This window comes from Mytilus edulis, chromosome 5 (assembly GCF_963676685.1).
Source record: "Mytilus edulis chromosome 5, xbMytEdul2.2, whole genome shotgun sequence".
NCBI lineage: Eukaryota > Metazoa > Mollusca > Bivalvia > Mytilida > Mytilidae > Mytilus > Mytilus edulis.
This window is the reverse complement of record NC_092348.1, coordinates 21,501,354-21,616,899: the sequence shown is the minus strand read 5'-3', so window position 1 is coordinate 21,616,899 and position 115,546 is coordinate 21,501,354. Positions and strand designations below refer to the sequence as shown.

Genomic DNA, 115,546 nt, shown 5'->3' with positions numbered 1-115,546 from the left:
AGCAAACATTTTAATCATTGATGTTAATGTTCCATTATTCAAAAATAACTCAAGCATTTCATCCTGTATACATTACAAAATGATTGCGTTTTTATTCTCTATTTTCTTAACACTTCACCATTTCATATAAATTTATATATTTATTGCATAGCATGTCAAAAATTAACATTTTGACCTTGAAAATGTATTCTTTGTTTACTAGGAAACAAATCTTCACTGAACTTGAGATATTTATTTTGTTATGTGATGATTTATCTGAATAAATGATGTTTAAACTAAATACTTCAAACATTAAATTCAATCATGTTGACCTGTATATATAATAACATACTAGAACACTCGTGATATCGCGGGTCTTTGCCTGAATTAAAGTATATAACTATGCGCAAGCCTAAATTTAGTATTAGTATTGTCATCTGATAAAGCCGTGCCGATTACTAAGTATAAGATACACAGTTTTCCCTGCTTTCAAATCTTTCTATTTGAACCCGTCGAACTGGAACTTATCAATTATTGGTCATATTAATTATTTGGGAAAAAATACTACAATAGGTAGCAATTTGACAATTTAGTAGTGACAACCCTGTGATTATGACCCCTGTTTATAGCATATTAATCCTGAATACACTGTTTGGTGGTGCGCCTGTCAGATGCGGAACGTACAGATAAGGTAATAGGTAACAGGTGAATATACTATTGGTTTCCGTATCGGAATCGACCTGGAACTTCTCAATTATTGGCAATATTAATTACGTGGAAAACAAAAGGGCTTGGAATGGTGTAATTTATAATCTACACCTTTGTACTCTATTAGTTATATATAAAGTTGAATTCTTTGATTCGTCGTTTTTACGTGATGACAGCTGACAAATTGGACATTATAATTTTAGTATTATAGATAGATATAGGAAGATGTGGTGTGAGTGTCAATGAGACAACTCTCCATCCAAATAACAATTTAAAAAAGTAAACCATTATTAAGGTCAATGCCTCCAATAATTAGCAAATCCCATATTACACAGTTAGCCATAAAAGGCCTCAGCTTATTAATAAAATGTTAAATTGTTCAACAAAAGAAATGCCTGGTTTATAATCAATACAAACAGATATTCTCAAGTATAATTTACTACTGAATTGGAAACCAGTCTTTTTTTCGATGCAGTTTGGAAATTCCTCATTAACCATTTCAGTCATGAAATGAAAGTAAGATGATTAAAGACAACTTTTTTATACCCTTCTCTTAAAGTGGGTGCTATATTGCATTCATCTTGTCTGTCCCTCTGTTCTTCCATTTAAGAAGTTAATTTCCTCACTCTTTTCTCAGGAACCACTGAACAGTAAAACTTCATACATTTTTTTGGTCAGCAACCTGACAGAAATGAGTTTATGTGTGTGAGCAAATTTTCTTATGTGTCAAACACCTACTTGCTTTTTGCTAAAATTTTGAATATTTCAATATGGTGACAGAAGAGTTCATAATCCTGTCACACATTTCACCAGTAGGACACTGAACATAAAGACTTCATATTTGATAAGCAGCTTGACAATAATGAAATGTAATGTGTGGGCACTTTTTATGCTTCACCCTAGTAAAGGAGACATGAAATGATGTCCTTGCATGAGCCTTGACCCTCTTGTCTCCAAAATTGATTTGAATTTCCATTCTGTAGTTTTAGTTTGCCCCAAACAAATGTTATGAAACATATAGTCAAAACACAGATCAAGTTCCAAATTAGGTGGTGTAATTTTTTACCATTTATGAGTTATGCCCCTTGATAAGCAGAAAACTTGTTGAATATTTCGTTTCCATTCTCTAACTGTATTTGTCTCGTTATGAAACTTATAATATACAATGCTAAGTACCACAAAACACAGATCAAGTTTGAAATTGGATTGCTTCACTTTTGCCTTTCTTTAATTATGCCCATTTATGATTGGAAGTATACAATTTGGTGGCATCACTTTTACTGTTCATGAGTTATAAAATTCAGAATGGAACTGGGGAATGTGTCAAAGGGACAACATCTCAACCAAAGAGCAGAAAACAGCCAAAGGCAATAAATTTAATAGAAGAAGATATTTTATTCCAATTATAGGCCCCAAAGGGCATAAACATTACAACATCAATAATTTTCATAATACAATACAAACAATGATACAAAAAAAAAAGATTAATAAGAAATATGACTGCTTCAATAACTGTTTTAGGTAAAGATGGCATAAAATGCAATCCAAAACCTTATGGGAATGACTTGATATATAAATTTTCCAAGGCTCATCGCTACCTTTTTTGATGCACAAAATATAGTGCATTGATTATAACATTCTATTCATCCTATCCATGAACATTTCCAGAAGTTTATCAATGTAATATATGCTCAGATACCGTCACAGTATTCAAGGAACAAAATAATGTTAAACTTGTTAAGAAAATTACTTAACTTTTGAAAAATGCTGCAATCTAATATTTGTTCTAAAAAAAAAGAATGATGTCATTGTTAAAATCATTTTTGAAAAAAATGGAGTTATCCTTCTTTGTCTAGAATTGCTAATAAATCAACTACAACCAGTGCAATAATTAATGTTACTTCCCACTGATAAATCGTAGCAATCTTTACCTTTCAGTGCCTACAAGCACTTTGATTGAAAGATAAAATTAATATATTTTTAAGTAAGGTTGGATTATGTACTTAAGAATAAAGATGGGTGTTAGAAAAAGTAGTCACAATTATTGATCAGTTCAAAGATGCAGGGATAAAGTAAGCCCATAAAAACTTCAAATTATGTGATAAATCACTGTTAAGTGAAAGAGTATTGCTGGTACCGGTAATGGAAATGATAATTAAAAGTTTTAAAAAAAAGTATTGAAATCTGAGGAAAATTCAAATCAGAAAGTTCATAATTAAATGTCACCATCTAAAGCTCAAACACATCAAATGAATAGATAACAACTGTTTTATTCCTGACTTGGTATAGGCATTTTCTTATGCACAAAATGGTGGATTATATCTGGTTTTATAGCTAGCTAAACCTCTCACTTGTATGACAGTCCCATGAAATTTTGTTATATTGAAACAATGTGTGAACAAAACAGACATAATTGGTAAAAATGTTAAAAAAAAAAGGGGTACAGCAGTCGACATTGTGTTATAATCTTGGCATAGTTCTTTTGTTTCTAGTTATTGAAAAATAACCCAAAAAGAGTGAACATATATATTTGCAATCTGACTTTTTGAATCAAGTGCGCAAAATTTTTCGTTTCAGTTCTCTAACTTTAGTTTGTTTCAACCAAATGATTATCCGATAGGAGATTTATACACAAAACTATCTTAATCAGGGCAGAAGCTGCTGTTATGCACTTAAGGGATGTGCCTGTAGCTTCACATAAGTAGAAAATGGTGGATTGAACCTATTTTTTATAGCTATCCAAACCACTCACTTGTATGACTTGCATAAAATTCTATTATATTGACAAAAGAGAGGTGTTTTTTCATGTTATGATTGCATAAATCAAAATATTGAGCTTTTGTCAGATTGAATATAACTTATATTAAACCATGGAAGTATTATATTTAATACTTCCATGATTAAACCAAGAGTTCCAAATGGTGAAGTTGAAATCATCCCTTCATAAATTTTACGGACGCCATCACAAGTTGGTTGACCGTTATGGAATAACTGTTTCACAAATGATATCAGATATGTTCTGAACTACAATCCCTTCCCTTTCATGAATGTTGTAATGTTGGTAGCCTATATATATTAACTAACTAAGAGACAAGCCATGTGTACTGATTAATATACTTTAATATAATGCTAGAACTAAGTAATCAACACAAATACATAAAGCAATAAGACGCGACCTTATCTGCTATGTCCATCAACACAACACGTGCGTGAACTCTGAACTGTATAGATATTCATGAATGAATGAAAGTTACAATATTACATCTGTGACCTACTGAATTAGACTATTTACTGGATTTTTTATCAAATAAGCAACACGATGGGTGCCACATGTGAAGCAGGATCTGCTTGCCCTTCCAGAGTACCTGAGATCTCCCCTATTTTTTTGTGGGGTTCCTGTTGCTTATTCTTTGGTTTTCTATGTTGTGTCATGTGTACTATTGTTTGTCTGTTTGTCTTTTTTTAATTTTTAGCCATGGCCTTGTCAGTTTATTTTGATTTATGAGTTTGACTGTCCCTCTTGTATCTTTCGTTCCGCTTTTATACATAGAAATACTATCTTTTTTTTTTAAATAGTAGTTCATGCAGGATCATGCAGTCAACAACTTCAAATTACCTAAAAGCACTTATAACTAAGTGGCTGAGTTAGGGATAAAACATTGGCTTGAAAATGTTAAACGCAATTTGGAAAATAAAGAGTCTATAGCTTATAATTTCTGTATCATTTGGTCTCTTGTAAGGAGTTGTCTCATTAGCAATCAAACCACCATAGACATATTGTATTGTCTCTGATACCACATCTATTTTTTTGTATATATAATTGTAAATCTAATGTCCTTAATTTTCCTTCACAAATTAGAGATGATAAACTTTTTGCTCGTGTTTTCCTTCATTATAATTTATAAATTTTTCTCATATAAGGTTCAAACCCGGTTCGAGATATTTGTTATATCATTAAACTGATACCAATGATATTTTTGAGTCGGAAACCAGTCGTTTTTTCGATGCACCTCTGCTTTTATCTTCATTTCTATAGTATAATGAAAGAAGCACATTTTCTGAAAATTAGATCGGGAAAAAATATGAATTAAAAAGTTTATATTGAGACGAAGAAAAGAGTTCATAGCTTTATGAAAACTGCCTGTCAATCCTTTTACTTTGATGGTAAGTGTATTAAGTAGCCCATGTGAGTAAACTTTAAACAGCACATGGATCATTATATGATATAAACAAAATTTAGAAAAAATATTCTTCTATAAATCGGAATCATTATTTTACGACATTTCTTCTATTTCTACTTCACCAATACGCAGCCACCATCAATAAGTTGATTATTTTAGCACTTATGGATGCACATTTAAAATTAAGACAAAAAAAGTATTGAATTGATTCGAATTGTGCTATACATTACAGCAAGGAATTGTATATTTAAAAGAAATGGAAACGCGGCCGACTTCAAAGAAAATATTATGATGCATCTCTTGCTTTGACCGGGTGTTAATTACACCCCATCGCTCTAACTGGCTCATTAGTTATCTGATAGAAGTTATCGAACATGGTCATTTAATCTGACACTAGTTATCTAACTTGACTATGATATTTTTTTCTTCTTAGGCATATTTCTGTAATAAAAAATAATGAACTAAAACATCATTCTAAGGGGCATTCTGTTTCAATTTGCTTGGTGTGAAATAAATCATATTATTGTTTTTTTAGAAGATAATTCGAAATACACATTCTATTGTAGAGTAAGGGTACTTACATTGTGTAGTACGGACGTGGTAAAGTAGCTAAGTGATAAATCATGAAACGAAAAAAATGATAAATTAATCCAAGAAAAAAAATATAACAATACAACCCCACATGCAAAGTTACTAATAAAAAAACTTATTATTCATTTTTTTTTATCTTGATATTTCATGAAGGTATGTCACAATCAGATGATATCGGACATTTTACGAGTGTTAAAAAGTTTTCATGCAAAACAAAGGACATTTTAAAAATGTAACTAAATGACTGTTAAAGAAAGAAGTTAATAAATTATTATGAAGGAAAGAAAATGTAAACAACTGCAGTATATTATCTAGATAAAAGAACTCAGATTACAGGTGTTATAATAAACAACGGCATGCGGGATGTTCCAATTTGCAGGTATAATATATCATGTATCAATGATAAGCTAATTTGTCTCTGGTCTTACATACTATTCAGATGTTAAAAATTAATAATGTCGAGCTCACCTGTTAATTACTGCTAAATTATGCAGAGATGGAATAAATTTTCTAATTAGAAACTGTTATAACTTTCCCACATTCACATTTTATTTATTTTAACACCAAAGGAATACTTTTGCGGCCTATAGACTACTGCTCTGGGAGAAAAAAGGAAGGAACAGTTTTGCTTTTTCGTATGGTAATTTGCGGCAACGCTTAATAATGGCAAACTGCATTACCAAACAACGATTTAGTATCTAAAGCAGCATTTGACCAAAAAAAAATGCATATCATCGTACATGGTATATAAAAAGGCACAATGAATCCCAATCGTGTGTCTTACATCTTATATTATATTTCTTGTCTGTTATTTCAAACAAAATGGCGTCAATGTGAACTATAAACATGGGATTTTGAAAAATCATAACTAATTCGTTTTTATCACCATTTTCATAAAACCAACACTATGCGATAGAAAAAAGACTAAGCTTTTAAATTATATGTCAATGTCACATCTATTTCAAGTAGTTATTTAACTTATACCAAAATACAAAGTGTCGATGTATTTGTTGACGCACAACTTTAAATTTTCAACATGTTTCGAAATAAAATCATATATATTGTACCAATTACATTTAGCATTCGTAATTTAGACCAAACTGTAGGAAAATATTCCTTCTTTAAAATGATATCTCATTTTCTCACGTTTTTCTTTCTACTTTCCAATATAATCAAGAAATCGTAGTGCACTCTCAGATTGATAGACCTATTTTGACAGAATATTGAAACTCAAAACTGAAATTTCGAAAAATCGTAGAAAATTCTTAAAAGTTACAAGAAACTTCAAAAAGAGCGTAAGCAATAGAATAAGGTTTCAGCTTCATAATGATATCAACTGTTTTGTTTTGCACTTCGTAGTTTTCAAGTTCTTAGAAAAAAATCAAAACACAGTATTTTTTGTTATGTAATCCGGATGAAACTCCCTCAATTTTCAAGACCGAGGTCTATTCTTATGAGAATTTACTCAATACAATATTACAAACGTATGTTTGATGAGGCATTAAAATGATACCTAAGGCCTTACTTTTTGCTAGGAATAAAACTTTATTCTTGATTTCGGGTTTCTCTCCCATTTATATTGTCTCAAGCAAGATGACCCCGTGAATTAAAAGACCGATTTATATGACAGGAAATGGAACTCCGTCATGATTTTTTATATTATTCATCATACTTCCGCCTGAGCCAGACATGGTTTATAGCACTGCGGGTGCGCTGCGGGTATCCCGATTGATCTCGAGCCGCGTTTCCATTCCTTTTTAATATACAATTCCTTGATTACAGTGGCGGATCCAGGAATTTTCATAAGTGGGGGCCCACTGACTGACCTAAGAGGGGGCCGTATCAGTCACGCTTCAGTGATTCCCTATATAAGCAGCCAAAATTTTTCCCAAAAAGGGGGGGGGCGGGCCCCCCCTAAATCCGCCTCTGCATTATTTTAACTATGTGTTTAAAATTTTAGTAAAACTACTAATCACAATTTATGACAAAATTTCCATTTTGCTACATAAATTAGTGATTTAAAAATCACTTATTTCAATAAGTCCCCTGACTGATGAGCATATCTACAAATGTAGTCAACATAGTTATGAAATCTGGCAATGCATTTTAAAGCTTTTGGGTCGATCCGGCCCCAACAAAAAATATTTTTATAAGGAACAAAAATAAAGATATATATTAATTGTAATTCATAAACATGTATGATTTTAATTATAATGTAAAAGGTTTTCGTTAAAAAATAAGTTCCTTTGAAAAATAGATGAGTATAAAACAACTAGGTTGATAATGTTTTTATTACAAGTTTTTAAGATAATTGGGTATACTTATATTAAAACGTATTTTAAAGATTTCAGACACAAACATTAATCAGCAGTAATTAGCATTTTCTTCAGTTCAATTGACTGTTTTCATCTTGTGAAATAACAATGGTTACATACACAACGGTACAAGCCGACCCCAAGCTGGCATATACACACTTTATTTTTCTTTTAAGTTCTTACATATAAAGCAGCATTACAAAATTATGAAAATGTAATCTTTTAGCTATTTACTGGAAATAAATAAACTCATCATAGATACCAGTCAGTGACGCTCGAATCTAAAAAAGTTTAAAAGGCCAAATAAAGTATGAAGTTGGAGAGCATTGAGGATCAATCTAATTGAAATATTGATCTCTGATTACTTTATACTACATATGAAGTATAACGTAATCAGACGTTATACTACATATGAAGTATAACGTAATCAGACGTTATACTACATATGAAGTATAACATAATCAGAGATCAATATTTTAATTAGATTGATTGAGGACCAAAATTTCCTAAAAGTGTTGCCAAAAACAACTAAGGTAATCGAAGTAGAATGCTTCTGCTACATAAATATGGGCTGTTTTTTACAGTACACTGCACATATATCGGGTTCTAGCCTCATTTAGTCATGCTTAATGATAATAATACATATAAAGGTTGAGGATGAACACGGATGAGGCCACTTTCATTTTTGACCAAAAAAAATCTAAAAGTTTTTTGACATATTTGATAGATTTTTCATGTTTAAGCTTGAATACCGTAGATGAACCTGGAATTTGAGGCCCAAATCGGCCCTTATTGGACCTACTCCTTTCACAAATTGAGAAATGTTGTTTGATTTGCCGAATCCTTTGAAGTTTCTATAAAGGAGAAGACAGAATGCAGTTGATTACGAAACTTTAATTAATCAGGATTTGATTGAATTACTTGATTACGAGTGGCATTACCTTAGTTCACAATCATCAAACAATTGTTGAATAAACAAAACAATAGACTAATAATTTGATTAAACAAGTCATTATGATGAGTTAAATTTTATAGGTTCCATTGGACTATTCTGTGAATGAACTAATTAAAATAAAATCGCCATGACATTCCAACTTATCATGGAAAAAAACCCTTCATATTTTAAAATATGTTGAAGCTGCTATACACACAGACACAATAACACTCTTGTTCGTATCAATTTAAAATAGTTCTTTAACTGGTACTCCAATACTTCACTTACCTGTTGTAATTCCGTCACTTTTTGCGATTTCCATTTATACTGTTAATACTGTTATTTATACAAATTCCTTCAAAATCAATATAGTTTATTCATATTTTATTATGGGCCGGATCGACTCGGGGCGGATCGACGTGGGCCGGATCGACGTGGGACGGATCAACTTGGGCCGGATCGACTTTGGGCGGGATAGACTTGGGGCCTGATCGGTATGGGGCCCGAATGACCAGATACCGATTTCAATTTTTTTCTGGGACGCATTCCTATGACGTCATAACGCTGAAGCCATTTTTTACTTTTGAACTTTGACACCTAATTTTGACATGAAATTTCATGAAATTTTCATTGTTGGCTATGTACATGATGTATGAAGCTCTTCGGAATTAATAATGCTAAAAAAATAATTAACTGATGCATGTGTTTTCTTAACATGCTTCCATACATGTTTTTATCAAAATAAATGATAATCTTGACAATATCCTATGAAAGTATTGGGCAAGGTTACATAAACAAATGTAAGTCGTGAAGTGGAGAACCAGTTACTCTTGACTTAGATAGACTAACTCAATGCTTATCACCACAAATACAGATCAAGTTTATATTGGGTAGTGTCACATGTACAGTTATTGGATTCAAAGTTATGTCCTTTTAAAATCTTAAATGGAAGCAGGGACATCATCTATGCCCCATGAAAGCATTCTCCATTTATTTAAAAAAAAAAAAAAAAGGTTCTCTGGTTGACAAGAGGTTAATCAGTGTAATTGGTGTCATTCAACATTAGGTTCTTACTGTCATCACACTGGTGAGTATTGTAATAAGAACTCATGTTCTGATAACTTATACATAAATCTGTATGCATATTTGTTTTAAATTACAATGATTAACCTCAAATTTTTGTTCATTTTTGAGAAATCACTATATAGAAAATTCTTGCAATAATATCTGAATTTACAATGATTATGTAACATCACAAATTGCAATATTAACTTACATTTGTACTATTGTATTTAACTCAAATATCCCTTTTTTTAGGTGGGTTATATATCCTAACTACATAATGCCTATCCCACTTGAAACTCAAAAGAAAAGGCAGGAGTTGAAAAGGGACCTTTATAAACTTCTGGTGGAATACTCAGATGGGATCTTAAAAGTTAATGTCTGGCCACTTCTTATGTCAAAGACAACACTAAGATTGAGTAATTCTGAATTCAGAGTGGGGTCAATGCATGCTATTTTTGGACTATTTGAGGATATGGTACATGAAGAGAAAAGAGATGGTAAAACATATATCTGTTTGAATCACAATTTCTCCTGGGAGTCCAACATGTCCAATAATGAGGTACAACAGAGATTAATGAGGTCCATGCCACCAAGTACTGCTGGTCCAGTATCCTCTCAAGTCTACGTAGCTACTCCTGTACATGTACAGCCTTTGATGAGTATGCCATCAAGTAGACTAAGTAATGATTCATATATACCATTTGGGAGCCCAGCTCAGCCAGCACCACAGATGGCATCTAATGCCTTTTTAGCTCATCAAATTGGAAACGTGGGTCCAAGGATGCCTGGATTTAGAACACCAGGTCAAATACCTTCTCTTCTTCCACCTCCTGTGGTCCAGTATCCTGGGCCAGAGATAAATAGGGTTGAACAAAATGTGGCTAGATGGGGAGACTCCTCTGAACCTGGAAATGACTCAGATTCAGACGATTCAGAAGAAGAAAATCTAAATGGACCAAACACTATTTCCAATAATTTGATAAAGATGAGAATAGTTGATATACTAACAAAGACTGGACCATTGAAACAAAAGCAATTACGTGAGCAATATAGGAATAAGTACAGTGCATCATTTGTTCAACATGCTGGTTATGGAATTGGTCAGGTAGGAAAGAAATTTCCTGATGCCATTGAAAAATTTATACCAACACCAGGTGGCAGGAAAAAAAAGTTTCGAGTGAAACCAAAATTTCAGGAAGGGTATTTGAAACGTAAATGTCCAGTTCAGACTTGGAACCAGTTGATTAAACAAGAAGAAGAGATGGACTCTACCACAGATATACCACAGAAACCAGTTATTGACTTAACAGGTGAGAGCGTTATTGATTTAACTGCTGATACCCCAAACTTCCTTTCTCTGAGCACTTTCAAAGACGCAGCTGGACCATCCACAATCTGTACAATAAATCAGAGAGGGCAAAAGGGCAGAAACAGATCGTTAGAAAGACAGGGCAGAGACAGATCACTATCCAACAGTAGAGGACAAGACCACTCTATGGAAGGTTACATTCAGCCTAGTCAAAGTCATTTACAACCAACAATTGATGCTCCAGCATCGTATGAGTCTTTACATGCAAACGCAAGACCAATTAATAAAAAGAGGTTTGAAGAAAAAGAATTAAATGTAGCACCAATGAGAAGGATGAATAGATATCAAAGACCAACAACAGAGCAAGTTGAAAACTGTGCCCAAGAATGTATTGAAATTATAGCAGAATCCAATAGCTATGTATCACAGGAGAGAATTGAAAAATTACTTTTGCAGAGATTTCATGTAAGAAACTTAATGGAAATAGGGCCTCGTTTTATTGACCAAATTGGGTGTGTGCATGAACATAATAGAATAATGGCAAAGATCAATGCTTATGTCCAGGCCTTTCTCAAGGTCAGAACAATTTGTACACTTCATGAACTTAAAGATTGCTTGAAAGAATATGCACCAGGTAAATCTGATTTTAACAAGTTGAACTTGGGTCCATTACAAAGACTACCAATTATATATCAGATGTTCAAGTTTCCCACTGATATAGAAGAAATCCCTGAGATTACAACATTAGATGTTCTGGAGCATTTGAGAAATTATTTAACTAAGAAACAGAAATGGACTGACAGAATCGATCTACAAGATTTCATGGAATACCTTGTGGATCAGTATGACGCTGAGGATGCTTTCCAACTTGGTGTTAGAATTAGAAGTCTTGTATTAGGTGTACAGGTTTGTATTTTACTGATAGTAGTCATATATAAAAAATAAATAAATAAGGAGATGTGGTATGATTGCTTATGAGAGGATTATCCATCAGTTCTAATGGCGAAGATGATGTTTTTTGAATAATAAAAATTAAAAAAGGCTAACAGAAATTATCAAAAGTAATGCACATTACAAGAGACCACAACAACCTCCAATATACATGACATACTCATAGTCAAACACAATGAATAACACACGATCAAGATAGCTGTTTTTGGTATGCAGAGACATCCCAATTTATACAATAAAAATTTGATTGTTCAAAGATATAATAACACACAAAATGTAACTTATGATAGTAAAAATTGGAAATCCAAGTTAAAGTCATGACCATTTGTTCATCAAATCTTTTAATTGCTTATAATACTGTTCTAAAAGGTATTGAAGACAGCACAGAGACACACTGGTCAGACAAGAAGAATGGTTACTGAAGGTTTCAAAGATCAATTACAGAAAGACATTGAGTCAGTTCTACAGAAATTTAGAATGACAGTGATGCACACTACAACTGATGGTACATGGGAAGTTAGAAACCATTACATGAAACTTTCTCCTGAAATGGCCATTAAAGAAATATTTCAGAAGTTTCACCTTATAATGTCAATTGATGAACCTTCAGGAGATTCAACAAAACCAGACAAAAAATCAAAACAAGAGAGAAAACGTCAGCAGAAGATAAAAACAGCAGTAACTACTTTTCTTGATACTGTGAAAGATGATGTGATGGCCAGAACTTTGTTTCATCTGGCTATTTGTGTCAGCAATTCTGTACTTGAGGAGTCCGCCTTGGAAATATTGGCACCAAATGACGAAGAGAGTGTGGTTGAAATAGTGGCGGAGGAGGAGAGAGTTAAACCATCTAAAGGTAATTAAAATGTTCAGGATGTTAGTTCAAGGATTTTATTTTAAACTTTTACAGCTTTTACATTAATGCTAGCAAGACAAATCTTTGTTTGGTTTGCTTGCTTTGCTTGTATCAATGTTTGCTCAAGCATGGCAATTAAGATAGGCGGGGCTTCAGCTTGTATACATCATACTTAAATTTTATTGGACGTTATGTTTGAGGTTAAGGACACTAAATTTTAAGACATCACAGGATGACAAATATAAAGCGCAATTGTAGAAATGGGAGCCAAAAAATTGTATTGTTTTTTTTCCGAAGATATGCTTTTTCATCATCTAACTTAAAAGACTATCGTCAAGTATTTTTAGTAAAACAAAATAGCTATTGGAACACACCTTCTCTGATTTTGTGATTCATTACATAGGTATTTCATTTGACCCATATATTTCAACTTTTAGTACTATGATTTTTTTATGTTATAAAGTCAACCTGTAGCTTTGTTATATAAAAATGATAGAATCTGAAGCGAGATGATGTATCAAATATTCTTAAAATCAGAGTAGGTGTATTCGAATATAGCTATTTTGTTTTACAAAAAGTACTTGACGACAGTCTTTTAAGTTGAATGATGAAAAATACAATTTTTTGCTTTCCATTTTTACGATTGCGCTTTATATTTGTCATGCTGTGATGTTTTAAAATTTAGTGTCCTTAACCTCAAACATAACACCCAATAAAATTTAAGTATAATGTATACAAGCTCAAGCCCCGCCTATCTTAATTGCCATGCTTGAGCAAACATTGGTACAAACAAAGCAAGCAAGCCAAACAAAGATTTGTCTTGCTAGCATTAATGTAATAGCTGTAACAGTAAGAATTTATTTGTTCAGATTAGCAAAAATGCATCACCTTAAAAGTTCTATTCCTTAGTTTTAGTTCTTACAAGTTCACATAGGTATTTTATGTCAGAAATCAATACACAAGAACCCAACATTTTTTCTACTGCTGTTTACGATGTCATATGTGATTAAAATTTGCCTTCAATCTTTTTAAAAGTGGTGTTGAATTTCAAAAAAGTTGGAAAGCATTCATATTAGTGGGAACTATTTCTTATAATTTGAAAAGTCATCATGGCAGTGAAATTTCATTACTGTTGTCATGCGATACTAAGGGTATTAAAATGTTGTGTAGATTCTGACATTAGAGGTGAAGTCTGAATTATATTTTTTTAATAAATATGTAACAATAGTATATTTGTAATATTTCATCCCAAGAATTATTTTTTCTTCTTTGATTTGATAGCTTCTGTTCTAAACTTATAAAATTTGTAATATTTCATCCCAAGAATTATTTTTTCTTTTATTTGACAGCTACTGTTCTAAACTTATAATATTTGTAATATTTCATCCCAAGAATTAATTTTTCTTCTTTTATTTGATAGCTTCTGTTTTAAACTTATAATATTTGTAATATTTCATCCCAAGAATTAATTTTTCTTCTTTTATTTGATAGCTTCTGTTTTAAACTTATAATATTTGTAATATTTCATCCCAAGAATTAATTTTTCTCCTTTTATTTGATAGCTTCTGTTATCAACTTAGAATATTTGTAATATTTCATCCCAAGAAATATTTTTTCTTTTATTTTACAGCTACTGTTCTAAACTTATAATATTTGTAAAATTTCATCCCAAGAAATATTTTTTCTTTTATTTGATAGCTTCTGTTCTAAACTTATAATATTTGTAATATTTCATCCCAAATTTTTTTTTTCTTTTATTTGACAGCTACTGTTCTAAACTTATAATATTTGTAATATTTCATCCCAAGAATTAATTTTTCTTCTTTTATTTGATAGCTTCTGTTCTAAACTTATAATATTTGTAATATTTCATCCCAAGAATTATTTTTTCTTCTTTTATTTGATAGCTTCTGTTCTAAACTTATAATATTTGTAATATTTCATCCCAAGAATTATTTTTTCTTCTTTTATTTGATAGCTTCTGTTCTAAACTTATAATATTTGTAATATTTCATCCCAAGAAATATTTTTTCTTTTATTTGACAGCTACTGTTCTAAACTTACTTAAGAAGTATCTTGACCGCTGTCTTCAACATGGAACTTTAAATCTATCATTACTCGACAAGATTGAAGAAAAGATCACAGAGGAATGTAGTTTCCCATCGTTTGCTGAATTAGGTTATGGAAGATTTCTACACTTTACCTTGCAAGAGGCTAAAGGGGTAAGTACTGAAGGAAGATAGGGTTAATATTTTTGTATCATTTGTTCTTCTGTCATCCTTTTTTTTTATTGACGACTTAGTATCTAGTGGAATCAAAAGGTATGTTATGCTTTGGGGCAAGATGTGTAAAATGATCAGCTTATGTCAAGAAAGTAAGTATAAATGATGATCATTATCAGGCTTCTTTAAATTAAATGTCTGGTTTGCCTTTTGTAATGGCCATATAAATGCGATTTATTTTAATGGAGCATAATTATGATTATTACATAAATTACTTAGAAGAGCCTATTTATAAGCTCTGAGCATCCTCATCCTCCAAGCATGCTCAGAGCTTTCTCCCAAGAAGAAATCTATGATCCCTAATGAGGATAAAGTTTGCTTTACCCTTTATCATGTTCACTGGCTACAGAAGATGTTTGTCATATTAAAATTATATTGTATACTGATAATTAATGTTATTTCAGGTACTAGAGGAGATTGGAGGGACATCAGTTGGTTCAGGGACAGGTAGCAGTGATACAGATAGTGGCTACAAACCTTCTCATACAGATGTACTCAGCTTTATCCATCAGTGTATACAATGTGGAAAGGACTTGGTATGTACTTAGAAAAAGACTGGCAGAAACAGGAACTCAGTCATCATAAGAATGAGAAATTTTGATGATTTTAATCACTCATGTTACATTTAAAACAGAACAGAAAACACTGCAACTAGGTTTTGTAATAGAATTTCTGTCATCATTGTAATATAATGGGTATTCACAAGTTGGTTTTGATTTTTTTTTCAGAGTCAAATAGTTAATCATTTGAGGAGATCTTTCCACTATAAGGCCACAATTTTTCACCTGAAATTTCACTTTAAGGCCACAGTTTTCCACCTAAGATTCCACTGTAAGGCCACCATTTGTCACCTGAGATGCTATCAATTTTCATGCCACAATTTTAATGTCCCTGCCATAGCAGAGGGGGCGTTTAGTTTTACCCTTGTCCGTCTGTACATCAGTACCCTTAAAATTGGTGTCCGTTCTCTCACTTAAGTTTGCCTCAACCAAATATTATGAAACTTATACACAATGCTTATTACCACGAAACACAGATCAAGTTTGATTTTGGTGGCATCACTTTTACTGTTCTAGAGTTATGCCCCTTTTCAAATGGAAAAATTGCTGTATTTTTCGTTCCTGTTCCCTTACTAAAGTTTTTCTCAACCCAACCAAATGTTATGAAACGTATACACAATGTTTATAACCACAAAACTCATATCAAGAACAAATTTGGGTATCCTCACTTGTACAGTTCTTGATTTATGTCCCTTTGTAACATTGTATGCAAGCAGGGCAATCATCTGTGTCCCATGGACATACTCCCCATTTATTTCTTACAGAAAGCACAAAGTTGATTTTGGTAATCCATAGTATTTGTCTGATTGTTTATTGGTTGACTATTATAATAAATTGTCATCTTTTTGTTTTTTTCAGGAAGAAGATATAAATGCAGCTTTATGTAATCAGTTCAATGTAAAGGAGGCCAAACATTTAGGCTATGGGAAGATAACCAATCTGATGACAGCATCAAAGAAACCAGGTCAACATCAATATCAAGAACACTCATTGGTGTTTGAAGTTGCCATGGGAACTGATGTCAGGTATTGCTATTTACAAATGATTTGAAGGATTGCTGTGTAAAATTTTCAACATTAAAAAATATTGTATGTTGTTTTTTGCATAAATATGGCCATTGTTAAAGATGGACATATATTTAGGTGATCAACAGCTAGTTTTATTGTCCTGCCTGTGACCAAAGTTGCACAATTTCGGTGCAGAAAGTGAGACATAGGGATTGTTTTCCCTGCTTCAGTGTTGGCTGCAACCATAGCTTGCATAGTGTTTATAATTTTTAACCGGATTTTTGTGACAAAAATGTTCGGTTATTGATTTGGGGATGTACGGCGGGCGGGCGGTCGGGCGGGCGGGCGGGAATCAAATGTTGTCCGTGCATTAACTCATGAACCGTTCAACCAAAGCTTTTAAAATTTTAATATGTTGTTACTGACAACTAAATGAAGGTCAAGTTCAATAATGGCGATTTTGACTTTTACCGTTCAGGAGTTATGGGTCTTGAAAGATTGAAAAATGGAGTTTCCAGTCGTGTCCCTGCATTTACGCATGAACTGTTCTACCTAAGCTTTCCAAATTTTAATATGTTGTTACTGATGACAAAATGGAGATCAAGTCCAATAATGGCGATTTTGACTTTTACCGTTCAGGAGTTATGGTTCTTGAAAGATTGAAAAATGGAGTTTCCAGTCGTGTCCGTGCATTTACGCATGAACTGTTCTACCTAAGCTTCCCAAATTTTAATATGTTGTTACTGATGACAAAATGGAGGTCAAGTTTGATAATGACGATTTTGACTTTTACCGTTCAGGAGTTATGGTTCTTGAAAGATTGAAAAATGGTGTTTCCAGTCGTGTCCGTGCATTTACACATGAACTGTTCTACCTAAGCTTCCCAAATTTTAATATGTTGTTACTGATGACAAAATGGAGGTCAAGTTTGATAATGACGATTTTGACTTTTACCGTTCAGGAGTTATGGTTCTTGAAAGATTGAAAAATGGTGTTTCCAGTCGTGTCCGTGCATTTACGCATGAACTGTTTTACCAAAGCTTCCCAAATTTTAATATGTTGTTACTGATGACAAAATAAAGGTCAAGTTCAATAATGACGATTGCAACTTTTACCGTTCAGGAGTTATGGTTCTTGAAAGATTGAAAAATGGTGTTTCCAGTCGTGTCCGTGCATTTTCTCATGAACCATTCAACCAAAGCTTTTGAAATTTTTATATGTTGTTACTGATGGCTAATTAGAGGTCAAGTTCAATAATGACGATTTTGACTTTTACCGTTCAGGAGTTATGGTTCTTGAAAGATTGTGAAATGGCGTTTCCATTCACGTTGTTGCATTTACTCATGAACCATTCAATCTAAGCTTTTCAAATTTTAAGATGTTGATACTGATGACAAAATGGAGGTCAAATTTGATATTGACGATTTTCACTTTCACCATTCATCAGTAATGGTTCTTGTGATATTGCCAGGACACAAATAAATATTAATAAATCCGGTTTGCTGTCGTTGTGACAGCCTCTTGTAAAGTTTTTTGACTGATAGGAACTACTTGTGATAGATTATTGATATTTATTATCAAGTTGTATAACCATTAGTTCATATCTTATGACAAGTGTTTTGTGGCCCTGCTCCCTCCCACATGGTCCAGTGACTTAAATAGCAATTTTCAATGTTAAGTTATTATGCTTGGGTTATATTGATAGGAACTACTTACAATAAACAACAATATTTATTTTAAAGTTACATAAATGTCTGTACATCTCAATTGGATGACTATTTTCAGGCCCTGCCGACTAGATCATAGTCCAGTGATTGAATTAATAAGCAATGTTACTGGCAATCAGATCGTCTTTTTTATGAATTTATGCTGATAAGCAAGACAGCTCTGTGTCAACCTTTACTAGTAAAATAATTGTCAATTAAGCTTGGTTAGCACATGGGAAAACTGTCTAACATTGTATTCATTGTTTATGTTTTATTCTTCAGGAAAAGTCAGATAACAAAGATAGGAATGTTAGGCCATCAAACCAGAGAAGCTGCCCTTGCCTGCCTACATAATTGCCCACTATTAGAAGATATGGAGATATGGAGCCACTGGTCTCTTGTGTTTGAACCAGAGCTGGGCAAACTGAAAGATTTTATACAGAAATATGGAGGAACAAATACTCTTCCTGTTGATGGTCAGTCAAAAACTTATTGATAAAAAGTCAAGTATGATCTTAAATAGGACAGTTGAACTTTTTTTCTTGTTCACTTTAATATCTTGATTAAAGTTGATACTGTGGATTCATTAATATTCGTTGGATACCAATTTTCGTGGATACAGGAGAACCACACATTCAAATGTTCAACGAAATACAAATTTTCTTAAGGATTGTTTGCAGATTTTACCAAAACCACGAAATTAAATATCCATGAATATGCAAGTTTTCCTCAATCCTCGAAAATTGGTGCCCACGAAAATCAATGAATCCGCAGTAATACAAAAATATTTGTCTTGGTACTTATAGTAAGGTGTAAAATAAAATTATATCTTTATGCTTTACTAGTACTAGTTTGTGTTTTTGTTTAAAATTAAATTTCATGAATTGATATTGATTATGAAAGATTATTTTGATTTAAGGTGGTAAAAAATTATTTACATACCATATTGCTGCCTTGGAAACAACACCAGGAGTTTTACTGAAGTTGACCAGCCAAACTTCCACAGAATTGTTTGAGGAGGCCCTGATGCAAAAGAAACCCAGAAATGTGTGTGGACAATTGATGTCTCTAATTGTGGCAAATAAAGGGATGAAGAATTCTCCGCTGGCTCTCATAGCAAATCAGATGAAATCTCAATTGTTTACCATGCATGCTAACGATACTGATGACAGTCTACCTGGTAGGTTTACATGAATCTATAAATTACAAGCAAAACAATAATACACTGTACCATATAAGTAATACCTTGATGATAGAATAAAGCTCAAATATAAAAAAAGAAGATGTGGTATGCTTGCCAATGAGACAACTATCCACTAAAGACCAAAATGACACAAACATTAACAACTATAGTTCATCGTACGGCCTTCAACAATGAGCAAACCCCATACCGCATAGTCAGCTATAAAAGGCCCCAATAAGACAATGTAAAACAAATCAAACGAGAAAACTAACGGCCTTATTTATATAAAAAAGTACAGTTAACTCTTGTTGTCTGGAATTGGTTGACTGGAAATATGGGATAAGTTGAAATTTTCCAGTGATCCCGATATTGATAGAATAAAGCTCAAAGTACTTAACTTGTCGATATAAAATCATACCATCCAACTCTTCAATATTAGTGACTGTACAACAGTGTCAAGGATACTATTGAATCAGAAGAAAAAATGGAAGAGGACGAGTTGGAAACAATTTTTGATACATTGAGGGAAAAGCAAAAAGTTCTTATCAAAATCCTTTAGAATATCATGCATTTGAATTTCCCTTAATGTATCAAGAATTGTTTCCAACAAACTCAACTTCCGGTTTTTCCTCTAATTCACAACTATTGTCAAATCTTCTTAAACCCTAGAAACTGTGCTTCTGTGTCTTGTTCAAATAGATTTTATCTTTGTGTCATACTATCATGGTCACGGCACCAATATCATAAAGTGGTTTTACTAAAACTGCATATGTAATAAGAAAGACGTCTAAATTGTATGAATTTGTATTGATGTTTGAACAACTATATATAAGAGTAACAGCCATTATCATGAAATTTTCAGTATAACTTACTATCAATTTTAGTCATGAGAAGAGCCGAAGATACATAGTCTCATGGCTCAAGACTGTAGTAGTAAGATTTAACCTTTTCCTTTATTTTAGGAGCACCACCATCAGACAACCGTACAGATGCAGCTGTTCAGTTTGTCCTGGCATGTCTGGTTAATTTACCTGTTAAAACTTGTGTCTCATTAGCTAATCAGGTAAAATTTAATTAGGAAATAGTTTTATTGGCATCAGACTTCTTTTGGTTATATTATTTCTGAAGAAAATTCCAAAATAAATTTGTCAAGTTATAAATGTTGCTTTAACATCATTTTGGTAAAATTCCTGAATGTATGTTTTATATTTAATTCATGAATAAACTTATGCAGTTTTTGTCCTCGGAGAAAAATTTAAACAAATGCACATAAAAAATGTTTTATCTGTGCATTAAAATCTTACAAGGAAAAGTGTATTATATATGATTGAGATAGCAATGCAACAATAACTCTCAGTTTTAAATACCACTTTTATTATAAAATTAGCTAGAAATAGATAAATCTCTATTTTTTGAGAAAGAGTAAAATTTCAACTTTTTGATATATATCCCCTAAATGCCCTATTATATAGTGTTTTTTGTATTGAGATATTTCATTCATTCAAATCTGTAGAACACAGTAAGAAAATTTGTAAGGAAAAGCCATGTTATTCACATTTTTACCAATATGAATTTACATCCATTTCAGATATTTTTGGAGCCATTAGGCCAGGTGGTTGGATCATCTAAATCCAAGTCTTTATTGTTATCTGCATGTCAGACAGCAGACGACACTAACAGACTACAGGGACTAGGATGTATGTTAGGGGTAGGAGAATGGACGAGTCAGATACAACAGAAATGTCAGATAAAGATGACAGATGTAGAAATCATACCAGAGGAGGAGGCTGAGATGATTGTTCTGGATGATAATGACGGAGAGGTTTGTGACATTAAATTTTTGTAGTGTAGTTGTCACTTTTGAGGGAATCCATAGATGTAGACTGTGCTTCCTGAAACAATCTTTACTTAGAATTTGTAATTTCTTTGGTATTTAGTCAATATCTTATGTAGAAAATAAAATAAATAACAGGCAAAAACTTTAATATTGAAAATTTATGCTTTTACCAGGAAAATGATGAGGACAGTGATGTAGCATCAATAGCTTCCCTAAGTTCCATTCTATCTGATGGTGAAGATGATGATGTTCAGATAGTTTCAATGGAAAAAGCATCAGTTGTTAAGAAAGAAACAAAGCAGGAGATAGAAGAAAAAGAAGAATCAGTAGTGGTTGAATTATCAACTGGTGACGAGGACACACAGACAGAACCAGATATTGAGGATGCAGGTAGTGAAATCATAATAACAAGATCATATTATATAGATATAGGAAGATGTGGTGTGAGTGCCAATGAGACAACTCTCCATACAAATAACAATTTAAAAAGTAAACCATTATAGGTTAAAGTACGGCCTTCAACACGGAGCCTTAGCTCACACCGAACAACAAGCTATAAAGGGCTCCAAAATTACTAGTGTAAAACCATTCAAACGGGAAAACCAACGGTCTAATCTATATAAACAAAACGAGAAACGAGAAACACGTATATATTACATAAACAAACGACAACTACTGTACATCAGATTCCTGACTTAGGACAGGTGCAAACATTTGCAGTGGGATTTATAGTCTGGTTTATTATCAGATATATTAGGAATAAGGCAAAATGGACAGAATAAAACTAATACAAACTCAAGCACTGTAAAAAAAAAAAAAATGGAATAACAATTTATAGGGTAACTATATTTCACCAACACCAGTGGCTGATGTATCAGAATTTACATTTTTAATGCTCCAGTTTTACTGGTTTTACTATGATTGAAGTGTGGATTTTAAAATTACCACCCAAAAAATTTGGAGAAGACATTGCTTTCATCTAATGACAAAACTGTAAAGGACACTTAATTTGTACAGTTAGTCATGCCTATATCTCAATTGAAAAAAGTAAACAACGGGGTAGTGGTCATCATTGAAGTGTTTATGTTACCAGGAAATTTTAAAGAAATTTAGTTACGAAGTTTTGAGGATCTAGCTTTTTGGAGTGAATTAGAAGTTGATTGATCAAGCTGACTTTAAAATGCATGTGGCATTAATGCTTTTGTTTTTGTGTTAGCATTGATAATTTCTGTTTCAGAATTTAAAATAGTTGATGAAGTAGATGACGAGGACAATAAGACACTTACGTCAGAAACCAAGGAAACAGAAGAAGAAAAAGATAAAACAGCTGCAGTAGAAACAGACGATTCAGATATGGAAATCATCACTGAAGAAGAGGCTCAAGCTCAACAATCAAATGCCTGTGAGAAAGTTGTAAATACTATTCGTAAAGAAGAGTTTGGTATCGGAATAGAATTAAATGAAGATGGACAAAGATTGAAAAGAGTTCAAGATGAGAGACTTGGTAGAAGTTTGGATCGTTTATCAAAAGATTTGTACAGTAAAGATACTCACTTTGTGTTGGAATTGATACAGAATGCAGATGACAATGATTACCCAGAATTCTTAGCTAGAAATGGACAGATGGCGTCTGTGAAATTTGTTATGCAGACGGATGGAGTGATTGCCCTCAACAATGAGAGTGGTTTTGTAGAGAAAAATATCCGAGCTCTTTGTGATGTTGGCAGGAGCACAAAAGGAAAACACAAATTTGGATATATTGGTATGTCACTTTAGAAATTTTTAAATATATATAATCTATATCTTGTTTCTGATTTTTACCTGTGTCACTAAAAGCAAAAGCAGACCTAGTAATAGTTCAACTCTGTCCTATAGTCTGTGTTTACCATCTTTTAACCTTGAAAATTCATTGTATATTTTCAAGGTCTTTTTTGTTGTTGTGAAAAAAATGCATATACTTGTGTACATCCTGAATATTTTATAGAAATGAATGTTCTTCATCTTTAAAAGTGTGAATTTAAAGGTACATGTAGATGAAGTTAATGAATCAAATTTTTCTAAATAGGTCAAAAGGGTATAGGGTTCAAGTCAGTGTTCCGAGTGACAGATAGACCAGAGGTACATTCTAATGGCTACCATATCTGTTTTGATGTACTAAGTGGACCAATGGGATACATTCTCCCACACTGGGTAGAGGATAAATGGGAAACAGGAGAAAGGTATACAATAATTTGTTTTATTATTTACTATTTAATTTAAATGCATTTTTTCTGTGGATTTCATTGGATACATTGTAATACGTTAATTTTGAATCAGTGCTATAATGATATTCATAACTTTTTTTCGACTCTAAATAGTTTCTGTAAAAAGCTCAATAAATAGCACCATATCTATGAAGGGCCGTTCTGGTCATAATTCATTTTGTTACACATATGTGTAACAAGATAAATTGTGATCTGAAAGGCCCTTCATACATATCCATCTTTAGAACTAGCATATTGTGCTTGTGCTGTCTTTATTCGTCAGTTTTGCAACTTCAGTCAAACTTGTATACAAAGGTCCATCTCAAGAATAGACAAACTGAACTTATTGGAAAGGTGACCTTTGAGTGTGAAACTAATCATAGAATACATTTAAAAAACTTTCAATTACTAATATGCTTTTCTTTTTACCAAACACTAAAAGTGCAACTAATATGGAGGAACTACCAGAACTGCAAAGATATGTTTGGTTAAACTTGTCTGTCAAATTTGATGTTTATTTCAGTTGGACAACAAAGATAGTCCTTCCCTTGAAAGAAGAGATGAAGATTCATATGAGATCATTAGCTGCCAGATTTAATGATATTCATCCATCTTTACTGCTGTTCTTACACAGATTGAGAGAGATTACAATTGATAACAAGGTCAGTTTTACTGAGTATAACTACATGTAATTATAAGAATTATTATAAGTGTTCATATTCAAATCATGTTTACAATTTAACTATCACGCCATATAACCTTTTTGTACTAATGCGGCGTAAAGCATACAACAATCAATCAAATATTTAACTGTTAATGGTCTAATCAACTTGAAACTTAGTAACTTAGTACACTAGATCCCTTTGATATGATCATTTAATGTCGAAATTAGAGTTTTTACTCCAATTGCACAACTGAACATAGAAAATGATAATGTGGGCGGGACATCCGTGTACCATAGACACATTCTTGTTAAAAGTAAACTTGTTTTTACGCCCCACCTAAGATAGTAGAGGGGCATTATGTTTTCTGGTCTGTGGGTCCATTCGTTCTTCCGTCCGTCCGTCCGTTTGTTCGTTTGTCCGTTCGTCCCACTTCAGGTTTAAGTTTTTGGTCAGGGTAGTTTTTGATGAATTTGAAGTCCAATCAACTTGAAACTTAGTACACATGTTCCCTATGATATGATCTTTCTAATTTAAATACCAAATTAGAGTTTTTTCCCCAATTTAACAGTCCACTAAACATAGAAAATGATAGTGCGAGTAGGGCATCCGTGTACTTGGGACACATTCTTGTTATTCCTATGCATATATGTTTAACTTGAAATCTTCCAGTATTCTAGGAAAAATATTTATTTTTATTTTGAAAGTGCAATATTTATATTATGTTTCATATTTGTTTCCCATTAAAGGCATTTTCAATTTATCGGAAACAGGGTTTTATTGATTTATGATAATAATCATGTTAAATTGATCAAAGAACATATAATTTCAGGTAGAGAATTCGTCCCAGGTGATGAGGAGAAATGATATAGGTAATGGTGTGGTAGAAATAGAACACAACAATGGAACAGATAGATGGTTGGTCGTCAAGAAAATGTTGGATGCTTCAAAAATATCTCTCCAGGTTTGGCTAAAGTTTCATCAACTAGCACTTCTATAAAAATATCTCTCCAGGTATGACTTAAATTTCATCAACTTGCACCTGTATAAAAATATCTCGCCATGTATGGCTTAACTTTTGTTAACTCATACCTCTACAAAAATATTTCACCAGGTTTTCCTGAACTATTTACTAATACCAGATGCAAATTTTTCTGTCCAGCTATGTCTAAAAATCTAACTTTTACCAAATGATTTGCTAGTTTCTTATCCCTTATCTACCTGTATTATCATCATTGGTTAATCTTGATCATAAAGCAAAAGTATCAACTCTTAATCTTCTTTTGTAGGCAAAATCTGGAGTTGAAGTGGAATCTACAGAGATAGCTTTGGCGTTCCCTCTGTTAGACCAGTCCATTTTAAGTAAGGTAAGTCATTGACAATCTACACAGATAGCTTTGGCATTCCCTCTTTGATCAGTCCATTTAAGTAAGGTAAGTCATTGAGAATCTTCAGAGATGACTTTGGCATTCCCTCTTAGATCAGTCCATTTAAGTAAGGTAAGTCATTGAGAATCTTCAGAGATGACTCTGGCATTCCCTCTTAGATCAGTCTATTTAAGTAAGGTAAGTCATTGAGAATCTTCAGAGATGACTTTGGCCTTCCCTCGATTAGATCAGTCTATTTTTGATAGGGTAAGTGAAGAAGAATCAACAGAGATTGTCCTTCACTCTGCTAGAATGGTTTCTTAATGTTGCTGTAGCTATATGGAGTACTGTTAATTCAGAAATTATAGTGATGATTTTATTATTACGAAAAAATGAAAGGGTTATACTCACAATAGTTTAAACTGTAATTTTGAAATTTTTATATGAATTAAACAGGATTTTTCTCAATATCGCAAAAATTAAAATTGCATTTTAGTCCAAAATGACAAAATCGCAATAATAAATGCATGCAATATTTCTGAATTTACAGTATATGGATTCCTATGAAGTTGTACCACAAGGTTTCATACCAAAAAAGGGAGGTAAGAATTGATTTTAGAGGTTATGGTTCTAACCATTTAAGAATTGGGGTCAAATCCAATACTTTTTCTTACTTATCCATATTTGCCCCCAATTGTTCAGGGTTTGTTCTTTGGGGTCATATCAAGCTGCATTTTATTTGAAAAAGCAGATCCAAATTTTGCAATGAAAAAAGGGTGATATGAAATCAAATCACACGAAAAACACTACACGTCACTAAAACTAAAAGTCTGTTTTGCTTGTCAGGTCTTAAATTTTTTTTAATGTTATGTATGTATTGTGTTGGTAAATCCTAATTTACATCCTAATTTATATTTACAGGTTATGCCCCCTAAACAGCCTGTTTTTGCTTTCCTGCCTCTGAGAAGCTATGGATTCAGATTTATAATTCAAGGTAAGTTTGTGAGACTGGGAGTTTCTAAACTCCTATTTCAAAATCAAAGCTTTTTGAATGGTTTAAAGGCATTACCCTGTATATCCATGTGCCTTTTAAGTCCAACCTTTCTTTTGCCGACTCAACTGATGTTGATAAAACTTTCCATGCTTGTAGAACATACTTTAGAGGAGATAATGAAACTTACTGGGTACTTTCGTCGATATTGCAATATGCTGTAATAGTCTCTTAAATAGGTATCACCTTTTAAATGGTTGAAAGAAAATTATTCAACTTTACACATGTCATAGAACATGACATGGGGATGTGCTCCAAGTAAATTTTTTCTCAGTCCATCTTGTTAAAGGGGATATAATTGAATTTTAAGAGTGGGGTTTACTTTTGTAGGTTCAATCAAAGTTCGTGTTTTTCACTAAGATGTCAAAATTGAAGAAAAAACATGGAGCCCTGCAGTTTAAGGTATTTTTCAAAATGTTCCTGAATTTAAGGTAGAATTTGGTTTATACTTTGAAGATTTTGTAACATTTTATACATTTTCAGCTGATTTTGATGTTCCGTCTAGTAGAGAGGATGTGGATAGAGACAGTGCATGGAATCAGTGGATTAGAAATGAAATCCATAAACTCTTCTTAGAAGCTCTAGAGGTTTTCAAGGTAAGAAAGACTAGACTGTTGTAAAAAAAAAAATATATAATGAAATAGTCATTTTAATGTATAGTTTTACTGTATTTTCAGTACAATTTTCTGCCGTAGATAATATTATACACATTTTTCTAAACCTTCACAGGTTGTGTGCATTAGTCTTAGAAGTGAGAAATCCTTCAGTCAATACTGGCCGTCAGGAACACAGATACTCATAAATGCTCAATATTTCCAGTTCAAGCTATTAAACGGTGTAAATTTCATTTTCAGAGTCATAAAGAATTCACTGGAATGAAGGCCCTGATAAACTTTCTACAGTTTGTTCCAGTAGAAGATGAGATCCTTGATTTCTTTAGACCAGTTTCAACACAAATTTTGAAACAGCTAAGGGCTAAACCTTGTCTACCTACACAGCCAAATAATAAAGGTTAGTATCTCTGTATATTTAGTAATAATACACCTTCAATATTGTTTTGTGATAAACTGAGTTTCACTTATTATAGTTAACAAAGCTACATAGTCAACATTTGGCCTGGAGAAATATTGGGTGCTATTTAGCTTTAAGTTTTAGAGGTCACAATGTCAAGGTCTTAACCTTATTAAGGAGCTTAAAGTTTGAGACAGTATAGAAATACTATTTTACATTCAATCTACTTTAATCAGTGTCCAATGATTGGTATGATAAGAGCACAACACAAAATTACAAGCATCTGGATCTTTTTTGGATGTACCATTTATGCATTACAAAATATATTTTTTGTCAGTTGTGTTCAAAACATATATTTCTCTAATGTTTTTTCACATGTCTTGATCGGTGTGAGAAAAATATTTCTCCTTACTAGTGAAATATCTGTTCTTAGCAAACGATTAGTCGAAATTTGATTATGACGTCAAAATGTTTTGTTTTCCTCTGAATTTTCTTATTGTGACGTCATGGAAAAAATCGAGCATGCCTGATGCCTTCATATATAACGAACACAAGTTTCTGAAAATCTTTGAAAAAGAAGGATAAAAATCATCAGAGAAACAATTTCCCACACCATAACTCGTGTATTACGATATTTCTCCACTCTCGACAGTTAAATTTTAATTATTTTTTTTTTTTAATTATTTTAAAAAAAAAAGCTCAGCAAGCCTCGGCTGTCTCGAGTGGAGAAATATTGTAATACACTTGTTGCAGTGTAGGAATCTATATGTAAGAAGCAGTCTGGTGTGAATAATACACCTTATTGCTATTTGTCCACCATAACTGTACATCACACAGGTTCCCGTAAAATTTTGACGTCATAATACAAAATATCTGAACTCACAATGGAAAAGTGATTGTTGTATGACATCAATAGTTCAAGCAGATTCTAGGGTCAGCTGATAATAATAAGGTGTACGTATGTTTGCATACATAAGAATTGAAATTATCCACTCATGTTTGCTAATGTATAAAATGTGTATATTTTAAACTGAATGTCAGTCAAAACCTCATTTTATTTTTCACATAATTTAGTTGCTTGATCTTAGTAATCCTTTTATTAACCAGATTTTTGTGACAAAAATGTCGGTTATTGAATTGGGGATGTACGGCGGTTGGGAGGGCAGGCTGGCGGCGGCAATCAAATGTTGTCCATGCATTAACTCATGAACCGTTCCACAAAAGCTTTTAAAATTTTAATATGTTGTTACTGACAACTAAGTTAGGGTCAAGTTCAATAATGGCGATTTTGACTTTTATCGTTCAGGAGTTATGGTTCTTGAAAGATTGAAAAATGGAGTTTCCAGTCGTGTCCGTGCATTTACGCATGAACTGTTCTACCAAAGCTTCCTTAATTTTAATATGTTGTTACTGATGACAAAATAGAGGTCAAGTTCAATAATGACGAATTTGACTTTTACCGTTCAGGAGTTATGGTTCTTGAAAGATTGAAAGATGGTGTCTCCAGTCGTGTCCGTGCATTTTCTCATGAACTATTCAACCAAAGCTTTTAAAATTTTTATATGTTGTTACTGATGACAAAATAGAGGTCAAGTTCAATAATGATGATTTTGACTTTTATCGTTCAGGAGTTATGGTTCTTGAAAGATTGAAAAATGGAGTTTCCAGTCGTGTTCGTGCATTAACCCATGAACTGTTCTAACAAAGCTTCCCTAATTTTAATATGTTGTTACTGATGACAAAATAGAGGTCAAGTTCAATAATGACGATTTTGACTTTTACCGTTCAGGAGTTATGGTTCTTGAAAGATTGAAAAATGGTGTTTCCAGTCCTGTCCGTGCATTTTCTCATGAACTATTCAACCAAAGCTTTTAAAATTTTTATATATTGTTACTGATGACAAAATAGAGGTCAAGTTCAATAATGATGATTTTGACTTTTACCGTTCAGGAGTTATGGTTCTTGAAAGATTGTAAAATGGTGTTTCCATTCACGTTGTTGCATTTACTCATGAACCATTCAATCTAAGCTTTTCAAATTTTAATATGTTGATACTGATGACAAAATGGAGGTCAAATTTGATATTGACGATTTTCACTTTCACCATTCATCAGTAATGGTTCTTGTGATATTGCCAGGACACAAATAAATGTTAATAAATCTGGTTTGCTGTCGTTGTGACAGCCTCTTGTTAGATACATAGATTTGACAATAATGATATACAAATTGTGTTACAGGTGTTGTGTCTTGGAAGTTACCTACGCAAGTTGTCACAGTAAAGGATGCACTCATCCGTGAAGTGGTCACTCCTGAGTTCCTGCAGAAACATTTTGACCTTTTCTACCTCCACAGAGAAGTTACAGACATGTTGAACCCTACCCTGATACAGTGTTTAGGAATAGAATCCCTAACCACAAATCACCTAATACAGATTGGAAAAGCTATAACAAACTTTGGCAATACTGAAATAAGTAAGAAAATGTTTGTTGTTAGTCTGTCTTTTTTTTTATGTTTTCTAGGTTCACTCTCTCTGTTGTATTGTTCAATATTTTTGGTGATTCCTGATAGCCTATTTGTGATGTGATGGTTGATAGTCCAAGTCTGCCCCTGAAAATTCAGATATATGGGAATATGTTGATTTCTAAGTGGAACAATGTATAATGTTATTTAAATGCTTTTGATATTACCATAATCAATGGCATTTTATTGATGCTACAGCTGAAACTGGTCAGAAATATATTTTGTGATGACCCCATGCAGTCGGCAGTTATCCATAGGTTAATGTCAATTTTAAGATTATCTTTCATTGATGTAACCACCTCAATAGATACCACAAAATAGGAACTGGAGAACATCTATTATATAGGTTATTTGATTACAAAATTTTACAAAATGATCTGTGAGTAGATATAGTTAATATATTGAGACGTGTATCAGTTATTTTGGCCTATTAAGATAATGTAATAAAAAAGATTTGAATTAAGGCATAATAAAAAATAAACTCTTCAAATGTCGTTTTAAAAAATGAAGATATAAAGAATATGACCATATACATGTAACAACCCTATTTAACTTTGTTTTATAAAGGAGGCAATTTTTCTTACCTTCCTAAATCCTGCTAGATTTCTAGTGTCTTCATTAAAAATTGTGCATTATTTACTTATTATTATAAACAACACATCAGAAAATAAACATTTCATTAAATAAAAATTAATTATTGCCAGAGTAAGCCTTTATATTGTGTTATTTTATCTCATCTTTGTAGATCCCAACGCCAGAATATTTCTAATAGCCAAATGGTTAGCCTGTGTGTATCGTAGTTTGGATGAATTTCATGACAACCAGGAGATTTACAGTGACCTAAAGAAGATGAAGATGGTACCTCTAGCTTCACAAGTCTATATATCTCTGGAAGAGAATACAGTCTTCTTTCCTTTGTCGCTTGAAGAGATCAAAAGATCACAACAACACAAAGGTATGATATGTAAATGTACATGTTTCTTTTGTAGGTAATGCTGTCCTTTTCAGGATTCTAAAGCATGGTCACTACAACACTGAGGTATTTCTGTTTAGATGATAAATAGTGTGAATGTCGACAAATTGTGCAAACCATACATTATTGTGTTTCTTTTAACTTATTTTATCTTGCTTTCATTGAAAGTTGAGCAATAGGTGTTTTTTTTCCAGCATTCTTCATTATCAGTGTGCTCATACCACAGCAATGAGCAAAACCCACAGGCATGGAAATATTTAAAAGAGCAAACATCTCAACTTGTACGATTCGCTCGTGTATGTAACAATGTATTAGATTTTAGCGAGAGAAATTTATGTATTACTGAAAAATTATTACACCAGGGTTTTATGATATCACAAACTGGTCAAAACATTTACTAAATTTTATCACCGGTATAAGGAAATAATTCGTAAATATAACAAATATAATAATAATGCAGACATCTTATACGTTCAGGTATTTCACATCCAAAATTTTATGGAAATATTCTTTATAAAGCACAAAAATGTCAGTATTCTCCTCAGAAACTAACAAAACCTTTAAATAGACTTATTAAAAGGGGATATAGTTACGATACTGTTGTCAGGTCATTAAAGATTGCATATTTTGGCTTTAACATTGATTCACTGATAGGGTCTTTGCATCGGAACTAAACACATTTATTTCTAAAAAAACAGTTGTTGGTGTTTTGGACGTATCAATAATAAAGGCGAGTAAACACAAAAGCGTCTTCAATGTTTCCTATGCTTTACTAGAGTCTATGATATACAAGAGAGACGTCGGCAAGTGACGACGTTGCGGGCCTATTGTTACGTAAATGGCGGTAAAACGTTAAACAAATAAAAGAGTATAAAGTAACTATAACTAATTCACAACATTCTGGGGGCCGCAAAATGCAATTACTGTTCATGTATTGGTCATAAAAAGGGTATTGAAAAAACACTATTAACAATTAAAGTTCATATTTCCAGTGGCACCAGTTTCACAATTGGTCTCGTGGTAATCAGTCCATTTGGTGTACGTAGTTTGACTGCTCTTACGACTCCATCCTTCCCGGTGATCAAATCTTCTATAACAGCTAGTTTCCACATCATTCTCGGTGAATTGTCCATGATTTGTACGACGGAACCGATTTTCACATGTGCGCTTTGGTCTCCGGCGACGCGATGAAATTCTCTTAATCCGGTGAGGTATTCCATTCTCCATCGTTTTGCAAAGTGTTCAATTAAAGTTACTTTATGGTTGTAACGTTTGTTTGCTTCTGTGAAATCTAAATTTAAATTATTGTCCTCTGAATTAGAATTGTTGTCTTGCGATAATCTTCTTCCCTGCAGTAGATGTGACGGCGTTAGCGGCTCTGGATCTCGAATGTCGGACGACACATACGTAATCGGACGATCGTTGATTACCCGTTCGATTTCTATTAAAGTTGTTCGTAATAGGTCAGAATTTACTTGTGATTTTCCGAGCACTTTTTTTAATGTCGTTTTCGTAATTCCAACTAGTCTCTCCCACCATCCACCGTACCACGGTGCTGCTTTCGGAATAAATTTCCAATTAATTTGAATGTTCATTTCCTTCGGAATGTCATGTGAGGCGGAAACAAAGGTTGGTGCATTATCGGAATACACAGTACTCGGAATTCCTCTCCTACTAACGAATCGTCTAAACGCTAATTTGAATGATTCGATTGTCATATCTGTAACAAGTTCTAGGTGTAAGGCACGAATACAAGCACATGTGAATAGGCAAATATATGATTTTGTAACAAGTCCATTATCTTTAACGAATAGTGGTCCAGCGAAATCAACACCAGTTGTCGTAAACGGAATCATATCGGTGACTCTATCCTTTGGTAGCGGAGGCGAAATTTGCTGTGGAAATGCTTTTCCGGTCACTTTTCGGCACTTCACACATTTCTGTACGATGTGGTTAACGCATTGTCTAATGGAAGGTATCCAATATGATTGGCGGATTTGCGTAATTGTCTGTCAAGCACCAGAATGTAACATCTGCAGGTGCGCGTTCAATATAACTAAGTCCGTAAATTGATTTTTCTTCGGTAGTAACACTGGAAACTTCGCAGAGTCGTCTAACTGTGAATTATGTATGCGCCCGGCGCATCGAATGACACCTTCTGTATCTATGAATAAGCGCAATTGTCTTACTAACGGTAGATTCTTGTCACGTGACGGGTTTACGAGTTGCTCCTTTTCACTACTGAATTTTACATTTTGAATATCTTTAATCCATATACTAGTTGCACTGTCGATTTCATCTTTCGTAATATCATCTTTTCCGTGTCTAGCATATTTCCTCAAGTTATACGGTCGCTTACTTTTACATATATTCACGAATTTAAACACGTAGCATGTAACTCGTAGTAACTTCTTTAATGACGAGAATCTCGATAGATCAATTATTTTCGAAATTCCATTTAATTCACACGGTTTTGTCTTTTCGCTGTCATCTGTTGTCGTTAACAAAAGAGTCTCTTGTATAACTTGTGGGGTCCATGTAGGCCAACTGTTCTCATCTGATATCCATGATGGTCCTTGCATCCACAAAGTCGATTCTTTGAATTGCGTTGATGATATTCCTCTAGTTTGAAGGTCGGCTGGATTTGAGTCTGTTGGTACGTATTTCCAGTCGTAATTTTGTGTCGATTCTTTAATTTCTATCACACGATTCTGAACAAATCTTCCAAATGATTTTAAAGACGAAATCCAGTGCAGAACGATCTGACTGTCACTCCATAGTACTGTGCGATGTGGTTTAAGGGTTTTCGTGAGGTTTTTAGCCATTCGAGCTCCTATTACTGCAGCCATCAATTCTAGCTTTGGTAATGTCATTTTGGCGAGTGGAGCGATCCGGTTTTTAGCAATAACAAGAGAAGAAGTGTTTCTTTACATAAGTAGGCACTGGCTCCATAAGCGCGTTGACTGGCATCAACAAAGACATGTAATGTGATTTTCTCGTTGCTTTCGTTCTCATTTTGATCGTTGAAATAATGTCGTGCGATTTTCGTATTAACTGTTACATCTCGGATGTCATCTAAAATTTCATACCATGATTTAACTATGTTGCTAGGCAACACCTGGTCCCAATCGTATCCTTCTTTCCATAATGTTTGTACCAGTAGCTTAGCTCTTACGGTCACTGGTCCAAGAATTCCGAGTGGGTCGTAAATTTACGATGATTTACTCAATATTTCTCTCTTTGTCGCTTGTGAATTATCAATATCTATATGATCTTCATTTAATTTCGCAAATGTCAATATGTCTGACTTCGCATCCCAATGCATTCCAAGAATTTTCGTCTCGCTATCCGTATCAAGTACGTTTGCCTTTGTAGCTTCGTTGCTAAGTTGATTGCTATTTGACTTCCATGTTCTCAAATTAAATCCTGCATTTGTCATGAGTTCTCTAGATTCTTCAAAGAAATTTAAGGCGGCTTCTTCCGTATTAACACTTGTAAGTACGTTGTCTACATACCAATCACGCTTAAGTATTTCAGCAGTAGCACTTTTAACCGTTGATAAATGTTTCAATAATGTAGCGTTAAGAATAAATGGCGAACATGTCGCTCCGAATAAAATTACCTTGAATCTGTAAGTCTCAAGTTCACTCTTGGGGTTGCTTGGATCTCTAAGCCAGAAAAATCGGGTGGAATCGCGGTCTTCTTCGTCTAGTCCAATCTGGAGGAATGCTTTCTCAATATCCGTTGTTAAGGCGTATTTCCCGTAGCGGAATCTTGTAAGTATATCTGGTAGCTTATTAAGCTGCGGCGGTGTAGAAGAAAGGCAATCATTTAAGCTGGGTGATTCTGAATCTTGACGACAACTGCAATCATATACTATATGTATCGGTGTAGTCGATGAATCTTTTTTCACTGGGTGGTGCGGAATATAATGTATTCGATTAGTAGTCTCATCCGGGGTCTCAACCTTCTCTATAAAACCTCGATTTTCTTGGTCATTGATTATGTTACCGTATATCTTAAGCATCTCTGGTTCTTTAGCAAGTCGGTTTATTACGTTGTATGCTCTCTTTCTGGCGATCATCTCGTTGCTAGGCAACTCCGGATGTTCTGGTTTCCATGGAAACTTGGCGATGTACCTATTGTCTTTCAAATGAATGTTATTCTCTTGGTAAGTGGTCATTTCTTGTAAGTCCGTTTTCGCTTTCACTTCGCTGTCTGTTTCTGTTCCTATGGATTCGATTTCCCAAAATTTATGTATTTCACATTCTTCTAGTCTGTGTGGGATCAAAATGTTCATAATCGATGACGTTGATTGATTATTACTGTTAGTGTTCAATTGTATAGGTCCTGATAGCAAGTATCCAACTTTGGACTGTACAGCGGTTGGTCCGGAACCTCTAATTACTCTGTCTCCAACTATATCCCAATAATAATCGGCGCCTACTAAGACTGATATCTCAAAATCCTCGTCCTGTAAAGCTGGGTGGGCTAACTTCAATCCATTTAAATGCTGAAAGCTCGACTGGTTCCTTGCGTAAGTATGTATTGGATAAGCAATCTGTGGTACTATAAGAACTTTAATAGGGATAAGCGTATTCGTTAGACCTTTTATATGAATAGAAGCAACTTGTAAATTTCTAACCTTCTTGTTGGATTCACCGAAACCGGATATCGTTATCGCTTCTTTCCTATGTGGTCTCAGGTTCAATAAATCGGCCATCTCTTGAGTGATAAAGCTTCGCTGGGCTCCTTCGTCGAATAGTATATTGGCGGTGTTAAAATGTGTCTTGTCATACGTGATAGGCGCTATCGCGGTTTTCAACAATACCTGCGATCTAACTGATGATGTTGATGAATGCATGCTTGCGACTTCGGCATCGGTATCTGGTTTTGATGTAATGCTATCTTTAGACTTGGTATACAAGTGTGTTCCGTTCTTTGAACAAATGCTAGTATGGTGTCGTTTATTACAGTTTTTACACGTTTTATCGGATTTGCAATCGGCAACTCTGTGATTTCCTAAGCAATTAAAACATGCCTGTTTCTCCTTGACAATGCGTTTTCGAGCTTCAATTTCCGTAACAGTTTTACAAGTTAATGGGGCGTGAACTCCTTGACAAAAGATGCACGGCTTCTTGGTTATGTCTCTTTTCCCTTTCTGATTTACGAAGTTGCGATTTGTACCCGTAAAGAATGCTGATGTGGGTGTGTAATTTGGTTCTATATCATCACCGTTTACCGACTGACCCGCTTCCTTAATCGTTATCTCATGTTGAATAGCTTGCCGTAACGACGGCAAGTTCCAGTGGTCGCCTCCGTGGGCACGTACCATGTTTTCTCGTATATTCCCAGGTAATTTATTTAATATTATGGGCACTAAAAGGCTTCCGAACGACTCGTGAGACTCCCCTATACTTTCAAGGACACCGATGTAGTTTTCCATACTGTCGTAGAATTTTTTCAAATGTGTAATATTTGACGTTGGACTAGGAAGGCTGATTAAACTCTGCATGTATGTCTGTACTATCTTATGTGGTTGACCGAATCTTTGTTTCAGTACATGTAATGCTTGTCCGTAATTTGTGTTAGTTATTTGTAGACCTGCTATGCATTGGGTGGCTTCTCCGAACAGTTGAGATTTCAAGTAATTAAATTTCTGTACATCGTTTAAAGACAGGTTATCGTGTACGGCAGCACTAAACGAATCCCAAAAGGGTTGCCATTCTAACATATTCCCACCGAACGTTGGTAAATTTAATTTGGGAAGTTTTTGGTACATGCTGGAGTTTGAAAAAACGGACGCTGATGTATTTGCGTGCATGAAACTGGGTTGTGGCTGACTTTCTTGATGATTTGTGTAATTAATAAACTCGTGTGCATTTGGGTTTAGCAATGACTTACTTGACTGTTTGACTGTGATTTCCGATTCCTTAATGATTTTTGAAAGTTTAGTTACACTCATTTCTATGTCATATGTGTATCTGTCGGCTTCCTCTATTTCTTCGCTCACTTCCTCTTCCGATAGTTCCTCCACAATCTTCTCGTTCAGTTGATCGATCGTTTCCTGCTTCTTCACAATAAGTCCTCGAATGGTTGAAAGTTCACTAACGTCAAATTCCTGCAAAAGTTCCTCGGAACTCGGTTCCACTTTCTTCAGTAACTTTGTAAGAACTCCCCGATGTCCAGCTCGTCTGGTCTTCATCTTCGCGGTACTCATCTTTTAAATTCGTATTCTTCTGTTTTTGTCACGGCACCAATGTTTTGGACGTATCAATAATAAAGGCGAGTAAACACAAAAGCGTCTTCAATGTTTCGTATGCTTTACTAGAGTCTATGATATACAAGAGAGACGTCGGCAAGTGACGACGTTGCGGGCCTATTGTTACGTAAATGGCGGTAAAACGTTAAACAAATAAAAGAGTATAAAGTAACTATAACTAATTCACAACAGTTGGCATGACACGGGTTATGTTCTTCTCATATATTTTATGATAGTATGATACTAAACCCCTAACGGGAGGGATTGTACCTGATATTCATATGATGAAGACATAATCTTTCAATCAGTTTAATTGAGGTCTGGAGCTGGCATGTCAGTTAACTGCTAGTAGTCTGTTGTTATTTATGTATTATTGTCATTTTATTTATTTTCTTTTGTTACATCTTTTGACATCAGACTCGGACTTCTCTTGAACTGAATTTTAATGTGCGTATTGTTATTGTTTTACTTTTCTACATTGGATAGAGGTATAGGGGGAGGGTTGAGATCTCATAAACATGTTTAACCCCGCCGCAATTTTGCGCCTGTCCCAAGTCAGGAGCCTCTGGCCTTTGTTAGTCTTGTATGATTTTAAATTTTAGTTTCTTGTGTATAATTCGGAGTTTAGTATGACGTCCATTATCACTGTACTATTATGCATATTTTAGGGGCCAGCTGAAGGACACCTACGGGTGCGGGAATTCTCGCTACATTGAAGACCCATTGGTTGCCTTCGGCTGTTGTTTGCTCTATGGTCGGGTGGTTGTCGCTTTGACATATTCACCATTTCCTTTCTCAATTTTATGTAAAGCCTGATTCATAGATAAAAAAAAATTCTTAGTACTCGGTGAGGGCACTGGTTGATCACTTAGCTAATGAGGCAGTTTAAGAATTTCACTTTTATTTTCTAAATACAAAAAGTTATTGAAACCACCCCGTGATTGAGATTTCAATATGACTTTGATGTTTCAAGGGAACAGCCCCAATAACATGTGAAGCTCATATTGAAATTTGTATAACAATATTACACTTTTTTCTAGATCCACTGTCTTATCTACAAGAAGATATGAATACTATCCATCCATGGTTTCTGTCGGCACCTGACAATGAAGTCAACTCTCAGGTTCAGAAAATGTTGGCTAAACTAAATGTCTGTCAGTTAACACCACATGATGTCATCAATCATCATATACTCCCTGTGTTGAAGTCAGATATGTGGAAGGTAGGTCATGTGACATTAATGTAGACAATATAAATATCAGCTTTGATTTGAGTGTTACTAAATGTTCAGTGCTCTGTTGTTACCTGTTTTGTGACTTATGTTGAAAGCAACTGAACAATTGCTTTTTCATTCTGTCTGTTTGTCCAAAACATTACAGTTTTCTATTTTGTATCATGCACAGAGTAGTTTTTAACAAGATTTTTTTTAAAGAAAAATCAATTATTCATTTGGGTATATACCTGGGGCAAGTGGGCGGTGGGCAGAATGCCAAAATGTGTCCATTCATTTCCATCAAAATGCTTTAACAAAATCTTTTTTTAAATTTAAGTATGTTGTTTCCTGTAAGTAAATAGAGATCAAGTTCATTTTTCACAATTTTATCTGTTCTTGTTGTTGACGTGTAGACCTTTTCAGTAGCAAAACATGCTCATTATATGATTTATTCAGTTTGAGTTATTTCCCCTTTGAACAGAAAATTATTAAGTATATGGACAAAATGGGTTTCATTTCAATTTCAATTGAATATATTTAACGTTAAAAGGTTTGTATAGTCCACAGTTTTATTCTCCAAAATTGATCCTACTAGACAGGGGTGCGGACTATAGAGCACAATAAGCAAGAAATAAGAGAAAAAAATCAATTTCATGAGATGGTTAGTTTACATTCCGCCATGTTTGTTACTGAAGGTCGTCCTAGCTGCTGGAGGTTAAGCAACAATCAATCAGTCAATATTGAAAATTTCCATTCCTTATTTTGGACAGATTTGACTAATCTTTTCTCAGGTTTCCCATTTGTTGAACCTGTCAAATCATATTTGTCATTGAAAGCTATAGAAGCCATTTGTAGCTCCCATACGTTTTAAATTATTTTTGTATTAGATAAGCTAGATGTAATTTATTTTGCAAACCCAACATACCAGAAATAACTTACTATAGTTTGTTATGTATGATCCAGTGTTGTGGAGATAAAACCATTCCTTTGTCTTGAGAATTTTTAACAACTGCAGGAATTCTGAGATTGATATATATTTGTACATCCATATGTTATATCACTGAAGTATAAAACCATGCATATTCTAAAAGATCTTATCGCTATCACTGAAGTATATAACCATAGATATTCTTATAGACCTTATCACTATCACTGAAGTATATAACCATGGATATTCTAATAGACCTTATAACTATCACTTAAGTTTTTAGCCATGCATATTCTAAAAGACCTTATCGCTATCACTGAAGTATATAACCATGGATATTCTAATAGACCTTATAACTATCACTTAAGTTTTTAGCCATGCATATTCTAAAAGACCTTATCACTATCACTGAAGTATATAACCATGGATATTCTAATAGACCTTATCACTATCACTGAAGTATATAACCATGGATATTCTAATAGACCTTATCACTATCACTGAAGTATATAACAATGGATATTCTAATAGACCTTATCACTATCACTGAAGTATATAACCATGGATATTCTAATAGACCTTATAACTATCACTTAAGTTTTTAGCCATGCTAAAAGACCTTATCACTATCACTGAAGTATATAACCATGGATATTCTAATAGACCTTATAACTATCACTGAAGTTTATAGCCATGCATATTCTTATAGACCTTATCACTATCACTGAAGTATATAACCATGGATATTCTTATAGACCTTATAACTATCACTTAAGTTTTTAGCCATGCATATTCTAAAAGACCTTATCACTATCACTGAAGTATATAACCATGGATATTCTAATAGACCTTATAACTATCACTGAAGTTTATAGCCATGCATATTCTTATAGACCTTATCACTATCACTGAAGTATATAACCATGGATATTCTAATAGACCTTATAACTATCACTGAAGTTTATAGCCATGCATATTCTAATAGACCTTATCACTATCACTGAAGTATATAACCATGGATATTCTTATAGACCTTATCACTATCACTGAAGTATATAACCATGCATATTCTTATAGACCTTATCACTATTTGGAAATCTGCTCCATTTGATCCAAGAATCTGAGCCACTTGAAATTTTGACTTCATACAACAATCACTTTTCCATCACGGCCTCAGATATTTTCTGTTATGACGTCAAAATTTTACTGGAAACTTTTTGATGTGCATTAATGGTGGACAAATAGCTATAAGGTGTATAATTCTCTTATAATTTTATTTTGTTTTCAGACAAAAAGCAGAGAAACATTGATAAGCTACCTTGTCTACATCAAAGACCAGACAGATAAGAACAGCTCATTGGTCAATATGGATGAGCTAGCTAATGTTGCCATAGTGATGACCAATCAGGGTGAAAAGAATCCACAAAAGGACAATGTTCATTTCACACCTGTATATGGAAACAAATATAACTTGGTTCAAACATTCCCAGGTATTGTATAATTTGTATAAACTTTAAGTTAAAAAATTATTGTGATGTTCAGTTATTGTGGAAAATGCAACAGTATCAGGTTTGCAATAATAAGAACTCACTTTAATATTTTCAGAAGTAATATTTCTTCATAAAATTTTTGCAATTGCTTTAGGATTTGTCTTTTTTGCTTGAAAACAAGGATTTGCAATGGTAAAAATAAATGCTCACATTATTTTCTGTATTTACAGTATTTTAAAGCTTACAAAATATTTTCAATGAATTATTTTGTTATAAAAAAAAAATCAAATAATTCACAGTAAAAGAAATTGCAGTAAAAGCAACTTTATCAATACATGTATTTTCAAGTTAGAAAATCAGAGTGCTAAATTTTCCACCACAAGACTTATGAGGGGGTCTCATTGGGGGGTTCTGATCTCGGATCCCGCTTTCTGTTTTGTCAGATTCCCATATCCCGCTTACACTTTGTATGTACCAATTCTCGTTCTGTTTGTAATTTCCCGTTGTCCCGCTAGACTTCATTTCTCGTTTTCAAGGCACAATAATTTGACTTTCACATGTCACGCTTACAACCCAATCAGACCCACTTATGAGATTGATTCAGATGTAAATGAAAAAGAAAAATTTGGGGAATGAAAAAAAACAACTTTTTATTCAGTTTAATTAAATGATCTAGTTTATTATTGTTTTACTGATATTGGAGAAGAGATATATAAATAGTTTAATTAATATTAGAAGAAATCTTTGTGGTACAATAAATTGCAATTTTGCAACCAAATATTTCAGACTTGATTAAATATTTAGTCTATCACAATTCTATTTATAATTTTAGGTTATGACTGGATCCTGTTAGACAGTGTTTATATACAAAACATGGCTAATCAAGTTGAAAAACAAAAATGGCACAAGTTTTTCTCCAGACTAGGAGTCACTGATTTCATCACTGTTAGACCTGTTCAAGTAGAGCTGGATTCTGAATCAGTGGTATGTTTTAAAACATAAACTTAACATTCTTAAGGGAAGACTTTTGAGTTAAAGTTTACTGTTGTAGATATTTGCGGTTCACTTAAAATAATAAAATTTAACATGAAACATAAAAATCTTGATTATTTAACATTATTCGTAGCTCTTATTTAAAGTTACTTTTCTGCAAAAGATCAATATTTGTATAATGCCATTCTTCAATTAAAGATTTTCACTATTGTACAACAAACACAGATAAAAAATGACAGTAAATTGGTGTAATTATAAATCAAAGTTGTGTTTACATTTTCAAAGAATTTACCAAGTTTATCCTGTCTCTTTGGACCTATCCTTTTTTTGTAACATTTTCTTGTTAGATTAATATATCACAGCTTTGTTTTAAAGTTATTCTAGCTGTCTATTTTATAAATCTTTAAAGTGGAGTGATCTCCCATTTGGAATAGTCCTTAATAAAATTTATTAAGTTGTGTCAGAGTCTCAACCCTTTGACATTTTTATAGTTAAAGTACTCATATATATTACAAAAAAAAACCATTTGAAATAAAATATCAAATAATCCCCACCATTAATTAATTGAGTAGCTATAACAAACTTTCAAGTATCTCATGCAGATACTCTATCATGTCTATATTGTTAAACCAAGCAATGTATGGCAATAATTTTTACTGTACACACTTACACTCATAAATGTAGTGAAAATATGATATTTATAAATGAACAAAAATGAAACTTAATTATTTTTCCAAAGTGGAAAATTGACGTTATTATAATAAGGTAAGCTGGTTTTTAGAGGAAGATGTTCATTTGCATAAAACTAAATGGAGACTTCCTTAGGTTGCAACTGATGATTGATTGAATTTACATTATAGAAAGAAAGTGCTTGGTCCTCTATAGAACAGCTGTACCCTGAAGACTTCACCCAGGGTTGTGTTATAGAAGATTATAGCTGTGACGAAATCAGAGATCTACTGAAATCTAACAAGTGTCCTCAGAAATATGAACTTCAGATGAAGTCTCTTTGTGAATACCTGGATCAGGTCTGGGATACACAGTTTGTTAGATACACAAAAACAAAACTAATCAGAAAGGACAACAAACAAGAGAGAGATGTTGAATCCTCCTTCTGTATCTGGCTGAAAACTTGTGACTGGTTACCTGCTGTAGCAGTGAAGGCAGAAGTAACCAGTAGTGATATCATTAAGTATACAGAAGAAATTTGTCGGATGAAACCATCTGCTTTGTATTACCCCTTTCCAGACATTGTAAAGTTGCTATATTACACTGTGACATATGTCGATGTGAATTTCAATACTGATAAAAGTACATTTGCCAAATTTCTGGGTTTGAAATTTGAGGTGTCATTAGATGATTTAATAAACAGTTTGAAAACATGGGGTCAAAGGTCAGATTGTGATACCCCTGCAAAGTTTCCAACATCACATCAGCACATAATTTCATTTTACAACCATCTCAGTGAAAATCTGACAAAGAAACAGATTCAAGACCTTTTAGACAAGGAACCAGTTATTTTTGTTCCAGTAACGACAAACGGGTATGACAAAGGAGATTTATTCAAACAAAAATTTGATGTGGATGTTGCTGGTCAGATGCTCTGCAGACAGGAAGTTTGGTGGGAAGACAAAACTGGATTATTTCAGAAATATCAGGAAATTCTGACAGAGATTCATGCAGACATTGGCAACAAAAAGATACTTTCAAGTTATGTGAAGTATTCTGTGTCCTCAGGTCTGAGAGAATTTTTCAAAACTGGAAGAATTCAGATGTGTCCAGATGTTGAAGAATATGCAGAACTATTGGTTCATGTGGCCGGTGCACAAAATCGAGTGGAGGCTGAGACATTACAGGATGTGATGAAAATATTGTCAATGATAGGAGAACTTATGTTCATTGATGAGAATGATCCTGAGAAGGAAACGAAGCAACTAGTTTGTGACAGTAAAAAGAAGAAAATATTAAATATTTTTAAAGGACAGAATGTAATACCGACTAAAAGAAAGACATGGACATCACTTGAAAGTAAACCTCTGATGGCTGATAACAAGGAATATGAGACAATATTTGAGAATCATGAGAAAGTTCATTTTGTACTGGTGGAGGAATATGAGCAGAGAAAGAAGTACTATCAGACAGAAGGTAAATTTGTCATTATTATAAGTTTGTCAAACTATATTTTTATTTATAATAAAAGTAGGAGTTATGGTGCCTCAAGTGTCTTCCTACATCTTGGATTTTGAAAAAATCTGTCTTGATCTTTAATGAAATGTACAAATTTCAAGAGTTTTTGTTTGATTCACTTTTTTCAATTTTGCCACATAAGGGGAGGTAACTCAGATATAAGGGATGATAACTCAAATAAAGTAATTTTCATAATAGAATGTGTGTATTTACCTATTTTATTGTGTAGCAAGAAATCGATATCAATGACCCCATTTTTTCTTTTCTTATCTGAAAGCATATAATAAGAGTTTTTTTAATCTTTAAATCCTATGGTGTTGTTTTCTTCTTATCATACAAAATTGAGATTTCCAGGCATAATCTATACAAAATCTGACAATTTTACACAACCTGCAGTCAGAGCTCTGACATAAACAAGTCAGAATAAAATGACTTCTTCAAGTCAGAAAATGTTTTGAAATTCTGACCTGTACGGGTCAATTTTTGTTTTGCGTAGTTTTCCATCGAGTCCGTCAAACCAGAAGATATTTTGAATTTGCCGCCGATCTAAGACACATACGATCACGTGGTTTTCTGCAAGAGATCACGTGTTTGAAAGTCGTTGTTTTGGGAGTTTCTCGAACGAGAAGTTATTGAAAATATAGTGATTATTTACGTTTTTTTAGTGAAAATCTAGGTCAAAGTGGTCATTTTCAGAAGGTAATACATATTACCTCCGTATTTTCATGGCCATTTTAATATTTTTTGCGTGTGAAGAAGGTCTTTGCAAGTGATTTTTTTGCTGTTTCATGAAGGCGCGTGACCTGTAAATACAGACGCGTGGCCTTTGAGATGACCTGGTGTCTGACAATTCTGACTTGTTCAGGTCAGAAAATGTTGTTATGATAATGAACTGTTATTTTCGGGAGACAACTCCTGTTGTCTTAAACAGTATTAACATTAATAACCAGTCGGTGCAATTTTAAAAGTAAAATTATTGCTTCGAGCTGAACATCATCACGTGATTGTTCTATTTTTAAACTCAATCATGAAGTGACTTTTTAACCTTTCCGAGTTTGCGGCTTATAAATATATTTGTTTTTTCGTTTCTCCCAATGAGAAAAACGATCTTTTGAATATTGATATTAATGAAAATGAAATGAAATCGGAATAATTTTAATAAAGGGAAGGGAGGGTTTAACTAAAGAACCGAAATATTTTTTTATTTTTATTTTAAAATTGATTTTAACTTGAGAACATTATAAAGAGATTCACAAAACGGGTTTTTCAATTATGAACATGGAATATGATATTAAAAACAAATCAAATGAAATGTAGGGTAAGTCTCCAGGGATCACCCTACTCCTGTCATTTGACAATGTTGAACAGTCGAGATCCCTGCCCCCTAAACTCAATTTGTTCTCTCTGTAAAGTATAATGAAATATACCAGGCTAGTCTCTATGGGTCGCCCCACCCCTTGTCATTTGAGAATGATCTTATATCTTGAAAATGGTCGAGATCCCCACCTGTAAACCATATATATTCCTTTTTATACGACCGCAAAATTTGAAAAATTTTTCGTCGTATATTGCTATCACGTTGGCGTCGGCGTCGTCGTCGTCGTCCGGCGTCCGAATACTTTTAGTTTTCGCACTCTAACTTTAGTAAAAGTGAATGGAAATCTATGAAATTTTAACACAAGGTTTATGACCACAAAAGGAAGGTTGGTATTGATTTTGGGAGTTTTGGTCCCAACATTTTAGGAATTAGGGGCCAAAAAGGGCCCAAATAAGCATTTTCTTGGTTTTCGCACTATAACTTTAGTTTAAGTTAATAGAAATCTATGAAATTTTGACACAAGGTTTATGACCACAAAAGAACGGTTGGGATTGATTTTGGGAGTTTAGGTTTCAACAGTTTAGGAATTAGGGGCCAAAAAAGGGCCCAAATAAGCATTATTCTTGGTTTTCGCACAATAACTTTAGTTTAAGTAAATAGAAATCAATGAAATTTAAACACAATGTTAATGACTACAAAAGGAAGGTTGGTATTGATTTTGGGAGTTTAGGTCCCAACAGTTTAGGAATTAGGGGCCAAAAAGGGACCCAAATAAGCATTTTTCTTGGTTTTCGCACCATAACGTTAGTATAAGTAAATAGAAATCTATGAAATTTAAACACAAGGTTTATGACCATAAAAGGAAGGTTGGTATTGATTTTGGGAGTTTTGGTCCCAACAGAATAAGGGGCCCAAAGGGTCCAAAATTAAACTTTGTTTGATTTCATCAAAATTGAATAATTGGGGTTCTTTGATATGCCGAATCTAACTGTCATGACTGTGTATGTAGATTCTTAACTTTTGGTCCCGTTTTCAAATTGGTCTACATTAAGGTCCAAAGGGTCCAAAATTAAACTTAGTTTGATTTTGACAAAAAATGAATCAGTTAGGTTCTTTGATATGCTGAATCTAAAAATGTACTTAGATTCTTGATTATTGGCCCAGTTTTCAAGTAAGTCCAAATCGGGGTCCAAAATTAAACTTTGTTTGATTTCATCAAAAATTGAATAATTGGGGTTCTTTGATATGCCAAATCGAACTGTGTATGTAGATTCTTAATTTTTGGTCCCGTTTTCAAATTGGTCTACATTAAAGTCCAAAGGGTCCAAAATTAAACTAAGTTTGATTTTAACAAAAGTTGAATTCTTGGGCTTTTTTGATATGCTGAATCTAAACATATACTTAGATTTTTGATTATGGGCCCAGTTTTCAAGTTGGTTCAAATCAGGATCCAAAATTATTATACTAAGTATTGTGCAATAGCAAGAAATTTTCAATTGCACAGTATTCAGCAATAGCAAGAAATCTTCAATTGCACAGTATTGTGCAATAGCAAGCAATTTTCAATTGCACAGTATTGCGCAATAGCAAGAAATCTTCAATTGCACAGTATTGTGCAATAGCAAATATTTTCAATTGCACAGTATTAAGCAATAGCAAGAAATATCTAATTGCACAATATTGTGCAATAGCAAGAAATTTTCAATTGGAGTTATCTTTCTTTGTCCAGAATAGTAGTTGAATCAACTTAAATAATTGTTTTATACAATATACAATGTATATTCACTTTTACTACCAACTGATCAATTAAAACAATCAGTGATAACAAGCACTTTATTTTACATTTTAATATTTTATGATGTATTTAAATGAGTAGTTATTGTTGCAAACTCCATTAGGAATTTGAATTGAGATCAGTTTTGGAAAAACGGAAAGGGGGATGTGAAAAAAAAATGGGGGGGGGGGGGGGTAAATTTTTCTCATTTCAGATTTCATAAATAAAAAGAAAATTTCTTCAAACCTTTTTTTGAGAGGATTAATATTCAACAGCATAGTGAATTGCTCACAGGCAAAAAAAATATTTTAAGTCTCATTAGACCACATTCATTATGTGTCAGATTCCTATGCTGTGTCAACTTTTTAATCACAATCCAAATTTAGAGCTGAATCCAGCTAAAATGTTGTGTCCATACTTGCCCCAACTGTTCAGGGTTCAACCTCTGCGGTCGTATATAGCTGCACCCTGCGGAGCATCTGGTTATAATGTCAAATTGATATGAATGAAATATACCGGTGTCATATGGTATTTTGAACCCCCTAAAAAGTGGACCCGGGGTCAAAATACCATGCGGTAAAATGACCCCGGGGTCATTATACCGCATGGTATTTTGACCCCGGGGTCATTTTTCACATATGGTATTTTGAACCCCCCTGCGGTATATTGAACCCCCCTGTTTTTGATAAATAGTATTGCAGATAATCTAATTTACAATTTATTGGCTATCATTTTTTTTAATTTGTGGTTTAAAATAGGGGGTTCAATATACCGCAGGGGGGTCAAAATACCATGGCTAAGTAAAATTTTCAAAATATCTTTTCCAGTTTATTTAATACATACAAACTACTTATTTGAGTATTATAACTATGTTAAGGAGTTAGAATAGCTTGAATTTTTGAAATTCAAGGTCTATAGAAGGGGGTTCAATATACCGCAGGGGGGTCAAAATACCATGGGTAAGTAAAATTTTCAAAATATCTTTTCCAGTATATTAAATACATACAAACTACTTATTGGAGTATTATAACTATGTGAAGGAGTTAGAATAGCTTGAATTTTTATTATTCAAGGTCTATAGTAGGGGGTTCAATATACCGCAAGGGGGTCAAAATACCATGGCTAAGTAAAATTTTCAAAATATCTTTTCCAGTATATTAAATACATACAAACTACTAACTGGAGTATTATAACTATGTTAAGGAGTTAGAATAGCTTGAATTTTTGAAAATCAAGGTCTATAGTAGGGGGTTCAATATACTGCAGGGGGGTCAAAATAGCATGTCTAAGTAAAATTTTCAAAATATCTTTTCCAGCATGTTTATTACATACAAACCACTTATTGGAGTATTCTTACTATGTTAAGGAGTTAGAATATCTTGAATTTTTGAAATTCAAGGGTTATAGTAGGGGGTTCAATATACTGCGGGGGGTCAAAATACCATGGCTAAGTAAAATTTTCAAAATATCTTTTCAAGTTTATTAAATACATACAAACTTCTTACATGAGTCTTTTAACTATGTTAAGGAGTTAGAATAGCTTGAATTTTTGAAAATCAACGTCTATAGTAGGGGGTTCAATATACCGCAGGGGGGTCAAAATACCATGGCTAAGTAAAATTTTCAAAATATCTTTTCCAGTATATTAAATACATTCAAACTACTTATTGGAGTATTATAACTATGTTAAGGAGTTAGAATAGCTTGAATTTTTGAAATTCAGGGTCTATAGTTGGGGGTTCAATATACCGCAGGGGGGTCAAAATACCATGGCTAAGTAAAATTTTCAAAATATCTTTTCCAGTATATTAAATACATACAAACTACTTATTGGAGAATTAAAACTATGTTTAGGAGTTGGAATAGCTTGAATTTTCAAATTTGAGGTCTACAGTATAGTAGGGGATTCAATATACCGCAGGGGGGTCAAAATACCATGGCAAAGTAAAATTTTCAAAATATCTTTTCCAGCATGTTTAATACATACAAACTACTTATTGGAGAATTAAAACTATGTTTAGGAGTTGGAATAGCTTGAATTTTCAAATTTGAGGTCTATAGTAGGGGGTTCAATATACCGCAGGGGGGTCAAAATACCATGGCAAAGTAAAATTTTCAAAATATCTTTTCAAACATATTTAATACATACAAACTACTTATTGGAGTATTATAACTATGTTATGGAGTTAGAATAGCTTGAATTTTTTAAATTCAAGGTCTATAGCTGGGGGTTCAATATACCGCAGGGGGGTCAAAATACCATGGCTAAGTAAAATTTTCAAAATATCTTTTCAAGTATTTTAAATACATACAAACTACTTATTGGAGTATTATAACTATGTTAAGGAGTTAGAATAGCTTGAATTTTTGAAAATCAAGGTCTATAGTAGGGGGTTCAATATACCGCAGGGGGGTCAAAATACCATGGCTAAGTAAAATTTTCAAAATATCTTTTCCAGTATATTAAATACATACAAACTACTAACTAGAGTATTATATCTATGTTAAGGAGTTAGAATAGCTTGAATTTTTGAAAATCAAGGTCTATAGTAGGGGGTTCAATATACCGCAGGGGGGTCAAAATACCATGGGTAAGTAAAATTTTCAAAATAACTTTTCCAGTATATTAAATACATACAAACTACTAACTAGAGTATTATATCTATGTTAAGGAGTTAGAATAGCTTGAATTTTTGAAAATCAAGGTCTATAGTAGGGGGTTCAATATACCGCAGGGGAGTCAAAATACCATGGCTAAGTAAAATTTTCAAAATATTTCAGAATACACCAACAAGTAGTTTGTATGTATTAAAATTGCAGGAAAATATATTTTGAAAATTTTACTTTGCCATGGTATTTTGACCCCCCTGCGGTATATTGAACCCCCTACTATAACCCTTGAATTTCAAAAATTCAAGCTATTCTAACTCCTTAACATAGTTAGAATACTCCAATAAGTGGTTTGTATGTAATAAACATGCTGGAAAAGATATTTTGAAAATTTTACTTAGCCATGGTATTTTGACCCCCCTGCGGTATATTGAACCCCCTACTATAAACCTTTAATTTCCAAAATTCTGGCAATTATAACTGTTTATGTAGTAAAAATACACCAACAAGTAGTTTGTATGTATTAAAATTGCTGGAAAATATATTTTGAAAATTTTACTTTGCCATGGTATTTTAACCGGCATAGGACATTTGAGCGAAAAAGAAAAAAGCACATAGGGTCATTTGAGCGCCGACTTCATAGGACATTTGAGCGCCGGGATATTAACCTTACCTGAGTTTTCAGACAGGACATTTGAGCGAAATTTTCCCTGATAATTTTACACGAATTAAGATTTTTTTTTAAAAGTAAGAAAAAAAAGTAAGATTTAGTTATAAATATTTTTTATTTTATTTCACACCCGAGTAATTCGACCGGTTCTGGCTGGTTTATGTAAGTGAAATCCTAAGTTGATCTCTATTTACCAATCAATTCTACTATAATTCATTGGCTATGCAAATTTTCTTTGTTCTAAAATTCTTATATATATATCTATTAAGTGAAATGTCCCTTGGCACTTGAAATCTTAATACTAATAATGTCCCTCTTGTATTCTGCTTACTTCCTGGAAAGTCTGAAGAAATTTACGTGAATTGCTTTTCCTCAATTGTCAAGCTATGTTCCGATCAAGGTCACACACTTCAACCGAAAGCAGTACACGTCGATTTTGAAGAACGGGTAATGAAAGTTATGAAGGATTTTTTCCCGTCTATAGAGATCAAATGCTGTAGGTTTCACTTAGGCCAAGCCTGGTGGCGAAAAATCCAGAAAGTTGGACTTAGTCAACAATACAAAGAGCTTGATTCAGACATTAGTAAATGGCTTAAAGGGATTTTTGGGATAGCCTTTTTAGCTCCAGACGAAGTAGCCGACTGTTTCGTAGAAGATTTTATGGCCGTTGTACCTAACGACAAGCCTGGTATAGAATTTGCAGATTACCTGACTGATACTTATATAACAGATGAATCGTTATTTCCCCCTCATCTCTGGGCCGAAGTTCCATCCTCGTTAAAACGTACTAACAATGGGCCCGAATCATTTCATGCCCATTATAACGAGCAGTTCTATCACAGTCATCCATCAATTTATATTTTCCTTGACACTATTATCAAATTGCAATCTGTGACTTACATAAAAATTCGGAGTTTGAACATTGATGCACCGCAGAGCCGAACAGAAAAGGAGAAGGAACAGAATCTCCGGGATTTGCATTCGAAATACTGCCAGCAGGAAATTACGAGGGATTTTTATGTCAGAAGCCTGGGATATAAGTTCCAAGCCCGAACAGACTTGTAAATAATGCCGTTGCCGAGTTTTATGTTTTATGACAGTGCTTTGTTTTTTACAATTAAAATATGTTTTAATCTTTTTGTTGGTAAACTCCTCATTTAATGAACTATATTCGTAAGAAAATGTGGTATGATTGCCAATAAGACAATTCTCTATCCAAGACTTGTTTTCGCTCAAATGTCCTACGCTTATTCTTATTTTCGCTCAAATGTCCTAAAATTTAGGCGCTCAAATGTCCTATACTTTGGCGCTCAAACGTCCTTTTTTTTCTCGCTCAAATGTCCTGTCAATGCGCTCAAATGTCCATTGCCGATTTTAACCCCCCTGCGGTATATTGAACCCCTACTATAGACCTTTAATTTCCAAAATTTCTGGCAATTCTAACTCTTTTATGTAGTTAGAACACACCAATAAGTAGCTTGTATCTATCAAACTTGCAGGAAAATATATTTTGAAAAATTTACTTTGCCATGGTATTTTGACCCCCCTGCCGTATATTGAACCCCTTTCTCTAGACCTTTAATTTCCAAAATTCTGGCTATTCTAACTCTTTTATGTAGTTAGAACACACCAATAAGTAGTTTGTATGTATTAAACTTGCTGGAAGAGATATTTTTTAAATTTTACTTTGTCATGGTATTTTGACTCCTCTAGCATGGTATATTAAACCCCCTACTCCATTTTTGTACTCTAGACCTTTAATTTCAAAAATTCTGGCTATTCTAACTCTTTTATGTAGTAAGAATACACCAATAAGTAGTTTGTATGTATTAAAATTGCTGGAAAATATATTTTGAAAATTTTAATTGCCATGGTATTTTGACCCCCCTGCGGTATATTGAACCCCCTACTCTAGACCTTTAATTTCCAAAATTTCTGGCAATTCTAACTCTTTTATGTAGTTAGAACACACCAATAAGTAGTTTGTATGTATTAAACTTGCTGGAAAAGATATTTTTTAAATTTTACTTTGTCATGGTATTTTGACTCAGGACTCTAGCATGGTATATTGAACCCCCTACTCTAGACCTTTAATTTCAAAAATTCTGGCTATTCTAACTCTTTCATGTAGTAAGAATACACCAATAAGTAGTTTGTATGTATTAAAATTGCTGGAAAATATATTTTGAAAATTTTCTTTGCCATGGTATTTTGACCCCCCTGCGGTATATTGAATCCCCTACTCTAGAACTTTAATTTCCAAAATTTCTGGCAATTCTAACTCTTTTGTGTAGTTAAAACACACCAATAAGTAGTTTGTATCTATTAAACTTGCAGGAAAAGATATTTTGAAAATTTTACTTTGCCATGGTATTTTGACCCCCCTGACATGGTATATTGAACCCTGTACTCAAGATCTTTAATTTCAAAATTTCTGGTAATTCTAACTCTTTTATGTAGTTAGAATACACTAATAAGTAGTTTGTATGTATTAAACTTGCTGGAAAATATATTTTGAAAATTTTACTTTGCCATGGTATTTTGACCCCCTGCCGTATATTGAACCCCCTTCTCTAGACCTTTAATTTCCAAAATTCTGGCTATTCTAACTCTTTTATGTAGTTAGAACACACCATTAAGTAGTTTGTATGTATTAAACTTGCTGGAAGAGATATTTTTTAAATTTTACTTTGTCATGGTATTTTGACTCAGGACTCTAGCATGGTATATTGAACCCCCTACTCTAGACCTTTAATTTCAAAAATTCTGGCTATTCTAACTCTTTCATGTAGTAAGAATACACCAATAAGTAGTTTGTATGTATTAAAATCACTGGAAAATATATTTTGAAATTTTACTTTGCCATGGTATTTTGACCCCCCTGCAGTATATTGAACCCCCTACTCTGGACCTTGAATTTCAAAAATTCAATCTATTCTAGCTCCTTAACATAGTTATAATACTCAAATAAGTAGTTTGTATGTATTAAATATGCTGGAAAAGATGTTTTAAAAATTTTACTTTGCCATGGTATTTTGACACCCCTGCGGTATATTGAACCCCCTACTATAGACCTTGATTTTCCCCTGCGGTATATTGAACCCCCTACTCTGGACCTTGAATTTCAAAAATTCAATCTGTTCTAGCTCCTTAACATAGTTATAATACTCAAATAAGTAGTTTGTATGTATTACATATGCTGGAAAAGATGTTTTAAAAATTTTACTTTGCCATGGTATTTTGACACCCCTGCGGTATATTGAACCCCCTACTATAGACCTTGATTTTCAAAAAGTAAGAATTTCCAAAATTCTGGCAATTCTAACTCTTTTATGTAGTTAGAACACATCAATAAGTAGTTTGTATCTATTAAACTTGCAGGAAAAGATATTTTGAAAATTTTACTTTGCCATGGTATTTTGACCCCCCTGCGGTATATTGAACCCCCTACTATAGACCTTTAATTTCCAAAATTCTGGCAATTATAACTGTTTATGTAGTAAGAATACACCAACAAGTAGTTTGTATGTATTAAAATTGCTGGAAAATATATTTTGAAAATTTTACTTTGCCATGGTATTTTGACCCCCCTGCGGTATATTGAACCCCTACTCTAGACCTTTAATTTCCAAAATTTTGGCAATTCTAACTCTTTTATGTAGTAAGAATATTCTAATAAGTAGTTTGTATGTGTTTAATATGCTGGAAAATGTATTTTGAAAATTTTACTTTGCCATGGTATTTTGACCCCCCTGCGGTATATTGAACCCCCTACTCTAGACCTTTAATTTCCAAAATTCTGGCAATCTGAACTCTTTTATGTAGTAAGAATATTCTAATAAGTACATGTAGTTTGTATGTGTTTAATATGCTGGAACAGATGTTTTAGAAATTTTACTTTTTAAATTTAGCGGAGCCATGGTAATTTGACCCCCTCCCCCTTTTTTACCATGGAAAATCAAAACTACCCTATATATATATATATATACATATGTTATAATTACAAACAGTTAAAGCATTCAAGCTAAATGGTCTAGTTAAAATGTGTCGATAAGTATTTTGAATAACATTTTGTTGGGAAAGACTTCAGAGCACTTTTACTAAGCAAGGATATTTTTTTTAATCAATCATGGAAAATGTACCTCCACTACTTGTATGAATGATTTTATAATCTATGATAAGCTTTAGAATAATGTATAATGTTCTAATAATCATCTAGGATGAAAAAAACCAGGGGGGTTCAATTTACTATGGGGGTTTAATTTTCCATACAGGGGGGGTTCAATTTACCATAGCGGTATTTTGACCCCGGGGTCAATTTACCATGGGGTTCAAAATACCATATGACACCGGGCTAGTCTCTGGGTTTACCCCCTCCCCTGCCATTTGCGAATGTTCTTATATTTTGTAAACGGTCGAGATCCCCACCCCTAAACTATATATATTCTTGTATGGGAAAATAAAACAAACCCAATGTAATATAGGGGAAGTCCCTTGGGGGGGGGGGGGGGGTGTTTCACCCCTACTGTGTGAAAACATGTAAATGGTCAAGATCCCCACCCCTGAACCATATATATTAGTGTAAGGGACAACAAGACAAATCAAATGAAATAAAGATAAAGTCCCTTGGGGCTACCCCACCCCCTCATGTTTGAAAACTTGTAAACGGTTGAGAGCCCCACCCCATAAGCCTATATATTATTATATGGGACAATACAACGAATCAAATGAAATAAAGGGAAAGTCCATGGGGGTCATCCCCATCCCCCTTTTTGAAATGGTCTGGATCACCACCACTAGACCATATAATATTCCTGTTCGTCATTTCAAGAAGATTTGAATGACATACAGGGTCAATCCCTAATTATATGGCATATATGTTTTACTATGAAGTTACACATCTATAATTCTTACCCCAGATGCTTAGCCACATAAAGCATTAACCTTTTATTTGAAATATTGGAAGTCAGTATGTTCTGACTTATAAAAGTCTGAATGTTCTGACTTATGAAAGTCTCAATGTTCTGACTTTAATTTAATAAGGCCAGAAAGACTCAGAATGATCTGAAGATAATGACTTGCTTTTAATGTTTAGAGTATTTAAGAATATGAATGCTCTTGTCATGCTAGTACCATAAGAAACCCTGACAAGATTTTGTTCCCAAAAAAATATATATTAAGAATAACAAGTGTACAATTGAACATAAATTACAAAGTTATAAATGTTGCTAAAAAATCTATTTAAAAAACACCCAATAGATAGTTGTAGTGAAAATATTATGTATTTATATGTACATGTACCACTTCTTGAAGGACAACAAAGTCACCAAACTTAGTCTGATTTTTTAAGTATTTTCTCCTCAACATTTTTTTAACAGAACATGATTTGACCTGTTTAAGTCAGTTTACAGAAAAAAAATCCGATCAAACTAGGTTTCTTCATCTTAGCCCCCCCCCCCCCCCCCTTTTTCTCCTTATCTTAATCTGCTACTGTTGGGATAATTAATTTTTTTTTAAGAAACAATTCAGTCAAATGGTTTTTAGAATAATGTTTTTTACAACCAAAAGTTCTATATGTTAACTTTACAGAAAAAAAGTCATGAAAATACAGAAATAAAATAAATTTTTAAGATATAAATTTGATGAAATTTGTTTAAAAAAATACATTTGAATATAAAATATACCAAATACATTTTTTTTATAGCCCTCAATATTGTGACTTGAGGGGACCATATTTCATCAGTCTTTTATCTGGTTTGTCATACATTTTAAAATCAATATGAAAATCCTAGACTTAAAAGTTGACATAAGTTTAGTTTTGACTGACTCTTTGAAGTCAGAACATGATTTGACCTGTTAAAGTCAGTTTACAGAGAAAATTAAATCCAATCAAAACTAGGTCTTCTTCTTCTAAGCCCCCCCCCCCCCCCCCCTTTTTTTCCCTTTTATCTGAATCTGCTACTGTTGAGTTAATTAATTGATAAGTTTATTAGAAACAATTCAGTCAAATGGTTTAAAATAACATATTTTACAACCAAAAGTTCCATGTGTTAACTTAACAGAAAAGAAAGGTCATGAAAATACAGAAATATAATAAAATTTAAAGATGATTTGATGAAATTTGTAAACAAAATATATTTGAATATAAAATATTAGTTCTCATTATTGTGACTTTATTATTGGGTGTCTTTTATCTAGTTTTCCCATACGTTCTTAAATGCATATATTTATGACAATGCCAGACTTAACAGTTGTAATAATAAGTTAAAGTGAAGTTTTTGACTGACTCTTTGAAGTCAGAACATAATTTGACCAGTTTAAAACAAAATACATTTAAATATTGAATAATCAATATGCAAAATAAACTTTTTTATAGTCCTCATTATTGCGCTGTATGGGGACCTTATTTCCTCTGTCTTTTATCTGGCTTTTCCGTACATTTTTAAATCAATATGAAAAAACTAGACTTAAAAGTTGAAATAAGTTTAAATGGGACTGACTTTTTGAAGTCAGAACATGATTTGACCTGTTAAAGTCAGTTGACAGGAAAAAAATGTCCTATCAAAGCTAGGTGTTCTTCCTCTAATCCCCCTCCCCACTAAATATCAATCTGCTACTGTTGAGTTAATTAATTACTGAGTTTTTTAGAAACAATTCAGTCAAATGGTTATTAAAATATAAATTTTTTTTGCAACCACAAGTTCCATGTGTTAACTTAACAGAAAAGAAAAGTCATGAAAATACAGAAATAATACAATATATTTTTTTTTAGATAATTTGATGAAAATCTCTAAAAAAACAAAATGCATTTGAATATTGAATATATCAAATAAAAATGTTCGATCCATTTTTAAATCTATGTGAAAATCCTGGACTTAAAAGTTGAAATAAGTTTAGTTTTGACAGACTCTTTGAAGTCAGAGCATGATTTGACCTGTTAAAGTCAGTTTACAGAAAAAAAAATCCAATAAAAACTAGGTTTCTTCATCTTAGCCCCCCCCTTTTTTTCCCTTATTTGAATCTGCTACTGTTGAGTTAAAAAAAATTATGAAACAATTCAGTCAAATGGTTTTTAGAATAATGTTTTTTACAACCAAAAGTTCTATTTGTTAACTTAACAGAAAAAAAGTCATGAAAATACGGAAATAGAATAAATTTTTAAGATATTAATTTGATGAAATTTTGTTAACAAAATACATTTGAATATAAAATATACCAAATACATTTTTGTATAGTCCTCATTATTGTGACTTAAGGGGACCTTATTTCATCAGTCTTTTATCTGGTTTCCCATACATTTTAAAATCAATATGAAAATCCTAGACTTAAAAGTTGAAATAAGTTTAGTTTTGACTGACTCTTTGAAGTCAGAACATGATTTGACCTGTTAAAGTCAGTTTACAGAGAAAATTAAATCCAATCAAAACTAGGTATTCTTCTTCTAAGCCCCCCTCTCCCCTTTTTTCCCTTATCTGAATCTGCTACTGTTGAGTTAATTAATTGATAGGTTTATTAGAAACAATTCAGTCAAATGGTTTAAAATAATATATTTTACAACCAAAAGTTCCATGTGTTAACTTAACAGAAAAGAAAGGTCATGAAAATACAAAAATATAATAAAATTTAAAGATGATTTGATGAAATTTGTAAACAAAATATATTTGAATAAAAAATATACCAAACACATTTTTTTATAGTCCTCATTATTGTGACTTTATTAGTGGGTGTCTTTTATCTGATTTTCCCATACATTCTTAAATGCATATGACAATGCCAGACTAAGAAGTTGTAATAATAAGCTAAAGTGAAGTTTTTGACTGACTCTTTAAAGTCAGAACATAATTTGACCGGTTTAAAACAAAATACATTTAAATAATGATTATATATGCAAAATGAACTTTTTTATAGTCCTCATTATTGCGCCGTATGGGGACCTTATTTCCTCTGTCTTTTATCTGGCTTTTCCGTACATTTTAAAATCAATATGAAAAAACTAGACTTAAAAGTTGAAATAGTTTAGTTGGGACTGACTCTTTGAAGTCAGAACACGATTTGACCTGTTAAAGTCAGTTGACAGAAAAAAAATGTCCAATCAAAACTAAGTCTTCTTCCTTTACGCCCCCTCCATATCTGAATCTGCTACTGTTGAGTTAATTAATTCATATTTTTTTTTAAGAAACAATTCAGTCAAATGGTTTTTAAAATAATGTTTTTTAAAACCGAAAGTTCCAAATGTTAATTTAACAGAAAAAAAGTCATGAAAATACAGAAATATAATAAAATTTTAAAATAATTTGGAGAAATTTGTTAACAAAATACATTTGAATATTAAATAATAGTATACCAAATACACTTTTTTATAGTCCACATTTTTGTGACTTTATTATAGGGTGTCTTTTATCTGAGTTTCTTATACATTCTTAAATGCATATGTCACAATCCCAGACTTAAAGTTGCAATACTTAATTAAAGTATAGTCTTTTAATGACTCCTTGAAGTCAGAACATAATGTGACTTGTTCAAGTCAGTTTGCACAACAGGATTTACCTCAATGAAATATTAAGATATAAACAATATACCAAATTATCTTTTATATATATAGTTCTTATAATTGTGACTTAATTTTTTGTGATTTTTTTTCCTACTTGTATCCATACAGGCTAGAGGTATAGGGGAGGGTTGAGATCTCATAAACATGTTTAACCCCATCGCATTTTTGCGCCTGTCCCAAGTCAGGAGCCTCTGGCCTTTGTTAGTCTTATATTTTTTTAATTTTAGTTTCTTGTGTACAATTCGGAAATTAGTATGGCGTTCATTATCACTGAACTAGTATATATTTGTTTAGGGGCCAGCTGAAGGATGCCTCCGGGTGCAGGAATGTCTCGCTACATTGAAGACCTGATAATGACCTTCTGCTGTTGTTTTTTCTATGGTCGGGTTGTTGTCTCTTTGACACATTCCCCATTTCCATTCTCAATTTTAACAATCACATCACAATCATGACAATCATGATAATGCACGACTTTTACAGAACTTTGCAAGCAATTTAGTTTTTGACAGACTCTTTTAAGTCAGAACATGATTTGACCTGTTTAAGTCAATTTGTCCAAACATGCCCATTTGACCTGTTTAAGTCAATTTGTCTGAACATGATTTGACCTGTTCAAGTCAGATTGCAGAACAAATTTTCCAATCAAAGCTAGGTGTACTTCCTTTAAGCCCTGCTTCTGAATCTGCCATTTGTAAATTTATTTGATAAATGTTTAGAAACAATTAAGTCAAATGGTTATTTATTTTAGGGGATCTTACATATATTTCTTATGTCTGAGGTTCCCATACTTTCATTTAATATCATATGTCAGTGCCCCACTCTAAAAATTTCAATAAATTTAGTTTTGGGCTGACTGCTTTAAGTCAAAACATGACTTGACCTGTTTAAAAGAAATTGCATTTAAATATTGAATATACCAAATATTTTTTTTTTATAGTCCTCATTGTGACTTTAGGGGACCTTTAATATTTTCTCTGTCCTATATCTGGCTTTCCCATACATTTTTAAATCAATATGACAGTACTAGACTTAAAGGTTGAAATAAGTTTAGTTTTGACTGACTTTTGAAGTCAGCTTGTTTGAGTCAGTTTGCACAACAGTATTTACCTCAATGAAATATTAAAATAATAAATGTTTTGCTCTTGATAAATTTACCTAAAAGTGGATGAGAATAGATCCCTTTTTTTTTCCTTGGAAGATTTGAAGTATTGTCATGGTACTAGTAAATGTATCCAATATTGTATTTTATAAATCTTTTGATATTGACAGAAAATTGTATGATCCATTTTTTCTGCTTTGGTTTTTGTTTGTATTTTGAAATGATTGAATTTGATGAGAAAAAAATATTATGTTAAGATTCTGGAAAGAAGAAGGTATGATGAGCCCACTTTTTAAACTCTTTGATTCGAAACTAGTAATCACTATATTTTATGGAGATTGATAACAAAGTGGTAGTAATGACTGCTTCAAGTCAGAACAAAAATGACCTCTCTAAGTCAAAATGCATTAAAAAGGGACATAAATCTTATTAGAATATGAAGATATTAAGTCACAATATTTTATGCAAAAGCTGACCTGTGGAAGTCATTTTATGATAAATTAAAGTCTGACATAAACTGACCTGTACAAGTCATATTCTGTTGAGTGCAAGAAGGGAGACAACACTTACATCAAATTATATCTGACCTATGGAAGTCATTTTATTCTGACTTGTTTATGTCAGAGCTCTGACTGACCTGTAGCATGTGTGACCCATACTTTTTTTTTATTATATACTGAATGAAAACTTTTATATAATTTCAGATGGATCTTAAAAGATATGAATAAAAACTTTTATATAATTTCAGGTGGATCTTACAAGATAAATAAAGACGCAATGATGAGTATAATCAGAATGTGTGAGATTGATGACCTGAGTGCTATTGTCGAGGAACAGATCATTTTTGACATGTATATACCCTGTCCAAAGTTACAGGCTTACATGGTACAGTGCGTACCATTGTTACAGAAGTTCCTGTATAATAATTATGCCAGTGTATACAACTATGGAAGTATCTACCAGAATTTAATATCAGCTGGTATAGTGGAAACATTGGCCAAACTTCGATGTGTTGAGGTACATATGTTTAAGTCTGTGATATTTAAACAAATGAAGATTTTTTAGGGCATTAAGTGTTACCGATGCACCGATGTCTGTCCATCCCAAAGCCCCCAAAATTGGTTTCTTTTCTCTACCTTTAGTTTGCCTCAGACAAATCTTATGAAACTAATACACAAATTATATATATAGCACGCCTTTTACGAATTAACTTATTTAATTCACCAAAAACGTAGCTTTGAGTGGATTTCATATTTTGATGAGTAAAGCGTGTCTATATATAATTTGTAACATTAATGGGCTATGACACATGTCAAAGATTAAATTCTGACCAATAAAACTTAACTGCACTTTTCAATATGTCAAATAGTGGCGTGATATTATATCTGATTACGTGATACAATATCTGATTTCCAGAAAATTTACACATGATGCAGATGTCAGTTGAATTTGTATGTCCGTAAAAGTATGTTTAAGTAAAAGAATAGTTTCCCGTGGGATTCATACTTTAACTTGAATATTTTTTCTTCGCAAAAATAGGTAATGGAAAATTTTATTCGATCATTCTCATTCAAAATTATCTTCTTTCATTCCCCAAAACAGGAAAAAGACAGGTTAATTGATTGCAAAGGTTGCCTTTTGAATGCGTGTAAGGTCCAGGGACAAACGTTTGAAGCATGATCAATACACAGAGTTTTATATATTTCACCACAATAAAACAGGTATCCAAGCAAATTATCTCGAGGGAAATGTATGGTCATTTCTATTTCATTTTGTTATAATCTGTCATTAAGGGAATGACCATTAAACTTTAAGAGGGGGGGGGGGGGGGGGAGTTTATGAAATTTTTTTCTAAAAAAAATCTGATCTCCAATTTGATTTAAAAAAAAAATTGTTCTGGTCAAGCAAGTGACTAAAAAAGTTTTTTGAATACAGATTTTCCCTAACCTTGCAGTGTTGAAAATTTTTTTGTTTAAAGATTGATAGCGTTGTAAAACTAAATAAAATCGATCACATTATTGGCGAAAAAAGGTTTCCGACAGAGACAAAAAAATATAATCATAACCCCCCTTGAGTTAAATGGTTGCTCCCTAATTACTATCACAAGGAGGTGGAGCCAGACTGCGCATTAACAACTTTCCAGATGAAAGTGTTAAAATGCACTGGTTTAAGCTCGTCCCATTCTATGCTGTTCAAACAAGAAGACTTCAACGGCGGGACTTGAGCGTGAATTGACTAAAAAATAATTCAGTGAATGCACTCCTCTAAAAATGACTAAAGTTAATTCACTGAATGATCAAAGGAAAATTTACCATTCATGTTACAATGCTTATTACCATGTTAAGGATGTTCCAGAAGTAAAAGTATTGGGGAACTAAATTGTCTGGTTTTACAAACTTTTAATCTTATTCAAATTATGTTACATTGCAGACAAACAAACTGGAAGTGAAATACTGGTTTAAACATGATCAAGACATTTATGCCATCAGACCAGAAAATTGCACATTGAAAAATGAAGAATTTATATTCCATAAAGATTCTGTAGAATCCTATGGTGAAATTAACAAGGTCATAGCAAGAGTATTCAGTAACAATGACAGTGGATGTTTCAGGGAATTAAGGTAATTTTAGTGATCAATTATTTAATTTGACATACCTAGAAATAAGTTTAAAGAGATATGTTAAAAAGGAACCGAGACAAGTGTCTATAAAATTGAGAATGGAATGGGGAATGTGCCAAAGAGACAACAACCCGACCATAGAAGAAAAACAACTGCAGAAGGTCAACAACAGGTCTTCAATGTAGCAAGAAATTTCCGCACCTGGAGGCGTCTTCAACTGGCCCCTAAACAAATATATACTAGTTCAGTGATAATGAACGCCATACTAATTTCCAAATTGTACACAAGAAACTAAAACTAAAATAATACAAGACTAACAAAGGCCAGAGGCTCCTGACTTGGAACAGGCGCAAAAATGCGGCGGGGTTAAACATGTTTGTGAGATCTCAACCCTCCCCCTATACCTCTAGCCAATGTAGAAAAGTAAACGCATAACAATACGCACATTAAAATTCAGTTCAAGAGAAGTCTGAGTCTGATGTCAGAAGATGTAACCAAAGAAAATAAACAAAATGACAATAATACATAAATAACAACAGACTACTAGCGCAGTTAACTGACATGCCAGCTCCAGACTTCAATTAAACTGACTGAAAGATTATGATTTCATCATATGAACATCAGGCACAATCCTTCCCGTTAGGGGTTTAGTATCATACCATCATAACATATATGAGAAGAACATAACCCGTGTCATGTCAACAACTGTTTTTTTAATAAATGTGTTTAGTTCCAATGCAAAGACCCTATAAGTGAATCAATATTAACGCCAAAATATGCAATCTTTAATGACCTGACAACAGTATTGTAACTATATCCCTTCTTAATAAGTCTATTCAAAGGTTTTGTTAGTTTTTGAGGTGAATACTGACACCTTTGTGCTTTATAAAGAATATTTCCATAAAAAATTGGATGTGAAATACCTGAACGTATAAGAAGTCTGCATGTTGAGCTATATTTACAAATGATGTCCTTATACCGATGATAACATTTAGTAAATGTTTTGACTAGTTTGTGATATCGAAAACCCAGGTGTAATAATTTTTCAGTAATACATAAATTTCTCTCGTTAAAATCTAAAACATTGTTACATACACTAGCGAATTGTACAAGTTGAGATATATAAACACTGTAAGATGGTCACAAGGGAACTATGCATTATGTCAAGCACTAAAACTGATTTTAAAAAAGTAAATTTATAAGAGACTAAGAAAATTCTGCCATCAGCACTTAATTTCATGTATCTTGTATATTGACCAAAACATGAAATTAAAACATAAAGAAATTGAATTGTTCAAATGTTTAGGAAATTGCTCTAAATTTAAACACAAAAAAAGTAATTAATTGCAAAGTTTGAACTGATGACAAATATGGTTTACAGATAATGTAATTAAATGTACTCCTGCCCTTTCATGACTTATCAATTCATGATTTAACGTCCACTCCAACCAGAATGAGATATGAATTTAATAATACCAAATTTGTTTCCTTGCTGAAAATGATCTGAACAATATACCAAGTTGTATATGATTCTATTTAAAATATACAAATCTGTCTTTTATTCTTACAGGAATTTCCTGACTGATGTACACAGTTGTATATTAGGACAAACACGTGAAACTATAGACCGATGTCTGAATAGGTACAATGCTAGATGTATGCCTGATGGAGAAGTTGTTTGGTCTGTTCCTCCTCCATTGTTACCTGAACCTGAACCCCAGCCGGAACCAGAACCAGAGCCTGAACATGTTGGTATGTAACACCCCTCCCCCAAAAAAACAAAAATTAGCAAGACACTTCAGGGAGAGCTGAGCATGTTCAAAAGCTGAACTTAGTTGGTTTAGGAATATAAGATAAGGCTGCTAACTTCCTGTAAAATACATTAACCTAAAGCATAAACAAATAAAACATATGAAACCTTGTAGGTTGAATATGAGTGCTAATGAGACAACTCGCAATCCAAGTCACAACTTGTAAGCAATTATAGGTCAAATTATAGCCTTCAACACATAGACTTGGCTCACACCAAACAGCAAGCTAAAAAGGGTCCACCAAAAAAAATAGTGTAAAACACTTCAAACAGGAAATATAAAAAAAAACCAGAAACTAAATAGGAAAACGCATGAACCACATCAAGAAATGACAACCACTTAACAACAGGCTCCTTCCATAAAAAAATCTTTCCTTTTTCTATTTGAACAATTTCACTTATATTGCCTTTAATTTTGTTTCCTTTTTTGTTGTTGACATAAATCATTTAAATTAATTGCAGATGAAGTACTTACGGAAGAAGGAGACATTACGGATAAAGAAGGTGGAGAGCAAAGAGTAAACAAGTGGAAGGAACAAGAACCTAACCAAATGAGGGCTTGGCCACCAATGTCTGACGGAAAAACTCATCCTCCTAGACCAAAAAGTAGGGTTGGAGTATAGTGTGCAGCAGGGTTTCAGCTGGCGGTCGCCATTTTCACAATTTGGGAAAAAATAATAATTGTGGCGATAAAAATTCGTTATTAGCGAAAGAATTTGGCGAAAGAAATATATATAACGATTTATTTTCCTCCATCTTGTTTATTTACTTTTTTCGAGTTTCTCGGACTTTGCCTAATCAGACAATACTCGGAATTCACCTTGAGCTCAGAAAATCAATAATCAGCTGATTGCATTTTAAAACTATCGACAACTAATTAATAAAGATGTTGATTAAATTGTTTGACAAAATGATATGGTTAAATGGCTTCCGCTAAATGTCACATACAGAAATTATTTACCACTTTGTGACGTACGTGTTTGAAGCAAAGTTTTGATGTCTCCTCTCCTTTTAAAGACAGTTTAGAAAAGAAAAGCTGTTGTTGTGACGAAAAATTTTCAAAAGCAAGAAAAATCTCCGATTTTTAACTTTAATCACCATTTGACTTTAATATAGGTAATTGATTAGGGAGACTACTTTCAAGTCGTTTGAGTGACACACGTGTTTCAAGCATAGTTTTTTTCTCAACTTTTTCATTTACCATTGTTTACGATGGTCAAGAAAAGAAAACTGTCGCTATGACGAATATATCCAAATGTTTGGAACAACTCCTGTAATGAGAGTATCTCTTCAATGTAATGACTACGCATGAAATGAGGGATCAATCTCATGTGATAAAAGCTTTTGTTTTGTTGTAAAAACCACATCTTAGTACAAAAGGGCACATCAGTATTTTTCTTCTTAAGAAACTTTCCCTACGAACTATACTGGTATTATATGATAAAAAAAAACATTAATTTGTTATATTCCAGGACTTATATCTTCTTTATTATTAAAAGTATACAGCCCCCTCATTTAGAAAAGTTGTTTAAAAAACAATGAATATTTTTAAGAAAAAATTTTTAAAAAAAAATTTTGATGTTTTAAAGTAAAGGTTTTTTCATTAAAATATAGACTCTAGAATAAGTTTGAGAGAATAATCATAGACACAATGGGACAAAATCATCTTATTTAAGGGAGGGGTAGAAAGAAGGTAAATTTTAAACGAAAAATATATTTTGTTACTTGGCGATAAAAAAAAATTAAGTGGCGAAAAATATATTGTTTTGGCGAAAGAGGTGGCGAAAAAAATAATTGACCCAGGGGAAACCCTGGTGTGCAGTAATAAAAAAAAACAACATTTAAAATAGGCTGGTTTAACTTTTATGTGAAAGCATGAAATAAAAAAAATCTTTAAAAACACTTTATCATAGCTGATTCTTGAGTATTGTTTAAGAAATAATTCAGGGGGGCTTGGATATATATCGTGATTTTACCACGGCTGGCCCTTTATGACATATTTTACCCTGAACGATAGCGAGGGGTAAAATATCAGCATAAAGGGACAACCCATGGTAAAATCACAATACATGCAAGCCCCCATGAATTATTTCGATTCTAACAGGACAAATACAGCAATTGTTTTGGATTGAAGCGCTCTAGGTGAAGGCATTATTTGCCGTGTCCATGAATAAACGCACTATTAAATTTACATAAAAGAACAGGGCAAACTGAATAAGTGACATGCTTAAACTATTTAAAATAACATATTTAGATAGGTTTGGATGAATCTATATGATAATTTTACTTAAATGTCTTATATGTATACAAAAATGGCTTATATAACACATTTTAGCATCTTTTGTTTACGTTTCATTGTTGTGATGATTTTAGGTTTCAGAAGGGTGTATTTTCCCGTAAAATGCTTACATTCTTACGTCAACGTTCTATGACGTCGGATAGCTCATTCATAGAAAAGCATATGACGTGGGAGTACGATCGAAACAGCCCAAACAATATATTCATATTTTACCACAGGTGTGTACTCAAAGCGTTTGAAGGACAACTTCATGTTAGAATGTTTATTAATTCTACCAATACAATAGCATGATTACTGTTTCTATAAACAAAAATCATAGAAAGTAAAACAGTGTTAAATATAGTTCTCTATTCAGGAACTTGTACAAATTGGACTGAAATATTCATCAATATGATTTTTAGTACCAGTATATATTTAAATTGATTAAACCTTGTTTGTTTATTCAGTGAACATGGTGAATAGAGAGAACAAAGAATCCAAAGTATGGCCTCCTCCACGAGCTCCAGATTACATGAAATCGGTAAAAGACTTACCCTCTGGTGTTAGAGTAATGGAGGATGGACCAGAAGGAGACCAAACATCATCAGAATTTGGTACTCAGATTTATAGGAGACCTGGTGAAGTACAATATGGTATAAAACTTTCCTAGTTGTGATTATCATATACTAAATAGATAAATCTTGAAAAAGATTGTACACTCAATGACCTTAAATAACAACAATTAAGTACTGGAATATCAGGAAAGAATCATTTTGCATCATTTGAAAACAAGGTATTTAAAATAAAAAAAAAATTGAGCTATTTTCATTAAGAAAGTTATAGGATTTTTTTTTTAAACTTAGACAGGATGTTGATATAAAATTCTCTATGTGAATGTCATTTCTTGTTGGTTTTTTTCAGGAGAAAGTGAGCATCAAGAATATGAAGAAGGTCAGATGCCAGTTTCTACCCATGGTAGGTCCTCATATCTATTTCAAGATGGAGATCAACCTATACCTTTCCTGGAGGAAATTACACCAAACATGGACCAAGATGGTGGTCAGACTATACATTCAAAGGGTGATGGTCAACATCCTTCAACCTCATATCAAGACATTGTTCCCCTCAGTGAACATGCTGGTAGTCATGGAAACATGGGGGATAACCAAGATAAACAACATCAAGAGGGTGCATATTACTCCACCCCTCGAAGAGATGGAAGTGTTCTAATACCTGAACAAGATGGCAGCTCTTTAGGAAAGAGGCGTCGTGCAGAGTCTGGAGGTAGTGATTCCTCCCAGAACCAACCATCTGCTAAGAAGCCTGATCTTAGACTAGGTACTTGCTTGGCTTATTAGCATATTTCTTTCTCACTTGTTAATATGTATAGAAATAGCTTGTTGTATAAATTAATATCAATCTGGTAAAATATCATATCAGGATCAATATACGGTAAAAATCTGAAATTTTATTAACATAAATAAATTTTAAGGAATAAAATTGTAAATCAACTTTTTTTAGAAAACAGCTCACTAATTATCTATTTTAAAGACATTAAACTATGCAGACACAACAATATCATATGCTGAATTTATTGCCATGCCTTACCATAGCACTATTTACTCTAAATATGTCTAGTTCAACTAGATGTAAAACAAATGATATTTCAGCAAGACAAAATGATGTTTTTATGCCCCACCTACAATAGTAGAGGGGCATTATGTTTTCTGGTCTGTGCGTCCATTCGTCCGTCTGTTTGTTCGCCCATCCGTCTGTTCCGCTTCAGGTTAAAGTTTTGGATCAAGGTAGTTTTTGATGAAGCTGAAGACCAATCAACTTGAAACTTAGTACACTTGTTGCTTATGATATGATCTTTCTAATTTTATAACCAAATAACACTTAAGACCCCAATTTCATGGTCCACTAAATATAGAAAATAAAAGTGCAAGTTTCAGGTTAAAGTTTTTGGTCAAGGTAGTTTTTGATGAAGTTGAAGTCCAATCAACTTGAAACTTAGTACACATGTTCCCTATGGTATGATCTTTCTAATTTTAATGTCAAATTAGAATTTTTACCCAATTTCACGGTCCATTGAACATGGAAAATGATAGTGTGAGTGGGGCTTCCGTATACTTTGGACACATTCTTGTTTTTATTTGTATGAAAGTACTACTAATACATTACATTTGCTGCATCAAAATTTGCTTATACTTTAGGAAAAATATGGAATAATCATTACAGACAAGATGAGAAAAAAGTCCTATTCTTTGGTAAAAATGAATTAAATTAAGAGAAAATTGCATATCAACATCAGTAAAATAAATGAATACATTTTGTTTTAGGTATGCCAGTATGGGAGCAAGAACTAGGGGAATATGAAGAAGAAGAATTAGCCACTAGTAATGGATTGAAATTACCAACTAGTTTATTGATGCCAAGTAGTGAAAAGACTTCTGACATGCCAGAGATCGGAAGGTTGGGAGAACTTACAGTGTATCAGTATTTACTGAATGAAATGGACCAGAATCCTACGGTAACATTTGTTAATTGGTGCAATGAAGATGAGGAGCTGGGTCAACCATATGATTTTGAAGTAGGTGTAGTGACTGAAGACCAGGAATTTACTGTTTACATTGAAGTTAAAAGTACTCTGTCTAGTACAAAGGAAATTTTTGAAATCTCATATCCCCAGATCAAGTTTGCCCAAGAGAACAAAGACAAATTCCATGTGTATAGAATCTTCAATGCAGATAATCCAGATAAAGTCAGATTGGTCCGTATACAGAACTTAGCTGAGAAAATCAATGCAAAGCAAGTCAGGCTATGTTTGTTGATATAAATTAGCAAATGTTTTAGGAACATGTTCAGTATTTGTTGTGTAAACATGCTCTGTGTTTTGTGAAATAATTGAATCATTCTGCATGATGAAATTTTCATGAGTATTCTCATCACATGTTTAATGTAGACCAAGTGTATTATTTGGTCATAGTATAACTGTTAAGATCATGAAGATATATTGGTTAAATTTTTTATTTGAATTATTAATGATCATGCTGAATGTTTTTTCCTTGAAAACTAGTGAAGACAGCTTCTGGACAAGTTGAACGTCATTTTTAGCTCAACTAACACATAGAAGCAGTCAAGCTTTAGTCCTTTTTCATCTTGTGTCCCTCATCATTTGTTAAGTATTATTTTATCATTAATGAATATTGATTGATATGACTTTTATGACTGTTAATGTAGAATACAAAAATTTAAGCAGCTAGTTTGTCACACTACATAAAGGATCATAAAGTAATGAAGTTTTTCTAATCATAGGATTTTTTTCATCAAAATCACATTGTTATATTGTCATTTATTAGAACAGTGTTTTTTATATACATGTATATCTTTTTAAAGTTTGTTAAGTGCATATGTCACTCTATACACTTTTATATATAGTGTTTGTTGTAAATAACTTTGTATTTCTTGGCAACTGTCTTGCCTGCAATGACTCTGAGTGAGACAAAGGAAACCTATATTAGGAAAATAATACTGTAAATTTGGAAATTATAGCTTGCATTAATTATTGCTATTATGTCATTTTGGACTAAAAATTACTACTTTAATTTTGGTGAAATTGAGAAAAAATCCTGTTAAATTTATGTAAAGTATTTCAAAATGTGAGTTTAAATTATTACGATTATAACTCAATAATAAAAACATGGCAATAATTTATGAATTTACAGTATATAATTCTACATTTTTGTCAAAATTCTTAAATAATGTTTATGATTGGCAACCTCTGTTCTAATTGCTTTATGAACCAATTTTCAGTAAGTAGCAAAAATGTTTGACATTGCTCCATTTTGGACTACTAGTTTCATATTTCTTTTGCTTTCTGAGCTAGTGTCCTTTTAATAAAGCAGATATTCAGAAACACCATAAGACCTACAAGTGAATTTGTAGTGCTAACATCCACATCAGATTGATATTAAAATTGAGACTGGTTGAGCATTGATCGAGACCAAATTCAGACTTTTTAAGTAAAGTAGAGACCAAATTAGTAGGGTTAAATACTGTTGAGATAAGGTTGAGTCTTGTCAAGTAAAATTTGTACTCAACCAGTAAAAATATGGTCTTTTCAGGATGCAGTTTGTAGTGTATTGAGCAAGAATAATGACACACAAAGGTATGAAAAAAACAGTCTGTAGCTGCTGATGCTTTTAAGATTCGTTAGTGTGCAAGTTTGCAATGTAGCTAGTTATTAATGGAAAACATGGAACAGAAAGTTTTGTATGGAACTTAAAAATCAGCACCCCTTATGAACAAAATCAGGAATTTGTAAAATTTGATTTAGAATTAAGGGTGGCTGAATTAAAAAAATGTATCAGCTAATTTTAATTGGTCTTTTGTTGTTACGTTTATGGTTATTCTGAGGTTAAAGTTGTTTTTACTTTGTCAAGAAAATATCAAAGTGAAAAGATTTTTTTTCTGGTATTTATTCATGATTGTTTTAAGCAGCTAACATTAAGATATATTATTCCAAACCTTCGTGGTATTTTAAAAAGCTTGAACAGAAGCTTCTTCATGATCAAGAGATAGCATCTTGAGAAAAGCTAACTACCTTTTTCCACATTTTTCTGCGAGTCAACGTTTCTCTTATATATGAACAGCAGTAATTGCAGGTGAGACACTGGGTCATGTGAAACCCTTTATAAATTTTGTTATGACATTATTGATTGTTGTTTATTACTTTAATTTTTTTATTGAATGATACTTGTTTTGTTTAATAAACGGCATAAAATCTATCAATCTTTTTTATTTATTAATATCATGCATCAAGTATATTACAGTATAATGTGATACTGTTTATTTATGTATTTTACTATTTTGGTTGATTTTCTCATCTCTCATTTTAACACTAGAGATAAAAGGTAAATATATAACACTACAAGTTTTTGTTAAAAGTTCATCAATCTTTACAAAAATAAGCAAGACCACAGCTTCATATAGGTTAGTTATTCATAGTATTGGTGGAATTGCCCAGTTAGAGCTTGTCTATTGTGGTTGACTGTATAATGACCTTCTAAAGTCTTAGTTTTTATACGCCCATCAAAATTTTGACGGGACGTATTATGGTATACAAATGTCCGGTGTCCGTCCGTCTGTCTGTTCGTCCGTCTGTCTGTCTGTCCGGCGTAAACATGTCGCACCGTAACTTGAGAACGACTTATCCAAATTTCATGAAACTTAATATAGTTGTTTCTTATGATGGTCAAATGATCTGTATACCTTTTGGTGAAAATAAGATTTAAACTTTTTGAGTTACGGCACTTTATAACTAAAACAGGGGTGTGTTTTTTTCACATGTCGCACTGTATCTCAAAAACGATTCTTGATTATGAGTTAAAACTTTAAACACTTCTTAGTTATATTAATCTCAATATCTGTATACTTTTTGGTGATGATTCAAAATTTCATTTTTGAGTTATTAGTATTTTGTAAAAAAGGGGGAGAGTTTTTTTTACATGTTGTGCCGTATCTCAAAAACGATTTATGATTATTGCTTAAAACTTTATACACTTCTTTGTTCTATTAATCTAAAGATCTGTATACTTTTTGATGATTATTCAAAATTTTATTTTTAAGTTATTTTGTAAAACAGGGGAGGGTTTTTTACATGTCGCGCCGTATCTCAAAAATAAGTTATGATTATTGCTAAAAACTTTACACACTTCTTTGATATATAAATCTAAAGATCTGTATACTTTTTGGTTTTGATTCAAAATTTTATTTTGGTAATATTTAGTTTTTGTAAAAAAAAACAGGGTGGGGGTTTCACATGTCCCGCGGTGTCTCTAAAACAATATATGGTTATTGCTTAAAACTTTCTCATAAACTATTTATGATTATTGCATAAGACTTCCACATAAGACGTCGGGCGTATCATGCGCTCATGGCGCAGCTGTTTATTATCTCACCTTTCCTAAAAGGAAATGTGAACTTTTTTCAACACTTGGCGTCCTTTGTCCTTCAGATGTAAACTATTTCAAAAATATTCTCCTCTGAAACTACTGAACCAATTCCCACCATACCTAAGCTGAATGATCCTTAGAGTAGTTTGAATAAAGTTTGTTTTTTATTTTCTGTTTCATCAAAAAATATTGTACCCAATGCCTAAAAATAGAACATAAGGATAAATTGCAGTTTTTGGTCATATTTCAAAAACAAAAGCATTTAGAGCAAATCTGACAAGAATTTTAAGTTTTCTTTAGGTCAAGGTCTACCTGTCTTGAAATAACAGCCACATGTGGTATCTGATTTTTACGGGTGCTGTATACGGTGCAGGGAATGCTTACCCTTCCGGAGCACCTGATTTCACTCTCGGTTTTTAGTGGAGTTCGTGTTGTTTCTTATTTATTATTTATAACTGTTGATGTAAATGTCCTTTGGTTTTATGAGTCTTTGTTTACTCCTTGGTTTTGATTGTTATTGTCTTTAAGGTTACTGCCCCTGAATCCATGATTTTAAGGAAATTTTGCAGTTTTCGTTTGTTATCTTTAATATTATTATAAATTAAAATAAACTGTAAACTGCAAAAATGTTCAGCTAAGTCAGATCTACAAATAAGTTTATATAACCAAAATTGTCAATTGACTGTTAAGGATTTATTGCCTTTTAAAGAATTTTTTTAACAATGTGTTCATCTAGTTAGATTGCTTTAAAAAATCTTCTTTGAAACTGCCAAATTAATTTCAGCCAAATTTGGGCTTAATGAGTTTCAGAGTATCTAGTAAAAATTTTGTATGTCATGAAACATAGTCACTATGGTTAAAATGGAAAATAGGGGTAAAATGCATTGTTTTTGCTTTTGAAGAAAATATGACAGATGGAAATAACATTTAAATGGCATTTTAAAGCCTCTCATTAATATATATTGAAAAGCAAAAATGATCATTGATAAAAGATTTAAGCAAAAAAATAAAGGCGAGTGATTCAGGCTCTTGAGAGCCTCTTGTTATAGTTTCTTCTCCTCTAAGCATGAGGGACTAAAGAGTAAGAGAAAAGACTGCTCAGCATCTAGTTGGAATATCTGATCCAGGTACAGTGCACATAAAAAATCTGATTTAGCAGGTTGGTCTAATACAAAGCAGGATTCATATTCAATCACATATACCTGTTACTGTCCTGGTTTGCTTGTAATACTTGCTACTGGACATCAAACACATTCAACAACACTCCTCAACATGCACTTATCTTGATTTGCTTGTAGCACTTGCCACTGGACACTAACCTTATCTATCAACACATTAAATGTAGTTCGTCTTGATATGCTTTTAATACTTGCCACTGGTCATGGAAATCCATTATTGCACATTAAGATGTACTTGCCTTGATTTGCTCTTTATACTTGCTACTGGAGATCAAACCTACCCACCAACACAAAATATCATATACTTCTCTTGACATGCTTGCAACTGGACCTCAAAAACAAATTCAACAGCACTCATAAAATGCACTTGTCTATATGCATGTAATACTTGCTACTGGACGTCAAACACATCCATCAAAACACGTTTACATGTACTTGTCTTGATATGTTTGAAATACTTTCCACTGGACATCAAACAAATCCATCAACACACATCAACATGTACTTGTCTTAATATGCTTGTAATACTTGCCACTGGACATTAAATATCAATCACCTCACATTAAGATGTACTTGTCTTGATTAGCTTGAATTCTTGCTACTGGACAACAAACACATCCAACAACACACACAAACAAATCCATCAATACATATTAACATGCACTAGTCTTGTCTTGATATGCATGAAATAATTGCCATTAGATACTTTATAGCTATTAATCATCACTTTTCATGAATATAGTATGTACTTGTAAATATAGAAAAGAAGATGTGATATGATTGCCAAAAGAGACAACTCTTCATAAGACATGTGATATGATTGTCAAGAGAGACAACTCTTCATAAGACAACACATGACACAGAAATTAACAGCTATATAGAAAAGAACATGTGATATGATTGTCAAGAGAGACAACTCTTCATAAGATAACACAGACATTAACAACTATGGGTCACCGTACAGCCTTCAACAATGAGCTAAGCCCATACCACAAAGTCATCTTTTAAGTCCCCGAAATTACAAATGTAAAACAATTCAAATGAGAATACTGAATGCCTACTTTGTGTACAAAATCCTGAACAAGAAACAAATATGTAATGTAAAAACTAACTACAACCACTGAATTACAGGCTCCTGACTTGGGAAAGGCAAATACAGAATGTGGCAGGGCATACTATAAAAATTAGTTGAAAAGGGCTTATTAGTGCTCATCAGTTGGATACAAAAACACAGAGTGGACATAAGTGGGTACTTGTACATCCCAACAACAAAAAGACACCAAGTACAGATCTAAGAGTACTTGCAATTACTGACAGCTAGTTATATATTGGCCAATAACAACTAATAAATATCATGCATCTAAGACTAAATCATCAATCAGAACACATCCAACAGATTTAGTGTAAAGATTTAGCATAAACAGTAAAATCAGTATATGGTTGGCAGAGAAGTTCAAAAATTAATTCAGAAAAAAAGTTCTTTTTCAAAATATAGATACACACTTGCAATGAAATTTGCCTTCTGACATTCAAATATAACCTGCTGAAACACTGGAATGTTTAATACAAAAACTTTATAAAAAGTTTGTGCACTGAAAACAAATCAATCATTTTGAAATGTGATTATCAGATATGGGATAATACTTGAAGGTAAATTGCAACTGGTATGAGCAATATTTTAGACATGAGCAGGACAAAAGAATTACTAATTTTGAATTGTCAATTTCAGAATTCCTATCTCATTCCTGATTAACATGCTATATTTATAGGAATGTTTCCAAAAAGCCACAACGAGAAAAAAAAAACTCCATTCTAATCGGGACACACAGTGTTGTAACGGCATTTTGAAAAGACCATTATATTCCCCTGGATGAGATTTCGGTTTAACCGTGCTATTTTTGGATTAATTCACCTTTACATAATATTGGGGAACATATTACACACATTTTAAGAGGATCATTGTAAAGTGTTTTGAATATGAACCCTCAGGCCTGTTTTTTTAGACAGACAAGCTGAGTCAGATCCTTAACGTGATATGTAACAAGGCAACAGTACACAAGAAGACATTGCATGTGACCTATCAGGCATAGTGCATGATGATTTTCAATCTATCGATATATAATACATGAAAAAAAATCTTGTTAAGGTCCTTCTATGAACGTAATGTTTTGAGTAGCTATCTTTGGACCCTATGATTAGGCAAATTATACAATTTGAACGATATGGAACTCTTTTGAGTTTTGTTATTTTTTTCCAGAGATGAAAAGATGTCGGGCGGACGGAAGGACGAAAAATGAGATGGTCCTTTTGGCCAGATAAACCAATAAAATACGAAAGAATTGCATGGAAATCTGCGACTACACAAAAATAAAATCAAATTATCAATTTATTATATTCGGAACATTAGATTTCCTGCGATAAAATAAACCTTGTACATCCTAGAGATGTTTTTTGCATTGCACAAGGCTATACTTTCTCAGCGTGTTAATAGCATTCTATATCTGTTGTACCTAGGTCTACTCTTAACATAACAAAACACTGATTACATTATTGTAGCATTCCACTATGCACATTCTTAAAGCATACTAGCACTAAGTACATTATCAAAGCAAAAATTGGTTCATACTTATACATAGCACTAGGTGAACTTTAATAACATAGTGCTAGGTCCATTTATATACCACGCCAACAAGTTCATTCTTATTGCATAGCACTAGGTTCATTCTATAGCATAGCAACTTATACATTATACATATAGTGCTATGTCCATTATTATAGCATAGCACTAGGTACATCATTTTAGTATTAATTCCACTTACTAGTAGTACATTCCTAAAAAATAGCGATATCACCGATATGTAAATTAAAAAAGGATAAAACTAGGTCCATTCTTTTGGAAAATCAATAGATACAATATTATAACATATCTCTATGTTCATTCTTATAGCATAACACCAAAAACGTTAATATATATTAGAGACCTAAGTACATTTATAAAGCATAACTACTTACTAGGTACATTATTTTATCAAAACCATAGGTACTTTCTTATAGCATAGCACTAAGTACAACATTATAGCATTCTTATTGAAAAGCACTAGTAGCATTTTTTTTTAGCATAGAACTAGGACCATTCTTATAGCATACAGTAGCACTAAGTACATTTTTATAGCATAACACTAGGAGCATTATTATAGCATAGAACAGATTAGGCCGTTAGTTTTCGCGTTTGAATTGTTTTACATTGTCATTTCGGGGCCTTTTAAAGCTGACTATGCGGTATAGGCTTTGCTCATTGTTGAAGGCCGTACGGCGACCTTTAGTTGTCATTTTCTGTGTCATTTTGTTCTCTTGTGGAAAGTTATCTCATTGGCAACCATACCACATCTTTTTTGATATGAACCATTCTTATAGCATAGCACAGTAAATTCATTATTATGTCAAAGCGATAGGACCATCCTATTAGCCGAGACCTAGGTCCATTCTGATAGCAAAGCACCATGTACGTTATTGTTACATAGTGTTATTTCCATTCATATATCGTTCCCTTTTATATATATTAAGTACATTCTTATAGCATAGAACTAATTGTTTTTTAATATCGCACAACTAGTTTCTTTATTATAGCATATACCACAAGATACATTATTATGACATTTTTAGCGCTATTCCATTCGTATAGCATGGCACTAAGTGCACCATTATAGTATTCCATTTAGGTCCATTCTTATAGCATAGTACTATGTAAATTATTGCAGCAGAGAGTTTGGTAATTTGTATAGCATATAGTTCTAGGTGCATTATTAAAGCATTCCACTAAGCACAGTATCATAGCAATATTTATGACACAGCACTAAGTATATCATTATAGCAGTATTCCACTTTGTACATTTGAATTGCAAAGTTCTAGGTATATAATGAGGTCCCTCATGGGGTTTTTGATTATGTGATTACTTGGCCGTTTTTTTAATGATTATTTGATTATTAAGCCAAATATTTCATGATTATTTGATTACCTAGGGCTGTATTTTTAGTTTATGATTATTTGATTACTAAAGATAAGCAAATATTTAATGATTATGTGATTATATTGGCAAAAAAATGGTGATTATGTGATTACTAGGACCCCCCCATGAGGGGCCTCTATAATGATAGCATATATAACTCAGTCCATTCTTATAGCATTAAGAAACATTATTATTACATAGCCCTATATGTCCATTCTTATGGAATACCACTAAGTACAGTAGTATAGCAAAACACTAGGTACATTATTATAGCAAGAACTTGGTTCATTTCTATAGCAATTCACTAAGTACATGATTATAACATATGTTAGATCCATTATTATAGCATAGCATTAAGTAAATGTACATAGCAGTCCATTTAAAGCATTCTGATAGCATAAAGCTAAGTTCATTCTTAATCCTAGAATTAGGTCAATTCTTATAGCAAGACAGTAGGTACATTATAGTATCAACAATCTAGGTCTATTCTTATCGCACAGCATTAAGAATTATTATAGTATTCCATCAAGTACTCAGTCAGATGTTTGAGAAGCACTACCCTTTCTCTACCAGATGTAGAAGAGACTGGATCAGTTATCTATGTTAGCGAATCTGTACCCTTACTCAATCACATGCATATGAGACAGCTTGGGTTCTCAATCAGATGCATATGAGACCAGCTTGGGATCTCTGTCAGAATGAGAAGCTGTACCCTTACACTTTCACATAAAGATGACAATGTATCCGTACTCAATTACATACATGTTTTTGTATATGATAAATTGTATTGTCACTCAATCATGTAAATGACATACTAAACCTATTAGACGTACATGTATATTAGCCTGTAAAGTTTTTCACATGGTACATTCCTATATCATAGCACATAGAAAAAGTTAGTACATCATTCAAGAATTCCACTTACTACATGTTTATATAGTATAGCACTAAGTACATACATATAGCTAACTAGGTCAATTTTTATAGCATAGCACTAAGTACATACATATAGCATAGCACTAAGTAGAAAAATTGTCATACATATAGCATAGCACTAAGTACAAAAATTGTCATACATATAGCATAGGACAAGGTCATTTCTTATAGCATAGCACTAGAAATATTATTAAGACAAAACGATCGGACCATTCTGATAGAATGCACTAGAACTAAGTACATTATTATAGCATAACACTAAGGGAGCTACCATTTGATTTTTAGGGGGGGGGGGGCTAGGATGAAATTTGAAAAAAATAGGCAGCCATGAGTTTTTAGTAAAAAAAAAAGTCAGGATGAGACACTTTGCAAAAAAAAAAGGCAGGATGACAATTTAGGTAAAAAAAGTCAGGATAAACTAATAAAAAAAGGCAGGACCGAATAGAGTGAAAATAAAAAGGCAGGACAGAGATTACAAAAAAAAAAATGCAGAACAAAATTTTTCATCCTAGCCCCCCCCCCATAAAAATCAAATGGTAGCTCCCTAAGTACAGTAGTATAGCATAACACTTGGTACATTATTATAGCATACCACTAAATACAGTAGTAAAGCATAACACTTGGTACATTATTATAGCATACCACTACGTGCAGTAGTATAGCATAACACTTGGTACATTATTATAGCATACCACTAAGTACAGTAGTTATAGCATAACACTTGGTACATTATTATAGCATACCACTAAGTACAGTAGTATAGCATAACTCTTGGTACATTATTATAGCATACCACTAAGTGCAGTAGTATAGCATAACACTAGGTACATTATTATAGCAAGAACTAGGTCAATTCTCAAAGCATATAATCACTTGGTACATTATTATAGCATACTACTAAGTACAGTAGTATAGCATAACACTAGGTACATTATTATAGCATACTACTAAGTACAGTAGTATAGCATAACACTTGGTACATTATTATAGCATACCACTAAGTACAGTAGTATAGTATAACACTTGGTACATTATTATAGCATACTACTAAGTGCAGTAGTATAGCATAACACTAGGTACATTATTATACCAAGAACTAGGTCAATTCTCAAAGCATATCACAAGGTAAACTATCATAGCATAAAGCTAGATCCATTCCTATAGCATATAGCATTAACTAAATATCCATAGCAGTCTATTTAGGACATTCTGATAGCTCAAAGCTAAGTACATTATTAATCATATTATCTTGCAAGTTACATTGGAAAAGGTTGTTCATATATAACACATTTTTGTGTTTTCAATACTGTAGCGATTTTAGTTTAATAGTATAATTCATTATTATGTAAGATGTCTTTCTTTTAAATACATTCGGGTATTACATTTCTATAGGACACCGCCCGTTATTCTTATAGATTTGAACGGTATATATATAGGTTTGAACCCGCCTTTTTTTGGACGATCAATGCATTTGAATGGGAGCATATATTTTTATCATCGCCTGAATTATCTGAGGTTTTAATAAAAAAAAACCTTTTTAAAATGGCTGGATCCGCCACTGAAGGGGATACGAGAGAGATCAGTGAGAAGGAGAAAGTAAGCTAGAAGACTTGAGAGCTATATTGTGTTAGTGAATAAGGATTGTTGTTCAACTGTTTTGTTATCTTAAACTGATATTATACATTTACGTGACAGATTACATAGTGATTTGAATTGAGACTTTGTGTTGTGGTTTGTTTTCTTTGTGCCATTTGAACATGGATTTTACATAATTTACGCTACCTCAAAATAACACATCGACACACAAGAATCCACAATACAATACAATACAATACATTGTTTTCTTTGTGCCATTTGAACATGGATTTTACATAATTTACGCTACCTCAAAATAACACATCGACACACAAGAATCCACAACACAATACAATACAATACAATACAATACAATACAATACAATACAATACAATACAATACAATACAATACAATACAATACAATACAATACAATACAATACAATACAATACAATACAATACAATACAATACAATACAATACAATACAATACAATACAATACAATACAATACAATACAATACAATACAATACAATACAATACAATACAATACAATACAATACAATACAATACAACACAATACAATACAATACAATACAACACACCATACCATACAATACAATACAACACACCATACCATACAATACAATACAATAATACCATACAATACAATACAATACAATACAATACAATACAATACAATACAATATTTAAAATACAATGTTTAAAAAACAATGTTTAAAAAACAATGTTTAAAATGAAGTCTATGAGATAGAATTTTGATATAAAAAGGAGATAGGATTATGTTTCAAGCTTGTGATTGAATAATGAGGAGGGTGGTTTTTATGATGAGTTTATTTAACGACATTGTCTTCCCTTGAGGATCTTAATTGCTAATGCACGATCGGCATTACTGAATAACAGAATCATCAGCAGTTTCTATACAGAACATTTGTATTAGTTAATCCGGAAATAAAACCGATTAAGAACCGGAATTAGTCCATCCTTGAAATGGTTGTCTCCCTTACATTAACCGAAATTTTATGTAATAATATCTTGTCATTGCGTTATTAAGGGTCAGGTAAACGAACAAGCAGGTAAACACAATTTTATTGAGAGAGAAATCACCATTATTTTATAGACACATGTTTAACATTAGTAATTTGTTGTGAATGTGTGATGGTTGATAACAGAACAGTCTGAGTCTCATTGACACGATTGACAGTCAGTGTGTCGGATGCTTCTTCATTTGATATTGCGTAAATATTATATTCTATTATCTCATATATGAAGACGTCATGATATTAAAAACTGGAGTTGCTTGATTTCTTTCTAACCTTTGATTGGTTTCTAAATCTAAATAATAAACCAACTGAAGGCTTTCCTTAAAAAGTTGAAACTTGAAAGCAACGCCGCCGCCAACGGGAGTGTCTTTTTACCACAGAACACCACATAACACCACAGAACACTCAAAATATACCACAGAACACCCTTAATTTACAAAAATAACTTCGAAATATTAATACATCATACACTGATATCGCATTATTGTTCATTTTTTTTTTAATTTGACATTTATCAGTCAGGGGACTTACTGAAATAAGTGATTTTTAAATCACTTATTTGAGTAGCAAATTTGAAGTTTTGTCTCAAATTGTGATTTTATAGTTTTACCAAAATTTCAAACACATAGGTTTAAATAATATCTTTTCATTGGTAAAATTGAAAAGAAATGTATTTTTTGCTTCTTTTAAGTGTGGTATATTTTGAAGTGTTCTGTGGTATTCTGTGGTGTTCGGGGGTAAAAAGACGCTCCAGAAAGCAACAACGAGAAGACTCCATGACTGGCAAGAGGCTAAGAGCTAGTTTTCACCCCATATTCCTGTGTTTTTAGACTTGAGAAAGTATGCTATAATATATTTTATAATTGATTATCCTTTGGAATATTGGAAAATTATTAATAATTGTCAACTTAACTCTCTTGCTGCAGGAGGGACACATGTGTCAACACTGGCTTTGCCGGAGAGACATGTCCATGTTTTCTTATGCAAGCTTCTCATCATTGCTGTATCTCTTTCAATTAAAAGACAGAAAATGAAAAAACATAATACTTTTTTCAATGAGGTTTAAAACGTGACGGTCATTATGGGGTGATGTCATATTTTGAATGACATCATTGTTAGGCATATATTAAAATCAAAGACCTTGAGTCGTCATATTTTCTGGCACACAAAATGCAAGCTTGAAAAACTACTGGCAGCAAGAGGGTTAAGTGAATAATTAAGATCATGGTTACTCTTGATAGCTATTGTGTCAAACACACTGTTATATATTAACACTTAAATTACCTCAGCCAAAGGTCACAAGTAGTATTTGTAATTCAAGGATGGTTGAAAAAAATATTTAAACAATTTAGTAATCAACATGATCAAGTGAAAACAAAATCAATTGTGTGAATTCTAGGCATCTAGCATTTCTAGGAGAGGATGTTTTAGACAATGAAATTTTAGTATTTCATGTATATGATAGAATGGATATTTTTCTGTTAACAGGAGTTCTGAACTTTTTCTAGATTGAAAAGAAACTGTTTTGGTGATGTCTTTGCAAGAACTAATTTTCTTTTTTTCTAGTGTAAATCGGATTGAATAGTGTTATAAGACATCTACGGAGTTAAATTTTCTTGAATATTTCTCTTATTTATTAACTGATGTATTGTAATATTTAATTCCAGTAATTTAGTAATGTCTTCCTTGCTGACAATACTCCTGAGAAATGAATGCAGAAGAATATGTTCCAAATGCCTATTGGATCATTGTGTGCCAAAACAAACTATAAGAAGATTCCACAAATCAAAATGGTCAAGGAAAAATGACAGTCTTCAACAGGGAGTTGATAAAGTGAAAAAGACATCACTGAAAAGAAAGCTAGCCTATGGTTTAGGATTAGGCTGTCTAACTACGGGAGTTGTTTATGTTTCATTAGAAGAACCTAGTCGGAGAAAGATCAGAGTAGTCATTGGTGGAGTAGGCAGATTTCTAAGGTTAGATTGATTGACAGCTGTAAATATTGTCTGTATTTTCAGGCAAATAGCGTGTCAACGAAATATGAATGAATCCTGTCATGTAATAATACTTGTCATTGTATACATGTGGAAAGTAGAGAGATTTGTCAAATGGACATTAATTATTCTTCAATTTTGTTTTAAATTTTGTGTTTTTACACAATTTAACAAATGAAAAATTTGTCAAAACACTTTAAAACGTTGCAAAATTGTCATATGTAGAAAAAGTGAAAATAAATGCATAGCAAACTTTAAATTTGAAACAAATGAAGAGTTCATAATATGTCTCTAGGGTCATGTGAATTAGACATTTATAATGCTTCTTATAATGTAAACAGACCATTAAATGATGGAGATTAAATTGAGTTTGCTCATACAAAGTCAATTAAAAAAAATAATTAAAAGGACCTGAAGGAAGAAGCCAAGTATTTGTTTATTTGTCTAATACAATATTGACTATTTCTTTTTTAGATCTCTAAAAATAGGTTTAATTGTATCTGCTGATTATAAATGGAATTTATGGAAATTAAAGGAAGACTCTAAAGAATACAATGATGCTATCAAATTATGTCACAAAAGAGCTGCTGACAGACTCCTAGTTGGGTGTTTAAGAAATGGAGGGCTTTATGTTAAGCTTGGACAAGGTCTTGTCTCTATGAATCACATTCTACCACGTGAATATATAGACACTTTAGTTGTTTTACAAGATAGAGCTTTAATGCGACATCCTGATGAAGTAAGTATATTTAGATAGAATTTAGTAACAAACTAATATTAAATAAATTGGCATCTATAGGTTTCAATTGACACAGCAAGCTTAAAATATCTTGTGTCTAATGTACCTTAAAGAGTATGAATAGATAATCTTCAAATTTACATAGAAGATGATCATCTGTTACGAAATATCACCATACAGTAAATATACTGCTTATTATATAAATCATATACAAGATACATCTGTGGCAATGAAATGATTGTAAATTGATGATAGTCAAGTATCATCATGGCCAGAATAAAAACAGACAAAAAACAGACAAAAAAATGACAAAAAAATGACAACTAAAACCTTGGTAGTAGGAAAGTATTTTAACAAGAGTATGTAAATTATTTTTCTTCTAGTACAATTATATTATGAAAGTTAGTTGGATTATGCCTTTTTTCAATAAAGGTAATTTGATAACTAATTATGATACATATTGAAATACACAGTACCTTTGTTGATATTTAACATTGTGACACATTTATAAATATATTAACATTATAAAGGTTGAGGAACTGTTTATAGAAGACTTTGGTATGACACCTCAGAAAATGTTTAAAGAATTTGAAAAAGAACCAATTGCTGCTGCTAGTCTGGCTCAGGTTCACAAAGCTGTGACGCACGATGGCAAGACGGTAGCTGTTAAGGTTTGTAGTTAAATACTGTAAATTCAGAAATTAGTGCAAATATACATTACATGCATGTTTCATTATAATCGCTAATTTTAACAATAGTTAGGCACTCCAATATCCAATTTTATTTCTGTATGAAACACAACAGCCATTACAATATTACACTTTAACAACCCTATAAAATTATAAAAAGAAACATTCAAATCTTACCTGCTATTCTGTTGGCAAACATGTTAAATCTAATTTTATGCTATTAATTAGATTTTATGAAGGAGAATCACTCCCTTTGCGTTTGCAGTTTTACATGAATAAATTAAAAGGCCCCATGTTTTTATTATACGACCGCAAAATTTGAAAAATTTTTCGTCGTATATTGCTATCACGTTGGCGTCGTCGTCTGCATAGTCGTCGTCGTCGTCCGAATACTTTTAGTTTTCGCACTCTAACTTTAGTAAAAGTGAATGGAAATCTATGAAATTTTAACACAAGGTTTATGACCACAAAAGGAAGGTTGGTATTGATTTTGGGAGTTTTGGTCCCAACATTTTAGGAATTAGGGGCCAAAAAGGGCCCAAATAAGCATTTTCTTGGTTTTCGCACTATAACTTTAGTTTAAGTTAATAGAAATCTATGAAATTTTGACACAAGGTTTATGACCACAAAAGAACGGTTGGGATTGATTTTGGGAGTTTTGGTTTCAACAGTTTAGGAATTAGGGGCCAAAAAAGGGCCCAAATAAGCATTATTCTTGGTTTTCGCACAATAACTTTAGTTTAAGTAAATAGAAATCAATGAAATTTAAACACAATGTTAATGACTACAAAAGGAAGGTTGGTATTGATTTTGGGAGTTTAGGTCCCAACAGTTTAGGAATTAGGGGCCAAAAAGGGACCCAAATAAGCATTTTTCTTGGTTTTCGCACCATAACGTTAGTATAAGTAAATAGAAATCTATGAAATTTAAACACAAGGTTTATGACCATAAAAGGAAGGTTGGTATTGATTTTGGGAGTTTTGGTCCCAACAGAATAAGGGGCCCAAAGGGTCCAAAATTAAACTTTGTTTGATTTCATCAAAATTGAATAATTGGGGTTCTTTGATATGCCGAATCTAACTGTCATGACTGTGTATGTAGATTCTTAACTTTTGGTCCCGTTTTCAAATTGGTCTACATTAAGGTCCAAAGGGTCCAAAATTAAACTTAGTTTAATTTTGACAAAAAATGAATCAGTTAGGTTCTTTGATATGCTGAATCTAAAAATGTACTTAGATTCTTGATTATTGGCCCAGTTTTCAAGTTGGTCCAAATCGGGGTCCAAAATAAAACTTTGTTTGATTTCATCAAAAATTGAATAAATGGGGTTCTTTGATATACCAAATCTAACTGTGTATGTAGATTCTTCATTGTTGGTCCTGTTTTCAAATTGGTCTACACTAAAGTCCAAAGGGTCCAAAATTAAACTTAGTCTGATTTTAACAAAAATTGAAATCTTGGGGTTCTTTGATTTGCTGAATCCAAAAATGTACTTAGATTTTTTATTATGGGCCCAGTTTTAAAGTTGGTCCAAATCAGGATCTAAAATTATTATATTAAGTATTGTGCAATAGCAAGTCTTTTCAATTGCACAGTATTGCGCAATGGCAAGAAATATCTAATTGCACAATATTGTGAAATAGCAAATTGTTTTTTAATTAGAGTTATCTTTCTTTGTCCAGAATAGTAAGCAAGAAATATCTAATTGCAAAATATTGTGCAATAGCAAGATTTTTTTTTAATTGGAGTTATCTTTCTTTGTCCAGAATCAACTTAAATCTTTATTATATACAATATACAATGTATATTCACTTTTTACTACCAACTGATAAATTAAAATAATCTTTACCATTCAGTGATAACAAGCAGTTTTTTTACATCTTAATATTTTATGATGTATTTAAATGAGTAGTTATTGTTGCAAACTCCATTAGAAATTTTAATTGAGATTAGTTTTGGAATAAGGGAAAGGGGGATGTGATTAAAAAAATTAGGTTCAATTTTTCTCATTTGAAATTTCATAAATAAAAAAGAAAATTTCTTCAAACATTTTTTTGAGAGGATTAATATTCAACAGCATAGTGAATTGCTCTAAGAGAAAACAAAAATTTTAAGTTCATTAGAACACATTCATTCTGTGTCAGAAACCTATGCTGTGTCAACTATTTAATCACAATCCAAATTTAGAGCTGAATCCAGCTTGAATGTTGTGTCCATACTTGCCCCAACCGTTCAGGGTTCAACCTCTGCGGTCGTATAAAGCTACGCCCTGCGGAGCATCTGGTTTTAAGATATTTTACTAATGTTCATTTTCACAAATAAGTTATTGTGCATGATGGTAATAAGAAGAAAAGAAGAAATCAATAAAAGTAAGAAAAAAGTTGTAGTCAGTGTGTTGAAAAAAATACTTTCATAGATCTATACCAACAGGATAAGGAGGTACTTAGTGAAACTGACAATCCAATTACATATATTTCAGTTAAAATTTGTTGAAGTTTATGATTTTTTATGTTAAAGTTGATTTTGAAAATTCTATAATCAACGAAGGTGTTCGTGCAATTTTATATAGAAAATATTATAGAAAATATGTCAGATAAAATGAAAGGTTTGTAATACAGACATTTATATGTTGTTATATTCCCCTGCAGGTTCAGTATATAGACTTACAAGATAGATTTTCTGGAGATATCAGGACATGTGAGGTTCTGTTAAAACTTATTGGTTGGATTCATCCTAAGTTTGGATTTGCTTGGGTTTTACAGGTAATTAATTAATGTATTTATGGTTTGTTATATCCACTGTATTCATTAAAAATCTGTGTTACATTTCTTTTTTCAAATGCATGTACTGATTTTGACAAATTTAAGTACATTGTAAAAATTTAGTGTTATTCTTATCCATGTTTTTAAGGGACAAGGAAAAGGAATTGGTGGAGTGATCAAAAAGAATCAATTTGAGTGTTAACCCTACCACTAGATGGCATCTATGGTCGATTTAACTCCATCTGTTAAAACATTCTTCTTCATTAAAACTAGTACCGGTAATCCTTTTTATGCCCCGTCTACGATAGTAGTAGGGGCATTATGTTTTCTGGTCTGTGCGTCCGTTCGTCTGTTCGTTCGTCTGTTCGTTCGTCCGTCTGTCCCATGTCAGGTTAAAGTTTTTGGTCGAGGTAGTTTATGATGAAGTTGAAGTCCAATCAACTTGAAACTTAGTATACATGTGCCCTATGATATGATCTTTCTAATTTAAATGCCAAATTAGAGTTTTGACCCCAATTTTACGGTTCACTGAACATAGAAAATGATAGTGCAAATTTCAGGTTAAAGTTTTTGGCTTCAGGTTAAAGTTTTTGGTCAAGGTAGTTTTTGATGAAGTTGAAGTCCGATCAACTTGAAACTTAGTATACATGTGCCCTATGATATGATCTTTCTAATTTAAATGCCAAATTAGAGTTTTGACCCCAATTTTACGGTTCACTGAACATAGAAAATGATAGTGCAAATTTCAGGTTAAAGTTTTTGGTCAAGGTAGTTTTTGATAAAGTAGAAGTCCAATCAACTTGAAACTTAGTATACATGTTCCCTTTGATAAGATCATTCTAATTTTAATGCCAAATTAGAGAATTTATTCCAATTTCACAGTCCTTTAAACATAGAAAATGATAGTGCGAGTGGGGCATCCGTGTACTGTGGACACATTCTTGTTTTTTTATCAGTTCAAGCTTCTGGATTGTCACACCAGTTGATCTTGTTATCAATCAGATCTATTAATAAAACATGAACTGACTTGTTTCTTTATAACATGTAGTGGTTCCATTGGAATTGACATCTTTCACATTCAGGACTCGCGCTACCAGGCAACTTGGGCAAAGAAGTCGCTTTCCCAGGTTGAAGCATTGTTTTTACAGTGTGTAGCAGATTATTTTTATGAAAAGACAAGTTTTTATCCCTTTGTTTGTGCACTCCCAGGAAGTTCTGGTGCTTGTTACTCGAAAACGTACATCAATCTAACTTTCGGCGGCAAAATAAGTTTGTTACTTTGATTTGGTGTCACGATATCACAGTAGCATGGGTTCGAATCCCGGCGAGGGAAGAATAAAAAATTTGAGAAAGCAAATTTACAGATCTAACATTGTTGGGTTGATGTTTAGACGAGTTGCATATACATTATGTACACAGCAATGTATCACTATCATTGATGGCGATCTGATGGATACATCTGTTGTAGGGTTGTCACTGACTCAGACGTACTTATAAATATAATTATTTTCTGTGACTGTATCTTACATTCATTTGTTGGATCCTTTACTATAGATAATTGAGCTGATCTGTAACAATAACATCTTCATGCCTTATATATCATGTACTGCAGTACGCCGCTAGATTAAAACTGACGTGGAAAGGCAACACACGGCCAGCAAAAGCTCTTTTTTGAGAGCCCAGGTGGTCGTGTGGTCTAGCGGGACGGCTGCAGTGCAGGCGATTTGGTGTCACGATATCACAGTAACATGGGTTCGAATCCCGGCGAGGGAAGAACCAAAAATTTGCGAAAGCAAATTTACAGATCTAACATTGTTGGGTTGATGTTTAGACGAGTTGTATATATATATATGTTATTAAGTCATAGTAAGAGTGGATTGTTCAATGACACCATTTATGCCAGTTTACCTAAGGTCAACTCTTGTATTTACTCATTTATAATAAAAAGGTTTGAAATTGGTCTATTGTTTTTCTTTTTGCTATTCATAGTTTAACATATGGTAAGGAATTTGCAAATCATTGAAGGCCATACAATGACAGTGATTGTTTACAACCTCATTTTTTGTTGCCTATGAATTATAGAAGATTCAACACTATTTTTTTTGTAATTTTTTACAGGATATGAAAGCAACTTTAGCAGAAGAACTTGATTTCATACATGAGGGTAAAAATGCAGAGCGTTGTCAAAATGACCTGAAACATCTGAAGTATATTTATGTGCCAAAAGTGGACTGGAAAAAGACAAGCAAGGTATATTTAAGGATGGAAACTTACAACTTATAGAATTATCACCTATGATGTCTTAAAATTGGTACAAGTAAAGAAAAAGATTATGTGTACAGTTAAAAATAGTAAGGACCATCATATAGGATCATCCATTTGTGGAACTGTTCAATCTGGAATTTATTTCTATATATAGCGGGATAATTTCCTGTTCTTTCTAGGTACGTCCACCAATAAAAGTGGCCCCTATTATATAGCCATGCTGGCTTATTGTTAAACACCAACCATAGACAAAGAGTAAAATCTGATAATGTACAACAAAACAGCATGCAATTTGGTGTAAAGCAATGCTACAACAAAAGTATGTATTGAACCCAAACAAGTGAAGTACTTGTATGGTAATTTTCCTTCTCTGTAATGACTATAGTATTTGTTGAATTTTAGAGAGTTTTGACCTCAGAGTATATAGATGGATGTAAAGTGAGTGACAAAGAACAAATTAAAGCCATGGGTCTGTCATTACATGATGTAAGTTACTGTTCTCATAATGGTATATAGTTCAAATTAATCAAAATATTGCACACATGAATTGTTTCCAAAGACAGTTGTTTAAAAGGAGTATTATATCACATAATGTTCTCTATTTGTTATAACAAACTCATAACATTGTAAAAATTAGGTATTGTTGTTTGTGGTTAATCTTTTTACAGTCACCATTATTTCAAAATATTACATTGAATATCTTGATTTTCTTCTTATATTTAATTGTTTAATTTCTAGGTTGATAAGAAGTTAGTTGAGAGTTTTTCTGACCAGATCTTTCTAACTGGATTTGTTCATGCTGATCCACATCCAGGCAATGGTAATACATATGTTTTAATGCTCATTTAGGCTTTATTTGAGTTCCAGTTATTTCCCTTGGTTGCCATTTTGGAGATGTAATTTGTTAATTTCTTATTTGAATAACCAAAATGAAACATGTGCTACAAACAAGTCTGATAATCATGAATAGAGCAAAGAATTAAGATTATTTAAAATAACAAGTGTTTCTAAAGTCTATCTTTGAGTATATAACAAGTTGAGTTTGGCTGATTTAAGAAGGAATTGCTTATATCCACTTTATTTAAACTTTGGTGGATAGTTGTCTCATTGGGAATCATATATACCACATCTCCTTATTTTATGTTTTGCACTTAATACTTATATCTCCATCATTGCAACAAAAGGGAAGTAACTCCTGGGTCAATTTTTGTAAATTGAAAACTATCTTTATATTGAAAAATAAATATAAATTAATTTCTATTAAGTAGATTCATATTTTTGTAAGGGACATAATGCTGTAAAAATTTAAAAAGATAAATCATTAACCAATATTTTCCTTTTTTTTCAGTGTTTATTAGAAAGGGGGCAGATAATAAAGCAGAATTAGTATTATTGGACCATGGACTGTATGACACACTAACACCACAGAACAGACAGTCATTAAGTCTATTGTTTAAAGCCATTGTATTGAAAGATGAAGATAAAATGATGAAATACTCCAAAGAGCTAGGAGTTGATGGTAATTTATATAGTATTTTACACTAGTGCAAATAGTATAATTGTCAGGAAGATTGACATATTTGTCAAAATCGCCATCCAATTTAGTGAATTTCAGTTTTTTTCTTTTCACCAAAAAAAGCAACAAAAAACGACTAGAATTAGTGGTTAGATATGCTGAAATGTTCATGACTTATTATGAGTAATTTTTTTGGGAAATGAGTCGCTTGATCTTTAAATTTAAAACTGTGCTTTTACTCTTTTCTTTAACTTTATATTTCCAAGTTTGAATTCTTTCATACACACATGTACATCTATACCGATATAAACATTGAATCATTAGGAAGAGTCCAGTATCTATCACATTGACAACTGCTTTAAATGTGCATTGGATAGGTCAGGATTTAAAGTAGTTTGTTTGGTGAAGTTTTCAGGCTTCTTGACTGCATCAACATGACAAAAAAAGTTTGACTTTTGGTGGCATTACTTAAATGTTCTAGAGTTATGCCCCTTTACAGTTGAAAAAAATACTATTTTTTTCGTTTCCATTCCCTAACTTTAGTTTTCCTCAACAAAATGCTATGAAACTTATACACCATGCTAATTACCACAAAATTTTTACCTGCAATATATATATATATATTAATCTGTTGTATATGGGGTAAAGAAATATATCCAAGAATCTTGCAAAATTTTGGTGTCCGTTCTCTAATTTAAGTTTGCCTCAACCAAATGTTATGAAACTTATACACAATTGTTATTACCACAAAACTCAGATCAAGTACTTATTTGGATAGCTTCACTTTTACCTTTCTTCAATTTTGTCACTTTATAACTTTATATGATATGCAAGTGGGAGCATCATCTGTGTCCAATGAACACATTCACCATTTATTCCTCATTGAATTTAAAAGTCATTAAATTTTGAAGTTTGGCTTTAGATGCAAAATGTTATTTTATACAGTTTTTATTGATTTACAGACATCTATCTCTTCATTATTACAGATATAAGAAAAAAACCTTTTTTAATCATGCTTATAGTTTGTAGGTGAAGTTCACAGAATATTTATTTAGTCCAAACCAGATAACAACTACCTGTATGATTAGCCCAAAGATAATACTAAAATATTTAGTGAAATTTCAGATTATCAGATATTTGTGTTTTTGGTGAAACAAGGTCCAGTCAAGTTACATAAAGCCCCACCATTATTCAGAGTGAAAATTACAACAAAGGAAGAATTTTACAACCTGGACCAAGAGAAGAAAGATATTTTTTTGGAGGACTATCATGGACTGTGGGACCGCACCATTGATGTTATGAAGGCTATGCCTGCTCCTTTATTCTTTATATTTAGGTAACCAGGGTGCACAATAGAGCTAGATGATATAGCCTATCAGAAGTGTGTTTGGTTTTGACCTAGTATGGCTAATTTTGCCTGTGTTTCAATTATCTTATAGAATTATTAATGTAAAATTAGGATAACTTATTTTGGCAATTCAAGAATTCCCTTTTGAAAATTTGGTTGGTTTTCCTGTCCATTGTTAGTATCTAAAATAAAAATTCAATGACTTCAGAAGAGAAAGTCCAAACGTGCTTTGTGTCTTTGTTTGTCCAAAAGTCTACTTTCTATGGGTAAACCATTTACATACAGATACCTTGTTATTCACCTCCAGTTTTGGGATGGCTCATATTTTGACTATTGACTAATAACTAACAATACTTGTTCGTTTTAATTTGTTCACTTGAAATGCATGCATTTGTTGTTGTTCATTTCATTCTACACATCCATAACATCCTTAAAATTTACATTATTTTTATATATTTGCACAAACTTTCACAGCATTCTATTTTCTGTAATCATGAATCAGGTAATAGAATGACAAAATGATGAAATTCTAAAATATCTTTATTAAAAAAAAACTTGTGTCAATACATGGTATTCATTGACTCAATATTTTTTTCTTTTTGTTGTGCACTTAAAATTCTCATTTACTTTCCTGTTGAAAGACATAGTTAAAAAGTTTTGAATCTTTAGTTTATTTTGAGGGGAATTTAAACGAAAAATATGTTTAAATTTATACTTTTATCTTTCATTACAAAATTTAAAACACCATAAACACAAATCTAAATTTTATATAATTGCTTACAAGGGAAGTAACTCTGAATATAAAGAAAACAAAAAGAAAAAACCTGAGTCAGTGCCAGCTGCATCCCAGTAACCAAGGTTTTATATTTTATTTTATTTAAAAAGCTTTCAGATTCCAAGGTCAGTAGCTGATGTCAAAGAATGATACAAATCTAAAATTTTCTAAATTGCTTCACATTTTAAAATTTGCTTCACAGTTTTACATTTGCTTGCCCATTTTGTCATTCACAGATTACCATGTTCTTGGTGAAATAATTGTACAGAGGCCAATACAAAGGGAAACTCTACATCTCCCTAATAAAATGTCTGATGAAGATCTAGAATATATTAGATTAAGGGCACAGCAACATTTTGATTCAATAATGATTGTATTAAAAGAAATGCCTAGATCACTTCTACTTATTATAAGGTTTGTGAAAGTGTTCATTTGGTAGTTAATTTACTTTTTTGAGTACTGTAAATTCAGAAATTATTGCGAGATTTTAATTATAGCAAATGGTGAGACTGGGTTATTATAGCAATTATCAGCCCTCACATCCTTATATCTGATACATATATATCTGTATCAAGATTTTCCAGAAATTGTAATGATTAAAATCTTGCATTTTTCTACATTTTAAAAAAATCGCAAAAATAAATGCGTGTAATAATTCCTTAATTTACAGTATAACTTCAGCACTATTTATTATCTTAATCATTTGTAAACAACTGCACCAATATGATTGTCATTAAATAGTATGGTGCTGTCATTGTTACATGGTTTCCCTATTTGAATAACATTGGAAAGTTTATTCTTGTTGTATTGTCTTTTATACATTTAAAGTATTTTATTTTAAGACAAATGACCTTAGTATTGTATCATCTTTGGAGGTTCTCGTTATACAAATTATAAAAAGAGCATTGTTTTTTTTTGTCAAAAGTACAAAATTTTACCTGCAATATATATATATATATTAATCTGTTGTATATGGGGTAAAGAAATATATCCAAGAATCTTGCAAACTTGATAATATGAGAAATGAAAAACACGTTAATTACTTTTTATACGACCGCAAAAATTTTAATTTTTCGTCGTATATTGCTATCACGTTGGCGTCGTTGTCCTGCGTCGTCTTGCGTCTTGCGTCGTCGTCGTCGTCCAAATACTTTTAGTTTTCGCACTCTAACTTTAGTAAAAGTGAATAGAAATCTATGAAATTTAAACACAAGGTTTACAACCACAAAAGGAAGGTTGGGATTGATTTTGGGAGTTTTGGTCCCAAGATTTTAGGAATTAGGGGCCAAAAAGGGCCCAAATAAGCATTTTCTTGGTTTTCGCACTATAACTTTAGTTTAAGTAAATAGAAATCTATGAAATTTTGACACAAGGTTTATGACCACCAAAGAACGGTTGGGATTGATTTTGGGAGTTTTAGTTCAAACAGTTTAGGAATTAACATCAAAAATTGAATAATTGGGGTTCTTTGATATGCCAAATCTAACTGTGTATGGAGATTCTTAATTTTTAGTCCCGTTTTCAAATTGGTCTACATTAAATACCAAAGGGTCCAAAATTAAACTAAGTTTGATTTTAATAAAAATTGAATTCTTTGGCTTTTTTGATATGCTGAATTTAATCATGTACTTAGATTTTTGATTATGGGCCCAGTTTTCAAGTTGGTTCAAATCAGGATCCAAAATTATTATATTAAGTATTGTGCAATAGCAAGAAATTTTCAATTGCACAGTATTCAGCAATAGCAAGAAATCTTCAATTGCACAGTATTGTGCAATAGCAAAAAATGTTCAATTGCACAGTATTGTGAAATAGCAAGAAATCTTCAATTGCACAGTATTGTGCAATAGCAAATATTTTCAATTACACAGTATTGCGCAATAGCAAGAAATATCTAATTGCACAATATTGTTCAATAGCAAGAAATTTTCAACTGGAGCTATCTTTCTTTGTCCAGAATAGTAGTTGAATCAACTTAAATCATTGTTTTATACAATGCACAATGTATATTCACTTTTACTACCAACTGATAAATTAAAACACTCTTTACCATTCAGTGATAACAAGCACTTTTTGTTACATTTTAATATCTTATGATGTATTTAAATGAGTAGTTATTGTTGCAAACTCCATTAGAAATTTGAATTGAGATCAGTTTTGAAAAAAGGGAAAGTGGGATGTGAAAAAAAAAATGGTGGGGGGGGGGGGGGGGGTTAATTTTTCTCATTTCAGATTTCATAAATAAAAAGAAAATTTCTTCAAACATTTTTTTGAGAGGATTAATATTCAACAGCATAGTGATTGCTCAAAGACAAAAAAATATTTTAAGTTCATTAGACCACATTCATTCTGTGTCCAAAACCTATGCTGTGTCAACTATTTAATCACAATCCAAATTTAGAGCTGAATCCAGCTTGAATGTTGTGTCCATACTTGCCCCAACCGTTCAGGGTTCAACCTATGCGGAGCATCTGGTGGTTAAATTATTGTAATAACTAGCTTATTTGTGAACATATATACTATAATTAAAAAAAGACAAAAGATGATAAAGTGTTATTTCCTTTCAGAAATATGAATACTGTGAGAGCAATCTGCAGAGAGCATGGTCATGTAATAGACAGATATGGCATAATGGCAAGAAGGTTTGTACTGTGCAATTAATTTATAAAATGTCTTTTTATATTTTGTTCTCAAATATAAAGCATAATTATATATATGTAATTTCATTTCTTGATTATTGAAATTGGTCCACTTGTGACCTGCTGAAGTTAATTGCAATGAGATTGAACTAAAAAATAATATTTTAAGACAAATGTATACGTATATTATGGAGACTGGGATTAAAAATAATAATAATATACCACAACCCACAATTTGTATTTAGTTTTACCATACTCATATATGATATATAAAAAAGGAAATGTGGTTGTTTGTCAATTAGACAGCTATCCAAAATAGTCAAAATGATGTAGATGTAAGCAATAACAGGTCATTGCTAATCTTAATATTAGGTAAAACCCATACTGTATAGTTTGCTATAGAAAACCAAATAAAATGACATGTGAAACAGTTTAAAAGAGAAAATGAACCGCCAGATTTATAGTATATCAAAAATTTAAAAAATACATGTAAATAAAATTTAGCATACAGCAACCAATGACAACCACAAAATGTTCCAGATCTTGGATAGGTGCAAAAAGAATCTGGCTGGGTATAAACATGTTCATGAGTGCTTCGCCATAAGACTGCTTTGAATATCTCTTGTATTTGTAATGGAGGTCATTAAATCTGTTAGATTGTAACCAGTTGACAAATCATGATGTTACAACATTTAATTTTATAGTGCAATAGTTGGAGCCAATAAGATGGCAGGACAGGATCTAAGTCTAGGTGGACGACTGAAATCAGTTTGGGAAAGATTCCTGTTTGACTATAGTATCGTAACAGAAAGATGGATCATGAATTTAGGATATTTATATCTTAGAATTCTACAGTTTCTAGGAAGAGCTCCGTCATTAGCAAAAATCCAGTATCTCATTGATTCAGAGGAGAAAAGGTATGTTTGTTTCTTCATTGATAATGCTTGTTAATTTTGTTTTGAGTTGTTAACTTTTGCTGTAAATTCTGTTAATTTTACTAACATCATATAGGTTTGAATGATACACTTGTCAACATCAATCATTTTGTCATCAATAGATAGTTTTTGATAGACAATGTAATTTGAGTTCAAGAGTTATTTTCCATTGCTGACATGTCTGATGTTGCACAAATTCTATCATAAACAAACTATGGTGAACTTTTATACTGACTGCCAGAGTGTAGAAAACTTCTATTCTGAACAATTCAATTCTCATGTTATTCATCACTTTAGTATCAAGTAAGGGTTTCTGATCAGATTTGTGTGTTCCTATTCAACTATCTATTTATAGAAATGATTCCTACTTCTTAGCTCTTGTTGTCAAAGTTGCCGATAATTGATTTGATTGGAATTAGGCACTAAAAGAGAAAAAAGTGTAATAATTTGATTTTTTAAAAACAAAGTGTTAAGTTTTCTGTGTAGTGTTTTGTGAACTGTTTTTTTTTCTCATCATTGTTTTTCCTGTTTGTTTGCAATGGTATTGTCTTATTTTCATAGATTTACAATTTTTTGTCCCTCTGGTGTCTTCCTCAAATTGAACGTCAGATATTATCGAACACATTTCAAAATAAGTAGTTTCAAACATTTAACTAAACTAAAATTTGGGTTATAGTCAGGATTAATGTTTCACTTTTTGTTTTGGTTTATGACATATTCAATAGTAGTTACAAATGCCCAGCTTGTTGCAATTGAGAATCTACTTAATTTAAAAATCATCATTTTCATCTGACTTTATTTAGTGCACTTAATCAAGTTAATACTAACTGTCTGTAAAATTAATTACCATTGGTTTTTATCTTGTTTAATTTTGTTGACTGTCTCTTGTACTAATTGTTAATTGTTTCTGTGTATTTTTAAATATCTGTTCTGTTTATAGTGTATGTTTGTTCTATGTTTCTTTAGTGTCTTTTTCTGCTGTCTATTAATTTTCATTTAAACTATCTATTGGCTTTCATTTTTCCTTAGATCACTTTAAGATATTGAGGTTAGTACACAATTGTCTTGTACTTTTTACGTATCTTTAGTTGAAGATTTTGCTTTTCCTTTATGAGTACAATAACTCATTATGAGAAAAATTGCATGAACTTTTTATACAACCGCAAAATTTTGGGATCGTATAATGGTATGATGTCGTCTTCTGAAGACACATTTGGTTTCCTGACAATAACTTTAGTTTAAGCGAATGGATCTCTATGAAATTTAACAAGAAGGTTCAATACCAAAAAAGGAAGGTTTGGGCCAAAAACAAGCATTTTTCGACTTTCAGGATAATAACTTGTAAAGACTTACAATTAATAAGTATTTCAATTGCTCTTAAGTTGTACCACAATGTTAAATTCCACAAGTAGAAGGTTTGGATACATTTTAGGGTTATGATGCCAACAATTTAGGAATTAAGGACCAAAAAGGGACCAAAAACGAGCATTTTTGTAGTTTCTGGCTATTAACTTGTGTGTAAGTGTATGGATCTCTCTGACATTGTACCACAATGTTCCATATCACAAAAGGAAGGCTGGGATTGAGTTTGGGCGTAATTGCCAAATTCATGCAGGAATTAGGGGCCAAAAACAAGCATTTTTCAAGTAACCAGACAATAACTTTTGTTTTAGAGTATGGATCTCTCTGAAATTGTACTACAAGGTTCCATACTGCATAGAAAAGACTGGGATTGAGTGTTGGGGTAATTGCTCAAAGGAGGTATTCAAAAAGTTTGGGAGTTCCAATTTTTTTAAGGGGTTCAAATTTCAAAATTGAAGAATCTTTAATTGCACAGTATTGCGCAATAGATTTGTAAGATCTTGACATTCATTTTTTTGTCAGAAATCTATACTACTTTTAATTTTTTTTATCACAATCCAAATTCAGACTGAATCAAGTGTCCAAATTTGCCCCAGCTGTTCAGGGTTCAACCTCTGCGTTTGTATCAGGCTGCGCTCAGCGAAGCAATTTTTTATATATGAAGTTATACTATATAGTTATATAGATTGACACCTCTAGGAAGATATAAAGTTTTGGGGCTTTCCAGAAAAATGCAAATATTGAATAAACAATCCTTGAGGATGTATTCTCCTGAGATTTCAGTCTTGTTGAAATCGTGTTCCAAATTATTTCCAAAACATGTGATATAAATGAAAATATCAATGAATATAGAAAATCTGGTAAGTGTCGATAGCCACAATATTAAGAAAATAGGCGAGGGTACAGAGAAATGATTTTACCAAATACTCCTGAGACAAACTCCAATAGTTTATTTTAGATATGTAGATCCCATATCAAATATCATTTATTTTTCAAATTCTTAGAAATGTAGTTTCTCAATCATTTATCAAAAGGTAGAGATAATATGCATTTTGTTCTAAAAAAAAAAAAAGGTGAAAAACCCAAATCTACAAAAATGACAGCATGGCGAATTTGACACATTAAAGCAACAAAATTTTATTAAACTTTCTTATATTTACACCTACCTTAAATTAAGTTAAAGAAGGAAATAAAGTTTGTCTGTAAAATTTTGATTTTTCATGATAAAAGTCCTAAAATAGGTATCAAAAAAATCTGATGAAAAATGGTTTTAAAAAGAATAAGTGCACCACCATATGATTTTTTCTTCATCAGTTACTTTCTTAGTCATATAAACTAAAAAAATAGTATTAAGAAAAAAGTTTAATTCTAGAAATTGTTGGCTCCTTAGAAGTGTACATTCTCAAAGTAAAAATAACAAATTTGCTAAGATTGATAAATATTTAATTCCATGTTTATCTGATAAACTCATAGGTAGATTTTTTGAAAACGTAAGACAAATTGCTTTAGTTCAACTTTTCCTTCAAATTTTGTTCTGTTTATCAAGCAATCTACTTTGAAAATATAATTGTCTGAGGTCTGAGGAACATCAATTGAATTGATAAAATTACTATTTCAAGTTCTTTAAGAAAACTGCTGACTAACTGATAGATTGAATTATATAAACACACTGCAGCTCTAGAGAATCAACTACTTTACTTATGTCCTCTTGTCTATCACATAATATTTTCTTGACTTTTTTCGCTGATACTACAAAAAGGAATTTTCTAATTTTTTTTTATCATACTTCCTAGATTTTTTACTTCCTTTTTACCAAATACTTAGAATAGGGGTATCTTTAATAAGCAATAGCTCTCACACTTAATCTTGTTGTCAATAGTTTGGATATATATGAATAATACCTATTCAGCACCATTGTCTCTTGTCAGACTCATTATGTCTGACCACCTTTTGTTGACATAGTTTTAAATTACACCCCAACTCATGGACTGAGAGATTTTCTGATTTAATGGCTAGTCAATGCCTATTTGATGACATATTGAATTTTTTATTTTACCTTTAGTTACAAAGCAGTGAAATTTTTCTTAATGTGCAATAACAAGTGGGTGTATACTTTTCATGAAGGTTTTTTTATCAGTATTTTCCAGTTTTTTGGTTAATAGGAAAAATATGGTGTTGCTTTAACCACAATTATAGTTAAGGGGTTATCTTCATATATAAGGGATGGGGGTAATAATACAATAGGACAGCAACCAAATCAAACAATTAACATGAGATATATCTACACATCATCATACAGTCTCCAATACTTATAGGTCCAAATCATCCTGAGTCTAAAATGATGGAAATATATTTACTAGAGACTACCAAAGATCTAACACATACTGGTGTATATGTTAAACATTTATTTTTATCCAATTTGTGCAATTTGTTTGGAACATCACCAGGGTTGGCAAAAACCCGGGTTTTATGAGTATTGCCCAGCCCAGTGGGAAATACTGGGAAAACCCGGGTTTTACTGGGTTTTAGTGGGTAATACTGGGCAATACTGGGTAATATAAAATATTTGTCTGAATTTTAAAGAGGATTCAGTGATAAACACAAATGCAATACATTTAATAAGATATTTATACCCTATTTTGTTTGTTTAGCATTTGTCTAGATTGGCAAACTGTAAACATGGTAAATAGAAAGCAAATAAATCATTTTTTTTTCAAATGAACATAGCTCCTATTAAGAATTAACAATTACATGTATTAAAGAAACAATACATTTAAATAATGTACATGTACTGTCACTAATTAATAAGTAATTATTCAGATTATAACACAGATTTGTTTATGTAACAATAATCAATCCTTTCAATTTTATAAGTGTTTATGGCATGACCCTGTAGGGTGTTTATTTAGCAATATGAATGCATAACAATTAAAATTAACAATTCACTTAAACACTGCAATAAAATGCATTTTTCAAAGTTTGGATTATTGAAACAATACTTGGTAATTAAAAGGTATCTTTAAATGTGCAAATCTTGTATTCTGCCTACATATAAAATTAAGAGAGAAGAGAATGAAATTGAATTTTCTAGAAATGACTGTCAATGGTTATCTGTATAAAAAGTATATGTTTAGCTGTTATATTATGAAACTATAACAAGTCTTTACTATTTTGTGTTAAAATAAGCTTAAAAAATCATATTGCCCAGTAATGCCCACTATCACCCATTTCTGGGAGTATTGCCCAGCCCGGGAAAACCGGGTTTTCCCGCCCGGGAATTCCCGGGTGGGTAATACTTTGCCAACCCTGAACATCACTAGATTATTAGTCTAAGCATGATTGTTTGTCTATCCCTTGCATGAATGTTTATTATCTGATTGTTTCTTTATAGATAGCACTTAGATAGAATTGATTGTTTAAACTATTTTAAAATTCAGATTTTTTTACATGCAACAAATGCATGCCTTGTATGGTTAGACAGTCTAAAAAGGGGGTGTTTTGTGATATTCAATAGAAGAAACCTAATTGCATTTTCTATTGATATTCTTAATATGATACATTTTATTTTTCTGTTGAAATTGTAATAACAGAGAGGCTTTTTGATTGTACAAAAAGAATATCAGCACAAAACATTTTAAATTATGATTGTGAAAAACAAATTGAAAATTTATTCAAGGGGAACACCAACTTTATATGAAAAATTTATTCCTCCAGGAAACATTATCTGAAGGTTCAAAACTATCAATGTTTATGTCTGCTAATGAAAACATGCAAAGTAATAAAATGAAAGTTCTTTTTTCTTAATTTCTTTACAGGTATGATACAGTCTAGTGAAAGATGGAGAAAAAAAAAATCAGTATTAAGTTTAACAGATGTGCCAAAACAGACAACAAGTGCCAGATTAAAACAATAAAAACACCTGCTTGTTTTGTTTATAACCATATCAACATTACCTATTATTCTCAAGGTTACCAACTCCTGTTTAAATGTTGTCCTCATTTGATATATCTTGAGAATATATTTTAGGTGCATAAACATAATTTAAATTTATGGATACTCACTCATCAATTTAGGAAAAATTGTATGTGTGTGGATATTTGATTTTGTGGTGTGCAGATAAGTCTATAGAAAAATTGTAACATGTGTACATTTAAATTTGTGGTTTACAGATGCTCATGAAATCAGCCAAAATTGGTACTACACAAATAATAAAGAATCCACAGTAATTATATAAACTTTTAAGTATATAATATTGCTTTATCTGTTACAGATGTATCTATAAATGTGATAACAGAATGTTCTATATCTTAAATGTTGATGAGTTTGTTACAACAAGTATATTTTTGCATTGCTCAGATGGTACACATCACATTTCCATTTGGAAAAGCTCGTTACAATTTTATTGTGCCTTACTTTGAATATTATATATGACACACAATATTTAAAGACTTACAGTCTAATGTAGGTTAAGTCTTCCTTGATGCAGATTTTCTTATAAAAAAAATTGTTTTTACTACACTAAGTCAAATTTTAAGAAAATGGTAAATTTTGATTGGTCGGAACATACTCTTATACTTTACTTTCATATTTAATGAAATAAATTTACAAAGAAATGCTTCCTCTATTTTACCAGTACTGTTCTATTCAGGTTGTAAATAGTTCATATTTTTAGTTTACATTTTCTGCAATGTTTTAATTATTTGTCTCATGAATTCAATGACTTCAAGTTGTAATTTTTACTGGTGTACATTTAAATACTTTTTTGTTATGCGGGTCATTTAATTTGTTATATTTTTATTGTTCCGAGCTTGTGTTAATTTATTCATTTGTTTTTAGCAAAGTTTGTTTTATTTTGATATTTTTAATTGTCACATTTTTATTTGTCCCTTTTCTTAAAACAAAATCTAAAAAAATTTACATAATTCATTTGTCTTCTTAACATATTTTCATGTTGTATTTGATTGGGCATTTTTGAATCAAACCTATATAAAAATTATATATTGTAGTTGTTTCTTAATTGAAATTTTGTAAAACAGCTGCATGGTGGTTTATAGATAGCATTCATGAATTATTTGCTTTGTTCATTCATTGAATACTCAGCATTTGTAAATGTTATTTTGAAAATGTTTGAATTATTTATTAAGCTGTTCAAAATATTTATTTTGTTTTATAAGAATTTATTTTCCCACAAGTTATACATTATTATCATATGATTTCAAAATATTTGTCATGAATGTGTTTATGTTACAGTTATTATTTTTTTTTACTGATTATCAGAGTATTTTAAAGATATGTATTGTTAAGCTTTATTACTGCTGTGATTTTAAACTTTACATTGCTTATTATTTTTATTTAACTGATATTATTTTATATTTTACACATTGTCAGGAACATGCATTGTGAAGGATATTACTGTATCTATTATTTGTTAAATAAGCTTTGTATTATTGAAGTTGATTTCCTCCAAAGTTGCATCAGAAGTATATAATTAGCTTCTACTTCTGTGATCTTGGAAATATTGTAACTGTTACATTGTACATATGATAACTTGCCCAAATTGTAATTAAAAATGTATTTCTGTGTTGAAAAACTGGACTAATCTAAAAATCCAAGTATTTGATTCTGTGTTGTAATCTAAATAAAATATGAAAAACAGAACACAACCACCTTAGCATATAATTTGATGAACAAGTAAAAGATTAAATCCATAGATTGTCACATCAAATTTAAATATTTTTATCTTACTTTCCTTTCAAAATATACCAATTGAAAAAACATTTTTGGTTAAAATATTAGGCCAGTTTCTGAATCTTTATATTTTCGTACTTTAAGATTTAACTTCTATCACCTTTTATACTTGAGAAAATTTAAAGCAAAGGGGCATCAAAAAGGACCAAAACACAAAATGATGAAATTTTAATTCAAGTTAAATATTTTAATACCATTATTTGTTTATGATTTCAACCACCATTTCAAAACAAGACTTGGAAGCAGAATTAATAATTAATTTTTTATTTTTTGTTTTCAATTTTAGTGTTCATTTTACTTTTAGTATGTATTAAAAGGCATTATGTTTTCTGGACTGTGCATCCTATTGTTTGTCTGTCCTGCTTCAGGTTAAATTTTTTGTTTGAGGTAGTTTTTGATGAAATTGAAGACAATCAACTTGAAACTTGATACCCTATGAAATGATATTTCTAATTTTAATGATAAATTAGAGTTTTTACACCATTTTCACAGTCCACTGAACATAGAAAATGATAGTGCAGATGGAACATCAGTGTACTGTGGACACATTCTTTTTTCTTATATATTTAAGAAGATTTATATATTCAATAAATTGCATTCAATATTATTGACATCTGGATTTATTATCACTTTTACCAACAGCAAGTGTATTGATTGTATATTTTTCAGTTGGAATGCATTCACGCCATTTACAGAATATCATATAGTATTCTAACTTGCCAAACATATTTGTTTTATTATGATATTTTTGTGTAAAAAATATTTTTTAAAAAAGGTTCTTTATATTCCCTTTTCGTCTAATTTCAAGGAAATTGACAACAAATTTGAAGTTATGCCCAAATACCCATATATTGGTCAAAGAATTTAAATGTCACATGAAAATGCAATTAACTGGAAATGATAGTTGGTGAAAATTAATCTGTAATTTTAGTTTATTATTTTTCTCTCTCAAAACCATGAACCATTGAGACAGAAATATACCAACTACTTGCACGCCAATCTTTATAAAAAGGTCAGAATTTATTAGATTAAAATTTTTAGCCTTAAAATAATTTTATAACACAAAATAGCATGAATTTTGTTGTTGTACATTACTATTTGGAAATATGCCAGAACTTATTATATTTCAAAAATATTTTAAAGATTATTGACGTCATAGTTATGTTTTATTTTGAAATAAAAGAAAAACGAAATCAAATGAAAGTTTGTTTTCATACATCATATGATAAAAAGCATTGCCTGTTTTTTTGCAACTGGATATTTGGGTATTAAAAAAATCCAGATAATAATTTAGAAATTGGAAAAATATGTATTTTCAAGGAAATGTTGAAAACTGGCTCTTCTGCATCATTATAATTAGCATCAATTTTATATCTTTTCTCAGCTTCAATGCAGGCATACTGGTTTAATAAATATTACAGATTAAAATTATAATATATATGAAAGATAAGATATCCTAAGCCATTATTACTCCTACCTTCTTTCAGTACTTGTATAAGAGATAAGTGTTTAATGATCTCATTCCTATGTGTTTTGTGATTTAATATGAAATTTAGAATATAAATTTAATATTTATTGATGAAACTTAACTGCATTTAATGAGAAATGTGTTCATGATATTGTGGACTTATAGTATGTATATGTATTAAAATAATCAAATTATGGCTTTGTTTTAATTCTTTTAGGTGGGCCATGTTTGTGAATTTTTTATTGTCTGTGTTTTGAACACAGACTCTGTATAGATCTCAAAACTTAGTTAAATTGTTGAAAGAAACCAAATGCTTGCAGTAAATCATTGTTTGATTCATTTTAAAGATATTCAAATACACCCTCTTGTAATCACCTGGTGAATGAAATTTGTGTTTTTATGGGAGGTTGTAATATCTTTGTTGCTCCTTAGGAGGATAATTGGTGAATTCTACAGTTGTCATCTTCATGTGATAGCTATTTCTTGAAAGTATGTAAGATTTAAAATCTGGTTCAAAACCATTTTTATGCCCCACCTACCATAGTAGAGGGGCATTATGTTTTCTGGTCTGTGCCTCCGTTCGTTTGTCCGTGCATCCGTTCGCTTCAGGTTAAAGTTTTTGGTCAAGGTAGTTTTTGAAGAAGTTGAAGTCCAATCAACTTGAAACTTAGAACACATGTTTCTTATGATATGATCTTTCTAATTTTAATTCCAAATTAAAGTTTTGAACCCAATTTCAGGGTCCACTGAACATAGAAAATGATAGTGCGAGTGGGGCATCCATGTACTATGGACACATTCTTGTTTCTTAAAATGTCCTGTACCAAGTCGGGAACATGGTCAGTTGTTATCAAATATCCTGTTTCTATGTATGTTGACGTTTGTTTTTGTTGCAGTTAAGTATTTCTGTTGTTCTGTTGTTTTCCCCTTTTAGTTGATGTGTCTCCCTCAAATTTGGTTTGTAACCCTGATTTGTTTTCTCTTATTGACATTATGTCTTTTGAATATTGGTATACTACTGTTGCCTTTATTTGATAATACTGATTATCAAACCCTTACCATAGTAGCAGCAACACTGGTGTGTACAATAAGATAGAAACCTTTTTATTTGACTCTCTACAAAGTCACCACTGTCACAGAACTTCCTAACAGACACAAAATCTGTCGAGTTAAACTAGGTTTAGAGATCTCAAACCTCAGTTAAAATCTTGAAAGTGGACTAACAATAAAACATGGCAGAACATACAATGAAAAACAGTACAAGAAATATATACAAACTCTAAAATAATGGTATTTTCAAAAAGATTTCAAGAATACTTTCTAAACTTGCTAGCTTCTTTATCTTTAGACATGACCAAGAGGTTCTTAAGAGCCTGAATCACTCATCTGTTAATTTTTTTGCTTAAATCTTCCATCAATGATTATTTTAGCTTTTCAATATATATTAATGAGTGGATTAAAAATGACATTTAAGTGTTCATTATATCTGTCATATTTTCTTCAAAAGCAAAAATAATGTTCCATTTTAGCCATAGTGTCTATGTTTCTTGACGTACAAGGAGATAAAATACAAAATGTATACTAGATTCATTTGAGAAGATTTTTAAAGTTAAAAAACACGAACAACTTGTGTAAAATTGTCCTTAAATGGCAATAACTCCTTAAGGGGTCAATAGACACTTTTGGTCATATAAACCTTTTTTTGTAGCTCTTACTTTGCTGAACAATTTTTACTGTTTCAGTTTATCTTTATCTTAATTAATATTCAAAGAAGTAACCAAAAACGGCAGAATTACCTTAAAATAACCAATTTAGTGGTTTGTCTTAAAATTTCAGGGCTGATGGATCTTGACCTTTTGAACATTTTACCCTATGTCAGATTTGCTGCAAATGCTTCAGTTTCTGAGATATAACTATATAAAAAAACTGCAATTGACCCCTATGTTCTATTTTTAGCCCTAGCGGCCATGTTTGTCTACTGATCTTAAAATTCGTATACAAATAATAAATAAGTTACCCTTAGGAACATTAAGTTAAAGTTTAAAGGTATTTGGCCCATTAATATCAGAGGAGAAGATTTTTTTAAATAGTTTACGACGACGACGGACGCAAAGTGATGGCATAAGCTCACATGGAGCCCTTCGGGTCCCGGTGAGTTAAAAAAAAAAGTGAATGCAAAACTCCAATTTTTAAGAAATATCTTCCGAGTGCAGCTGGAAACAGTATATCAGAATGTATAGATGTTCTTGAGTGAAGATCCACAACTAATCTCTATATTTATGATAAATTTATTAAAAAAGAGGTGATTAATTTGAAATTGTATTCATGACCTAATTAGTTTACAAAAGTCTCTTTTACGACTTTTAGGATGTACTTAGGTGAAACTTAAAAAAATAAGTAATTAAAATTGATACTACATTTTGAAAGAGCACCAGTTAAGGAACAAAATATGATAATCATATTGATAGGTTATGGACCTCCTTTTCGAGATATTTGAGTTTTTTTTAAAAAGCGGGAAAAGGCTGACTTGGACTTTTACCTTACATTTGCATTGGTATTATTAGGGTCTCAAATCGAAAGAAGAACAAAAATTAAGAAGTTCTTAAATTTTGGAAAATGGCATTTTATGAGCTATTGAAGTCTTTTATACAAAGAAAAATGGGTGTTATGGGACAAAATATTTTCCCTGTATTGATGGAAAAATACCAAGGAGTCCGAACATTTTACACCAATTCCCAAAACCTTACATAAGAAAATCCTTATGTCTGACTCTCTGACGTCAAACACGCGAAGCAATGAATGTGTTTTGTTTTTAATTTGATAGATGCTTTTTGTGTTTTTTTGTAAATGTTTGTTTGTTTTGAGATTGTAACACAGTGATGACTGCTGTAACCATATTTTGACTATTTTACCTATTATGTCTGTTTGTTCACGCATCGTTGTAAATATAACGGAATTTGATGCGACTGTCATACAAGTGAGAGGTTTAGCGCTTAAAACCAGGTTCAATCCACCATTTTCTACATTTGAAAATGCCTGTACCAAGTCAGGGATATGACAGTTGTTGTCCATTCGTTTGATGTGTTTTGTCATATGATTTTGACATTTGATTAGGGACTTTCCGTTTTGAATTTTCCTCGGAGTTCAGTATTTTTGTGATTTTACTTTTTACATGATAATATGTGGATTCTTGTATATTTTTTTTAAAGACTCGGAAACCATTTTAAATTATGGCATGAGTTTACAATTGTCCCTTTCATTTTATGATCTAAGTTTTCTTAAGCCATTTGAATATCATACCATGACAAATCAAATTGAACTAAGACTCAATAACATTTTAATTAAAAGCTATACCATTGCCTCTAATACATTGTGAATCTGATTGATGTGCAGAATATATACTATGTGCAATGGGATATTTGTTGATGCTATTGCAGTCTTAAATTTTCAGAATTTCTTATAATTGTTTAAGAAGGTACAAAATATTACAGGAATTAAATACATGAAAAAAACTTGAAGTATTACTATCCCCGTTTGCAGAAACGCACTTACATAATTCTAAATTTCATTCAAGAATTTTTAAGAAGCGTAAAATGATTAATAATTGATATCTTTAGGCATATTTTAGATAAGGAGAATATTTGTGTTCCTCAAATAGTTTAAACAAACTAGAATTCCAAATTGAGACATATGTTGTAGTTTCCCTCCCCTACTTAACAATTGTAATAAATATTAAGTATCTGAATTTTGAGATAATAACTGTAAAGTAGGAGTAGAGGACAATTGCATCTGTAAAATGGGAATGGTCGACAATGACATGTGTGAAGATGATTATTTAACCTTTGTTAACATCAAATAATGAATAAAATAAACACTATCAACTTTACTGAATTCAACTTCAAGTTAATCCCTAATTTTTAAAACATAGTTATACTAAATAAATAATTAGTATTTTGCAACAATCATAAGGAGAACCTTAAAGGAGCTGAAAAGCATTTCATCCATTAATGTGAAACCAGATGAACCTTGGTATCATATATATATTAAGAACCTAGCATAATGGCTTAGAATTTTTTTTGCCAAAATGATATGACAGACAGTGTTATGGACGGACGTACATGATGGTTCACCAGTATAACCTATCCCTTTCGAGCAGTGTATGAAGAAGGAAACTCATATCAATCTGTTATTCCTTTCGTACTCTTCATTGTCAGAGTTAAATATAATGTTAAGCCTAAAGAATTCATAGTAAAATGTTTAATTCCTGTAATGTACTGCTAACGTTAACAAATTAATTGCAGAGCTCTCCAAGAGCACTTTGGTTCTCTTTTAAACAATTGAACCGTTTGGTTTGATGATGCAAGGCAAATTGCTAATGGCCTCCAATAGAGAGTGAAAGTCACAGTTAGATTTTAAGCTACACATTTTCGTTGCGCATAAGAGAGCAATTTCCATTGGAATCAAATAAATCTTTTCCTATAACCTATAATTTGTTATTTAGCAAAGGTTAATAGCAAATAATTTAAAATCTGAAAATAGACTTCAGCTGTGTTTTTAATGTGCTGTAAGCAATTATGTGATCACTACACCATTAAACTGACTTGATGTGGAAGTTTCTAAGAATTTGATATAAATTGTCTTTGGGACTTATCAGATCAAATTAGTATTTTCAGTTCCGGACGAATGAAAGAAGGTGATGTGTTTACGTCAATGAGGTAGCAATTCAACATCAAAATATAGCTAACGAAATCAGATGACCACATAGTTTTCTACAATAGACGCGTTTCTATATATACAATATATCAATCCCTCAATTATCTCTATACTTTAAAGTTGTAAATACATTGCATGAACAGAAACTAAATTCTAATTGAAAAAAATATGCCAAAATTTATTACGCTTTTCCCAAAGAAACAAAATGACTTCTTTCAACATATTTCATTTATATAAATATGTTACAAACAATACAAGTTAGCAACAGAGAGACGCAGAGTCCTTATATTAATACTGAGCTATTGAAAAATAAGTTGCATGCAGCTATTGTCCAGATATTTTTTTCTACAAAAAACAAACTACTGACATTTGAAATTAGACATGTACCTACATTTATGCTAAATGCAACATCATCTACTCAAAAGCAAGATGAGTTCAAGAATAGTTAAAATTATCTCAAGGCGCTAGACACATTTGAAATTTACTGTGACATCAAGACACATGAAGGTAAAACATGCATCATGCTATGCGGAATATGATATTCTTGAAAATAGCAAATAAATGTACTATATACGAATGATGTAAAGACATCAAAGTAAAACTGGGAAAAATAACAAATTTTACACTACTCATTTCCGCTGATCCATAGCATGAACTATGGTTCAATCATAACGATTAAAAAAACAAACTCCTAGCAATGTTTATACAGAGTCACACCCCGACCAAAAACAAAAAAACAAAAAAAACAAAAACAAACAAAAACCACAAAACAAACACGCGAACATACGGACATAAGAACAAACAAATAGACATTTTAGGATTATCATCTATAATTCTAAAAAAAAAATGAAAACACTGAATATTTTTTTCTCTCTACTTAATAGATGATAAATGGGTTTCACACCAAATTACATAACCAATACCGGTTTCACCTCTACTGAGAAAATGGAACTGAATAAGAAATAATAATTAATCAATCACTTTTGAAATGAAAAATCTAAGCTGTTTTATACCAAAGGCAAAAGGCTGGAAGAAAGTTGTCATGAAATTCGAATCTATCAGAAAATATAATGAATTTTTATCCAAGTCATTACATTATGCGCTTGAAGAAATATATCAACATGTATAATATAGCTCCTGCATCTCTGTGTAAACACGGTAATTTTATCCCAGTAAGAGTAAGATAATACACTTATATACAATAAAGATCGAGTTAATAGCCATATTATATTACCCGCCAGACATTGGTATTCTATAAACAGTTTCAACTTTATCATAAACTTGCATATACATTATTCATCCAGTGATAAGATAACAAGCGCACGTAAGAGAAAGGTAATATGGCACTAAGTAATGTTTAGAAACTTAGTAAAATTCAAAGGATGAGTGTCTCCTACCGAGACAAACGTTATTTAAGGCCGTTCGGTGATCTATAGCTGTTAATTTCTGTGTCATTTGGTCTCTTGTGGAGAGTTGTCTCATTGGCAATCATACCACATCTTCTTTTTTTTAAAGACATTAATCTTAGTCCGCGCATTTACCTTTTTTGGTTCATTATGTCATTTATTTAGTGCTTCACTGTACCTTAGCACAAAGAATCAAAAGAGGATAAAATACACATTGTCCCCTTGTACAATGTTGTATCTCTGGCAATATTTCAAACAAATGTACATTTAGCACCAATTGTCTCTCTCAACATCTTTAATGTTAACTTATCGGTGTTTGCCCGAGTCTCATTGCTGACAAAGTCTACATAAAGTCTAAGCTATACTTCAAGTTTTCCATTTTCCAGTTCACATACACTTATATTAAACGGATGAGTTGAGTAATGACACAGATGGCCATACGGCAGTGCATAACTAGAGCGGTCACCTCACAAAAAGTAGAAGAAGCAATGTGAAGTGAAGAAATATCTACAAAGGTCATAAACAATGTTTCATAATTAGAAATACAATATTATGATAACTGATTGTTTCATTATTTTGTTTAAATACACCTCATTGCCATAATCAAGTATAGGTATCAATTATGAAATTAAAGACGGTTCAATAATTTACCATTCCTATTTTCTTTCATTCACGAATTTGATCCTACATATTTGTTGATAAATGTTGTTTTCGCGTCTACACTATTTTTTTTCGTCTAGTGTATGTAACAACTGATTTATATCTCTTTCTGATGATTAATATGTTTAGAGCGCTTGCGACTATAATTCACAAATTGTTAATGATCATATCTTAGGATACTAGCGGAGAACGTGCTGCTTTGAGACTGAGGGATTGTGGGTACAAAGAGAATCAATAGGGTATTATATTTGTGACGGAATGTATAATTCTAAATTACCGTAATCTAATGCTATTAGTATTTTCTCTACAATTACAGGAGGATAAAACTGTACTTCACTTTTCTGTGTAAGCTTGCATAAAATTTACAGTTGTCAGAAGGCTTTCAATTGATTTCTTGTTAGCAGCTTGTTATATAGACATTAGAAGGAAATATACCGTGACGGCCTTTTATATAATCAAATGACGTCTTTTTAAAAACTTAAATGTTAGGAAGAAAGAAATGACGATAGATCATTACGTGGATTGTAAAGTCTGTCACGGGTCATCAAATAGTTTTATAGATACACGCCATATGTCTCAATCTCTCTTATTTCCAGGAGATAATGTTCCACGATCACGTTCTTTTCGAGAACAGAACGAACAGCGTCCTGTGTTACCGTTGCGTTCTGGTTCCTTCAGAGATCCTGGAGAAATAGAAAAAGAACGGAAACGACCACGTTCTAAATTGAATAATGGATCTTCTGGGAAAGATTTAAAAGTATCATCATATGTTCAAGGATTGAGACGTAGAAGTAGCTTACCGCTAAGTACTCCAAACTTACATCAAATATCGCTTGAAAGCAAGGAAAAGGAACACTCAGTTCGTAGAGTGCGCTCATTTAAAACAACCACAAAAGGATTAGTGAATAGAGGTGATTCTTTTAGGAAAAAGGGTGACCGTGTTCCGTCATCAGAACAAGTAAGATATGCATATACACCGAGTCCAAGACCTAGTCGTCGTGTTCCTCTTGATGTACAAGTAGAGAAGACAGCGGATATTCCTACTGCAATTTCGTACTATAAAGTTGTCGTGCTCGGTTCTCATGGAGTGGGCAAAACTGCAATAACTCATCAGTTTATGACATCGGAATATGTTGCCTTTGACAATTCAATCGGTAAGTTTAATTTAAAGCTTGGATTTCAGGAGTACTCCCCTCCCACTTCTAGGTTAAAGAGTCATGTTTAAAAATTGCTTCAGGTCACCAAGTCACTTTTAAGCCAAACAACATTGACAATGCTTGCAGCTGTATTAGCTTTTCAAATTTTTTGAAGGTCACATGTCCACGGTTTAAAAGAGACGCCAGGTCGCAAGATCACATGTCAGACTGACCATAATGAACCAAGGGGGCAAAAGGAAACAAATACTGTCTTTCAATTGTGGCTTTAAAGATACATAACTTACAAATGTTACCAATTACATGCGAAATTTAAAGAAAACAAAACAGGAATTCTTTACGTCGGTAGTGTAGTGGGTAAACTGCGTCTGTACGTAGTTGCAATTGAATTCGAGACATAACTTCATTGGTGTTATAAGAAAACACAGTCTACAGCAATTCGTTATTGTATTTGCATTGTAAATTCCAATGGTCCGAAAATGTTGGGTACATGCACTATAGTGATGCATATATTGATCAATGTACGTCCCTGAGGGTAGGTATCGGAGACTAACTTGATCGATGTACGTTCCTGAGGGTGGGTATTGGAGACTAACTAGATTGAGGTTTGTATATAGGTTTATATCAAAAAGTAAAATAACAAAAATACCGAGTATACCAAAGAATCTACGTCTTGTATGCTCCCGAAACAAAAACTTTAAGGTTAAAGTCGAAGTTTGTTCTATATAGCGGTGTACCACCATGCTACATACATGACATGATTAAAATTCAACAGCATGGTGGAAAAATTGTTTCCATTATTTTTCGGGATCTTTTCTCAAACAGCATGTAAATAAGGGTAACGATAGTATAATCGATTTCCCGCAAATTTGTATATGATTGCAAAGAAAAGAGCATATTAACATTTCCCGCAAATTCCTACAACTGATTACGGAAATTATAATGATAAGTAAAACAAACATGTATCACCTGCCTCATATTATCATGTCATATATATTTATGTTACTGGAAACATTCCAACATCTTTGCCAAAATTGGAAGTTATTCTTATTTCCCCCAAAACTCAGGCCTTTTTTCCTGAATAAGAAACTTTTTTTAAGGTTTACACCTTTCCCGCATTTCTCCGATTTCTGTCTGTCACTTTTATAAACGGTTTCCATGTGATTTATAAGATCGGATGGATTTTGTAATGTTTTAAATACATTTACAATATCACGGAGCATTATTGTGTTGGTCAATGTTTTGTTCTGTTTGGAAGGATTTTTTAAAAGTAATTAAGGCCCTATCTAGGTGAACTTGCTCTCATTTGTTGAACTAGTTAAACACGAACGATATGTTTTTATAATCAATTGAGTCTTCAAGTAAATACTTTGTTATTTGTTTCTACAAAACAATAAGTTTAGAAAACCAATAACATGTATACTAAACAACAACATCGTAGTAAATAATATCAAATACTCGTCAAGTAACCGATCAAAACAAAAATCGATGTTTAAATGCAAAAACTACGGAATTTATAGTTTTACATAAAACATCTTCGTTAAAAATACACAATACACAA

General features: G+C 32.1%; 3 protein-coding genes across 6 annotated transcripts in view; all 3 read left to right on the top strand.

Annotated features, from left to right (window-relative positions):
- The first annotated feature begins 10,029 nt into the window (after positions 1–10,029).
- On the top strand, positions 10,030–71,885 carry LOC139525419 (uncharacterized). The gene is made up of 31 exons (XM_071320742.1): positions 10,030–11,988; positions 12,403–12,889; positions 14,936–15,111; positions 15,576–15,707; positions 16,590–16,756; positions 18,727–18,920; positions 19,364–19,624; positions 20,590–20,690; positions 21,216–21,449; positions 21,638–21,854; positions 22,702–23,226; positions 23,530–23,683; positions 24,231–24,369; positions 25,202–25,333; positions 25,659–25,736; positions 26,658–26,730; positions 27,271–27,383; positions 27,642–27,798; positions 30,036–30,269; positions 31,064–31,273; positions 38,594–38,775; positions 40,983–41,184; positions 42,017–42,168; positions 43,038–44,322; positions 61,135–61,403; positions 62,817–63,007; positions 64,578–64,759; positions 65,280–65,423; positions 67,563–67,748; positions 68,017–68,433; positions 69,438–71,885. Exons 1-31 carry the CDS (start codon positions 10,051–10,053, stop codon positions 69,932–69,934), a joined length of 9,429 nt encoding a protein of 3,142 aa, XP_071176843.1. The 5' UTR covers positions 10,030–10,050; the 3' UTR covers positions 69,935–71,885.
- A 9,863-nt stretch (positions 71,886–81,748) lies between these two features.
- On the top strand, positions 81,749–106,246 carry LOC139525417 (uncharacterized aarF domain-containing protein kinase 5-like). 4 transcript variants are annotated; one of them, XR_011664892.1, is made up of 14 exons: positions 81,749–81,845; positions 83,480–83,788; positions 84,281–84,545; positions 85,076–85,216; positions 87,883–87,996; positions 90,115–90,246; positions 90,664–90,747; positions 91,000–91,081; positions 91,610–91,780; positions 92,903–93,113; positions 94,137–94,314; positions 96,468–96,542; positions 97,244–97,456; positions 102,652–106,246. XR_011664892.1 is itself a non-coding variant. In XM_071320740.1 (14 exons), exons 2-13 carry the CDS (start codon positions 83,490–83,492, stop codon positions 98,511–98,513), a joined length of 1,797 nt encoding a protein of 598 aa, XP_071176841.1. In that variant the 5' UTR covers positions 81,749–81,845; positions 83,480–83,489; the 3' UTR covers positions 98,514–98,522; positions 102,652–102,756. The 4 variants fall into 4 exon arrangements, 3 of the variants coding, with proteins under 3 accessions (XP_071176841.1, XP_071176842.1, XP_071176840.1); XM_071320740.1 differs by lacking the exon at positions 94,137–94,314 and adding an exon at positions 98,504–98,522 and having other exon boundaries at positions 102,652–102,756; XM_071320741.1 differs by lacking the exon at positions 92,903–93,113.
- A 6,619-nt stretch (positions 106,247–112,865) lies between these two features.
- LOC139525416 (GTP-binding protein GEM-like) overlaps positions 112,866–115,546 on the top strand; it is a 19,677-nt gene continuing 16,996 nt past the window's right edge. Inside the window, exon 1 of the mRNA XM_071320738.1 lies at positions 112,866–113,985. Within this exon, the coding sequence (XP_071176839.1) occupies positions 113,331–113,985 (655 nt within the window). The 5' untranslated portion in view covers positions 112,866–113,330. The remainder of the gene's footprint in view (positions 113,986–115,546) is intronic.

Coding starts and splice junctions, on each gene's coding strand:
- LOC139525419 (XM_071320742.1), top strand. CDS start 10,051: ATGCCTATCCCACTTGAAACTCAAAAGAAAAGGCAGGAGTTGAAAAGG. Junction 15,708..16,589: donor TACAATGTGGAAAGGACTTG/GTATGTACTTAG, acceptor TGTTTTTTTCAG/GAAGAAGATATAAATGCAGC. Junction 18,921..19,363: donor AAATACTCTTCCTGTTGATG/GTCAGTCAAAAA, acceptor TTTTGATTTAAG/GTGGTAAAAAATTATTTACA.
- LOC139525417 (XM_071320739.1), top strand. CDS start 83,490: ATGTCTTCCTTGCTGACAATACTCCTGAGAAATGAATGCAGAAGAATA. Junction 87,997..90,114: donor GATTTGCTTGGGTTTTACAG/GTAATTAATTAA, acceptor AATTTTTTACAG/GATATGAAAGCAACTTTAGC. Junction 90,247..90,663: donor ACTGGAAAAAGACAAGCAAG/GTATATTTAAGG, acceptor GTTGAATTTTAG/AGAGTTTTGACCTCAGAGTA.